The sequence below is a fragment of the Leucoraja erinacea genome, chromosome 20, assembly GCF_028641065.1.
Source record: "Leucoraja erinacea ecotype New England chromosome 20, Leri_hhj_1, whole genome shotgun sequence".
In the NCBI taxonomy this organism is placed as follows: domain Eukaryota; kingdom Metazoa; phylum Chordata; class Chondrichthyes; order Rajiformes; family Rajidae; genus Leucoraja; species Leucoraja erinaceus.
Genome location: NC_073396.1, coordinates 9,025,943 through 9,170,121, shown reverse-complemented (window position 1 = coordinate 9,170,121; position 144,179 = coordinate 9,025,943). Strand labels below are relative to the sequence as shown.

Here is a 144,179-nt window from a genome sequence, read left to right as displayed (position 1 = left end):
CCAAATTCATCTTCCCGAATACATAGCAGCTCGTTGCAAAAGTCACAGGATGGGAACCCTCCATTACTTCATTGCTAAGGCAGCAGGTCCAACACAATGAGGAACGGAGTTCTGCATAGAATCATGATGAATTGATTGCGTGTTTTATTTAATATATATATATATATTTATATATATATAATCCAGCTCAAGATGCTTGCTTCACTTTAGCAAGTGACATTTGCCCTTTTTAGTGTCAATCAGTTCCACCTCAAGTTTGTCATGATTTAGGGCAGTTCCAAATATAGTTGCGTCCAATGTTACCCATGTCCTCTCTCCGCTTGAGAATTTCCACTCAGGTTAGTCACCAAATCAATTCCACAGAACTACATTTATAACACTAGTACATCGGAGTAAAATAACTTCTGTATGGAAAAATATATGGTCGGACCTATGCCTTGCATCCTACAAGTTTCTGTGTCCATTCAGCGAAGTCATTGAACCAAAATCTAACATTCATTCAGTAGTCAAGTCAAGGAAAAGTAAAAAATAAAATAACTTGAAATGACCTCAAGTTAAGCCCTGTATTTCTAATTCAAGTCCATATGGCATAAAAAACTGCACCAGCAAGCTTCTAAAAAAATGAAAATCAGTTGAAATGCAGTACCATTGAGATCATCTTTTTGAGGAGTAAGGTTTTTTTTTTTTTTATAAGTGCAATATTGGTCGTTGTGGAATTATTGGATCAAGTAGCAAGAATAGTGGTGAAACGCTCAAAGAAACCATTTGGGAAAACGATTAGCTTCCTCCGAATTGACTGTGTGTGTGTGTAGTATTATCACAGTTCCGTTTACTGCAAGCTTGCTTGACTTGACTATTGGCTCCATCTGTTCAGTTCAGCAACATGGCCTTCCAAAGTGTCAAGTGCGATTCAGCAATTTTCGGTTTTGCAAAACAAAAAAGGTAAAGAATCTGAAATGACAAATAGCTTTGACAACACATCCTTTCAAAACGTCGCAGCACTGTGCACCTGTTAGTAGTACAATCTGGTTTGTGATCAGAGGGTACGATCTTAAAACTATTAAGAATTTCAGACTGTTTTCTCTCAACCATGACAGGAATCTCTATTAAATGGTATTCCAGTGTAAAAATTATGAACAATAAAAAATAACAAACAGGTAATTTTTTTCAACAGTATAAAGGAACTTCATATAAGCTGTACAAATCCAATCATCAAGGCATTAATGCTAATGTAGCAAATGGTTCAAGATTGATCAATATTAGTCTGGTCACAGAAAGGTATCTCCTCTTTCCCATTGATGTATCTCATTGAAGAATCCTTCATAGAAGTTGAAGCCTTGATCTACGTTCAAAGGGGTCACTTGGAACTCCTCTTTCATCTCCTCCCACGGATGTCTTTGAGGGTCAGAGAAAAAAGTAAAATCTTCAAACTGCGAAGTTTGGCTGGTGGTTTCCGCGAGAACTTGGTCCATGCCCATGGAGCACCATTTGGACTGTGGGCTAATGTGCCTTCCTTGGACAGTAAGGTCCAGCTCTGTCCCCAGAGAGTTCAACGCAGCGTTGATGTCTAGGTCCTCAAAGTTACTCCCGTTCACGTTAAACACGTCGTCAAAGACTGACGCCCAGTCAAAGTCTCCCTTGAGGGACTCCGATTCTCTTTCATCGTGAGCTAGCAGAGGGGACTTAGAAGTTCTGCCCATCTTCATGGTCCGCTTTGGCAAGGCTTGTTTGCGTTTGCTTGCAGTTCGCTGGCTGTCAAGGGAGTTGAAAATCGGGTTGCCGTGAGTATTTTCCAGGTACCGTGTGGATGGGTGTTCGGGCCCAGAATAAGACAGAAAGGTCTGAGTCGCTGGGTTCAGCGAGGCTTCACTTGCCGATACAGGGGGCAGCTTGGTCGGCTTCAGGGTGCTGAAGTGAGTGGCGGGCATCCGTCTCCTTTTAAACACGCCGTTGACAAACATGTCCGCGTATTGCGGGTCGATCTGCCAGAACCCTCCTTTCCCAGGCTCATCTTTCTGCCTTGGCACTTTCATGAAACATTTATTCAAGGAAAGATTGTGACGAATGGAGTTCTGCAAATACCAAAGAGATGGAGAAAAGAGAAGACATTAATGCCACAAAACTTGCAAAACGTAGAAGTATGAAAGAAACGACAGCAATTTCAAAATGGGTTTAAAAAAGCAATGCCCAATGTGCATTAATAAAGGTACATTAGTCATGCTTAAGTCATACAGCTTGGAAACAGGCCCTTCAGCCCTACATGCCCATACCAACCAACTGCACTAGTCCCCACCTGCCTGCATTTAGTCCCTATCCCTCCAAACCCATCTTATCCATGGACCTGTCTAATTATTTCTTAAATGGTGCAATAGTCCCAGCCTCACCTACCTCCTCTGGCAGCTTGTTCCGTTCACCCAGCACCCTTTGTATGAAAAAGTTGCCCCTCAGATTCCTATTAAATTTTTCCCCTTCACCTTGAACCTATGTCCTCTGGTTCGTGATTCCCCAACTCGGGGCAAGAGACTGTGCAACTGACTACCCGATCTATTCCTCTCATGATTTTATACACACTTTTTTAATTTTTTTATTTTCAGTATTTTGTTTCATACCTTTGCAGGAATCATCTGATCTTAAATATTCTGTTAAATCCAAGCTAACGTTAGACATTTAAAGCACTCATGAGGTCAACTGGATCAGTATCTTTTAGCAACAGCAATCCTACCTAGTATATCCTTGCACCTTTCTATGCTTCAATATTTTTTCATTAATAAATGCTTCGACAACTCCAAACTGAAAAAGCATTCCATGTTCCAATCGGTGTGAACAAATTCCTCCTTGCCTTGTAGTGCCATTTTCTGGGAATAATTTGTAAGTTGCACCTCCTTGCCCCAGATTCCCAGAACAGTGAACATAATACTCCACTATTAATAGTAGCCCCCTTCCTTGGCTTTAACCTTTATAGATACAATCTTCCTTTCAGAATGAGATTCAGTAGGGGACAGTTTTCTAACAGTGTCCATGGTTTGTATCACTTAATCGTTGTGTTTTATGTCCCTGTTTAACACAATCCCAAATGCAGAAGGTGGTTCTAATCTGTTATCTACACGCCAGCCCGATATTCCAATCCCCGTATATTCATCGCTTCGGTTTTCCGTTAAGTAAACACTTCTATTCTGATGTGTTTATTTAACCTGCTGAGTTACAATAGACAATAGGTGCAGGAGTAGGCCATTCGGCCCTTCGAGCCAACACCGCCATTTACTGTGATCATGGCTGATCATCCACAATCAGTACCCCGTTCCTGCCTTCTCCCCATATCCCCTGACTCCACTATCTTTAAGAGCTCTATCTAAATCTCTCTTGAAAGCATCAAGAGAATTGGCTTCCACTGCCTTCTGAGACAGAGTATTCCACAGATTCACAACTCTGGGTGAAAACCTTTTTCCTCATCTGCGTTCTACATGGCCTACCACTTATTCTTAAACTGTGGCCCCTGGTTCTGGACTCCCCCAACATCGGGAACATGTTGTCCTGTATCTAGCATGTCCAATCCCTTAAAAATCTTATGTTTCAATAAGATGCCCTCTCATCCTTCTAAATTCCAGAGTGTACAACCCCAATCGCTCCATTCTTTCAATATATGACAGTCCCGCCATCCCGGGAAATAACCTTGTGGACCTATGCTGCAGTCCCTCAATAGCAAGAATGTCCTTCCTCAAATTTGGAGAACAAAACTGCACACAATACTCCAGGTGTGGTCTCACTAGAGCCCACTTACTCTAGCACGTTGTGTCTATCTTCAGTATAAACCAGAATCTACTGTTCCTTTCTACACACTTCTTTTCCTTGGTTTCTTAATGAAGTAAACTAAACCATTGCACAAATTTTCGTCAACATCTTGTTTTATATTCTGGAAAGATACAGCACGGAAACAGGCCGTTTGGTCCACCGAGTCCGCGCCAACCAGCGATCCCCATACACGAGCACTAACCTACACACAAGGGACGATTATACCAAAGTCAATTAACCTGCAAATGTGTACGTCTTTAGAATGTGGGAGGTAACCGGAGCACCCGGAGAAAACCCACACTGTCACAGGGAGAACACCAATTGTCACGTTCAAACCCTGTTCTCTGGCGCTGTAAGACAGCAACTCTAACACTGCACCACTCTGGCGTAGACGAAAGTGCTGGAGAAACTCAGAGGGTACAGCAGCATCTAAGGAAATAGGCAACGTTTCGGGTTGAAACCCTTCCTCAGACTTCCTTCGCTCCATGGATGCTGCTGCACCCGCTGAGTTTCTCCAGCACTTTTGTCTACCTTCGATTTTCCAGCATCTGCAGTTCCTTCTTAAGCACCAGTCTGGCTTCTCTTTGCAGTTAACTTCCCTAACTGTGCATTGTTAACTTTTTTCTCAACATAAGACTGTGTGAACCAAAGATAGACACAAAATGCTGGAGTAACTCAGCGGGACAGGCAGCATCTCTGGAGCGAGGGAATGGGTGACATTTCAGGTCGAGGCCCTTCTTCAGAAAGACCCTCCATACACCACCCATTCCTTCTCTCCAGAGATGCTGCCTGTCCCACTGAGTTACTCCAGCATTTTGTGTCTATCATCAGTATAAACCAGCATCCGCAGTTCCTCCCCAAACAAAAGAATGTGTGATCTCCGTAAGATCTCCACACTCCAATCACGCTAACCACAATAGGCGCAGAAATCCTCCATACAATACGATACAAGTTTATCTATCCCAGAGGGAAGTTGGTCTGCCACCAGTCAAAAGATGCAGTTGCAAGACATGGAGAGTGTCACATGCCAATATTATAATAATGACATTTAAATGACCAGGCATTACACCGCACATTATGTCATATTGCACAAATTGGAAATTAAATTATTGAGTGCCTAAAGGGGCTGTCCCACTTGGTCGACCTAATTGGTGAGTTTAGAAGAGTTTGAAAAAATGACATGTTGAAGACCTCCTTCGACTGTGTTGAAGACCAGCTTCGACTAGCTATGGGCATCTTAAAGGAGCAGAGAAAAGCAAAGGATCTCAGGCTGACCTTGCGAAACCAGAGGAAGGGAATCAAAGTTAATGTTCTGATGTTGTTTATATAAGAGAAGAATAAATCATAGGTGTTTGATACTTTTACATTGTGCTTTGTTTTAAATTAATGTTAGCCCTCTGCTACGTTACTTAGAGGCGGCACGGTGGCGCAGCAGTAGAGTTGCTGCCATACAGCGCCAGAGACCCGGGTTCGATCCTGACTACGGGGGCTGCCTGTGTGGAGTTTCCATGTTCTCCCCGTGAAAGCGTGGGTTTTCTCCGGGTGCTCTGGTTTCCTGCCACATTCCAAAGCCATGAAGGTTTGTAAAATAATTGGCTTGCCGTAAATTGTCCCTAGTGTGTTGGATAGAACTAGTGTACGGGGGGCATCGCTGGTCGGCGCGGACTTGTACAACGGAAGTAATCCACACTGTATCTCTAAACTAAACTAAACTTCACCTGTTCATTTTTCCGGAGATGCTGCCTGACCCACTGATTTACTCCAGCACTTTGTGTCTGTCTTCAGAACATGAACTCTGGTTAACGTTTGTGGGGAGAACACTGAACAGAATGTTTATGACAGAGAATGTTACATTTGTGGATATTAAGGGAATGAACTCACATGGGCTGGTGCTGGAGCCTGGGGCGAGAGGTGTTTTGTTTGGGCCCTTCTCTGGTTTAAAGACTTGAAAACTGAATCGAGTGACTATGATGCACCGAGGCGATGTTGTACTCATTAGCTCCGTGCATGTTTATCTTGCTAATTAACGCCAACTTGCTGGTGGAAACATTGAGAGTCATAAAAGGTAACAGATATTAACATGTAGGGACTTTTGATAAGCGGTTACAGCTAGCAGATCCGAGATGAAGAGAGACACACTGAAGATAATCTCAAAATTCTGGAGTAACTCAGCGGGTCAAGCAGCATCTCTGGAGGAAATGGATAGGAGCGGGACCCTCCTTCAGACTGATTGCAGGGGGGAGCAGGGACTAAAGAATGGGAGTTAACAGGATGGCAGACAAAGCACAGCCTGCAACAGATGACCTGTAGCCAGGGGGTTCCCTGGTGGGCAGATTATTGGATAGAAACAGGATCCCTGAGATGTGTAGGAAGGAACTGCAGATGCTGGTTTAAACCGATGATGGACACAAACTGCTGAAGTAACTCAGTGGTCAGGCAACATCTCTGGAGAAAAGCTATTGTTTTGGGTCGAGATCCTTCTGCAGACTGTATGGTCGTCTGCCCTACACTTAAATGACATGATTACCGGCAGCTATCCTTAAGAAGAAGGAGCCTGGAGCCTGGTATATTCTCCCGTTGGAGATCAGTCAATGTGGCTGAGAAATGGACAGCGTGCTCTGAATAAAGTCTGAGAAGCAAGGGTGGGAGTCGGCCATTTGGATGGGAGTCGGCCATTAACCCCATTTGGCCCCTCATGTCTCCGTAAACCTACAAATCTTTACACAACCTCCAGGAAACTGACAAAATTTTAAGGGGTTGGACTAATTTGTTCCTGCGTTAAAGTCCCATTGGGTCACAGCTTAAGGATAAGGGGGAAATCCTTTAAAACATAAAAAACTTTTTTTCATAGAGTGGTGAATCCGTAAGCCACAGAGGGTCCACAAATGCTTACTGTGGCCCTAACTTAACGGGATACTCAGCCATGATCATATTGAATGGCGGTGCCTCGAAGGGCCGAATGGCCTCTCCTGCAACTAATTTTCTTTCCCCTCCTGAGACTCAACTCTCTCTGGAGAAAGAACTTTTTCTTACCTGTGCTGAATGCTCGACCCCTTATTATAACCCTGTGACCCTTTAGAGATACTGCATGGACCTAGGTCCTTTGGCCCATTGAGCCCACGCCAACCAGCGATCACCCCGTGCATGTATCCTACACACTAGGGACAATTTACAATGTTACCAAGGCCAATTTAACCAACTCATCAACATGTCTGGGTGAACGTACAAACTCCGTACAGACAACACCCGTAGTCAGGATCGGATCTGCATCTCTGGCTCGGTAAGGCAGCAACTCTACTGCTGTGCCGCCCCCTTTGTATATAAACATTTGGACACTTTAGACCCCTGGTTCTGGAAACCCCGGGTGAGTTAAACATCAAGCCTTATCTACCCGGTCACAACCTGTAAGGATTTTGAACGCTTCAGTGAGATCACCAAGGATCATCAAATCTGGTGGATACCCGGGTCATTCCCAAGGGAATTATTCCCAGGGAAATCTGATGAAGTGTACCAATGGCCGGCAAAGTGGCTGCTTCTGGTCACGATGATTCTCAACATACAACACTACCACAGTAGCCGAGCTTCAGTGTAAGGACTTAAAACCTTCCCAGTTAATCAGCCGCTGTGTTGGACATAACCAGGCCAGTGAGTTGTGCAGCTGGTGATCATCACTGCTTCATCAACTCAATCATAAAGTGTGTAGAAAGGAAAAACAGACACTGGTTTATACCAAAGATAGACACAAAGTGCTGGAGTCACTCAGCAGGTCAGGCAACATCTCAGGAGATCGTTGGGTGACGTTTCTGCACAAGCCTTTGGGCTGGGTTTTGAGTCTGAAGAAGGGTCCCGACCCGAAACGTCACCCATCCTTTATCTCCAGAGATGCAGCCCGACCCCCTGAGTTACTCCAGCACTTTGTGTCCATCTTCAATACATTCATGAAGTTTGGATCATTCTCGTTTTTTTTCTCCTGTCAACTTTCTAAAATGGTTTCCTTTTTCTCATTAAAATGAAAAGTAGTATAGATGTCAAAGTCAAGCACGATTTCTTCTTTAAACGCATATCGATTCCCTTTAATGGATTCCTTTAGCACCTTTTACTGAGGCATTCTTCAACACGGAGAAATATATTGATGCTAAAACTATGAGAGAGTACCTCAGAAACACATGCTCTCCCCATATGAGATCTACTCATATCAACAGGCTTGATGTGACATTCTTGAGAGTAAGGAAATATGTAGGACATAATAACAGATATACCAATATTTTGGAGAAGGTAGAATCCACAGGCTATCCAGTCTATCCCTTAAAAAAAAAGTCTTCCTACAATTCTGAAATCTTGTACACACTTTGATAATCGGAACAAATTCAGCGCATTGATGCAAACATGAAGCAAGCCCAACCATGCCTTTACTTTCTTAGACGTTTTAGGAGAACCAGGACAAACAGTTAGGTTGATGAATATTCTCATGGGCTTGTGCAGAGAGCACACTGACTGCCCGCATCATGGCAACTGTCCGGCAACTCGAATGCCTAGGAATGACGGAGATTACAAAGAGGGGTAGACACTGCCCGGTCCATCACACGTCCTGACTTCCCCACCATCGAAGGGATCGACAGGAGGAGCTGCCTCAAAGAGGGAGTCGGCTTCATCGATGGCCCGCACCAACCTATCTATGCTTTTATTTCACAGGAAGGAGGTCTGAAAACAATTAGCACCAGGTTCAAGAATAGCTTCTTCCCAACAACCATCAGGCTCTTGGACGCTACACAACACTAACCTGCAAACTGTGGACTGTTTTTGGTCGAACTAAGGACATGGGGTATTGTTTTGCACTAGATTTAAATGAATTGAATTGAGTATTGAGGTTATTAGTTTATTGAATCTTGTTTATTGTATATTGCATATGTGTTTTGTGTTACCGACCTGTTGTGTAAATATGAATTTCATTGTTCCATTGTTGATATCTATGGCAATTAAACATTCTTGACTCTTGAAAAGACACAAAGTGCTGAAGTAACTCAGTGGTTCAAGCAACATGATCTGTCTGCTCTCAGAGACGCTGCCCGACTGCTGAGTTACTCCAGCACTTTGTGTCTTTTTTGGTAACCCAGCATCTGCAGTTCCTTGAGTCTACATTCTGGACGCCTGAGTAGTTTATAAAATCCGCCATTATTTTCTCTTCTACCACCTCCTCTAGTGTAATGCTCCAGATTTTTTACCATCACTGGTCTTTAGGTATAGTGTGGAAGCAGGTCCTTCAGCCCACTGAGTCTGCGTCAAGCAGTGATCAGCCAGCACTATCCTACAAAACTATGGACAACTTACAATTCATACTGAAGCCAAATAACCTACAAACCTGTGCGCGTTGGGGTGTGGGAGGAAACCGGAGTACCCAGAGAAAACCCACACGGTCACAGGTACAAACTCTGTACAGACAGTACCTGTGGTCAGGTTTGAACCCGGGTCTCTGGAGCTGTGAGGCAGCAACTCTACTGCTGCACCACTGTTCCACCCCATCTATTAATTTCAAAAAATGTTTTGCAAAATTAATTTTTATTTTAACATACTTATGTTTAAACTGTATTCCTTATTGAATAAATGTTACATTGGTTGTAGAAGGACCGGGTGGTATACTGTGGAAAAAAGAATGAGGGAAATTGGACTGCAAAAGACTCCTTTCCGAAATAATTCCCAAGTTTCTTCACAATGATCTACGAATTAGCAACAGCAAACAGAAAAAAGATGTTTCTATTTGGGAGAACCAATCGAAGAGAGATATAAAGTGGGTTCACTTTCCCCCTGTAATTCCCCACAAAATCAAAACCATCCCATCCCCAACTGACCTGCCATCGACCTCATTGGAGATTCTCGGACTGTTCTTTAATCTGAGTTTTTTAGACTATTGTCTATTGTCTATTTAGAGATCTTAGGGATAGTGGAATTCAGGGATATGGAGAGAAGGCAGGAACGGGGTACTGATTGTGGATGATCAGCCATGATCACATTGAATGGCGGTGCTGGCTCGAAGGGCCGAATGGCCTACTCCTGCACCTGTTGTCTATTGATTTTACCTTGCACCAAGCGTTATTCCCTTTATCCTGTATCTGTACACTGTGGTCAACTTGATTGTAATCATGTATAGTCTTCCCACTGACTGGATAGCAATCAACAAAAAAGCTCTTTGATGTAACCTCGATGCATGTGACACCAAACTAAACTAAACTATAATAAAAAATAAATAAAAGACCCTGTCCTGGGTCTCCTCCATTGCCAGAGTGAGCAACACCGTAAATTGGAGGAACAGTACCTCATATTCCGCCTGGGCAGCTTGCATCCTGATGGCATGAATGTTGAATTCTCCCAATTTTGCTAGCCCTTGCTGTCTCCTCCCCTTCCTTAACCCTCGAGCTGTCTCCTCCCATCCCCCCGCCCTCGGGCTCCTCCTCATCCTCTTTTTCCTTCCTTCTCCCCCCCCACCCCCCATCAGTCTGAAGAAGGGTTTTGGCCCGAAACGTTGCCTATTTTCTTCGCTCCATAGATGCTGCTGCTCCCGCTGAGTTTCTCCAGCAATTTTGTGTATAATAAAATAAATGCAGTTGGGGATGCATGTTTCCAGATAGTGAGATTGTGCAATCAGTTACCAGAAAGAGAAGTTAAGATGAGTAGGCAAAGTATATCTAAAAGGAAGATAAATATATCAATGAAAAAGGAATGGAAGAATAGATAAATGGAGTTAGATAATAAAGGAAGAATAACTTCATGGCAGCAAGGCCAAAGAGCAGTACAATTTTTTTGTAAGTGAATAAATTTCTTGCATAGAACTTTAAATGAGTAAAATAGGACAGTAGACAGTTTCCTTTGATTTGGCAATCTTTTCATATTTCTATGTAAAATATATATCTCTATCACACACACGTGTATATATATATTATAAATATATATATATGACGTTCTAATACATTGAGCAGGCCAATAAAATTGTCGTTAAAGTCAAATAAACACCACAATTATGGGAAAATTAGGGAATAAGCTTTGAACGAAACCTTTAAGTTGTAATTCAGACATATTAATCATCTAATACACACACACACAAATATAAATATACGTATGTGTATATATATATATATATATAATTCAGATCATCCTGATAGATCGTGTGTAATTTTACAAATGTTAAGGAATGAATTTCAAAATCGTTTATCTTAAATATAGATTAATTTGCAAAAGAACAATAGTAATTTAATCCTAATATTATTCATGCAAATTAGATGATTAATATGTCTGAAGTACATGTTTTGTTCAAAGTTTATTCCCTAATTTTCCCATGATTGGTGTGTTTGTCCGACTATAATGACAATTTTATTGGTCTGCTCAATGTATTCGATCACCATCTTCCGAACATTATTGACACATCACCGTTCACTCACTGCAAGTAATGGGTCATCTGTTAATGGGCGGCACGGTGGCGCAGCGGTAGGGTTGCTGCCTTACATCGCCGGAGACCCGGGTTCGATCCCGACCATGGGTGTACGGAGTTTGTACGTTCTCCCCTTGACCTGCGTGGGTTTTCTCCGAGATCTTTGTTCGGTTTCCTCCCACACTCCAAAGAAGTGCAGGTATGTAGGTAAATTGGCTTTGTCAATGTAAAAATGGTCCCGAGTGTGTGTGGGGGACAATGTAACTGTGCGGGGGTCGCTGATTGGCGCGGACCCGGTGGGCCGAAGGGCCTGTTTCTGCGCTGTATCTTATAAACTAAACAAAAATAAATCTCCCAAGGAATCTGGAGGGGGAATGACATTGTGAAGAGCAGGGCAGTGTCAGCTACGATGGCTCTTTCTCAGTTCTGATGAAGGCTCCATGGCCTGAAATGTTAGTTGTGCATCTACCCACAGATGCTGCCCGACGTGCTGAGTGTTTGCAGTATTTTCCGTTTTTCTTGTTGTTGCAGTGGGTAATTTTATGGCATTTAGACAGTGTGAAGGTTATTCGCCCTATGCTTGAAAGTCGCCCAGTTGCGTCATTTCCTGATGTTAGACACACAATGCTGGAGCAACTCACCGGGCCAGGCGGCATCTCTGGAGAGAAGGAATGGGTGACGTATTGGGTCAAGACCCTTCCTCAGACTAGAGTCAGGGCAAAGGGAAATGAGAGATTATAGATGGTGATGTAGAGGGATAGAGAACAAATCAATGAAAGAAATGCAAATAAGCAACCATGGTAAAGGAAACAGGCCATTGTTAGCTGTTTGCTAGGTGAGAACGAGAAGCTGGTGCGACTTGTGTGGGGGAGGGATGGTCCGAGAGGGAATACAGGGGTTCATTACCTGTTGCCTGGGAAGGAACTGCAGATGCTGGTTTAAATCGAAGAAAGACACAAAATGCTGGAGTAACTCAGTGGGACAGGCAGCATCTCTGGAGAGAAGGGACGGGTGAAGTTTCAGGTCAAGACCCGACTTCAGACTGATCTGATGTGTTGTGAATAGAATGTAATATTGTGCATTCATCAGCCCATACCCCCACCTTCTCTTGATTGAAGGGAGGTCATTGAAGAAGTTAGTTAGGCCAAGGACGTGGCTCTGAGGAGTTCCTGGAACTGAGATACTTAATCTCCAATAACCGCGATAACTTCCCTTCAGAAGATGTATAAATCCGGTCTAGTTTTGTTTTTTTAGTTTACAGATACAGCGTGAAAACAGGCCCTTCGGCCCACTGTGTCCCCGCCTACCAGCGATTCCTGCACACCAGCACTATCCTACACACTAGGGACAATTCACAATGATACCAAGCCGATTAACCTACAAACCAGTGCGTCTTCCGAGTGTGGGAGGTAATCCGAGAACCCGGAGAAAACCCACGCAGGTCATGGGGAGAAGGTACATACTCTGTACAGACAGCTCCCGTAGACAGGATCGAACCCGGGTCCCTAGCGCTGTCAGGCAGCAACACTCCGGCTGCGCTACTGTGCATGACTTGTTTCCCTTGACTTCCATTACATTTTAGTATTACCAGGATTGCTTGATGTCACACTCAGGCAAATGCTGGCTTGATATCCAAGACATGCATTCCCTTCTCCCCTCCTTGAATTCAGCTCTTTGTCGCATGTTTGGACCAAGGCAGCGATGAGGTCTGAGCCAAGTGTTTCTGCACAAAACCAAACTGGGCATCAGTTAGGGTTGTGGACTCCACCCTTCCTGAGGTCATCTGTTGCCTGTCCTGCTTTGTTCTGGCCTTCTCTGTCTTTCAGCCCGAAGAAGGGTTCAGACACAAAAACATCACCTATTCCTTTCCTCCAGAGATGCTGCCTGACCCGCTGAGTTACTCCAGCTTTTTGTCGATAGATCTAGCCATCAGTCAGCAGGTGAGCAGTGCTACTGAAATCAGAAATTTAAAAAATTGTTGAATCCTACTGGCATTTTCAGTCTTTTTTTCCCATTTCATAGAAGCCAGCCCTTGGTTAAAGAAATAGGGCCTCGCAATTAAGAATCAGCGTAAAATATTACATAAATCATTAAAAAATATTTGAATAAAATTATTACATAAATCAATATAAGAAATTTGGACATGTACATGGGTATGAAAGGTTTAGAGGGATCTGGGCCAAATGTGGGCAGGTAGGACTAGTGTAGATATGGGGCATCTTGGTTGGTGTGGGCAAGTTGGGCCGAAGGGCCTGTTTCCATGCTGTACGACTCTACTCACTGTGTCAAATTCAAACTGCTACATTTAGTAACAAAAAACTCTTGAGTCCAAACATTATGAAGTGATAGAGTTAAGATTTAAGATTAACATCTTTAGGTTGAAGCTTATTTAAGCCTTGTTTTTTTCTGCTTGTAATTGTATCTAAAGATGGCGGAATTCTCCTGGCTGGAAGTTCCTTCCTAATTTGGATTATCAGAAGCTGGGAAGCATTCTTTGTTCATCAGTTCATGTGCACATAGGATAGGAGCAGAATTAGGCCATTCAGCCCATCAAGTCTATTCCGTCATTCAATCATGGCTGATTGATCTTTCCCTCTTAACCCCATTCTCCTGCCTTCTCCCCATAACCCGACACCCGTACTAATCAATAATTTGGAAAAGTTTTTTTTTAAATGGCCAGCTAAAGGGTTAAGCCCCTGTCCCACTTAGGAAACCTGAACGGAAACCTCTGGAGACTTTGCGCCCCACCCAAGGTTTCCGTGCGGTTCCCGGAGGTTTTTGTCAGTCTCCCTACCTGCTTCCACTACCTGCAACCTCTGGCAACCACCTGCAACCTCCGGGAACCGCACGGAAACCTTGGGTGGGGCGCAAAGTCTCCAGAGGTTTCCGTTCAGGTTTCCAAAGTGGGAAAGGGGCATTATGCTGGAGAATGGCCCTTTAGTTGCAAGAGTCCTAAGTGCCATGAGAAGATCCGATCAGAATTAAAAGAGACATGTTATATTCTGGAGGGGAAAGAAAGAAATTAATAATTTGAAGCGTTAATCGTTTTGTTTATCCTTCACCTCAAACGACCATCAACTGCAAGTTCGTTCTAAGAGTGAGCAGCCTTCCACAGTGTATAAGAAGCATCCTCTTCCATATTATGTTACATACCATGGTCTCAGTTACCATTGTGTGACTGGAGAGTGTTAGAAAATATAATTAAGTATGGCAGGACGGAATCATGAAAAGTTAATACCCACGTGTTAGAATAGCGTGATTAGCTTACAGTTTTCATCACTATTTACATCTGTTGTTAACTCCTAGATACTGTGCTAATTGAGATGGTCATGTGATTTTCATTCCACGCAAACACCATTACAGCTCATGCCAGTAGATACTGATCTGCCGACACACTTGAACTATGATATTTATCTGATGTTTGTCCAGTCATTATTAGATATTTGACAACTCAGAAACAACATGACCAACTCAACAAGTTTGGAGAGGGGGGGAGCCGTGGGGGGGGGGGGGGGGGGGGGGGGGGGGGGGGGGGGGGATTAATCTGAACTATCTAAAGATATGTAAAATGTATTTGTAAATGGAATATACAGCAAGATTACAACTGGTTGCAGGAGCAAAGACCGAATTTGACCAAAGGCAGTTTTAGCATGAAAAGTCACGAGTATTATCTAGAATATACAAGACAAACTATAACAACTCAGGTCAACTTTTCAATGCTGATGATAGAGTCAGAGTGGTGAAGCAACTCAGTGGGACAGGCAGCAACTCTGGAGAGAAGGAATGGGTGACGTTTCGGGTCAAGACCCTTCTTCAGTATTTATGCTCCACACAAACCTCTTACCGCCTCTATTCACCTCAACCCCATCACCATATCCTTTTTGGTTTTAGTTTTAGAGATATGACAGTAAACAGCCCCCCCACCCCCTCCCCCCCCGAGACCACGCTGACCATGGATCACCCATACACTAGTTCTATGTTAGCATCCTACACACCAAGGGCAATTTGCAGTAGCTTTGTGGTATGTAGGAGGAAACAGAGCATGCGGTCACAGGGAGTCACTGCACATCTCGTATGTGTATGTGACAAATAAACTTGACTTGACTTGACATACAAACTCCGTAGAGACAGCACACGTAGTCAGGATCAAACCCGGGTCTCTGGCGCTGTGAGGCAGCAACTCTACCACTGCACAACTGCGTTTTCATTCCCAGTTTTGACAATACTTTGACTAAATAAGCCAAAGATGATAATGATGTGGTTGACACAGTATGCGTCAACATTCCAAAAACATTGGATAAAGTCCATAAGATCCCCCAAGGGATAAACCCGCAGAGATATTATTAAAACAAAGTTAGTTAAGGGACGGATGAAAGGAGAATGTCTACAGTTAGTTCTCAGGCAGAAGAGAATTGTGCAGTGGAGTCATGTTGGGATCATGCTCATAGTCTTTGTGATGTAGTTACATTTATTGTCATGTGTACCAAGGTACAGTGAAAAGCTTCTGTTTCTTCTATCCAGTCAAATAATAGATTATACACAATTTCAATCAAGCCGTTCACAACGTACAGAAAGATAAAGGGTACAAGATTTAGTGCAAGATAAAGGCCGATCGGCAGATTAAAGATAGTTCAAAGGTCCCCAATGAGATAGATGGGAGGTCAGGACCGCACTCTTGCTGGTGAGAGGACGGTTCAGTTGCCTGATAACAGCAGGGGAGAAACTGACCCTAAATCTGGCCAGTTTCCTAAATGTATCGCTAAATGTCCACATTGATGACTTGGACCTGGTACACACACCATAAATTCAATGCAGGCGAGATGGGGTAAAGCAGTACAGAATTGTTAAAACCTACACCCATGGGATATGAAATGTGATAGATAAGTATAAAGTGATTCATGTTAGGTGGAAATTAGGCAATGCAAACTAAAGGGCACACTTTTAAGAGGGGGTTGCATGGGAAAGGTGTTCCAGGGTGTGTACTGTATGTTCAAATAACTGAAAGCAGCAAGTCAGGGTAAGAAGATTATTTGGAAAGGTAGCCAGAATCTTTTGCCTGCCAAACAGGAGTGCAAGTTACAACAGCGAGTACAGATACATGTTTGGCCCCGGTTGGAATGTCATGGCCAATTGTGGATCGTGATCCACAGATGGCAAAATCTTGGAGAAGGTGCAGTTGAGAATAATTAATGCAAGACCAGGGATGAAGGGCCTTGAATGGGGGTTCTCCTACCTATGGGTAGAAAAGGTGAAGGGTGGAGCTAATACCTCCATTCAAAATCATCCGTTCTCATCATTTACTAACAGAGTAAATAATGTGAGTTTTACTTGGTAGCAAAGTTGACAACCAGAGTGCACAGTCTGGCAGATAAACATGTGACATTAGGGAAACAAAAAGCAATCAATTGTGATTTGGAATATACCACCAAAAAGGACATTGAGAGCAGATTACAAGTTCACAGACATAGGAGTAGAATTTGGCCATTTGGCCTTACGAGAATGTTCTGCCATTCAATCATGGCCGATCTATTTTTCCCTCTCAACCCCATTCTCCTGCCTTTTACCCGTAACCTTTGAATGGGGAGAAGACAGGAGAATGGGGACGAGAAGGAAATATAGATCAGCCATAATTTGAATGCCAGATTAGACTTGATGGGCCGAACGGCCTAATTCTGCACCTATAACATGTTTATGAATTTATGAGCTTATAAAGCCCTTGCTAAACAAGAACCTACTAATCTCTGCTTTATAACATATTCGATGACTTGGCCCCCACCGTCTTCTATGGCAATGAATTCCACAAATTCACCTCTGGCTTAAGATTCAAAGAAGTTTTTGTTTTTTTAAATTTGAAGAGAAATAGAATTGTAAGGGGAAGAAGGCTGGAATAAGAAGAAATTCCGTGGAATGGTTCTCCTGAAGGACATTGAGGCTGGGAGGCTTCCTCCTGAGTAATGTCATCCCTTGCCTACTCCTTTGTCCATCACGCTTGGTTACTTCAGTTAGTGCTCTTCATCCACTCTCCTCCTTGCTGTAGTAGCAAGTTCTACATCCTAACCAATCTTGGATGAAGGAAACTCATCTAAATTCTGAAACCGTTTTATCATTGAATGCTAAAAAACAAAGAACTGCAGATGCTGTAGATAGAACGGGTTTAGAGGGATATGGGCCAAACGCAGGCAGGTGGGACTAGTGTAGATGGGACATGTTGGTCGGTGTGTGCAAGTTGGGCCAATGGGCCTGTTTCCACCCTATATGACACTTTTACCAAAGACAGAGACACAACATGCTGGAGTAAGTCAGTGCGACAGGCAGCATCTCTGGAGAAAAAGGATGGGTGACGTTTCGGGCCAGGACCTTTCTTCAGACCCGAAACCTCATCCATCCTTTTTCTCCAGAGATGCTACCTGACCCGCTGAGTTACTCCAGCACTTTGTGTGTGTCTATCACTGAATGCTTCCTACTGATGGCGTCATCGATGATTTTTCTAGTAGAGATAAAATTCTGTTGCCAAATATTGTTCTCATCAAACTAATTAGTAACCATCTAATTGCTGGTCATTAACCATAGAAACATAGAAACATAGAAATTAGGTGCAGGAGTAGGCCATTCGGCCCTTCGAGCCTGCACCGCCATACAATATGATCATGGCTGATCATCCAACTCAGTATCCCGTACCTGCCTTCTCTCCATACCCTCTGATCCCCTTAGCCACAAGGGCCACATCTAATTCCCTCTTAAATATAGCCAATGAACTGGCCTCGACTACCCTCTGTGGCAGAGAGTTCCAGAGATTCACCACTCTCTGTGTGAAAAAAGTTCTTCTCATCTCAGTTTTAAAGGATTTCCCCCTTATCCTTAAGCTGTGACCCCTTGTCCTGGACTTCCCCAACATCGGGAGCAATCTTCCTGCATCTAGCCTGTCCAACCCCTTAAGAATTTTGTAAGTTTCTATAAGATCCCCTCTCAGTCTCCTAAATTCTAGAGAGTATAAACTAAGTCTATCCAGTCTGGTCTTAGTTTGCAGAGATGTGTCAGTCTCCTGATGACCAAAGGAATGAAGCTTCTCTTACATTTTGTAATCAGTGGGATATTATATTCAAAACATAAGAAAACCTGCCGATGCTGGTTGATAGACAGAAGGACACAAAGTGCTGGAGTAACTCAGCGGGTCAGGCAGCGTGTCTGATGAACATGGACAGGCGATGTTTCAGTCGAGATGTCCTCCAGAGATGCAACACGACCTGCTGAGTTACTCCAGCACTTTGTGTCCTTTTGGATATAGTGCAGGATATTCCAAACTGTGAGGTCGGAGTCAGGCTATGATCGGGTCGAGGTGGGGGGAGGACGGACAAGGCGTGGGGGGGAGGGGGGAGGGGGGGGGGGTTGCCAAGAACTAAGGGGGGGAGGGGGGGGGGGGGGGGGGGGGGGGGGGGGGGGGGGTTGCCAAGAACTAAGGGGGGGGGGAGGGGGAAGCTAAGAAAGGATGAGAACTTTTTGTAACTTTGCCAACGCCATCACTGGACCCCTAGGTACAAATTGTGAGCAATTTTGGGCACCATATCGGAGGAAAGATGTGCTGGCTCTGGAGAGGGTCCAGAGGAGGTTTACTAGAATGATCCCAGGAGTGAGTAGGTTAACCTATGATGAGCGTTTGTCGGCACTGGGCCTGCACTCGCTGGAGTTTAGAAGATTGAGGGGGGACCCTGATTGAAACGTACAGAATAGTGAAAGGCTTGGATAGGGTGGATGTGGAGAGGAAGTTTCCACTAGTGGGAGAGTCTAGGACTAGAGGTCATACCCTCAGAATTAAGGGACGTTCCTTGAGGAAGGAGATTGGGGGAAATTTCTTTAGTCAGAGGGTGGTGAATCTGTGGAATTCTTTGTCACAGAAAGCTGTGGAGGCCAAGTGACTGGATATTTTTAAGGCAGATATAGATAGATAGATTCTTGATTAATATGGGTGTCAGGGGTTATGGGGAGAAGGCAGGAGTCTACAGGAGGAGGGAAAGATAGATCAGCCATGATTGAATGGTGGAGTAGACTTGATGGGCCGAATGGCCTAATTCTCCTCCTATTCTTTATGACCTAAGTGACCTAAGTATCATCATCATCATTAGACCACCGGCTGTGGTGACGAGGTGTCAGTGTACACTACCGCCATGGTGTCTTGGCATTCATTGCACTCAGAGACTGTTCTTCTTCTGTCTTGCCTGAGAACTGGCCGCCAGGTTTTTGTGTGTGTGTGTGCGTTTAAAACGCGATTCCTTCCCATTCGCCGCCAGTCAAAATAAGCAGCGCGAAAACTGTCCAACAAAGCGCTAACAGTAAATCACGACACACGTCGCCGCGTTAAAAGCTAGGCTCACGTTTGTGTTTAAAGCAGTCTGTTTGTTTTCGAGCCTTAACAATTGATGCAGCTATAAATGAAACAATAATGTTTTGTAAAGGGTGCAGGAAGGAACTGCAGATGCCGGTTTATGCCGAGGATAGACACAAAGTGTTGGAGCAACTCAGCGGGACAGGCAGCATCCTTGGAGAAGAAGGGTCTCGCCGAGTTACTCCAGCATTTGGTGTCAATGTTAGTAAAGGGTGTCTGGGAGGGTTATGGGGAGATGGGGTTGAGAGGGAGAGACAGATAGACCAGCCACGACTGATTGGCGGAGTAGACTTGACGGGCCGAATTCTGCCCCTGGGACTTATGTAAGAATGCAGAGTAGAAACGAAGAACTGCAGGTGCTGGTTTGCACCAAAGAGAGACACACACAAAGTGCTGGAGTAACTCGCCGACTGGTTTACCCTGAAGGGCACAGACTGCTGGAGTAACTCAGCGGGTCAGGCAGCATCTCTGAGTGATGTGGCATGGGTGTGTGATGTTTCGGGTCGGGACCCTTCAGCAGACTCAGTGATAATGCAGCTGGGAACTGTTCTAGTACTGGGCTAATCCATGCATCGGCTCCTACGATGCGATACGATAGAACTCTCTGGAGGGAAATGCTACTGCAACCCGTGTATATTGTATGACCGCGCCGATCTTCACAATTTCGAAAACGAAAGTACTGTTTTATTGATATTTTAAACAATTACAACATCTCGTCTATAGGAAGGGGCTGGAGACTTCTGGTTTACACCGAAGATGTTGGATAGGAAAATGCTGGAGTAACTAACTCAGCGGGTCAGTCAGGCAGCATCCCCGAGGAGAAGGAATGGGCGACGTTTCTGCTCGAGTCTTTGGGTCGGGGGTTTTGAGTCTGGAGAAGGGTCCCGACCCGAAACATCACCCATTCCTTTTCTCCAGAGATGCTGCCCGACCCAGCAATGTTGTGTCCCAGAGCCCAGAGCCCAGAGCCCGGTCTACAATATCTGCAAATGCTGGAAAATCGAAGGTACACAAAAATTGCTGGAGAAACTGAGCGGGTGCAGCAGCATCTATGGAGCGAAGGAAATAGGCAACGTTTCGGTATGAAGGGTCTGAGGAAGGGTTTCCGCCCGAAACGTTGCCTATCTCCTTCGCTCCATAGATACTGCTGCACCCGCTGAGTTTCTCCAGCAATTTTTGTGTAGCCTGGATCTAGTCGCGTCTGAATCTGCTCAGGTGGATTGAAAGGGGGGGGGGGGGGGGGGGGGGGGGGGGGGGTTGGCGAGGTCTTAATCAGCTTCTGGGGCTGTCCACAGACCCATGTTTATAAAAGCACTTGTTGCAGCGGCGGCGAACGAAATGGCTTTTTTTAAACGCTAGAATCCATGCAGGAGCCAAAGGGAACTGCAGGCGCTGGAAATTCGAGTCAGAAACAAAGTGCTGGAGGAACTCAGCGGGTCAGACAGCATCTCTGGAGAACCCTTCTTCTGAAGACGATCTCTGGAGAACGTGGATGGGTGAAGTCTCAGACTGAGTCCCTCCTTCAGAAGAAGGGTCTCGACCCGAAACATAGAGACATAGAAAATAGGTGCAGGAGTAGGCCATTCGGCCCTGCACCGCCATTCGATACGATCATGGCTGGTCATCCAACTCAGTATCCTGTACCTGCCTTCTCTCCATACCCCCTGATCCCCTTTAGCCACAAGGGCCACATCTAACTCACTCTTAAATATAACCAATAAACTGGCCTCAACTACCTTCTGTAGCAGAGAATTCCAGAGATTCGCCACTCTCTGTGTGAAAAATGTTTTTCTCATCTCGGTCCTAAAAGATTTCCCCTTTATCCTTAAACTGTGACCCCTTGTCCTGGACTTCCCCAACATCGGGAACAATCTAGTCTGTCCAACCCCTTAAGAATTTTGTAAGTTTCTATTAGATCCCCCCTCAATTTTCTAAATTCTAGCGAGTACAAGCCGAGTCTATCCAGTCTTTCTTGATATGAAAGTCCTGACATCCCAGGAATCAGTCTGGCGAACCTTCTCTGTACCCCCTCTATGGCAAGAATGACTTTCCTCAGATTTGGAGACCAAAACTGTGCGTTTTGGAGACCGAAACGTCGCCTATCCAGGCTCTCCAGAGATGCTGCCTGCCCCGGTGAGTTACTCCAGCACTCTGTGTCCTCCAGCGCTTTGTTTTTTTCCCCCAACTGGAATCTATGCACCGAGATCTTATCAAAAGGTACGAGTTGTTCTGCACGGGTATTAATCTAGACGTGTGATCTTTATGTCGAGCGGTACCTATTATCGAAGGTTGATGTGGATGGATTGGGACCGATGGAGGTCTCGCTTACCTGCCAGCTAGGGTCTGCGTGGCGGTAGTAGCAGAAATTGTCGGTGATCCAGTTGTAAATGGCTGACAAAGTGATCTTACTCTTCTTGCTGGCCTGCATGGCCATACAGATGAGGGTGGCGTAGGAGTAAGGCGGTTTCACATGCGGGTTGCTCTTGTAATCCACGTCCTCCACCGGGCTCTGGGAAGGAGCGTGGGTCTGGATGAAAGTCTTGGCTCCGGTGGCCGCGGAGATGGGGTTGCCCAGGGTGAAGGGCATGCCGGTGGCTGCCGTGTCCCCGGCCGGTGGCGAAGCGGGGCCATCCGAGCCGGGGAACTGCTGCTTGAGGAGGTGGTGGTGGTGCTGTAGGAGGTGGTGGTGGTGGTGGAGGTGGGCGGCGGCGGCGGGGGGCTTCTCCAGGTTCGCGTTGAGGATGGAGAAGTCCTGGAGCCACTGCAGGCTGGTCAGGCTGTCGTCCAAGTTGACGGCGCCGTTCACGTTCTCCTGATCCTCTGGGTGCAGCATCATCCAATTCTCCTTGAACTTGGTGGCGATTTCTGGCGTGGTCAGTACAGGCATCGTCTGGGGTGGGCGAGGGGGGGAGGAGGGGGTCGTCGGGCTCGGCGCTGGCGAGAGTCAAAGCACTCGCTCTCCCTCTCTGCAACTGAAAAACGAAAGGACGGACAAGGGTCAGTAAACCAGACGAGGCAGCAAAGAAAAAACAAACAGTAACATAAGGAACCGCTGGTACTAGTTTACACCGAAGTGTTGGAGTAACTCAGCGGGGGACAGGCAGCATCTCTGGAGAGAAGGAACGGGCTGATTTTTCAGGGTCTCGGCCCAAAACGTCGCCCATTCCTTCTTCCCTCCAGAGATGCTGCCTTGCCCCGCTGAGTTACACCAGCATCTTTTTGTTGCGTCTATCTTCAAGGAAGAAAATAATCTCGGATTGTAAAGGGGGGAAAAAATCCAAAGGAAAAACGATGAGAATTGTGTGTCTGAAGCTCAGAGCGAATTCACGTTAAGATTGGCACGGCGGTGAATAGCAGTGGGAACAGCAACCAAACTCTCATGCGCCCACAAACAACAGCGAGGAAGAAAATAACCAGGTTTATATCAAATATAATTAGCATTTCATGGCCTGCCTTCGAACACGATCCGGTATTAAGACCTTTCTTTTAACGTTTGCTCGAAAAAAGTCGGAGTGTGTTAAAAGGCAAAGACACACACACACACACACACTCACAAAGCATGAAGTTTGGGTCTCGGAATGAGTTCTTATTAAAGTTCTTCTAAATTTTCTAAATTATAAACGCTTCTAAAATTTCCGAGAACCTGTTGCGTTTTTAAGAACAAAAGCACCGCTCTCACCTGTTAGCGATGTGTCTCAAATACTGCCCCAGCTGGCGAGGTGCGAGTTTAAATACTCTTCAGTGCTATCTGTGCCTGGCGCGCTGTTGGCTCAAGTCGCTTGTTGCAGAGAGAGAGACACAGCTGCCTCCTGGAGCCCCTAAAGGTTGAATCCAACGGGCTTTGACATTTGCGCCGCTTGCGCGTTATAAAAGGCAGGATGGGGTGGAGTGTCACCTCTGTTTCCACACGGCAGGCAGGCAGCCCGGGCACTTTAATCCGCCTTTAAACACATCGTGGCCAGCCCATTGGTCGCCCGTCTCCAGGTTTCACCTTTCATAACTCCTGCTGACGCCTGGTGGAGCAGCAGGGCAGGGACTGTCTCCAAATGACCCAGCCCCCCACCACCCCCCCCCCCCCCCCCCCCCCCCCACCCTCCCCCCCCATCCCCAACCTGCCCCCCTCGCCCCCGTTCACCCGCATAGCTTCCCCCTAACCAAACCAAACTTCTCCAATCGTATAACGTGTAGGAAGGAACTGCAGGTGCTGGTTTAGACCGAAGATAGGCACAACATGCTGGAGTATTGTTTGGCCGAAGATTAGACACGCAAAGGCTGGAGTAACTCAGCGGGACAGGCAGCATCTCTGGAGAGAAGAAGGAATGAGTGACGTTTCTTCAGACTGAAACATCACCCATTCCTTTCCCTCCAGAGATGCTGCCTGTCCCGCTGAGTTACTCCAGCATGTTGTGATTATCTTCGGCGTAAACCAGCACCTGCAGTTCCTTCGCACACATTCCCCAATTGTTTCTCGTTTTCACCGAGATCACAGCTAACAGCGGACTGCTTCCTTCACCATCGTTACTTTTTTTGCATATCTTTCCTTGTCTTTGTTCTTTATCTCCCCGCATTATCGTCTATATCTCTCATTTCCCTTGTCCCTGACCAGTCTGAAGAGTCTCGACACAAAATGCCACCCATTCCTTCTCCCCAGAGATGCTGCCTGTCCCGCGGAGTTACTCCAGCATTTTAGGTGCGAACACGACTGAGTGTGGCAGAACTGGATGTATATACACCTACAGTGCATCGGAAGTTTTTGTTTAGTATTTATTTTTTAATCCTGAATACAACGTGCTTTAGGGTGAGATTGCACGTATGTGGCAAGGCTGCTTTGTGTAAAAATATGCGCGAACGGTTCTTATTGCAATTAAAGATAATGGGAATGCATGGAGAGTTTTGCACAGTTTAGTTTAGCTTGGAGATACAGCGTGAAAACAGACCCTTCGGCCCACCGAGTCTGCTCTGACCCGCACACAGCACTGTCCTACACACATTAGGAACAATTTACAATGACAATTAACCTATAAACCTGAAGGTACACAAAAATGCTGGAGAAACTCAGCGGGTGCAGCAACATTGCTCTCCAGAGGTGTCTGCCTTCGATGTCCCAGCATCTGCAGTCCCTTCTTAAACGACCTATAAACCTGCGCGTCTTTTGGAGTGTGGTAGGAAACCGGAGCACCTGGAGAAAAACCATATGGTCACACAGGGAGACTGTACAAACTCCGTACAGACACATCCGTAGTCAGGATCGAACTCGGGTCTCTGGCGCTGGGAGGCAGCAATTTTACCGCTGCGCCACGGTGTTGTTTTTTTATTCTGAATAATGCCTATGTTAGGGGGGAAAGATTAGCATACGAGAGGTAAGAGTGTTTCGGTTAGTGATGGATACGAACACTGCTGAGTATGGAACCGATCAGAAGTGTTACCCATCTATGTTCTCCAGAGATGCTGCCTGACCTACTGAGTTCCTCCAGCAATCTGTATCTCTTTTAGAGTGAGGCACTATTCAATACATAGAAACTGAACACGTGTGAATTGTTTTTGCAGTTTTCACTTTGTATCTTTTTATTCTGAAGAAAGTTTTTCTTAGGAAGAAAGTTGCACGCTAGCAGAAGGCTACAGTATTTTTGGCATCAACTATGACCTATGTATACCAGCCAAAATCATTCAAAAACTCTCTAAAGGAATGAACTGCAGATGCTGGTTTACACCGAAGATAGACACAAAGTGATGGAGTCTCTCAGCGGGTCAGGCAGCATCTCTGGAGAAAAGGAATGGGTGACGTTTCGGGTCGAGCCCCTTCTTCAGACAGAAACTACACATCCCAAATCTGCACCTTCCCACTCACTAACTACACCTGAAATCAAATTACAAACACAAAATTAAATAACCAGCAATATTAGCAAGTGGGCTTACCTGATGTAAACTAATTCACACTCTTCCATCAAATTCAGACTCCATGGTGATGTATTATTCATTTATTACAATTATTAATTTACCCCGCATAGCATTTGTCAATTGTAAGTTTCCAACTTGCAAAATGTTCTGAAAACTGAAGTAAGCCATTACGATCGGCCCACATTCATGAATATACTGAAGACAGACACAAAATGCTGGAGTAACTCAGCGGGACAGGTAGCATCACTGGAGAGAAGGAATGGGTGACTTTTCGGGTCGAAACCCTTCTTCAGACCAAGAGTCAGGGGAGAGGGAGTCTAGAGATATGGAAAGGTCAAAAGGTGTGAAAACGACAGATCAAAGCAGACGATGATAAGGAAATGTAGAACGGGGTTGATTGTCGGCTGAGGGGAAGGTGACAAGGAGGCATAGAATCAGTGAAACTAGTCAGACCATCCAACAGTGTTAGAGTTGCATTGGGGATCGCTCACCATTTGTTAATGGTAAACATTGTTTAATAGTGTGTGTACCTATTTCACCAATAGAAGAAAGGGGGGACCCGGTTGTGGGGGGGGGGGGGCAGAGAACTAAGGGGGGGGGTGGCGTGTGTGTGGGGGACTATTGGGGCAAAAAAAGGGTGCGTTGTAGTCTCCCTTTACGTTATCATCATCATCATCATCATCGTTGAAAACATTAGCGACGCAGCGGTGCTGGTTTCCAACGGGAACGGTGATGGACGCACCACACATCTCTGTCCTCCAGTTCCTGCGGACTTCCACCGCTGGAGCTGTAGGATTTTGGTGTGTGTGGTTTATCATCATTCCTTACAATGCTATGTACGACAGTGATCGCAACTTCTACTGAAGTGTGGATGGCCATTGGCTCGTTAGGAGCTCATCCACCCATTGACAGGTCTTGCTTTTGGTCCTGCTGGGGGTCCACAGCCCCCTTCTCACTCGGCAAACCCTCTCAAATTTTCAGAGGGATGTAATGTAATAATGGCAACTCTTCCATGTCCGAGGATATGGTCCATTTACCTATATCTCCATCCTTCCATTATGTGGCAATGTCAAAATGCAATAAATGGCAAATGTTCACATTAATAATAAACTACATATCCTTCTGTGCTTTTACAATTTCCAGCAACCCTGTCACAAGCTGGAGCATTGATACAATACAACAGCACAAAAGTTTTACCTTTGAGCTGGGTAGGTGATTCCAAAATTCCATAAAGAGGTCCCTAATTTTAAAATTGGCCAAATGTCAGGTCCAATGGGCAGATTCCGCATGCAAATAGATTTTGCAAACGGTTTCTTCCTTTCGAAGGGAAAGCAGAAAATGCCATTTATATCACTGTTGTCACAAGCAACTAAATGCATGTGCTTGCAAGAAGCCATTTCATGTCTGCAGTGGTTTATCAAAACAGGAAAATAAAAGGCTATTATTATTAATCTTGCATCTTTTCCTTATTTAGACATCCACTCCAAAGACGTGCAGGTTTGTAGGTTAATTGGCTTTGTGCAAATGTAAAAATTGTCCCTAATGTGTGTAGGGTAGTGTTAACGTGAGGGGGTCGCTGGTCGGTGCGAACTCGGTGGGCCGAAGGGTATGTTTCCACACTGTATCTCTAAACTAAATTAAAGAAAACATTAAAAATGTCAAATTAAACTGCATGTCACTCTTCAAAGAGTTTATCAAATTATTCATTGCTAGAATAGCACATGAAATGCTTGTCATAGGCAAGGGATTTTACGGAATGTTTTCAATAGAAACGGTATCAAAGTCCTCTCCTGTTTTTCATTGTTGCCAGTGCTTTGGGGAAGGTGGTGCGGACTGAATCATTCATCGCTGTCTAGGCTGCCACCCTCTGAAAGCCAGCTGAACTGTTTGGCACCACAAGCATGTTGCGGACATGCAGGTTGACTTGGTGGATTTCAGGTATGTGGCCAATGAAAGTAATTCAAGTTATTATCATTCCTCAAGACGTGTGGATCCTGATGAGCACTTGCCCAAAGCTAACTGAAGCATGCTGAACAGTCTGCAGTGGGGAAGTCTTTGTGGCTTATTCAGTAGTTAGGCAAAGGAGCAGAGTGTGAAGCCAGGAACACAGGTTCATTTTTCCCTTCCCCTTTTCCAACGTGGGGTTTGGACGAGTTATTAATCTGCAAGAAAATATTAGGAATCCACTTTCTCAGACTGGATAGCCAGTGACTAGCCCATAGCTTCCAGATTTCCCCATAGCTGGCATCCCACTACTTTATTCTGCAATGCCCATCACTAAACACGTTATAGTTGGTTGAAATCACCACCGTCTAAGTTTGAAGCAGACAGGTAGAAGATTAAGATGTAAATATGCCAGGAACGTGGCATATTTATTGCCATAGAGGGAGTGCAGAGAAGGTTCACCAGACTGATTCCTGGGATGTCAGGACTGTCTTATGAAGAAAGACTGGATAGACTTGGTTTATACTCTCTAGAATTTAGAAGATTGAGAGGGGATCTTATAGAAACTTACAAAATTCTTAAGGGGTTGGACAGGCTAGATGCAGGAAGATTGTTCCCGATGTTAGGGAAGTCCAGGACAAGGGGTCACAGCTCACCGAGATGAGATGAGAAGAACTTTTTTCACGCAGAGAGTGGTGAATCTCTGGAACTCTCTGCCACAGATGGTAGTTGAGGCCAGTTCATTGGCTATATTTAAGAGGGAGTTAGATGTGGCCCTTGTGGCTAGGGGATCAGGGGGTATGGAGAGAAGGCAGGTACGGGATACTGAGTTGGATGATCAGCCATGATCATATTGAATGGCGGTGCAGGCTCGAAGGGCCGAATGGCCTACTCCTGCACCTAATTTCTATGTTTCTATGTTAACTCATTGTAGATTTACGATTCAGTTTCAACAAGAGGTTTTTGGCAAAACCTCACTGAAGACATTTTAGAAATGAAACAAAATAAAAAGCTAGATGCTGTAAGGACTCAACAGGTCAAGTAGCATCGAAGGAAAGGGGAGCGGCGAAGAAGCAGGATCGATGATGTACGTCAAGAAATCCTTATCAGAACTGGAGAAGTGCGCACAGTTGAAGGTTGCTGAAAGGAGGATGATTGAGAAGAACAGCTCCATCTGTAACAGGACAGAGAACAAAGTTGGCAACTTTCCAGAAGATAGACACAAAACGCTGGAGTAACTCAGCGGGACTCTGGAGGTAGCATTTCTGGAGAGAAGGAAGGGGTGACATTTCAGGTCGAGACTCTCCTTCAGACTAGAGTCAGTGGAAAGGGAAACGAGAGAGGTATTGACGGGCGGGCGATGTAGTGAGATATACTGTAGAACAAATGAATGAGAGATATGCAAAAAAGTATCGCTGATAGAGGAAACAGGCCATTGTCAGCTGTTTGCTAGGTGAGATCGAGAAGATGGTGTGACTTGGGTGGGGGAGGGATGGAGCGAGGGAATGCATGGCTTTCTAGCATAGTTTGGGATAATGAACATTTCATCAGCTTTCTCTGCCATTTTGCTGAAAACAAATTTTAAAATGTAATATTTTGAACATTAGACCAAAATCCAAAACTCCACCGTGCTTTAACAGGCATAGAGTACTCAATTTATTTGATTAAAATGTTGATTATTTTGAAGTTTTTTTAAACTTTTGATTAATTTGTATGTAATTTTATTTAAAATATTTTAAATTACTATTTTAACGCTTCAATATTATTTCTGTTGTATTATTGCTTTATTTGGTTAGCACAGACTAAAAGAAACAACAATTACAGACAATATTACTGAAAACAGGAGAAAAAAAAACCCAGAATGTTTAAGCAGCATTATGTAGATCCGAATGATCTTGAAGGTAATTATAGATAGATTTCATAGACTATATACACACAAGCTGAATCCCAGCCAAAATTTTCCACAACTAATGTGATTGACTCAAGATCTCCACGTAACTTACATATTCTTTGGATTTATATGGTCAACAAAATAGAGAGAGTACAGAGGAGATTTACTAGAATGTTGCCTGGGTTTCAACAACTAAGTTACAGAGATAGGTTGAATAAGCTAGGTCTTTATTCTCTGGAGCGCAGAAGGTTAAGGGGGGGATTTGATAGAGGTCTTTAAAATGATGAGAGGGATAGACAGAGTTGATGTGGACAAGCTTTCCCCTTTGAGAATAGGGAAGATTCAAACAAGAGGACATGACTTCAGAATTAAGGGACAGAAGTTTAGGGGTAATATGAGGAAGAACTTCTTTACTCAGAGAGTGGTAGCGGTGTGGAATGAGCTTCCAGTGGAAGTGGTGGAGGCAGGTTCATTGGTATCATTTAAAAATAAATTGGATAGGCATATGGATGAGAAGGGAATGGAGGGTTATGGTATGAGTGCAGGCAGATGGGACTAAGGGAAAAAAAGTTGTTCGGCACGGACTTGTAGGGCCGAGATGGCCTGTTTCCGTGCTGTAATTGTTATATGGTTATATATAAAGAGATACAATAATTTCTGCCTCAGCTGCTGTCAAGGTCATAAGGTTATTAGTCATAGGAGCAGAATTAGGCCATTCGGCCAATCAAGTCTACTCCGCCATTCATTCATGGCTGATCTACCTCTCCCTCCAAACCCCCATTCTCCTGCCTTCTCCCCATAACCCTTGCCACCCATACTAATCAAGAATCTATCTACCGGAAATTGCACCTCATATTTCACTTGGGGAGCCTGCATCCTGGTGGCATGAACATTGAATTCTCCCAATTTTGTTAGCCCTTGCTGTCTCCCCCCCTTCCTATCTCTTAAATATATCCACTGACGGCATCCACAGCCTTCTGTGGCAAAGAATTCCACAGATTCACCCCCCTCTGACGAAAGAAATTCCTCCTCATCGCCTTCTTAATGGAAAGGTCCTTTAATTCAGAGGCTGTAACCTCTGGTCCCACTTGTGGAAACATCCTCTCCACATCCACAGGCCTTTCACAACACGAACCATTGTTGGAGAGGCTAACTTTCCAAAGTACTATTAAACTGAGGTTCCGGGTAGAAAATAATCTTATCTCCATTTCAAAGAAAAGCAGCAACGTAATCCTGGATAATGCTTATTTCTTTTTAAAAATTCTCACAAAAACAGGTGACTGTTATCAGATTGTGTAGGCAACATTGCAACTGTTTTTCTCAGGAGTACATTTTTGACCATAAAGCTCTTTGAGCTTCCTAATGTTGTGAAAGATGGTTTAGAAACATCTCTCCTTCTTTTCACAACCACTATCTCCTCCCCCATCCTTCAACCCCTTCTTTCTTTTCAATGACTGTAATATCCCTTTTCTACTAAATTCAAAATCTACACAAAGTGCTGTTATTAGCCCAGACAACATTTGTACAAATTTGCCTCAGGAACTCAATTTCTCCCATTTGAATATTGGTCATCTTGTAGCAAACAAAGACAAAAAAAACTGTGAAAATAACTTTGGCTCAATGTCTCCAGTACGAAATTTGCACTTTTTCTATATTGCACCTTTCATTGTTGCACCCTTTTTAAAATACCTCAAAGTTTTTGCTACATTTTGGCACACTGTGAATATTTTAATATTTTAAATAATGTAATGTCTATTGTCTATTTTTATTGGTATGTTGTCTGTCTGTGTTTTTAATATTACTTGCACATTTGGAGTATGGGGAAACGTAATTTCAATCCTCTGTGTAACTACTGTTGCATAATTGAATTGACAATAAAGTTTACTTTGAACTTATGTCATTGCTTATGGGCCTGTCCCACTTACGCGACTTTTTCGGCGACTGCCGGCACCCGTCATAGATCGTTGCAGGTTGGCGACTGAGGAGACGACTCACGACCATACAGGCAACACCCTGGCGACATGTCGCGGGGTGAAGGCTGTACGGTCGTGAGTAGTCACCCAAAGAGTCGTACCTTGTTCTGGTCACCGCTGGATTTTCAACATGTTGAAAAATTTCGGCGACCTGTAAAGAATTATGACGGGTGCCAGCAGTCGCCGAAAAAGTTGTGTAAGTGGGACAGGCCCTTTAGATTAATCTTGCATTTCCATTTATTATTCTGCATATAAAACAGCCTTGCACATAAAATTTCAATATATCATTTAAAACAGTTTCATTCATTACAATGATGAACAAAGTAGGTTTCAAGAACATTTAGTAAGGAATCAGAATTTTATAGAAATTACTCCTGAATAAAATCACGGTTCGCCGTAAAATGATCAATTTAACTGTTAAATTATTATATTTATGATTGCATGAGAAATTTGAGAGATGAAAATCTTATATACCACAAGCAAGAGATGCATAAATGTTTTAAAAATATTATTGAAATCAATTCAGTACTAAAGCTATAGCATTTGGATGGTATTACTTAAAAATTTAATGTAGTTAAGTTTCTTGAATTGAGTTCAATTCTCTGCAAAGATCTTCATGAGTGATAGGAGCAGAATTAGGCCATTCAGCCCATCAAGTCTACTCCGCCATTCAATCAAGGTTGATCTATCTTTCCTTCTCAAACCCATTCTCCAGCCTTCTCCCCATAACCCCTGACACCGATAATTATCAAGAATCTATCTATCTCTGCGTTAAAAATATCCATTGACTTGGTCTCCCACAGCCTTCTGCAGCACTGAATTCCACAGATTCACCATCCTCTGACTAAAGAAATTCCTCCTCATCTCCATCCTAAAGGGACGTCCTTTTATTCTGAGGCTATGACCTCTGGTCCTAGACTCTCCCACTAGTGGAAACATCCTCTCCACATCCACTCTTATCCAGGCCTGGATGTTAACTAACCAGAGAGCAACAAAACAGCCACTGCCAAGGGAACTTAAATTTATCATGTCATTTGACATGATCTAGCAAAGTATCAGTTGTCACAGGCAGGTAACTGTACAGAAATAGGTATCAGGTTACTTTACCGAAGGTAGCCCGAGAATATGGGAAGTATTACAGCAACATGAGGTCTGTCACAACTACAGCATTAGACGGGAATAAGTGTCAGTATATTTGGACTGGTGAGATTTATCACTTAGCTCCTGGGGACACTTGAATCCAGTATACCACCTACAGGAGCTTAAGTTTAAATGAGAAATAATTTAAAAAAGCTGGGACGTCAAGGTTTAGGTCAAAAAGACACTGTTTTTCACTCCCTCATAATGAGATAGGTTACCATGACCTCAAAAACAACGCACGTCAAGTTTAACAAAAGAACTGATAAATATAACTGCCCATCCACAATCTGTCTTTCATTTAAAAAATTGTCAGAAATATGCATGTGCTTTCAGTTAGTAGCGTATTCTTAAATGGATAGAGGCATTGTGTGGGTGTGCAAAGAAGCACAAAGAGTTTGAGTAGTAAGCTATTACCCGGTGAACTATGTAATGGTTCATAAGTGATAGGAGAAGAATTAGGCCATTTGGCCCATCAAGGATACTCCACCATTCAATCATAGCTGATCATTAAAAATAATAGGTGCAGGAGAAGGCCATTCAGCCCTTCGAGCCAGCAACTGCCATTCAATGTGATCATGGCTGATTATTCACAATCAGTACCCCGTTACTGCCTTCTCCCCTATATCCCTTGATTACGCATTTAAGAAGGAACTGCAGATGCTGGAAAATTGAAGGTAGACAAAAGTGCTGGAGAAACTCAGTGGGTGAGGCAGCATATATGGAGCAAAGGGAATAGGCAACGTTTCGGGCCGAAACATTGCTGATTTCCTTTGCTCAATAGATGCTGCCTCACCCGCTGAGTTTCTCCAGCACTTTTGTCTGCCTTCCCTTGATTCCGCTAGCCCCAAGAGCTCTATTTAACTCTTTTGAATGCATCCAATGAATCGGCCTCCATTGCCTACTGAGGAAGAGAATTCCACAAATTCACAACTCTCTGGGTGAAAAAGTTTTTCCTCATCTCAGTTCTAAATAGCCTACCCCTTATTTTTAAACTGTGGCCCCTGGTTCTGGACCCCCCCCCAACATCGGGAACATGTTTCTTGCATCAAGCTTGTCCAAACCCTTAATACTATCGCAGCATTCTAAATTCCAATTAATACAAGACCAGTTGTTCCATTCTTTCATCATATTGTAATCCCGCCATCCCGGGAATTAACCTCGTGAACCTACGCTGCACTCCCTCGACAGCAAGAATGTCCTTCCTCAAATTAGGAAACCAAAACTGCACCAGGCATACTCCAGGCGTGTTCTCACCAGGTCCCTATACAACTGCAGAAGGACCTCTTTGCTCCTATACTCAAATCCTCACGTTATGAAGGCCAACGCCTTTAGCTTTCTTCATCTATCTCTCCCTCCTACCCATTCTCCAGCATTCTCCCCATAACCCGACACTCGTACTAATAAAGAATCTAACCATATCTGCCTTAAAATTATCCATTGACTTGGCCTCCACAGCCTTCTGTTAGCCGGCTACAGTGCAGAGTTATAAAAAGTATATGGCCATCATTCTTGAGTGTCATCCAGACTGCTGGAGGTTTCACAAGACCAGCAACATCCTTATTGCGAGCAGTAACCTGATCTAAAGTAAATTATCTCCAAAGCCTGCACTAAACACCTCATAAAGACCCGCAGCAGATGTGGACTGAACAAGGATACAACAGTCAGAAATAAAAACATTGGAGTAACTCGGCGACACAGGCAACATCTCCGGAGAGAAGGAACGGGTGACATTTCGGGTCGAGACCAGACTGAGAATCAGGGGAGGAGACATAGAGATAAGGAAGGGTAAGGCGTGAAAACACCAAAGGGGATGCTGATCAAGGGAAATGTTGAATGATTCATTGTTAGCTGAGGGAAAGACGACAACAGGGCACACAATCAGTCAAATTTAATAAGGAGCACAGTGATACTAGACAGAGAACTAGGATGGGAGGGACAGAGAGAGAGAGAGAGGAATACAAGATGTGGTACAGTGACTGTATGCCCTAAGCGTCCTATGACAATGTTACAGACCTTTATTAGATTTTAAACAGGACACAAGGAGGTGGGAATAAAAGAGTTTTGTACTTAACCATATAACAATTACAGCACAGAAACAGGCCATCTCGGCCCTACTAGTCCCTGCCGAACTCTTATTCTCCCCTAGTCCCATCTACCTGCATTCAGACCATAACCCTCCATTCCTTTCCCGTCCATATACCTATCCAATTTATTTTTAAATGATAAAATCGAACCTGCCTCCACCACTTCCACTGGAAGCTCATTCCACACTGCTACCACTCTCTGAGTAAAGAAGTTCCCCCTCATGTTACCCCTAAACTTCTGTCCCTTAATTCTCAAATCATGTCCTCTTGTTTGAATCTTCCCTACTCTCAATAGAAAAAGCTTATCCACGTCAACTCTGTCTATCCCTCTCATCATTTTAAAGATATCTATCGTCCCCCCTTAGCCTTCTGCGCTCCAAAGAATAAAGACCTAACTTGTTCAACCTTTCTCTGTAATTTAGTTGCTGAAACCCAGGCAACATTCTAGTAAATCTCCTCTGTACTCTCTCTATTTTGTTGACATCTTTCCTACAATTAGGCGACCAAAATTGTACACCATACTCCAGAATTGGCCTCACCAATGCCTTGTACAATTTTAACATTACATCCCAACTTCTATACTCAATGCTCTGATTTATAAAGGCTTAAGATTTCATACCACCACCCCCCTTAATGGTTGTTATTGAATGAACTTTAGTCACTTCAGTCAACCACACAGCCCTGGGAACTCAATCTGTTGACGATATAGTATGTGGAGTATGATTAAATGTAATCTGACATTTCATAAAAAATCACATTGTTTCAGAATTTATCATACTTTTCTCAACTAGTGTTTTTTTAAGTAGCCCTTGTTGGGGATAAAGTGTATTTATCATACCATTTATGGTTATTTATCAGTTGTTGGACGATCTAGGATCACTGTTTATGGTCCCATCTACACGTTTGGCCCATATCCCTCAAAACCTTTCCTACCCATGTACCTGTCTGAATATATTTTTTATGTTGTTTTAGTCCCTGCCTCAACCACCTCCTCTGGCAGCTCGTTCCGTACACCCACCACCCCTTGTGTGAAACACATTTCTTAATGACATAGAGGTTTAAAGCTCTCACTTTTTCTTAATAAAACTTTTTTTTTTGCTATCTTTCACATTTGCTGTTTGTTTTTTACCTCACTTGTCATATACATTATATTTTAGGAGTAATGCACAAGATGCAATCAATCTTGCATCTTTGAGCCTGAAGAAGGGTCTCGACCCGAAACGTCACCCATTCCTTCTCTCCAGAGGTGCTGCCTGTCCCGCTGAGTTACTCCAGCATTTTGTATCTATCTTCTTGCATCTTTGAGTGGGGCGGTTTCAAACTGCATTAATACAGCTTGGCTCTCATTACCTGGATAAAGAGCTCCACCTTGTGGCAGGGTGGAGGAGAAAACAAAAAATGCAAGATGCTGAGCCTGTTTAAGACCAGTATTTTTTTAAACTTGGGAACATTAATTACTGAGCCCACAGAGCATTATTCCAGTCACTAACATCTTGAGCTGGTCAAACTTTTAGATGGAAATTATCTAAATTGTGCAGAAGAATCTCAAAGGAATAATTAGATTTGTGCACAATATTTTACCCACCAAATTCAAGTGTAAAATTTAAATCGACTTTTAAGAATGAACTGAAGAAATTAAAATGATATTATCAAAATGAAGGATTGCATAGAAATAATTCGAGAGGATTCACAAAAACATAAATGCCATTATGAATGGAGGAATTTGATCTTTTCATTAGTAATAACGACTTTGTTTAGTTTAATTCAGAGATTCAGCGCAGAAACAGGCCCATTGGCCCACCGAGTCCACACCGACAAGCGATCCTCACACACAGACACTGGCGACAATTTACATTTATATCTAACCAATTAACCTACAAACCTGTACGTCTTTGGAGTGTGGGAGGAAACGGAAGATCTCGGGGGAAACCTACGCAGGTCTCACGGGGAGAATGTACAAACTGCATGCAGACAGCACATGCAGTCAGGATCGAACCCGGGTCTCTGACGCTGTAAGGCAGTAGCTCTACCGTTATGCCACCGTGCCAACTTGATGGCACTGGAAATATGGTGACTCTTGTGTATTGCGTATATGATGAACAATCAATCCTCAGGAGATGGTGCTTTTGAATTACTGCAGACCTACTGGTCAAGATATTCACACAAAGCATTTGCAATGTTGAACATTTTCACTCAACGAAAAAGAATAACTGATGAGATAATTCGAAGTCTGCAACTTGGAGGGGAACCTGCAGATGGCAGTGCGCCTGAGTCTGCCCTTGTCCTTTTTTTTAGGGGATGCCAATACAGCCTTGGAAAGTAAAGGGCCTGTCCCACTTTCACAACCTAATTCACGATCTCTGCCAAATTTGCCCTTGACTCATACTCGCAGCATGGTCGTCACGAGGTCGTAGGAGGTCGTGATGCTAGTCGTAGGTACTCGTGGCATCAAGTAGGTCGGGGCGTTTTTCTAGCATGATGAAAAATGTCCACGAGCAAAAAAGGTCGTGAATTAGATCATAAAAGTGGGACGGGCCCTTTACTGCAGTGGAGAGCTGGAGTAACTCAGCGGGACAGGCAGCATCTCTGGAGAGAAGGAATGGGTGGCATTTTGGGTCGAGACCCTTCAGACTGGTTAGGGATAAGGGAAATCAGAGATATAGACGATAATGTGGAAAGATAAAGAACAATGACTAAAAGATATGCAAAAAAGTAGCGATGATAAAGGAAACAGGGCATTGTTAGCTGTTTGTAGGGTGAAAATGAGAAGCCAATGCAACTTGGGTAGGGGAGGGATAGAGAGAATGCCAGGGCTAACTGAAGTGAGAGAAATCAATATTCATACCACTGCGAGCTGCCCAAGTGAAATACAAGATGCTGTTCCTCCAATTTGTGTTTAGCCTCACTCTGACAATGGAGGAGACCCAGGACAGAAACGTCTGTGTAGGAATGGGAAGAAGAATTAAAGTGTCGGGCAACCGGGAGATCAGGCAGGTTCAAGTGGGTCGAGTGAAGGTGTTCTGTGAAACTGCAGTGGAGGTCAGCTAAGGCATAACATTCAAACCTGACCAAGCCCAGACATCCCGTGCCCTACCTTATCCAATCGGGTACAGTGAGGATAAAAACTGACACATATAATAAAATTGCACAAATCTTGATGACCTGGATAAACAAACATTTGTGTTGAGGCCCTTCTTCAGACAATAACAGGATATCTTGTAGGTGTTACACACTGCTGCCATTGGGTACCAGTGATGCAAGTGGTAAATGGGGCACCAAGATAGATATATATATATATATATATAGATATGCCATTTATTGTCACTATACATGTACAATGAAATTGAAAGCTGCTCGTACTCAATGCATACATATAATTTAGTACAAAAAACAAGAAACAGAAAAACAAAAAAACAGAAGGGAGAAGGGGGGGGGGGGAATAGGTGCACAAATTTTGCGGCGCTGTATACATATATACAGATGGAAGTCCGGGTGTTGGGCTGTGAAGTCAGTGCATGTGTGAATTTGAATTAAGAGTAGTTATAATTTTCGGAAAGCAACTATTTCTGAGTCTATTTGTCCTGGATTTGATGCACCTATAGCGCCTTCCAGCAGCAGGTCGAACAGTCCAAACGCAGGATGGGAGCTGTCTTTGATGATCTTCTTTGCCCTGCTAAGGCAGCGGGAGGTGTAGATATCCATCAGGGAGGGGAGAGGGCAACCAATGATCTTCTGCGCTGTCCTAGTTACCCCCTGAAGCCTCTCCCTGTCATGCCATACCAGTCCAACTAGCTCTTTTTTTTTGTGCAAGGAGGAACTGCAGATGCTGGTTTACACCAAAGATAGACACACAAGGCTAGAGTAACTCAGCGGATCAGGCAGTATTTCTGGAGAAAAGGAATAGGTGACGTTTCGGGTCGAGACCTTTCTTCAGACAACAGCTCTTTTTTTTTTTGTCCTAAAAGGCAACAAGCTCAAGTGCCACTGGTGTTCATCAGGGCAAGTGGAGAACATAGATCTCCAGACCTGTGCGTTGGAGATGGAAACACGCGTCCCCATCACACGCGTGACGTTGGTCGCCCACCACCAGCTGCTCTTGCCCTCGTCATTTGGATGACTGATATCCATGTCATCTTTCTTTGTGTTCCGTATTCCCATTTGTAGATTTCCATTGACCCGAGTTTTAAAAGCATACTTATTCAAATGTAACCATGATATTAAACAAGCCAGTCTCACTTTGTGTCTGCAATTTATCTCTTCTATGTTCGAACCAAAATGATAAGATTTGGCAGTCACCCAATTGAGCATTTCATTCCTATGCACTTATTCACCTTCTGTTATGTTGCTGATCACAACAAGTAGACAACCCAAAGGTTTATAATTGGATTTGAGCATCTTCTGGACAGCGTATACCTGGACCATTTATGATTGTGGTTGCAGGTTCATTGAAACATCTTTACTGGGGGTACAGTCAGCTCTGGAGTGTAAATGGCTACAGATGGATTAAATAAAACTCAATGTGATTCAGAAAAGATTACGCAAGAAAGTTAATTGATGGTTTTGTGAATGACTTGTTAAAATTCTAACCTAGGTTGTGAATGTTACAGCGCAGAAATAAACTTTGTGAAACTCTGTAAAAACCTTACAGCACAGAAACTTTATGTTGATTTTTTAATGTGCAAGTAATGTTTTTAAAATATGATTATAAATGGAATTCAAACAGAAACCCTGTTTCCCAGCACAGACATCCAAATTTTGTTTCACACAGTATTCAACATTATTTTGAGATGCGAATAAAGAAGTTAATTCTGGGTCATTCTAACCAATTTATTTTTCTTCATTCCCAGGACACTTAGAATAGCAGTTTGAGCCCAAAGATAGACATAAAATGCTTGCGTAACTCAGCAGGAGAAAAGGAATAGGTGACGTTTCGGGTGGAGACACTTCTTCAGATCAAAATAATAGTTCAGAATACTGGTTTAGACAATAGACAAGTGACAAAAGGTGCAGGAGTAGGCCATTCGGCCCTTCCAGCCAGCACAGCCATTCAATGTGATCATGGCTGATCATGCCCAATCAGTACCCCGTTCCTGCCTTCTCCCCATATCCCCTGACTTTGCTATTTTTAAGAGCCCTATCTAGCTCTCTCTTGAAAGCATCCAGAGAACCGGCCTCCACTGCCCTCTGAGGCAGAGAATTCCCCAGACTCACCCCTCTCTGTGAGAACTTATTGGGGGGAAATTAAGTACAAGTGTTCAAGGAACACTTGCATTATTAGACTTCCACAATTTTTAAATTATAAACTAATATTTTCATTGCATAATGTTCTTGCAACAAACAGCTTCCTCCAACTTTCAATTCAAGCACTGACATGCATTTATAACTCATGGTTTTAATTAATTCACTCGCTATTCAATAATCAACCATTATGAGGTCACCGTAACACTGCTGTAAAAAGTTAGAAAAGGAACAACCCTATAACAAATGTTTTAAAAATACAATCTGTAGGAAAGTGAATTCTGCAACATAATGGGTCAGATATATAAACATCCTTTAAAGACTTATTCTCCGCAAAACAGTTTTTATTGGAAATCTATTTTAATTTCATTGCACTGTTGAGGCCAGAACCAAAGTAATTGTTCCACTCAAATCTCCAATAAGTTCACCTTGTGCCATCCTGCAAGTCATAGGTTTCAATTAGGAGCAGACGAGGGCATTCGATCCAATTTGTGATCCCAGCTACAAAGACAGATGTATACAGCAATTCGTTCTTCCCCCGCACAATTAAAGCATGGAATAATCTCCACCAAACTATAGTTACCCAACCAGATGCAACTAAATTTAAAGTAGCTCTTTCTTCCCAATAACCCTTTCTGGCTTAATCCCTCCCTTCACCACCTCCAGTTTAAATTCCAGTTGGAATATTTTCGAGGACCAAGTAACCAAGAACCAAGAACCTTGATGAAACTCATTGACTAACTGCGACAATCAACCCATGTCTATTAGTTGACAACAGATTCAGACAAGAGGTAAGAAACTCCCAAGGGTGGAAGTTTTTGGAAACATAGGTCGGAAATCACCATTTGCATCAAGTGGAATTTAATTCAAACACATGGAAACTTATGAATCACCCGATGCAAAGTATTCTGCTGCAAAGTTTTATTTTTCCACACACTGTCTTCTCTTTAACACTGTAGACTTTCTAAATAGTGGAGATACAGTGAACTCACTTAAAATATAGTACAGATATAGCAATGATAAAATCAGACACCAGCATTATTGAAATTTAATTTTACCGCTTTAAATTGGAATCATTATTTAAAGTTTCCTTTTCTAGGACAAGGACAATAAAACCATCACTAAACTGTACTGAAGGAATCGGCCAATCCAGCGATTACAGCTATAAAATATACCTGCAGCGAAAAGTTTGTCCAGATCCCACTCAGTTGGCTTAGATCACCACAGAAAATGTTGCACCTGCACTGGGAAACTCCATTTTTTCTTTAAATGAGCGCTAGTCAAAGTGCTAACGTGAGCTTGATTCTGCATTATTCCTGACGTACGCCGAGAAATGAAAGGCAAACTACCAAAGCTTACAAAGTAATAAAACACAAGCTCACCTTTAGAGTTTACCTTTTCTTGTTCATTTGGGAGTAGATCGGCAGCAGAATGGCACGAGGGACAATATCAGATGCTTGGACAATGCTTAATTATAGACCTTGTGCTTAGATGAAAAATGCGTTCGGGATCTAATTTGAAAATTGATTCGGGGAAAATGTTAGCTTCCGTGTATAATAAATGTAGGGGTTAATATTTGGCATCCCACATTCTATTGTGAAGATGTCACTGAGTATGTCAGAATAAGTGTATCGATGTCACAGCAACTTCCTGTGACATCATAAAGCAGTTCAACTATCTTTAGTGTTGCCTATTTAATTATGCTTAAAACTTGTTAAAATTAAAACATTGGATTATGTGACAACTTTTAATTAAACAACTTCAGTGTCACAAATGTACTGAACCTCCTACATTAAAAACCTTAGGTGGATATAAAATTAGACTTATCGTAGTGAATTAGAATAGGTTAGACATTTAATTAGTAAGATAATTCTGCCACAATTGTTTAATTTCTCTGTAAAAATTATTTGATACACCATCCTTGCAATTATCTGATCATAGTGCGTACTGCCTTCATACAATGAGCAAGAAAATCACAAATGATAGAAGCACTCCATGTACAAGGGTGTTCATGTATTCGATTTGAAGGATAACATTTAAGAAACGTTTAGACAAATACATGGATAAGACAAGCTTAGAGGGATATGGGCTAAATGCAGGCAGGTGGGACTAGTGCAGATGGGAAATGTTGGCCGGTGTAGGCAAGTAGGGCCAAAGGGCCTGTTTCCTCGCTAAGACTATGATAACCCAATTTATATTCCTTGATGTGTCGCAAAAAGACAAAATCTTTAGTGTTGCAACATTTTATTACAATACAATATCCTACAAATAAATGTAAAATCACATCCATATGAAATTACAGAGTATTTCTTCAATCTTTTAAAATGATGCACTCAATACATTCGGAATTAAATGCAGCGATGAAGCTCTATGGAAATAAGTGACTACGTATTAAAAATCTACGTTGGACAAAAGTACTTCAACATGATTCTGCAAGATAACCCATTCTTTGCTGTTCATGTATTCTTTCCGTCACTTCACAATACATTCAACTAAGCATTTATTTATACTACAGTAAATAGAAAATTAGTATTTTCTTCCAAAACAGTTTGAAATTCGAGATTTTGCTCAATCACAATCACCGGATCAAATGACAAGATTTTTATGACATTTACTTTCATCATAAGATCAGGTACAAGGCACAGAATAAGGATACAATGTCAGCAGATGGAGCTGAATGAATATGCTGTATTAATCTCAACTGAATAGTCTTAACTCGCCTCGTCTTAATCATACCAAAAATCAAATATTCAAGAATAACATGAATACAGCAAAAGGTTACATACACGAGTAGCATGATGTACATAAACCTAACACATATTCTGATCATTAACCTTTTTTTTTTGTTTTTTTAAACAGCTGAATGGATTTGAGCATAGTCAGAAACAGCGTCTTTAATCTGAAGTGCAGACTGGCAAAGAACTATATTAAAACATTATTAAGTATTTATCTGTGCTCAAATTTACCTGCATATTTTAATCATTTGCTTTTGCGCAAGTATCATCTATCAAAATCTGATGAAAATCTGAGTAAATGGCGACTGAAATGGAACAGCGAGAGTCTCTGTTGCAGAGAGTAAATTAAAACAATTAAGAGTTAACAATTAAAAGACCCAAGTTCAATGCTTGTCTGTATGGAATTTGTACGTTCTTCTCCCCATGACCTGCGTGGGTTTTCTCAAGAGCTTCGGTTTCCACCGACACTCCAGACACACAGGTTTATAGGATAATTAGCATGGTATATATGTAAAAATTGTCCCTAGAGTAGGATAGTGTTAATGTGTGGGGATTGCCAGTGCAGACACGATGGGCCGAAAGGCCTGTTTCCACGCTGTATCTCTCAACTAAACTAAACTAAAATTGGTGTGATGGTATTTTAGGAAGGAATCCAATGTTCAGTTATACAGCAGTACCAGCATGGAACATCAGCAACTTCTCTGCAGATGTAGCGAAGAGCTTAAGCAGATTGCTCAAATGGAGTCTGATGTAAATACACAATTTAAAATATTTATTTTGAGGAGGGGGTGTGGGGGGGGAGAAGAGGATAAAATCAAATCTCAAACAAATAGATTGATTCAGGAATAATGGAAAATCCTGGCATTGGCGCACTGCAGTTTTGCTGGTTTAACTTACTTCATGTTCTTCCACCTATCTGATTTACGCAGCTTTGTGAATTTCCAATTGAACCCTGATGGTGCAGCATTCCTGGTTGGCTGCAATGAAACTATAGCAAGACAGATAAACAAGTGGGAGCAGCATCTAACCAACAATATACAACATCTACCATAGTCGTCTTCCTTATTTCTCATGTGGTTAAGAGGGGCTAATCAGGCATGCTTTGTGCCCTTAGAGCCGAGCTGCATGGTACACCATTTTTTCTGGGAATTACACACTCTAATACCCGCTCCTTATACACTAGAATTGTCACTGATTACAATGATCATCATTTATACGTCTTTCACAGGCAAAAGGAATCTCTAATACTGCCGGCATCACATTTATGCCAGGATAACATTTCGAATTGGAACTTTAAAAATATTATCAATGGGACTGTTTAAGGTGATAAAAGTGTTAAACCACTCTCCTTGGAGGATCAGATGAGGGTGTGTTTATGCTTTGGTGGAACAAGTGTGCCGCCTTTAACTTTTCAACACTGTTCAAAGTATGTTTTTTCATTGCACTCACTGGATCGTTTTTGCGTTAGAGGCCTTGCTGTTGAGAATCCCTGCCCTGCTCTTACCCTTTCCAGTTAGAATCAAAATTGTAACAAGCCATCTCGATATCTACAGCGCAAATGTGCCGTTGCTCTGATTTACAAAGGGCTACCAACTTTGCTGTGCAATACAATAGTTTACGAGATTCGCAACCATTTTTAGTTTGGTTCAGTTTAGAGATACAGCACGGAAACAGGCCCTTCGGCCCACGGAGTTGGCGATGACCAGCAATTCTCGCACACTCACACTAACCCCACACACACGAGGGACAATTTTCAATTTTTACCAAGCAAGTTAGCCTACAAACCTGTAATGTCTTTGGAGAGTGGGAGGAAACCGGAGATCCCGGAGAAAACCCATGCAGGTCATGGGGAGCACGCACAAATTCCATACAGTCAGGATCAAACCCGGGTCTATGGCGCTGTAAGGCTGCAAAGGTTACCTTTGCGCCACCATGCCAGAACCTATCATCTGCAAAAGTTAAGATTTAACTACACTGAAACATATGTGGGTCATATTTGCTTCAAGCTAATCTTCCATACCCTACTGCCATATTAAAACATGAGTTAATGAGGTAGACACCACAAAGATGAACAGATTACAAGATATCACAGACTATGCATTAATGTGCAGATTATATTCAACAATTTCAAAGATTAAGGTGGTCAGAAGAAATTATATACTTTGAGAGTAAGTGATTTTTTTTTTTTTAAAGACTATATTGGAAAATAAAGTCTTCTAATGGTTTTCTAATACAGAGCATTCGAAAACATGGTTTAGTGTCCAGAGTCAATCACACCAAGACAGACGGGAAGAGTAAAGTCAGATGTTTCAGTATCTGGGAAGATAGTTTTAAAAAGCGACGTGCAGGGGGGGGGGGAAATTATGTATAGATGATATAATAATTGTCCAAAGTACAAACTTCAGGACATATAGGGCTGTTCTTTTAAAAGAGTGATGCAACTTTTTAAATCATGCATTATCAATGGTTATTTACATAACATAATTGGAAAATCCAAAACAGCTTCAATCTATATTAAATGGAGCACTAAATAAATGCCTTGCATTTTCACATGTTCTTCAGCACCGCACTTTAACTCAGAGATATAACTGCAAAATGCTTTAATTGTACTTTTTAAACATGAAAAACCTGATCAAGGCCGGTGAACTGCCTTGGTTTCCCGTGTCATTAGTATGGGTGGGGAGGGGAAATAAGATTAATAAGCCGAATCAGTATTTGTGTTCTATGTTAGTGCATAATGTATTTTTGAAATGTATTACAGAGCATGAAACATTATAAGTTATAAACACTTTGACCTCTGCAGGGAATGGATCAGTCAAAACTGCCAGTAACAGATTAAAGAGGAATGCAAGTTTGGGTCATGAGGGTGTTAAATGTACATGGTGCAAATGATAATTCAGGACACCATGGAGCATGGCGAACTATTTTTTAAAAAAAAACAAAAAAAAAAAACAGTTAAGTGTGTCATGAAGACAAAACTGATACAGGGACAGTAGATCTTACATGGCACATGCAATTGGTCATTCTGCTGCTAATTCGTACATTCTCAAGGAACCTGGCTCTCATCCTCTATGAGGACAGCATTTGAGGCAGCAAGGAGAGGTTGAGATGAGCTGTTGGTGCTCTGGCTTTTCAGGCTCTCGGTAGAGTCCGAAGTTCCTGCAGAAAAATACACAACAGTGAAATATCAAAAATGTCAATCGCTATATTTCAGCAAATGGCTACCGCCATTTAACTAACATTTGATGACAAAATGGAGTGGGGGGGGGGGGGGGGGGGGGGGGGGGGGGGGAGGGGAGGGCTAACACCGTTCTTGTTGTGTTTAATAAACGTCTTCACTTGTTGGGAAAAGAAAGAGCTATTCGCTATCTGTGGCATGATAAGGTCATTTATGTTGGTGTTGCGTTCTAAGTTTTGCCCTTAGTGGTACTCTTGAATTAATGTCTTGCATCTCTACATGAAAAACAACTATTGCTGCTATCATTTAATTCACAAAAGGAAAATAATTGAAAAAGCCTCAAGGAAAATGATCTGACCAAATAATTCTAAGACAATCCCGAAGGTGTTAAGTTATACTGACTGAAGGCAAAATTATGGTTTGCCCTGCAGTTATTGCCACAACTCCGATGCACCCTCATCTTTACTTAATGTGCTTTCAGCCAGATTTAATGCAAACTGTAGCTAAACAATCCATGAATGAGAAACGTCAAATAATTTTACAAACCAATCTTCAACATGTTTTAAATTGAGTTTATTGTGGAGTTATCAGTAAATATGCATGCAAAAACATGCTCGATTAACAATGTTAAATTATTGCCTGAAGCACATTCCCTCCAACCCACAGGTCTCTTCAGCCTCCCTCTACACCTATCAGTCCCCAACTGCAGACCAGGAGGGGGGGGGTAGAAGGAGAGGACAGGTGCGTGGAGAGAAAACAGAAACAGAAAAGGGATGGAAGCCAGAGGGAAGGAAGAAAAGATGAGAAGACTGGGAGAGGAGAGAAGCAGTGGGAAAGATAGAATCACGTGCTGAGGTTAGGTAATATGAAGTGACGTTCAGAAGCCTGGATTAGAATGCAAGAATTGAAAGCCGGGCTTAATTTGATCCACATGCCATTTGGCAGCCCCTGGCTCATTGTAGCACCATTTCTTTTTTTGGGTGATTGAGTCGGCATAACAACTGTTGGAAACAGGGTTTAGTCCAAGTCTACATCTCTGCCTGGATTCTGATCTGGTGTTGGAGAAGAAAATCAGGACCTGGACGTGGCTAGAAAGAAAGGCAGGCAAGGAGCTGAGGTTGAAAAAGGTCACGATACGATACGATATAACTTTATTCATCCCAGGAGGAAAATTGGTCTGCCAGCAGCCATAAAATACAAGATATATGAAATTAAGGTGATGAGTGGAAGTCAAGGATTGGGGATGTGCAAAGACTGGGAAGGGGGGGGGGGGTATGGAGTCGGTCTACCCCATGACAGAAGGGGGAGGTGTCGTACAGTTTCATAGCTACGGGGAAAAGGGATCTCCTGTGACGTTCTTTGCTGCATCTTGGTGGAACCAGTCTGTTGCTGAAGGTGAAGGTTGCAGAGGTAGAGAAGACCAGAGGGCTTCAAACTAGTTAAGAGTATTACATTATGCCAGAGTACTTTTTCTGGATCATTCAGAAACACTGATATATAACCGTGCAATTTAAAAATGTCAATTAATCACAATTCATTAATTTCCGACCTCAATTCTTTTAACGATTTGATCGACAGCCCTAGTTTCTTGAGTGGGGGTGGAGGTGGGGATGAGATGAAGTTGCTCTGTTATGAGCAATAACTAAAATTTACCATGCAATTTACTCAATGCAATTCCAATGGTACATAATATCTTGAACATATACATTTGAAGGCAAAGATAGGCACAGGGAAATTAAACAAGCATATGCAGTTCCTTCCTATAGATTTGAAGGCAGCCATTAACTAGTCTCTATTAAATCCAACAGTAAATTGGGCAGAACTGTGAAGCCCCACAGCATTGGTGTCGTCTTCTGTAAAGTGAGGGCACAAAGGAAAACTGAGGATGCCTCAAAGTTCTTCAAATTATGTAAACAGAAGACAAAGCAGCAGAAAAAAATATTACTTATAAAGGCAGCAGCAAAGTTTTCAAAGATCGGCCACTGTTGGGTATGAATGATGCACATTTTGAATATAAGCACAACCAAGGTGGCAATTGAGTGATCAGACTGCATCTGAACACTGCAATGTTGTTGTAAATCATACTCAGTCATAAAAAGATTTGCACATTTTGGAGAGAATAAAGGTACAAACAACTGCAGCTTGACGCTGGCACAAAAGGGGTCAAAATCAAATATGAGAAAGTTTTTTAATTTAAAAGCAAAATATCACGACATTTGGACTGAATTAACTGCAGCAACTGCTTCAGCCAATCCTCAAAAATTGCCTGGTCGGAAATTACCACGGCGACCAATATGCAAGATGAGTCTTTCCACAAAAATCAAACTTGAAAATCATTTTCCAATTAATAATCTCAATTTACAAACCATAAAAATTAATAGAAATCTCAGTTATCAAACATAATTTCCATTATTTGCAGAATTGTTTATTCATGAATTTGAACTGTAAGTACAACAGCAGTCACAGCTAACTCGGTATATCACTGATTACAGGTAATATTTGAACAATGTAAAAACGATGACATTTTTCACAAATACAATTTCATGTTTCAAAATAATAGAATACATAAGCAATTCTTGATCATGTGCTATGTTATGGATTTAATGCAATTCCAAGTATTTACTACTACTGATAGTACTCTATTCAGATTTTGTCAAAGGCTCAAATGGACATCCCAGGAGCACCAATCCTGCTATCTGCCCCACTCCCTCGTTCACTGAATCAGTATCTCAAATGCAGGTTTCGCAGATCACGGGTTCCTTTTTACAAATTGAATTTGGCAAATTAACCGTATTTTATTCATTTTCTGCACTTATCGCAGAATCCCAAGAAAATCTTGAGTAATCTCGAGGGAAGTTAGATAATGATTATTCACAATTCCTTCAACCACAGAGGGAACAATGTACATTCATCTCGTCTCTCTCGGACATCTACACGGAGATTACAAATTGAAACAAACATAATCCGATAAGGAATCTCACTTTGCAATGTGAAGCAATCTCAAAATAAATTGTAAAATTCAGGACACAAAACTGTTCTTGATAATATGTTCTTGAACATCAGAACCCAACAATAACAAGTGTAAAATTACAAAAATTACAGTGAACTTGTCACAAGGACCATACATTAGTTGAAAATGAGTAAATATACAGAATGGCATATCAAATACCCAAAATTCAAAAACTCTTTTTTATATTGTTAATTTTCCCCATTCTTGGCAGATCACTGTAGCTAGTGACCACCAAGGCAATTTTCAAAAGCACTTTAATCCCTCTGCACTGCAGTGTTTCACAGGCAATAGTGACCCAAACATCTTGTGGTGCAATTAAATGGGCAAAAGCTCTCAAGATTAGTTAGTTGTATAAAAGTACCGTTGTAGTATTTGACCAGTGTACAGATAGCTTCCAATGGATCACTTATGCTGGGATATGATTATATTGGCAGTGGCTACACTCTTCCATTTTGAAGAACCCTGACAAGTTTCAAACATACAATGCCCTCCATAATGTTTGGGACAAAGACCTAGCATCTATTTATTTGCCTTTGTACTCCACAATTTGAGATTTGTAATAGAAAAAAAAAAACACATGTGGTTGAAGTGCACATTGTCACATTTTATTAAAGGGTATTTTTATACATTTTGGTGCATCTACATTTTCAACCAAATATCGATCTCTGCAGTACACCACTTGCTACAGACTTCGAGTCAGAAAAGTACCTATCTGTCAGTACCCCCTGCCTCCTATCACCAAGCCAATTTTGGATCCAACTTGCCAACATGCCTCTTTATTTCTGCAGAGAAACCAGTAGATATCCCATGCAGCGCACACTTATATAGTAACAAGCACAGATTCATGTATTGGGCAGTTACACAAACATCAACAATCCTCTCTGCATGGGCGCAGTTAAACAGATTTGGCAGAATTACACTGGCACCCATAATGGGCAGTTACACTGTAAACACCAATCATTCCATAATGGGCACAATTACACAATCTATTATAGACACAAAGAGCTGGGGTAACTCAGTGGGTCAAACAGCATCACTGGTGAAAAGCAATAGATGACGTTTCGGGTCGAGACAGTTCTTCAGACATTAGATTTTCTTCTCCTACATATTTTTGCAAGCTATTCCTTCTCTCCAGAGATGCTGCCTGACACGCTGAGTTACTCCTGCTTTTTGTGTTTATCTACGAGTTAAACCAGCATCTGCAGTTCCTTCCTATACACAATCGATTAACATAGAAACATAGAAAATAGGTGCAGGAGTAGGCCATTCGGCCCTTCGAGCCTGCAATATTTAATATGATCATGGCTGATCATCCAACTCAGTATCCTGTACCTGCCTTCTCTCCATACCCTCTGATCCCTTTAGCCACAAGGGCCACATAACTCCCTCTTAAATATAGCCAATGAACTGGCCTCAACTACCTTCTGTGGCAGAGAGTTCCAGAGATTCACCACTCTGTGTGTGAAAAATGTTTTTCTCATCTCGGTCCTAAAAGATTTCCCCCTTATCCTTAAACTGTGACCCCTTGTTCTGGACTTCCCCAACATCGGGAACAATCTTCCTGCATCTAGCCTGTCCAACACCTTAAGAATTTTGTAAGTTTCTATAAGATACCCCGTCAATCTTCTAAATTCTAGCGAGTACAAGCCGAGTCTATCCAGTCTTTCTTCATATGAAAGTCCTGACATCCCAGGAGTCAGTCATTCCTGTCAGTCCAGTCAGTCTAATAAGTCATTATCGGTCTCAGAGGAGCTACAGTTTTAATAGTAGTCGCTGACTCTCTGGCACCGAGTTATAATGACAAAAGAACTGATGCACCTTGCATGGAGGACAGTCACATGGCACTCATTGTCCAGCTAAATGGTCTTTGTTCAATGTGTCATCACAGCTCGGGAGGCAAAGTAGCCTTTAATAATCTGCGTTTCAAAAAACATCTGCATTTAATATTGTTGGGTTTTATACAAATGTCATAATAATTGTGGTTGGACTTTAGTTTTAACTCTTATCAGATTTCTTCCAGCTATTGCTCACATGATCACGAGATGTTAGGAAAAAGAAACTGCAGAAGATGGAAATCTAAACTAAAAAATAAAATGCTTGAAATATCAGCAGGTCGGGACATATATTTTTCTTTCCCCAAAGATGCAAACTGAGCTGCTGAAAATATCCCGCATCTTCAGAATTTTTAAATTTTATTAGGAATTAACCTCAGATTTATCTGCATCTTGGACATTCATCACCTGTAATAATTTTCAATTGCAAATATTTATTCCAAAGACAGACCATGAGTGACAGGAATGGGTGACGTTTCGGACAAAGACCCTTCTTGTGTGGTCTGAAGAAGGGTCTCGACCCGTTACGTCACCCATTCCTTCTCTCCAGAGGTGCTGCCAGTTCTTTCCTACATAATAAAGGAGCATTTTATGATATTTCTCCAAAGTGCAACAGCGGAGCAGATCGCAAAACAAAACGGTAGAGTTGCTGCCTTACAGCGCCATAGACACGGGTATGATCCTGACTATGGGTGTTGCCTGTACGGAGTTTGTACATTTTCCCCGTGACCTGTATGTGTTTTTCTACGAGATCTTCAGTTTCTCCCACACTCCAAAGACGTACAGGTTTGTAGGTTAATTGGCTTGGTTAAAGTGTAAATTCTCCCTAGTGTCTGTAGGGTTGTGTTGATGTGCGTGGATCACTGGTTGGCGCGGACTCGATGGGCCGAAGGGCCTGTTTCCGCTCTGAATCTCTAAAAAACTAAACGCTTTTCACTGTATCTCGGTGCACATGACAATAAACTAAATTATAACTAATCTCTAACTGTAACTGACTCACCAACAACCTCAATCTTGCAGCCTACGTCCTTACAGGGTCGGCCTTAGGAGGTGCGGGGCCCAATTGGGAACAATTTTGGTGAGCCCCAGGTTCACAGCCAAGGTCTGTAGAATCATAGAAATACAAATAAAGTCTATTATAGACTTTATATCTCTATGGTAGAATGGAAAGTAATCAAAATGTGCGCTTAAAAAGGGCCTGCGAGTTAATGGACCAAATAGATCTAAGCTACATTTTAATATAAAATTACATACATGTAAGCCTACAAGTAACAAACAAAATGTGTAGATCACCTCTGAAAAATACAAAACCACTTGATTTAGTGACCAAAATGAAAAACAAAATTTTGAATTTGGAAAAACAATAATTATTAGCGAAAAACCAGTCCAGGCATTAAATTTTGGGCTTCAGCCCCATCCTACCCTTTAGGCTTCTACCCCATCCTAACTTAGGGGGAGGGGGGGGTGGGGGGAGTGTGTGTGTGTGTGTGTGTGTGTGTGTGTGTGTGTGTGTGTGTGTGTGTGTGTGTGTGTGTGTGTGTGTGTGTGTGTGTGTGTGTGTGTGTGTGTGTGTGTGTGTGTGTGTGTGTGGAAAAGTGTGTGTAAGGAAAGGAGGAGAGGGAGGGAGGGAAGAAGGGAAGGGAGGGATAGAAGGGGAGGAGAGAAGGGAGGGAGAGGGCCGGCAGCAGGGGACGAGTGTGAGCTAGGGCCGAGGTTTGTAAACGTTGCTCCAATCCTCGGCCCGGCCCTCCCTGTAGTGTTCACCGCGTCTTCCTGGGGAGAGAAAGGGGTGGAGCTGGGGCTGTGTGCGTGAAGCACGGCGACTGGAGGGGCGGGAGCGCTGCCATCTCCCCCTTCTCCATTCCCCCTCAGACTCCATCCCCGTCTATCCCTTTCTTCTTCTCCACCCCTCTACTCTCTCTCCCCCCTCCACCCGGGGTAGATCTACCCGAGCCGAGAGTAGATTACTCTGGTGCGGGGCCCCCCCTTAGGCGCGGGGCCCAATTGGGAGCAATAGGTCCAATCGGCTTAAGGCCGGCCCTGCATCCTTATCACCAACTTCTTCTCATAGTAGCACCAATCCTACTGTATGCCCCATTCCCTCATTTACCAAACCATTATCTCACTCAAGTGCAGTTTTTCAGATTACTGGTTCCCCTTTACAGACCACATTTTGTAAATTCCCACATTTACAGCAGAATCCTAAGAAAATCTTAAGTAATCTCCAGCTGTGAACAATTATTCTCAATTCTTTCAACCATTGAGTGAATAACTTGTTAATTTTGTCTGTCTGACATCTACACAACGAGCTACCAGCAGGAGTTTTCTATAACAATTAACAATCCTATTTCTAATCTTGGCATTTCTTAATTGACGGGCATCAAAAACCACATGAAGCGTTCTTTATTACTCCATGGTTTTGAATATCTTGATCAATGCAGAACTGACATCAAAATTATTGCTGTTCCTAAATGTATGTTAATCACTGAATGAAGCTCAGTACTATTTTCGAGAGGGAACCTAATAAGCTTAGTGTGCATTTTTAAAATGAGGTTAATATCCGATAGCCTTTTTAAGTGAAACTTATTGATCCTCCCATATGATTTGGAAGCATTTGCAGATTAAATAATAATTCACCAAAACTATTTTTCAAACTTCTAAACTCCGCTTTGCCCATGTTCTTTAAAATTCTGTTTCAATGGAAACACAATTTGGAATAGCAGAATAATTAATAATCTTTCCACTACTGTGGCAAACTGAGTTTTTAAATGGCACTTAAGTTCAAAATGTGCATCATTTACGAAATGCTTTTAGGATATCCTACGAACTTTAAACAAAAAGTAACAGCTGAAAATTAAAATAGCAGCAAGTATTTAAATTGTGCAATAGTGCTAAAGATAGAGATATATTTAACGTGAATGCGTCTTTAACATGGATTGTGTTACAGGGAGCTTTAAGGAGGTGTGGGGCTGGTTTGTGTAGGGGGGGGGGGAAGAGGGGAGGACAGGAGGAGGAGCAAGTTAAGCTAGTGGTGGGGTCTGCAAGAAACAAATAGTTACACCAAGCCACAGATGCAAAATGTGACCTTTTAAGATGGACTTTAAATATTGGAAAGACGATTAGAGTTAGAGGTTAAAGGTGTCATGAAAACACAGAGTTCAAGTGCCAGAGTATTACAGCACAGAAACTGGCCCTCTGGCCCGACTCACACAATGTGTTTGCAGTGACAGTGGGAGGAGGGGAATTTGATGTAGTGTTGTAGGGGTGGCTGTAAATGATCTTGCCAGGATGTAGAACTGAAATTATACATTTAAAAGATTCAATTACTATAGAAAAAATGATAAGTACAGGTGCACAACCTTTTATCCGAAAGCCTTGGGACCAGACACTTGTCGGATTTCAGACATTTTCGGATTTCCGAATGGAAGATTTTTAGCGTAGATTAGCGTAGGTAGCGCGGGCGGCTTGAAAAGTCTGGAGCGACTGCCTCCTCCCCAGAGAATCATTGTAAATCATTGCATAAATGTTAGTCAGTTAGTTTGGAGGGATTTTATGTGGTGGTGGTGGTGGTGGGGGGGTGTGGGTGAAGGGGTAAACTTTAATTCTTAGTCCCCTACCTGGTCGGCGACTCCCAACATCGCGGAGCTGGGGGCTCCGTCCGGCCGCGGGCGGCGCCGGTTGTAGCTCCGACCCCGGCAACTCGACCCCTGGCTGCGAGGCGCTCCAAATCCAGCGCTGCCCACAGCCCCAGCTCCGCGAACGTTGGGAGAAGGCGGCCTCAGCGCCCTGGAGCTTACCGCACAGCGACCCGGTAAGGCATTGCCCGCTTCCCGCTGGTATCCCAGCGCTGTGACGCCGCCGACTCCCAACATTGGCGGAGCTGGGGGCGTCCGGTCGCGGGCGGCGCTGGATTTGGAGCGCCTCGCAGCCAGGGGTAGAGTTGCCGGGATCGGAGCTACAACCGGCGCCGCCCGCAGCCCCAGCTGGGAGTTGGCGGCCACAGCGCTGCGGAGCTTACTGCACGGCGACCCGGTAAGAACATTGACCGCTCCCCGCCTCTCCGACCAGGTAGGGGACTAAGAATTAAAGTTTACCCCTTCAACCCCCCCCCCTTCACATAAAAGCCCTCCAAACTAACTGACTAACATTTAAGCAATGATTTACGGATGTTTAAGTGTCTCCCGGGGAGGAGGCAGCCGCGACAGTAGTACAGACCTGGGTTGACCGTGGGTCGTTTCGGGTCAAGTTTGGCGCCAAACGCGAGCTTTGGTGTGCAGACGACATCCTGGAAAAATGGCCAGTTTTCGGAGTTTTTCGGTTTCCGGAACACCGGATAAAAGGTTGTGCACCTGTAGTAGTAAATAACTGAAGCAACTCAGCGGGTCAGGCAGCATCTCTGGAGAAAAGGTGAGGTTTCTCGCTGAGACCCTTCTTCAGACCGAAGAAGAGTTTCGACCCGGAAAGTCACCTATTCCTTTTCTCCAGAGATGCTGCCTGACCCGCTGAGTTGATCCAGCATTTTGTGCCCATCTTTGGTGCAAGTCAGCATCTGCAGTTCGTTCCTACAAAGTAGTAAAGAACTGTTGAGGAGATACGGAAACCTTGAAACATATTTAAAAGAAAATGAACAAACAGTAGCTGATCATAAGGTTGGATACCTGGTTTCCATTTCAAAGGTGTATAACCCAGCCCAACAGCTGCAGTGGAAAGTGGACAAATGAAGTAAAGGGGTGATGAGAAACTAGTAAAGGAGTGGGGCCGAAGCAATTGACAATTTCTTTTCAGCCAAGAGTGCAATGAAAGGAAAGGAGATGCATGCAGACAAAAGGGAACACAGCAAAGCCATGAAGCAAATAGGAACAGGATTTTACATTGCATCGCAGGTGATGGGGGAGGCTGCATATACCAACGATGGTGTGACGGAACGGAACAGATGAGGAAAGCTGCATTTTGGAAGAGTTTGCATTTATAACATGAGCAGCGAAAAGACTATTTTCAACAGCATGGCAGCAGCGAGGATATCAGTGTGAACAGGAGTGAAGATGAAAAGGGAGCCAAAAGACGAGGTGGGCTTATCTAAGAGTTGTGCTTGAAAGGTACAGAAGAGATGCGGAGAAGTAAAAAAAAAAAATTTTTTTTTTAAATTGCCGACAGTTGTTGGATCACTTAGTGCTGCAGGGGGAGGAGGAGGAAGAGAAAAAGATTTCACATCCTGTACTTCTTATTTATAATTTTCATGCACACAGAGAAAACACAACAGTTAACATAGTCAAAATCATAATAAAGATTAAACAGCAAAGAGGGTTAACATACCAGAATTAATCTTCTATGCCAATTGAGCAGGAATCAGGACCAAGGGCTGCCCAAATCAGCAAAATTATAGATAGAAAAAGGTAAGGATATATTAGAGAGGTAATGAAGTAAGTCAATAAAGAACACACAAAAATGGAACACAAAAAGAATTATGTTATAAATGAGGATATAAAATTAACATTCATTAATAACTTGTTAGAATGAATTCTCTTTCAGCCTTTGAATATTTGTAGCTAACAAATGGGGAATAGAAGACCAGGTATCAATAGTTCCACTGTCTAAGATTAATGTTATCAGCAGAAACAGATACCTGTCTATAACAAGTCCTGTTTCAGGAAATCTGAATTAAGTCTTTTACTGGTAATGTTTAGAGGCAACACTTGAACATCTAAAAGATTGTCGTATTTGCTATGCTTTATGCTGTAATTCAGAATTTATAATACACATTAATAATAAAATTCCTGCTTAATAAGGAGAAATTGTGCTTAAAATATTCTCCTTATTTTTTTCAAATGAAAGATTCACTTTGCTAGACTTGGTGTTTTCTGAGAAACAGAACCATTCTAATTAGTACAGGAAAAGTACTTCACTAAGAATGGAGTCTCAATTCTTTCAGTGTGCATAGTTCTCACCTTTAATATTTCCTTAAATGGTGGTTACTTATTTTACTACTTTGCCTACAGATGTAAGCCTTACATTCTTCGCATGTGGTAAGCTAAACAACCAACGTGGAAGAATTGAAAACAAAAAGACCAGTGAAGCAAAAGAGACAATTAATTCAAACTTCCAAACATCCTTTAATAAAATGCCATGTTACAGACAGAAGAATGCGCTCACTGCAAATGGAGTCAGGGGGACAAGTAGGAAAAATGGTTTCAAGAGAAGGAGCAGAGAGTAGGGTTAAAAGTATTTATTCGTATTTTCAGACATTGGTAGGTGAATAGAGAGCAGAGGTTCTTGTAAATGAGAAATTATATTCCCATTGAATTTCAACACAGGTATACATGAGATTCACAGCAAATTTGCACTCTGACAAATGGGGCACCAGAGTGAACAGCTTCAATAAGCCAGCAAGTTTGGGGTTCACATATTTGTTCATGCATGTACGCAGATCACAAATTTGCCGGCACTTAACGAAACGGCAACAGCTCTTCCTGGAACTGTTGGCATTTCCATGCTCATTAACTGCCACGAAGGTCATTCGGTAGAACTGAAGAATGGATAAAGATGGGAGTACAAGAATGATACCACAAATGCAAGGCTATGTCTTTCATGAAAAGTTGTGTTGTGTTTCTCCCCCCTTGAAAAGAGGAATGAGGAGGGAAAAGTGACTTAAAATTATGATCCTGTGTTTCAATAGAGCAGGCAAAAAAGTATGTTTCCATTTGTGGCGAACAGCAAAACCAGAGGTCCCCATTAGATGAAAGTGTCAAGAGTTCCAACTGGAAATTCAGATTTCTTGACCCGGAAAATGGTGAGATTTCATAAGGTCAAAAGGAATAGAAGCCAGATAGATACAGCATGTTTTTGCTAAAAGTAGCCATCTTTTTCATGTGACTTTCTCTTATGTTTGGCAATCCAGTTATATGCAATATAATAATCAGCAAGGCTCTAAATATCTAATATGTAGCTAGAACTTGTGAAAATGGTAATAATTGGAAGCTAATTAATCAAAAATCATGAGGAGTACTTTAGCTAAGCTAAATAACATAGAGGCTACAAGGCCTCATGGTGACGCAGCGGTAGAGGTGTTGCCTCACAGCGCCAGACTCAGGTTCTATCCTGACAACGGGTGCTGTCTATGCAGAGTTTGTACATTCTCCCTGTGACTGCCTGAGTTTTCTGTGGGTGTAGGTCAATAAGGTTACATTTTCATGCATGCAGGAACGTAGAAATGACTAACTTGATAACAACAGATGACAATACTGGATTCAGATCGCAGTCCCCATATAGCGCCAGCACTTTCACTGGAGAATCTTCTTTTATTTCAGGCAAGGATAATGACCATAGGCGATTTTTGTAAGCTTTTAAATTTTAATCCTTCTACATTGTAAAAACTGTTTTGGAATATTTTAGGTATCTAAAACATCTAACCTTAAGTAACTACACTAGTGGCATTGTTTAAAGACAGCTGTCAATTCTTTTTAGCATTTTTTTCTGGTCAGGTCATGCTCATTCTCCCACCTATCCCCCGTGTAATTAGATTTAATGGAACAAAGTCCTGGATGGGAGATGACAATTTTTCCTTACAATTTCCTAACAATGTAAGTGTCCTCAAACGTACTGAATATTTCCAGGCGTACTGGATCAAAGAGATCTGTTAACTGATCCACAACTTGTCCAAGTGTTAATGTGGTATTGAAACACATAATAAAGTACTGCAGGGCTGAATGCGATAAGACTAGTCTTTCCCTTTACGCAGGTACTGATTGTAACTGCAGTGGCATCATTGTGCACTAGGAATCAATGCACAAACCTCTCAATTCTAAGGCACAATGCATTTGTCATTGGCACCAAAACAAAATAGAGGAAAAAACAGACAATAATGAGACGCACCTTTTATACATACTTGTTACATCTCATGAACATCTTAAAGCAAATATAATGAAGTGTTATTATTTCAACTGTGATATAACTTAAAACAAACCATATATTGTTACTTCCTGTGTAAAAGGCCAAGATTTCACTTACTGAAGATGAATTTAGCACCTTATTTTCCATAAGCGTACACAATTGCAAAAAAACCCATTATCCCCATCATATAATTAAATAATCCAACAACCCAATCCCAAGTACATACAAAATTAAATATAGTTATGATAAAAAAAAAAGTTTATATATAACTACCAGGTAGGGAAATTGCAAGAGGAGTGTCCCCATCTTCTTTAGCATGGCTACCGTATTCATTGGTGCTATCTTGTACAATTTCCTCAGAGCGAGGTCTGTCAACTGCAAGAAAATAGATAGGAACTACACTGAAACCACCCAGATCTCGACAGTTACATTGAAAACCAATTTGAAATATTCTGGAACTCATGTTTTGATTCTGGGTCTGACACTTATAATGCCTCTTGCATTTTCATCTTTTAAGTTCCGTTGTTCTGTTCTTAAGCATAGATTATTTTTATTTAACAATTGTAACATTTAAATCAGATTTACATGATCGTTCTTATTACAAATAAAATCTCTTCTGAAAATCTAAATACATTTCATATATTGTTCACTAGCCAGAAGTATGGACCATAAGGAGGAAACAGAGATGCTATGCAGAATATGGGCAGGTTAAGTGAACAGGTGACAATATGGTAGATGGAAAAAAATTTGGAGAAATATTTTACTGTCCAATGTAGCAAAAAAAAATGATTTTAATGTGGCTGTAAATAGATTGAAACGTGTTGCAATTTAGAGTGACCTGGATATCCTTATACATAAATTGTTAGATGGTAAAGTACAGGTACTCCAAGCAATTAGGAAAGTAAACTGTATACTAAACTCTATTGTAAGAAGATATCAGTGCAATACTAAAACCCTCTTACTGCAATTATACTGAGCCCTCGTGAGACCTTTACCTGCAATTCAGTTTACAGGTGTGGTCCCCTACTGAAGTGATGATATATTTAAGACAGAGGATGCACAAACAAGATTCATTGGGAAACGTAATCAAGTTTAGAAGAATGAGAGATTATATAATTGAAATATTTAAAAATTGTCAGTGGTAGATGCAGCGAAGATGTTTCCCCTGCATGTGGTGTCTAGACTCAGGGTCACAGTCTCAAAATAAGGTGTTGACTAATCATGGTAGAGATAAGAATTTGTTTTCGCTGAAAGGGCAGCAAATCTTTCAAGTTCTTTACCCAAGAAGGATGGGAAGGTTCGGTCGCTGAATGTATTAATCAAAGACAAATGGATTTTTAAGGAAATAGAGGGTCTTATGCACTGAAAAGAAACTGAGGAAAAGATTGCCACGATCGTATGGAATGACATAGCAGACAAGAGGTCAACCAACCTGTTTTCCTATCAATGATGGTCCTAGGCATGCATTTTTGTTATTAACACATGAGAAAACCTAGCTATCTAAACATTAAAAATTAAAATAACAATAACACAACATAATTAATGCAAAGTTTTATCTGGGCAGATATTATACTGTGAGATACAATCATTTTATGTGAATAATACGGTGGAAAGATCGCGGGATGTATGCATTAAAATATTTTAAAAGGTGGCATGGCACAATGTGGTGTGAAGAAAATAGATCTTTGGCTTTACATATCAGGGCACATGATATATAAAACATGAAATGGGCTAAATCTTTATTGTGCCCCATTCAGGATACCAGTTCACAAACTACATGCGAGTTTTAGAAGAAATTTAAAGGAATGGTATTGAGGATAAAAAAAACATTAGTTATGGGTTTTATCTACAGAAGCTTTTCTTATTCCTCTCAAAGCAAAGGTTTGATAAAGATGCTCAAAATGAGGAAAGGATTCCAATTGTCAAAAGGCTGAATATTGGGGCAGACAAATTTAAGGTAAAAGATTTGGCAATAATATAGTGAAATAAACTGAAATGAGTTCTTGTTATAGACGTGTTTTAGAAATGTTATAGACATAGTTATGGAAACAGACTAATTTTCCATCTGCTTCATAGTGATACTGAATTGACTTGCCCCCTCCTGTACTGCACCAACATGCCATTCTAAGATCTCACCTGGACTGTGCGTATGTTTTTCCGGGGAATCTTCCGTTTTCTCAACCTGTGGAGCAAAAGGCCAAGTTGGTTGTCATAAATTTAACCAAAGCATAAACGTAATTCTGCACATCCGCACTCACCTTGGGTAAATGGGCATGTCACAGAGAACTAGTAGCTTCTTTGGGAAACAGACTCTGATTTTAAAAAGGGAACTGTGACAGTCTTTTCACAGAGAAGAGACTCCAAAACTAGAGGGCACAAATTTAAGATGAGAGGAGAAATACTTAAACGTGACTTGAGTGGCAAATGCGTAGTGAAGTGGTAGAGGCGGGTGACCATTATGACATCTAAAAGACACTTGAACAGGTATATGGATAGGAAAGGTTTGACGGGATAAAGAGATCAGAACAAGTGTCTTCCCTAAATTTCATGTTCGCTGTCTTCTCAGAAAAAAATCTTTTACCAATTCAATTCATTTCACAAACGGTCAGAATTATGGCCATGGCATTAAATGGAGACAAGACCACAGATGCTGGAATCTGGAGCAAAACACAAAGTGCTGGAGGACCTCAGCAGAACCTGGGGAGGGTATGAGCAGGTGACGTTTCAGGACAGAAGTTTTAGTTTTAGAAGTTTTAGGTTCAGAATCCCTTCTTCAGACCAAAGAAGGCTCCAGACCTGAAACATCACCTGTCTCTTCCCTCTTTAATGCTGCCTGACCTGCTGAGTTCTTCCAGCACTTCCTATATGCAATTAACTATTTCAATGGTGTAGTGCTGAAGACTGATTCCAGAATTAGCTTTATATCAAACCATTCTATTCCATTCCAACAGCATCTACTGGAAAAAAATAGTAAATTTTCCAAATATCTCCTGTCCATATAAATGATACATTCAGTTTCATCAACTAATGCTAATCAGTCTACTCTGAAGCTCTACCTTGCTCACTCAGGTTCAAGGTGCAAGTTCTCCAGTGGTAACTTGGCTCCAGACCTCCTGACATTTTGGGTTAAGTATGGACAAAATAATTGAAATCCAGTAGAGAAACAAGAATAATTTCCCTTGATATCAATACAAAGTTGCACCAAAAGCAGTACATTTATGACAGTGGAAATCGCAAGAAAAGTCTCCTCATTATAACGGAGTTAAGTTATTGTGGAGGGAGTGGCCCCACAGTAATCAGACACCATTGCCTCTTTAAGAACACAGGCTGCTGGTTACACTGCGATGGGCCATAGAAATTGACGATTGCTTCAATCGGCACTTTGCAATGATATTTCATTGAACAATGTAATAAACAGCCTTTAGTATAGCTTGCAGTAACAAAAAATCATTTTTAGCTGTTAAGAAGAATTTTGTATTTGAAGTAAACTCGGCGTTTCACAGATTGACCGCTGGGTAGTTGGAGCGAATCCCTTACTCGGTTATAGCAGACAATCGGTAATAACGGACACCATCAAAGACCATCTCCCTCCCACCCCCAAGGTCTGTTATAATCTTTAGATTACATTTTAGCATAAATTTCTGGTTGAAATCTGCAAGGAGTGTTAAAATATATAATTTAATCAATTAACTATAAAGTGATCACAAAATTGTATTTCTTTTCTTAATTGCATTGTAATTATAAATCAAATTTCATTCTGAAACATTGCTTTCCTTTCAGAGAAAACAAAAGTCAATCCCAACAGGCTACTTCATACTTACTTCTTGGGAGCTTGTTCCACTTTGGAGCTGCGGCCCATTCTTTTGTAACAGATCAGAATCTTCAGAGAGTTTCTCTTCGTCTTCTTCTTGTATGGGGGAAGATGGAGATCGCAGGCTGCTAAAATGATGGTACATATTTTAAATTAGACTTCATTTGCTTTCAAATGTACAATGTAGACATAGAAAATGTCAACTGATTTGCACAGCGCTATATGCACAAACCTCCATAGTGTGCCAGAGTCCCGCAGCAAAGACACAAAGTGCTGGAGTAATTCAGCAAGTCAGGCAACATCCGTGGAGAACATGGATGGATGATGTTTTGGGTCAGAACCTTCACAACCTTAATCGGGTTCCCTTTCAATTTCCATAATCACAAAACGATGGTTTTGAGTGCACTCGTCAAAATTTAAGCACCGACAATCCTCTAGAGGACATAATTCCAATGATTCAGTCTTCAATCTAATCAGCTTGCCCGTCTCGGATATGGACTCTCTCCTCACAATAATCTCTCCTTTCAATGATTTTAAATTCCCCTTTTCATGCTTCATTTCCTTCTCTTCATTCTACTCTTTTAAATGGCGTTGGCCTGCTACTTCGCAGATCCAGCAACCCAGGTTTAACCATAATCACTGGTATTATCTGGGTAGAGTTTGGAGATTTTGCACCTTCTTCTTACAATGTGTTTCCTTTGGCTGACTCAATTTCCTGCTGTCTCCCAAAGGCCTGAAAGTTAATTGACCACTGTTAGGTGCCTCAGGTGGTAGAATCGGAGAGGAGAATTGATGTGAACGAGGTGAGAATATAAATAAGATCTACTGTATGTAGGATTATGTGAACGGGTGGTTGAAGGTTGGCACAGACCTGGTGAGCTGAGGGGACCCTACCCATGGTGAATGACTTATTACACTGTATTGTGTAGGGGACACTGTTTAGCGACCGAATCATGAAACATTTAATCAGTGCAAGACAAATGAAATTAACCATTGCGGGAGGTTAAGATGTACTAGTAAATCCATTTAAACTGTAACTTCAGGTATTGGGAATTGTGGCATAACAAACAAAATGCAAGTTGATCAGGAATGTTGGACACTTACCTTTCGGAGGATTTGCTCAGTTTGGGCTTTTGGGGACAGTTATCCACCATCCTATCTATTGCTGATAGCTGTCTGCTGGATGGAGACAAACCATCTCCAATTCCCGAATAGTTTATTTCTTCATATAATGGAGCCGGGGGGATAGACGGAGAAACTGATCGTAATCCATTTAAAGCCTCCAAAAGGGAAACTGGCTCAAATCCAGGAGGAACATGGTCAGATGCCTAGAAATAGAAACATAGAGACATAGAAAATAGGTGCAGGAGTGGGCCATTTTGCCCTTCGAGCCTGCACCGCCATTCAATATGATCATGGTTGATCATCCAACTCAGTATCCCATCCCTGCCTACTCTCCATGCCCACTGATCCCTTTAGCCACAAGGGCCACATCTAACTCCCTATAGTAAATATAGCCAATGAACTGGCCTCAGCTATCTTCTGTGGCAGAGAATTCCACAGATTCACCACTCTCTGTGTAAAAAATGATTTTCTCATCTCGGTCCTAAAAGACTTCCCTCTTATCCTTAAACTGTGACCCCCTAGTTCTGGACCAAAATAGAATAATCAAGTTAGCAATTAATTTGACAATAGACAATAGGTGCAGGAGTAGGCCATTCGGCCCTTCGAGCCAGCATTGCCATTCAATGTGATCATGGCTGATCATCCCCAATCATTACCCCGTTCCTGCCTTCTCCCCATATCCCCTGACTCCGTAATCGTTAAGAGCCCTATCTAGTTCTCTCTTGAAAGTATCTAGAGAACCGCCCTCCATCGCCCTCTGAGGCGGAGAATTCCACAGACTCACAACTCTCCATGAGAAAAAGTGTTTCTTCGTCTCCGTTCTAAATGGCTTACCCGTTATTCTTAAACCGTGGCCCCTGGTTCTGGACTTCCCCCAACATCGGGAACATGTTTCCTGCCTCTAGCGTGTCCAAACCCTTAACAATCTTATATGTTTCAATAAGATTCCCTCTCATCCTTCTAAACTCTAAGCCCAGCCGCTTCATTCTCTCAGCACGAATTACTCTCAATAACCTATTAAAATATAGGGAATAAAACAAACTAAAGCAAAGTGCTACATTTTTAAATGTCTAACTGTAACAGATCTTAACGTTTTACCTCAAGCAATATGTTAAATGTTAAATTTAATCCAAATTTGCTTCTTTTTTTTTTGCCATTTACCACCGATGGAAAATGTCAGAAAAGTAAATTTACTCAGAAAAGTGAGGCTGCATCCAATCCATAGATTAAACAAATGATTCACAGCTGAGCTTTATTTATGAACTGCAAGTCAATTCAATTGACATTAACCCGAGGCCTTTAAGGCATGCAAGACCCATTTATGTTAAAAGGTGCAAAATGGTACAATTTGAAACATGTATTCAATTTTAGGTAAAATGAAAGTATGAAGGTGGAGAGGTTTAAGAAGGAGGTTTGAGTGATGGAAGGTTCTTCCACCAGTGTGACAAATCAAGTCAATGCAAAAAATAGAGTGATAATGGAGTCAAGGTTCATGAGCATTTGAAAATTAGGAACTAATTTTGAAATGAAGATCTGCTGTAATCAAGATTTATTTATTGAGAGAAAAGCACAAATTGTTAACTGAACTGATGAACACAATTAAGTCAACACACTCTCAGATTACCAAATGGTCTTCGGAAATTCTTCTTTCTACAGATTGATTTTATTTGTTTTTAGCTTGTACACAATGGCACTAAAATAAATATTGGTCACTGTACTTTATAGATCTTCAATGTACACAGACAGAGTTTATTTCACAGCTTCTGTACATATGTTGTGTTTTTATTTAGTTAAAAGCATCCAAATTTGATCAATATAATTTTACTTCCCTAAAATGTAATTCTAACCCCCATGACTATACTTTATTTTTCCTTCATACATGGGGTGTGCACATTCTTGGCATTATTGCCCATCCCAAATTGCTCTTTCAAGTTGATGGCGAGAACTTCAAGGCAAGGTGCCTTATTGAAAATTCCTGCTCTTATGATGAATAATTAATCAATGTTGGACACAAAAAGCTGGAGTAACCATGCGGGCCAGAGAGCATCTCTGGAGAAAATGAATAGATGACGTTTCGGGTCAAAACTTTTCTTCAGACTCGTCTGTACTCATCTGAAGAAGGGTCCCGACCAGAAACGTCACCTATTTCTTTTCTCCAGAGATGCTGCCTGACCCACTGAGTTACTCCAACCTTTTGCGTTTATCTTCGGTTTAAAGCAGCATCTGCACTTCCGTGCTACGCAATTATTCAATGTTGACAGCCAGGAGATTCCAGGATTTTAACACACTGATGATGGTGATATGAACAGGAATTCCCAAAGATCATTTCAATTATGCTACCCACGCTCTTGGTCTATGTAGGAGATGGAGGTCTTTCCACCCAAATCCTGGAACTCCACCGAACAATACCATGGGAGTACCTTCATCATAAGTATTGCAGATGTTCAAGGCAACAGCTCACTGCTACCTCCCCAAGGTTATTAGGAATGATGTGATAAATGCTGATCTAGCCACATCCCGAAAAAATGAATAGAAAGGGAAGGATGTGGTCACAGGAAAAGTTAACAAAAAACATTTTGTACAAGTTATTGCAATGCAGTTTGTCGTTGGCACACAATGCAACGACAATCCTAGTGTTGGAGAAAGGATCGAATATTTAATTTGGTGGAAAGCTTGTCAGTCAACAAGCTGCTTTGATGTGGATGTTGTTGTGTTAAATGTCATTGTTCTGTTTAGCAATCAAGTACAGAATATTCCCTTCCGGTAACTTTTTTTAGAAGCTGAAAAGACTTTAATTCAGACCATGGAGAATGCCTAATCTTGTAATTGCCCTTTAAGTCACAATGTAAAAGGCATGATGAGAACAGGTCCAACCGGCAAGTGGATCAGAACCAATATAAGGGGTGGTGATGGAAATCCAGGACATTGCTTGAAATCTTTGAATCTGGGCATGTAAATCAGCCAAATCAGGCTGCAGCTTGAATAATCCATTGGATAACTCCCCTAACTTGGCAGTAATCACTTAATATTATGTGCATGCAACCTCTCCCGTGAGATGGAATGCTTGGAAACAAATGAATTTCATTCCATTACAAAAGGCCCAAGTTGGAGTGCATTAGGACCACGGCATTTTGATTAGCAACAACCAAGGGCGTAACAAAAATGACATATTCATGCAGAAAGCTTTTGTAATAATAATTAATGCCAGACATTGAGTCTTCAAAATGAGTGTCAATTAAAAATGCATTTGGGTTTTACATTTTTATCGTATTCTTAAAGGAAAATATAAAATATTAAGTCAACGGCGTAACTGGCTTACCGAATGATCGTCGTGATCCATAGTCTGTGCCAAGACAGGACTGAACGACACGGGTGACAAAGCCCCAGCCCTTTTTCTCACAGCTCGGATTTGCAACAATGCACGAAATGCTGTGGATAGAAGATCTTTTCATTATCTACTGCACATGAATGCCAATTTTATGAATAATTTTATTAGGCATATTTAACATACACAACTTCTGTATCATTTCATGTGGGTGTAATGTAGAGACATCAGAGCTGAAATAATGAAATGTTTACCCATAATAGTTGTGTCAAATACAGTGTCCAATACTAAAGTCCTAAATCACCTCTAATATAAAGAATGCACGTTCATACTAATGTTTTAACCAGATAGCAATCTCTGCTAGGCAAAATAATACATGCAATACTTTGCTTCTGTGTCTACTTATAAACGAGGTCAAAAAGCTGATGAAGCTTCATCCTCGCAGCACCAGTGACTTGGTTCAGCGCTGTCCTCTGGTGTTTTTGTGTGGAGCTTGCAGGTTCTCTCCGTGACTGTATGGCAGGCGCTTGGTTTTCCTCCCATTTCCTAAACACACGCTGGTTGGCGAGTTGATTGGCCATTATAAATTGCCACTGATAGGTGGATGAATGGCCGAATCTGGCGGAAGTTGATGGGACCATGTGGAAAATAAAATGGGATTAGTGCAAGACGAGCATAAGTGGCCGCTTGGTGCACTCAGGGGGGGGGGGGGGGGGAAGGGCACATTTCCGTGCTGTATGAACCTGAGAGGCGAGATTCCTCCAAGGATTAGGTCATTTAAGGTGAAAATGAGGGGACATTTCATCAGTCGAATTGACATTGACCAATCTTTGCAAATCTCTTTCCTGGAGGTCTGTGGGGCCTCAAATATTAATTGCCTTCAATACAGAGATTGGTTGATTTGTGGATATTAAAGGGATTGAGGATTATAAAGATAGCGCAGGAAACATGGCGCGGAAACAAACAGGATCTCGTTAATTGGTGGTGAAGCCCACAGATCATAGGGCCTATTCCTACGTTCTTAAGCGATGATGATCTCAGAATATGGGATGTCAGATACAATTTCACAGTTGTTTTCTAGCCAAATATCCTTGAAATGCTCGCTATCTAAACTCATTCATAAAATGTCAATTAGGCTAGGAAATGGAGTTATCTATAGGCCGTTTCATTCACTCCAGTTAGTAAAATATATAGTATACATTTTCCTGCATCGTCTATAAAGGATTTTTAATTAGTTTCATAAAGATCGATTTTTGAAGAGAAAGAAGAGTAAGTGGGGTGGCAGCATGCCACAGCTGGTAGAGATGTTGCCTCATAGCCCCAGAGACCAGTGTTCGATCCTGACCTAGGGTGCTCTCGCGGTGAATTTGTATATTCTCCTTGTGTGGGTTTCCTCTGGGTGCTCCGGTTTCCTTCCTCATCCCAAAGTCGTGCGGGTTTGCATTACATATTCTGTTTACATGTTCTATTGTGCTGCTGCAAGTAAGAATTTCATTGTGCTATCTGGGACATATGGCAATAAAACTCTTGGCTTTTTTTTTGTAAGTTAACGTCTCTGTAAATTGACTGTAATATGTGTAGGGAGTGGATGATAAAGTGGGATAACATAGAATTGGTGTGAATGGATTATCGATGGTCAGCATAGGCTCAGTGGGCCGAAGGGTCTGTTTCAATGCTATATCTGTAAAAACATTCTGATTATTTTAAAATGTTGCACACCAACCTTCATCAATTCTCTTGCTTTATCTTAAAATCAATCGTGTGATAAATTATTGCAATACTTACGTAGCCTGCAGATAGGACAGTTATTCGCCTGGTAACGTAGTGTATCTGCACAGGTGCTGCACAAGCACAGATGTCTGCAAGGTAGGATTAAAGTATCTCGCAGATCAGACAAGCATACAACACATTCATTGCTGTTGTCACTGTTCTCATCATCTGAAGGCTGCAAAGGAAGACATTTTATAAATTAATAACGATTCACAGCTAAATCTTGTGTCATGTATCCAAACATTTTCAGGTGCATAAAGTTATTCTCTGAATTCTTCCCGACTGTGTATATCAGTAGGAATCACAGTTATGTTTTAAAATGAATGTTTTGCCAGATAAATCTATGAGATTAATACTTAAAAGTAATTTTTTGTTCATTCATAATACAGGTCCACCGCCGATTCTCATGAATTCCGTGCCTACTCATAACTGAAAATGTCTAGATTTTTCAATAAAAGGGTATTATGTCTAGGAAGCAATTTACATATTTTATGACAAAAAATAAAACCAATATTAAATGAAAATAAAGCATAATTATTAAATCCAAAGCAAGGTAATTGAGCGTGGACACTGGAAAATGGTACCTTTGTTTCTTGGTTATTTTTGTTTTCAATACCATATATTTCTTGTAATAAATAACTGACTCGGTCAACCTGCAAAAGAGACAAACAGAAATGCATTTGGGATAAAATCAGAAACGTGACTGATGTACACCTAGACTAAAACAATCCATGTATCGTTGATGGAATTCCAACTCAGTCATTTGAATTCTAATTCTTCCAAGATTATTTAGAAGGTTTAAAACCTTAACATTGTCTTTAATAGGCAGGTTTAACTTCAGCTATTTCTAAGCTTTGCCTCCATTCATTCACGCACTTTCACTTCTTATCAACACGAGAAACAGGAAAATAATAGTTTGCTTATCATTCGATAAGATCGTGCCCTTTCTTCAACTTTAACGACTATTAATTACTCCTTTGGTAAAGGGAAATGAGCATGTAAGAGAGATTAAGTTACAAACCTGCAAGGAAATAAGATTAGGAGAATCATGGAGCCAATGTGACTGTGTAGGGAGGAACTACAGATGCTGGTTTAAACCAAAGATAGACACAAGAAGCTGGAGTAACTCAGTGGGACAGGCAGCATCTCTGGAGAGAAGGAATGGGTGACATTTCGAGTCGAGATCTTTCATCAGACAAAAGTCTGGTCTCGAACCAAAAAGTCATCCATTCCTTCTCTCCAGATTTTTTTAGTAAAGAGGATGCTGGCCAGCCTACGGAGCATATTGAAAATGTTGTTTCCGAACATTTCGACAGAATAAAAACATTAATTGCAACAACTAGTACTGATACGCATTTCCCTCGAGATACAAAATTAGATTTTGTTGTTTGGCATTGCTAATAGCTGTTCAAGCCCTCCAGCGTAGTTTGGAAAAATCTGCATGATTAGGCATAATTTGTACTAGGCTTTCATCTGCTTTTTTTCAAATGTGAAGCAATTACAAGTATTCACAGCAGGGGGCAGAAACACACCATGCTTCTGCTCTTATGGAACAAGATGTAAGATAATCAACATGCACTGTGTGCTCAGTATCCTGCTGAGAGATTTGCTGAAGTTCCCGTTATTAGGCCTGCACAATTTTTTTGTGCGTTTGCTTGCATTATCAGAATAAGGGCCGTTTTACATTTTGACACTTAATTGACGGAAGAACTAATTTTATGAATTTTAGATTACTTTGAGGTATTTATATACTCCAGTGACATGTCCCTCAAAATATTATCATAAGACTTTGGTGAACGGTTGTACTGGCATTGAGCATTTTAACCGGTACAGGGAATGATACAATAATGAACCAAATGCAATCGAAACAAGTTACTCATTTCTGGAATTGTAAAAGAACGAACAACAACTCATTGTGAACTTGTCCACTCATCTGCTCAGTTATTGTCATCCCTAGTAATAATTTACATTGAAAATAGATTAATAAAGTAAGGACCTCTACAATATCACAGCACAATTTGTATCCCATCAACTTTGCACCATTTACTTTGGAAACCACCCAGTTAGTCCTAATCCCTGGCTGCTTATCACATCCTAGCAACTGTAAAAATCACAGTTAAAGTCAGTGCTTTTCACCTTTCCTTTCATTAATTGTTCAATGTGCTGTCTACATCTCTTGTTTTCCCTTCCCAGACTCTCAGTCTGAAGAAGGGTCTCGACCCAAAACGGCAATCATTTCGTTTTCTCCAATGATGATGCTTGACCCGCTGAGTTACTCCAGCTTTTTGTGTCAACCTGCAGTGACCACATCCCCGCCCCTCCCCTCACCACAGTGCAAGCTTTAGTTTAGTCTATTTAAATGTATGGAACACAGGTACAAGTAGGTCTCTCGGAGAAGACAGACTGCTGGTTTCGTCCGCAGAACTCAAAATAAGAAAGGTGCAATCACTCCCAATAGCTAGAGGAAGATAGAGGAATAGATATGTAGAGGAGTTATGAAAAGATTTAAAAGCAACAGGGTTGTCATAGTGGATGGCTTTGACTTCCCATCATTAACTGGGATTTCTTTAGTGCAAGAGACTTAGTCAGGGCAAAATCTGTTGCAAGCAGGTTTATTGAAAGAGTGTTATGAGCACAGCCAGACAACTGGCGTTTCAATGGGAGATGTGTTTTAGTAACCATGATCACAACTCCATAGGTTTTTAGACAATTACGAACATGGATAGGTCTGGTCTTTCCAGGTAAGGCACTAATTTGGGAACGGGCAAATTACAATGTTATTAGACAGGAGCCTGGGCGAGTAAATTGGGAACAGCTGCTATTGGATAAGTCCACATCTGACATGTTGGAGTCTTTTAAAGACTAACTGATTAGAGTTCAAGACTGGTATGGTCTTCTAAGGAGGAGGGAAAAGGAAATCAAGGTAAAGGAATTTTGAAGAACGAGTGGAGTTCAAAACAAAGCATGTGTAAGATTCATAAAGATGGAATCAGACTGGGCCTTTGAGGAATATAAAGAAAGCAGGAAAGAACACACACACACACACACACACACAAAGAATTAAGAGGACCAGAAGCAGCCCTGAAATGACACTGGCAGGTGGGATTAAATAGAATTTCAAAGCATTATATTCATATGTTAATAACAAGAGAGTAATTGGAGAGAGGGTGGATTACTCAAGGTCAAAAAGGGAATTTATACTTGGAGTCAGAGGATGTAGGTAAGGTACTAAATGAGTACTTTACATTGATATAAACCAAGGAGAAGGACATGGAGGATATGCATAGCGTTCAACATAGGGTATACTAATGTAGTTTAGAAACACACAGAATTTAACACACAATTGCGTCAGAGGAGACTACATAGCAAGATAGAAGCTAGCAAAAATAGACGGAACTGAGCCCTTCGAAATTAACACATCCAACAACATAAAATGTATTCAGATTCTCAACATAAAAAAGTAAAATTGAAATTATAATTTCAACTGACTTTTTTTTTGCACCCCACTAGTCTTCGACAGCTGCCACCCATCAATATAAAGGGAAGGCAATAGTGACAGTATTTCTCAACTAGCACTTGCACTAGAAATAAAAACTCCCAGCTGTGGCAAGTTTTCAGTCATCACCTCCACAGGCAAGTCACATAATATATATTATAACTGTTGGCCCAGCATTTTAATTTTTCTTTTTAATTGAAATCACTGATTAAGCAGCTTAATCCCAATATCTTTTTACTCTGTATTATACAAAAAGGCAGAGCCATCTGGATAATGTCCCACCGCACAGCTTCTTTTACATATTTCATATTACTGGGATCAATCCTTTCAAAATGTGCCTCGAATTTTAATTTAGTTTGTCTCTGAAAATAGCAAAATTGCAATTAGAAACAGGAATTCAAAATTATTTATTTTAAAAGGACAAAAAAAATCTACATGGAGCGCAAGTGCAAGAAAATTTACTTGAAATTGTTTGGGAACAATTAATGTGCTTATAAGGCAAGTTTTAAATGTGTTGGCAACATTTTCTTATTCAAAGAGATTGGAAAAGATAAATCATACATTGGCTCTTCAATTACATTTGAAATATTCTAATTTAAAATATTTCTCAATGCCAAATTCCCAAATATATTTATTGCATTTTTTTCCACAGAGGAATTAAGTCACCAACTTCAACAAAAATTGTTGTTTTTATAACTACACTTAGATTCCCCAAAGGAAAATTAGGTCAGTTAGAGATTGTTCGATTAGAAGACAGTAAAGAAGAAAATCCTCCAAATTATCACCAACTTGTTTTGTTATTCTGGCTAAGTACGTCCCATATGCTGATCTCAACTGTAATATGTAGGTGCCAATATTGTTTGAAATAGTAACCTTGTTTCGCATAAGTTCAGACTAAATTATAGACACTTTATTTTCTTGCCTAATTCTGATGAAATTTACCTTAAAGAAATGAGTGCCATTTTATGAATTAACTTTGTTTTGCCCTTCATGGATATGTGTTTATTAATTTTTAAAACAATGCTTCATACCATGTGGTAAAATGCCTGGGTTGAACAAAAGAATGATGGTAGGGGAATTCATTTTGGCCTTCTGCAGCCAAGTCGAAAATTAGGCTGTGGATCCCATCGGCACACAGCAGATAGCTGAGCATCAAGATGTTAGCATGAGATTAACTTTCATTACATTTCCTTTTGGGAACAGCTTTCAGGTGGTTATTAAGAGGGGCATGGAGTGAATAAGCAGGACCACTGCAGACTTGGATCAAACACTCCTGAACAGGTTAATACATTTGCTCACCACCATCATGATGCACATACGCTTACAATACTTACAATCTGCTTTTGCTTTAAGGGCTTCACAGAAAAGCTTCCATCGACATGCTGCAAGACAAATGAATGAGGTCAAGAATAAGCTCAAAGAAATCCCCAGCGAGTACAAATGTAAAATTCTAGGCACAAAGAACAAAGATTTTTAAAAAATGTAAAGCTACTCTAACTGGATGACGAAATACCACTGATGTAAACTATTCTCTCAATCAAATCTACAAATATACAGAGGATTAGTATGGTGATATCACTAAGAGCTAGAATATTTACATTAACGAGTAGGAACAGCATAAGCAGATGAACTCCCTGGTGGTACTTGGTTTTTACTAATCATCTTGGGTATTGGTTTCTGTAGTATAATACACTTACTTTAAAAACAAAAGCTCAGTTAAACAGACATTCATCAAATCAGACAAGTTTTGAAAATAGCCTTTCCTAATATTTCTGGCTGAGGATGAAAGATACTTCAATTCTATGGGGAAAGAGATCTTTGGGTTACTGAGAGTTTATGACAGACGATGTATCACCATTCAAATAAAGTAGATGTCACAAATCCTTGACAAACACTGAGGTGTTTACTGTTGTAACATTGTTTAATATGGCACTGTGACCACAAACAGCATATTGCATAGATGGCCAATTTATCTACTTCGCCGATTTTGCCAAAATACCAAGGTCCTTATCTTTTTTAAACAGTGCCACGGAATCTGTTGCACCCACCTTAACAGAGATGGACTCAATCCACATTAAAACAATGGCACAAGCAACAGCATCATGTATTCGGCGCTCATTTCCGAAATGCAGCTTGGATTTTTTTCCCCCCCACTTATTGACAAATAACTAAAATTAATTTCTGAAGAACGTTGTGTTACCAATCAATGAGAAACTCGAGGGTGGTACAGGGGCGCATCTGGTAGAGCTGCCGCCTTATAGCGCCAGAGACACAGGTTTGATGCTGAGCTCAGGTGCTGTCTGTGTGGAGTTTGCACATTCTCCCTGTATGTGTGGGATTCCTCTAGGTGCTCAGGTTTTCTCTCTCACATCGTGCAGATTTATTGGTTAATTTCCCTCGGTAAATTGCCCCTTGTGAGTTGGGTGGGAGAGTGGGACAACGTTGAACTAGTGTGAATGGGCAATCGATAGTTGGCATGGACACAGTGGACCGAAGGGCCCATTTCCATGCTGGATCTCTAAAACTAAAACCTTTTTTGACTAAAATATGTTTCAATACCATTATAAAAAAAAGCTCATAAGCAATAGTTTCTAAAATTAGTCCATCTTTCTCTACCCATTTTTTAGGAGGGAAAAAATGATCAATGTCATGCACCCAACCAGCAGGCCAAGAGTATTCGGCCCTTTAGCAGGTATTGCTCGTTAATTTATTGCAAGTACTCAGCAAATCATACGAGTCCAAAGAAGGGTCTCGACCAGAAACGTGTCTGAAGAAAGGTCTCAACCCGAAACGTCACCTATTCATTTTCTCCAGAGATGTTGTCTGACCCGATTTTTTTGTGTCTATCTTAGGTTTAAACTAGCATCTGCAGTTCTTTCCTACACGTATCATATGGAGTGACCATTTTCATATCCACCAGCTCATGCCAAAATGAACAGCCATTGCTTAGCTAAAAATTGCAAGCCCATAACAAATAGTAGCCATGAATTTGTATTATTTATTCATTCAAGACCCAGGGATGTCACTTGCATGAATACCTCACAATGCCCAGCCTGTAATTGCCCTTGACACAGTGGAGCGAGTCACCTTCTTGAATCAATGCTATCCTTGCAGTGATGTTGGGGATGTATTCTTCAATTATTTATTACAAATGTTAAAAGGAAGATAATTAAACGCTCTTGTTAGAGCAAGTCTTTCCAAGCCGTCTGTGTGACACAAATGTTACTTGACATTTATCAATCCTGCCTGAATGTTATCAAGGTCTTGCAGAACGCCGGCTCAGACTGTTTTGTTATCCAAGGAATGCAAAAGGAATTCAATGCTGTACCATCAACAAACATCTCCATTTCTGACATTGTGAAGGAAAAGTATTTATCAGACTACACGAATCACCGAGGCAGAGTGACAATGGCAGAACCCATGCTAAGAATTGGTGAAGCTATTGCTGAGCAAGTGAGTGACTGGCAGAGTCATCAAATCAGAACAGTACAGTGGTGCAGCTGCCAGAGCTTCTGCCTCACCATGCCGGAGATCCGGGATCCATCCTGACCTTGGGGCCGTTTGCATGGAGTTTGGATGTACTCCCCATGAACGCATGGGTTTCTTCCCGATTTCTCCCACATCCCAACGACATGTGGGTTTGTAGGTTAATTAGCCTCTGTAAATTGCCCCAAATTTGGAGGGCATGGATGAAAAAGTGGGATAACAGTACCAGTGTGAACAGGTGATGGATGGCCGGCATGGATTTTGTGGGCTGAAGAGCCCGTTTCCATGCTGTATCTCTAAAACTTTCCATCACTTTGATGGGAGTAGGTGGTTTGGTTCACTCTTTGTAATGGATGAAGAAGATCCCATTCTGTTCCCTTGATACTTCATCTAAATGTTGGATGTTAGCTGAAGGGAGGGTGGTAAGTGGTAGATAAGAGATTTATTTGCAGCTGTTTGTTTTTTTTAACCTAATGCCTTGAAACTGCAGGGTGTCCAGTCAATATGAGCAACTTCCAAGGCAACATTGCCACAATATGTTTCTGTACTGTTGCCAAGGAAGAATATGTTCTACCACGGCCATGATCGCGATGAAGAATCTTCAATTAAAAATAATACATCACGCTGCTTTTTAAAAAAAATGTTTATAGAGTTTGAGGAACAATTCTGCCAATCGAGACTCAGGTCATCAGATATTCACAGGAACGGTTTTACATCGTGGACTGGGCTGGGGTTGTGCTGTCAGTTCCCAACCAATGCTGAGATAGTCTTCATATTTGCTTGGTCATTTATGAAAATAGTTAAGAGTTAATGATATTGCTTTTCATTTAGAATCAGATATCTAACAGACCAAATATAGAAACAAGGAACTGCAGATGCCGATCTGTCCACAAGATCACGTTCCAGAACTGTGGTTGCTGTTTTAAGTACTTCTTGGCAAACTGTAACCTGCCCATCCTATTTTTGCAGCTAACCAGTAGTTTGCATCTTGCTGTGTACCCTCTGTATTTCTGTTCATGAAGTCTTTTGCGGACAGTGGTCATTGACAAATCCAAACCCGACTCCTGAAGAGTGCTTCTGATCTGTCTGACAGGTGTTTGGGGATTATTTATAATAGAGAGAATTCTTCTGTCATCAGCTGTGGAGGTCTTCCTTGGCTTGCCAGCCCCTTTGCGATTATAAGCTCACCAGTGCTCCCTTTCTTCTTACTGATGTTTCAAACGGTTGATTTTGGTAAGCCTAAGATGTCACTAACAGTTTTATTCCTGTTTCTCAGTCTCATAATAGCTTCTTTGACTTTCATTGGTCCTCATGTTGATAAGCAGCAATAAAAGTTTTGAAAGGTGATGGAAATACTGGAGAAAAGACTAGCTGCTGAGAGCTCTCTTATACCTGCATTAAGGAGACAATTAAACACACCTGAGCAATTACAAACACCCATGAAGCCACGTGTCCCAAACATTAAATGGCTCCTGAAATGGAGGGGGGAGGGGAGAACTATGTATAAACACAGCTGTAATTTTTACATGGTGAAACCAAAATGTATAAAAATGTCCTTTATTAAATCTGACAACGTGCACTTTAACCACATATGATTTTTTCTATTACAAATTTCAAATTGTGGAGTACAGAGGCAAATAAATAAATGATGGGTCTTTGTCCCAAACATCATGGAGGGCACTGTACCTGTCTAACTGTTTCTTAAATGTTGGGATAGTCCCTGCCTCAACTACCTCCTCTAGGGCGGTCACGGTGGAGTAACGGTAGAGTTGCTGCCTTGCAAAATGCAGCGCCGGAGACCCGGGTCCAATCCCGACTACGGGCGCATTCTGTACGGAGTTTGTGCGTTCGCCCCGTGACCCACGTGGATTTACTCCGAGATCTTCGGTTTCCTCCCACATTCCAAAGACGTACAGGTTTGTAGGTTAATTGGCTTGATAAATGTAAACATTGTCCAACTTCCAGTATAGTCCCTGGTACCTTCCGAAGAGTCTACAAGGTTCCATCCATCCATTTGTGTGAAAAATCTACCCCTCGGAGTCCTATTAAATCTTTTCCTCTTCACTTAATCCTATGTCCTCTGGTCCTCGATTCACCTAATCTGGGCAAGAGTGTGAGTCTGCCCGATCTATTCCTCTCATGATTTTATACACTTGCCCTGCAATGTAATGACTATACTCCTATTCTTAATAATCATGTACTCTCCCATAACCATTTTTTAAAGGAGAGAACTATTGAAGGTTTTTAATGACTGTTAATCTTTACACCACGTGACATTTCAATGCAGCTCTTGTTGATTGAGTGGATGAGTCACGGGGAGTCACGGTATTTTATACAAGTTCTCATTCTGCTTTCGGGGTTTATTGTATCCAGTATTGTGTGAGTGAAACCTTTCCTTATTCAGTACCTGCACACATCCTGCACTGAGTAAGCATTAAGCAGCCTGGAGGTTATTAAAACAGAATAAAAATCACCACCACCTCTGACACCATGTTTCCAGAGTTAGTCTATTTAAAGAAATGGCCCAAGATAACATTTTTTTTAAATCAGAATGGTGTCATATAGTGCGTAACACAGCTCACAAATCAATCACTACCAGTAACAAAGAACAATTCATAGTCTTTTTTTTTTTTTTTTTAAATTGGCTAGTGTTTATGGAGAAATCTCAGAGGATTAATGTAAGAGGCTAAAGTTTCAAGTATTGCAATTTTGTAAACCAGATGTTTCATGGAATTTTTGAAGAAAAAATATTTACATTTTACATGTCCTCAGTTTTTTTTTTTTTTTTTTTTTTTTTTTTTTTTTTTTAATAGCCAAATAATCACAATTTTTTTTTTTTTTTTTTTTTTAAATGCAGTGGTTTGGGGGAAAAGAGAAAATGGTAGGTCAAACATCCAAGTGGAAAAACAATTACTTTAGATGTAAGAAGGCAAAATTTTTTTTTTTTAAATGCAGATAATGGAAATCGAAGGGAAAAATATTACACTGGTGAGGCCGCCTTTTGGAGGGAAACAGAGTTAAATGTTTCAGGTTGACGATATTCTTTAAAAGCATATTTTTTGTTCCAGTGAAGTGGAGAGAGCAAAGGAGGTGCTTGTGACATGGTGGAAACCATAAGAGTGCGAATGCCACAGATGGTGTTGGTGCTGGCTGACAGACGCTTGATGAAGGTTTGTTATTTGCAGCTGATGTGTTTGGAGATGGTGTAAAGGAAGAGAGGGAGCGAGAATTGAGAGAGAGAACAATGTGGGATTTGTGAGATGCAGAACAAGAGTTGGTAGACACCCTAAATAAAATAAATTGCAGAAAATATTAATCAAATCAGGCAGCATCTACGGAGAGAGAAAAACTGTGTTAATAACAGTGAGCAGACCAATTCTGACAAATTGAAAAGGTTGGAAATCTGTGGGACTGTTATATGCTTAGGCAGAAGAGATGCATTCTTCGTGTTTACATCAGGCTTCCCTGGAATAGGGCAAGAGGCCAAAACCAGACAGGAATAAGAATTAATTGACAAGGCAACTGGTGACCCTGAACTTCCAGTTAACGGCCTCTTGAATTCTCTGTCTTACTCTGATTCTGTCCTCCCTCTCTTTGGCCTCTTACACTATTCCAGCAAAGTTCAACACATGGTTGTGTGGACTTGGGAAGTGAAATGTTTTTATCCATGCTTTGAATATAATTGATTTGCAAATTCTCACAACTTGGATAAGTGACCTTTAATTCTAAATGAAAGAAAATACATTAGACCCTCTGGAGGCACAGATTTAGAAGAGTTTAATCCCCCCCCCCCCCCCCCAAGGAAATTTATTAAATAGATCAGAATTAAAAATATGTTTAGTATGGATGGAAGGGAAAAAATACATACTTAAGGTCTTTCTACATCGTCAAATTTATTATATGGCACAGGCCGTTTCAAAATTCATACAATAACATTATTCTAAAAAGGAATTTCATGATTTTTGAAACAAAGTTCAGCTTGCGCAAGTACTTGTTCCATTAAGTTTTCTGAAACACCTTCATATTTGATACAGACAAGATAAACTAAAGGGAAAAAAATGCAAGGGAAATAGGATTCTTAATTTAGCAAACCCCCTGCTACACAAAGAGAAGCCTGTTAGCTCTGAACTAAGATTTTGACACCTTTACAGCTAAAGCATGCATAGTAATTCGATTTGATGAGTGAAAGCATCCTACGTAGGGCTGGAAATAAATCTACTCGCAACAGGTGAAAATTATTTCAAATTCGTCTTTAATTAGTTCAAGATTACGCGCACCATTTTGCTAACGAGTTTGAAACCTTCACTATATGGGAAAACATTTATGAAATGACAGTGTATGCTTTTAAATGAATATATAAGAGCAATATTAGGATATCGAAGCTGAATATTTAATACTAATTCTTACATGTACAACCACTCAGGATGTGCGAATAGCCAGCATAACATAAATTCATAACCATCACAAGTTCGGACTTGCTCATTGTGTTTGTGATACGTGCAACAGAGTGCATTATTAAACTTTTATGGGGCCCATTAAACTAATCGAGAGCCTGTCTGCAACGATTCTCTGTTCAACATTACAGATGCATTTATCTGCAAATTCTTCAAAATTGCCCATTACCGTGCAGAAGGGGAAAAAAAAAATTTACATTCATTCTACATCTCCCCACATTCTTAGAAACTTAGCAACTTTAAAGCTTCTTAATGTACGACATTTTCAAAATCATTCTGATGTAATTTTATTTGAAAATGCTGATTTTATCAAAAGCAGCTGGTTTGATGCAGTTGTAATTCTGTTCCGTAAAACACCTTACGAAATGGAATTGTGCAGCTTCATGTAGGAAACTAATGTGATCCCCACTCATAGAATGTGCTATGTTAATGTATCAGTGATAATTTAGCTCTTCACGGTGGCGCAGCAGTAGAGTTGCTGCCATACTGCGCCAGAGACCCACGTTCAATCCTGACTACTGGTGCTTGTCTGTACGGAGTTTGTACGTTCTCCCCGTGACCTGTGTGGGTTTCCTCCAGGATCTCCTGTTTCCTCCCACACTCAAAAGATGCACAGGTCTGTAAGTTAATTGGCTTGGTATAATTGTAAATTGTCACTAGTGCGTGTAGGATTGTGTAAATGTACGGGAATGTGCAGACACGGTGGGTCAAAGGGCTGGTTTCCGCGCTGTATCGCTAAACTAAACTAAAGGACAAACTGTTCAAATGAAACAATCTAATTTTACTTCATGAATTTACTTTTCACAATTCCATTCCGTTCATTTTGTTCTGACGCCTATCGGCATGAAGCCACTGACATTGCTTTTTATCACAGTTACAAAATTCATTTACAAATTTCTGCATATATGAAATAAGCACTAGTTATAAATCTAATTAGTTGTAATTCAATTTATATATATATATATATATATATATATATTTAATACAAATTAATTTTCTTTCAATATTCTCATCATGTAGTAACAGTCATATTGAATGTCTCAATTTTAACATACAGTACTGCAACAAGTGTAAAAGGTAAATGTACATTCAGGACTAAGTAATAAATTATATTTGATAATTATGGGTGTCAGAAGTTATGGGGAGAAGGCAGGAGAATGGGGTTATGAGGGACCGATAGATCAGCCAAGTTTGAAATGCAGAGAAGCCGATGGGCCGAATGGCCTAATTCTACTCCTATCACTTATGATATTGAAAATTACTATGAATAATGGGAGATATAGCATGATGAAAACTTTTCGCCGACAGATAATATTTACACAAATACCTAAGCAATATCAGGAGTCCAAGTTCAATTTCACAGAATTACTATTCCTACCTGGAAAATCCAGCCATTGTGAGCTGAATTTAGGATAATAACAATAATTCCAGATGTGTACAGCATTGTTACTTACTTTTTCCATTGCAGCCAAAAGAATATGGGCATGACCAGAGTATTCTGAAATTAAAAAAACAAATTAGGTTTATTAACTTTAGTATGTATCACAACATGAAAGTTCCAACAAGATATTTCATTTCCAAGAAATGTAAATCAACATTTCAGAAATAATTAAATTTGAATTTGTGACAATCTAATCACAATTGTCAAACCAAAACAAAAATCATCCAACTTGTGAAATGTCTGCAGCACAGAAAATATCTGAATCTGTTAATACAAGCTGCAGTTTAATTGACAATGCATGGATTCATTCATCAAACATAAGCCTCCCACGACTGTTATTGCATTCAAAATCTTTTGTTTGCTGCCAACTTCCTTTCTTGCCTTATTTCTAGAAGGCACCAACTGCTTGGTGTTATTTTTTGATACAATAAAGACTTGGACATGGTTTAGACAATAGGTGCAGCAGTAGGCCATTTGGCCCTTCGAGCCAGCACCGCCATTCAATGTGATCATGGTTGACCATCCCCAATCAGTACCCCATTCCTGCCTTCTCCCCATATCCCGACTCTGCTATTTTTAAGAGCCTATCTAGCTCTCTCTTGAAAGCATCCAGAGAACCTGCCTCCACCGCCCTCTGAGGTGGAGAATTCCATGCTTACAACTCTCTGTGAGAAAAAGTGTTTCCTCGTCGCCGTTATGAATGGCTTACTCCTTATTCTTAAACTGTGGCCCGTGGTTCTGGATTCCCCCAACATCGGGAACATGTTTCCTGCCTCTAGTGTGTCCAAGCCCTTAACAATCTTATATGTTTCAACAATCTTATATGTTTGCAGTTTAAATTTTCAAATCTGTAGCTTACAGAAAACTTGGGAGATGTGGACGAAAGCGAGCTGGATAGTAGCAGACTGCAAGGGAGTATAGGTAAGATGGCAGACTTGGCCTACAAATGACCGCCAAAATGTATACAAAAGCATGCTAAATTATACAATTTCACAGAAACAAAATCAGAACTAAAATACAGTGTCCTAAAACAAGTGCAGGAACAGAGGGACCTTGGTATATGTGCATAAATCTTTGAAGATGATGGCACACATTGAGAGTACAAGTGTAAATCAGACGAGAATACGAGCTTCATCGAGCGTAATGGAATCAAGCTAGAATGCAGTGTACTGAACCTTAATAAAACATTGATTAGGCCTCGAAGATAGACACAAAATGCTGGAACAACTCAGCAGGTCAGGCAGCATCTCTGGGGAAAAGGAATAGCACATCCTTTTCTCCAGTGATGCTGCTTGACCCGCTGAGTTACTCCAGCATTTTGTGTCTATCTTCAGTGAAAACCAGCATCTGCAGTTCCTTCGTACACATTGATTAGGCATCAACTGGAGTAGTACATCCAATTATGGTTACCTAATTTTAATAAGGATGAATATCCCAGGGAGACGAAAGGAAGATCAACCAGAATAGTTCTGGGAATGAGAGATTTAAGTTGAAAGGTTAGATTTAGATGTTGAAGAAGGAAAAAAAATTGGCGATTCGATAGAAGTGCACAATATCAGAGATAATCCATTCCCACCAGCAGAGGGTTCAAAGACCAGAAGACATAGATTAAACATTAGGCAATGAATAGACATAGTGCACTTGATGAATCCGATGGGCTTCTTGTGCCAACAGAAATCCATGACCCATATCCTTCAGCTACTAACAAATGATCATCCCTCAGTCACAAAGACAACACAAGGTTGTTTGTTGAAAGGTTGCAAGATCTTCAGTTGCATTCGTTGGAGTCCGCACAATTAGTCAGGCCTGGGCCTACGTTGGTTGGCCCAGGCCCAAACAGCATTTAGACTTGCGATGATAAGGGGCAAGTATTATTTGTGCCTAACCAACAGCATACAATGACTACCCCACAGCATGAGAGACCCAAACTTCTGTATCCTTATATATACACACAAGCATGAGAATCAACTTTGGTCAAACATTTAACCCTGACGAGTCACATAAATGAAAAGACTACACAAGAATAGATACAAAATGCTGGAGTAACTCAGCGGGACAGGCAGCATCTCTGGAGAGAAGGATTGGTTGACATTTCGGGTCGAGACCCTTCTTCAGACTTCGTCACCCATTTATTCTCTCCAGAGATGCTGTCTGTCCCGCTGAGTTAATCCAGCATTTTGTCTTTATCTTCGATTTAAACTAGCATCCGCAGTTCTTTCCTACACACAGCTACACAAGAAGTTTGGTTTGGTTTGCAGCACACCTTGCACCCTTATCCCTCTCTCTGAAGCCATTGGGGAAGTGCGATGAAATAACTCCCTTGACAGTCCCTCTAGGTCATCTCTCTGCTGCCAAGCCATTGCCTCTCATATTCTAACTTAGAAATTAGGGCAGGAGTAGGCCATTCAGCGAGCCTGAATTCAATAATCTCCCCAACTATATCCCGCTGCATGAGTATCCCTCCACAAGGACACATGTAACTTTTAAATACAAGAATCTAGGTCAAAGCGGCCCAGCTCTGAATGGCACTTCTTCTCATGCTTTAAAGCCCCCCTTAGGCAAGCTTCCCCTTGCCTGGACTTCCCTAACAAATTAACCTGCATCTAGCTGTCCAGCCCCTTAAGTTTTGTAAGTCCATAAGATCCCCTCTCAATCTCCTAAATTCTAGAGTCATTCAAGTCTTTTTTTCTTCATAATGTGCCGATGAAACAGTCTGTAACCTTCTCTGCATCTGTCGCAATAAAAAGGGTAAAACTGTACGCAATACGTGAACACAAACCCTCACAATCAGAAATTTCACTATACTCAAATCCTTTTGCAATGAAATGGAACGATATCACCCATCTTTTTTTTTGTGCTGATGAAACAAAATCTGTCGCCAAAAAGGGAACCTGGAGATATTACCCATCTTTCATTTTCGCTGTGACAAAATTCAGGGAACCATTTTTATGTAGCAGGACCATGACAGTATCTTTACCATATAGCTTTCAGCAATTAAATCAGCATCTCACGATCATGACAAATTAGCATCTCACAATAACCATCTCAAGGATGTCCATGCCCCATGAACCAAAATGGGAAGTAGTAGCATCACGTTCAAATATTTTAAAACTGCATTTATTGTTTGGTCACTTTGAATTTTTTTACAATTCCAGCAAAAGAATAGGCATTAAAATAATTTGCTATATTACCACAAACAAAAGCTAAGTATTCAACTGGAAATATTTGGGAGGCTTGAATATTATACCAGAACCTTAGCTTCGGCGGCGGCACAGCGCTGGAGCATCATCACGGAGCGGGCGATGCCTTGCCCGGTTTGCTGTGCTGGAGCTCCAGAATGCTGGGTCCGCCGATGAAACACCGCGGAGCTGCGGGTGTATGGAGCATCCAGCGGGGGCGGCGCTGACTTTAACACCGCGGAGCCTGGGATCTCTCGCCGAGATCGCCAGTGTTGGAGCTCCAACCAGTGGGGCCTGTTGACTTCAGGAGCCGCGGTCTCCGATAAGGAAGCGGCCGTTCCAGACACTCCAGGCCGCTGAGAGTGTTCTTCCGACAGCGGAGCACCATCACCCGGCCAGAAGGGCCTGAAACATCCGGCTGCCGTATCGGCGACTGCGGAGGCCTCAATAGGCCCGACTATGGGTCAGCAAGAGAGTAAGGACTGGACTTTGTGCCTTCCCCCACAGTGGGAACCATTGTGGGGGGATGTGTTTATGTTTAATGTTAAATTCTTCTTTAATGTTGTGTTGTGTTCTTATTAGTGTGCTGCAATGGCAACTCGAATTTCACTACACCAATTGGTGTATGTGACAATAAATGAACCTTTGAACCTTTAAGTCTACAGGTTTAAACTATACAGAATGTGTTAAATTCCCAGCATGGCCTGATATATTTCCTCTGCTCGGTGACTGGATTAAAATAATGAATGGGCTTTGCATTGATCACAGAGGATTCAAGTTAAACTGATCTCCCTTGCAGTTGCCAGCATTCCTCTACTTCACCTCTCCCGTTCACCTCAAGGTCGCCCACATGATAAAAAAAATAAATTGGTTGATACTGGAGTTTGTACTGAAATGGAAATGAATGATTCATGACCATTAAGAGGAGGAATTAACATGATTTAAATGCATAGATAGTTTTACGGTTCCCTAGCATCTCAAACGCTGCAGATAGCCGAGCCCCAGAGACAAGCAGGATGCTAACATTTCTAGTTTGTGTTGTAATGGCTGAGGACTATAAGACTGTATCATCATACCAAAATTGTATTTAGTGACCTGAATTAGTGTGGTGAGCATGGGAAAGCAGCTTCCAAAGCCTGGTCTCTATGCAGGTATTTCTGCTGGAAAAAACATGTTCATTGTTGTCAGATGAAGGAAGACACAAAGTGCTGGAGTAACTCAGCTGGTCCGGAGGGTGTGTAGAAGGGTCCCGACCAAAAATAGACACAAAATGCTGGAGTAACTCAACGGGACAGGCAGCATCACTGGGGAGAAGGAATGGGTGACGTTCTGAAGAAGGGTCTCGACCAAAACATCACCCATTCCTTCTCACCAATTACTCCAGAATGTTGCGTCTACCTTCAATTTAAACCAGCATCTGCAGTTCTTTCTTACACATCCCGACCTAAAATGTTGCCTATCTACAGTGCACTCCATAATTTCTGGGACAAAGACCCATCATTTATTTATTTGCCTCTGTACTCCACAATTTGAGAGTTAATTAAAAAAAAAAAAAATCACATGTGGTTAAAATGCGTAAGAACCCAATTGAGCATGCCTTTCATACGCTGAAGAGAAAACTGAAGGGGGCTAGCCCCCAAAACAAGCATAAGCTAAAGATGGCTGCAATGGCCTGGCAGTGCAACACCAGAAAAGACACCCAGCAACTGGTGATGTCCATGAATCGCAGATTTTAAGCAGTCATTGCATGCATAGGATGTGCAACAAAATACTAAGCACGACTACTTTCATTTACATGACATTACTGTGTCCCAAACATGATGGTGCCCTGAAATGGTGGGACTATGTACAAATACTGCTGTAATTTCTATATGGTGAAACCAAAATGTATAAAAACACATTTTTAATAAAATCTGACAATGTGCACTTTAACCACATATGATTTTTTCCAATTACAAATCTCAAATTGTGGAATAAATAAATGATGGAGGGCACCGTATGTTCCCCCGAGTTGCCCCCTAATCCGCTGAGCTACTCCATCACACTTCTGTCATCTACTGTTCCTCCATGGCACTGGATCTCCCCTACACATCTCCAGTATTACCCAAAGATTATAGAGGAGCTCCTCTATAATCTTTGGTATTACCTACTTTCTTTTCAAGCAACCACAGGCAACACAACACTTGTGTTAAAACATGAGGGGAATAGATAGGGTAAATGCAGTGTCTTTTTATCTAGGGAAGGGGAATTAAAAATAAGATTTTTTAAAAATAAGATTTTTTAATAAAATTAAAAATAAGATTTTTTAATAAAATTAAAAATAAGATTTTTAATAAAATTAAAAATAAGATTTTTTAATAAAATTAAAAATAAGTTTAAGGTGCGAGGGTCAAGATTTAATACAAACCTGAGGGGCAACCTTTTCACTCAGAGGTTGGTGGGTATACGGAACGAGCTGCCAGAGGAGGCAGTTGAGGCAGATGCCATAAGTGCATTTAAGAGATACTTGAATATGGGCCAAACACAGGGAAATGGGGCTGGCTTGGATGGGGCATCTTGGTCAGCATGCACGAGTTGAGCCGAAGGTCTGGTTTCCGTGCTGTACCACTCTATGACGCGCCATGCTAGATCTGGGCGGAAAACAGAGCACCCAGAGAAAACCCACACGGCCACAGGGAGAATGTACAAACTCCGCATAGACTGCGCCTTTAGTCCGGATCGAATCCGGTCTCTGGCACCATGAGGGGATATATGTGGTCTGATAAGCTGAGCATTTACACTATTGTCTTTTTTTTGGCATCTATGGATTATGTTTACATCAGGGATTGGAGGAGGGAAGAGCAGATTACAAAAAAAAAATCAGTGGAAAAAAATCCTGCTACTGTTCTTACATTAATAAACACTCGCACAGAAAAAAAAAACAGCTGCACTCAATCTTAGCACACGTGTTCAGCACTCCATTTCACTATAGTATTCTATATTTGGCAGGATTTACTTAGGAAAGCTTATATTCAATCGTCCACTCATAATGCGTCACCCACCAACACATAAATATGTCTCAAACAATCTACTCTGCTGTCTCACAGATATAATGATTTCATTCTCAAAGGGTGGTCTCGCAATGGAAGTTTCCACTTCAACAACCACTTCTATCAGTGTAAAATTCGAAAAGAAATATGACTTCTGTTATTTGCAGCAGGATAAAACTTCACAGAGAAACTCAAAGCCATTGTGTGAAATACAAGGAATATTAATTTTGCCAAATTTTAATTCACTATAAATTCTAATAAGAGTTGTAAATACAGCATGGAAGCAGGCCAACTTGTACATGCATCCAAATCAGCACTCTGGGCGGGTCTTATTTGATTGTATTTGGTATATAGCCCTCTAAATCATTCCTGTCCGTAATGTATTTTTAAAGCCGTAGTTATATCTGCTTCCAGTTTCCTCTGGCAACTCATACCTGATATAGACTGTTCTCTGAAGACCGTCTTAAATCTCTCTCCTCTCACAAGTCTGTGTCCTCTCGTTTTAGAATTTTCTACTCTGGGAAAAAAGACTATGAGTATTTACTTTATCCATGTCCCTCATAGTGTAAGGCTCTAAAGAAAAACAATGCCAGCCTTTCCAGCCTCTCCCTATAACTCAAGCCTGCAGTCCCGATAACATCCTGGTGAATCATCTTTTCACCCAATCCAATTTAATAACATAACTCCCAAAGCAGGGCACGCAGAATTACACACAGTATTCCATGTGTGGTCTCACCTGCGACTTGTACAACTACATCGTAATGTCCCAAGTGCTGTACTCAAACCCCTTCCCAATGAAGGCATACATGTTACAACTGTGAAGCTGATGTTTAGGTTAAAAAAAACACTTAATGCACGATACATCCCAAAATTGCATTATTATTGTTGGATCTTAAAAAATGCATATGCTCAAACAATAAGATTTGTTTTGATATCATGCCTTACAACACACATTCATAATAGCATTAATTAAAGTAATTGCATAAATCTGATAAAATAATCTAATTATTTCCCACTTCCACTGCAGTTATTAATAAAATTGTTAGCTGGAATATATTATGTACATCTACTCTTTTGGGTAATTCAAATAAGGAAAATAACAGACTAGCATGTATATAATTCCTTTCACAACTTCAGACCATAATGGAATTTGGAATTGTAGTCACTGACATGATGTACAAAACACAGTCGTCAATTTATGTATAAAAAAAACCTCCAGAAACACCAATACAATAATGACCAGCCCCTCTGTTTTCTTTCAAGAAGTTGATCACGGGATAAATGCTGGCCAAAATAGCAATGATAGCCTGGTGAGACACAAAATACTGGAGTAACTTAGCAGGTCAGGCAGCATCTCTGGAAAAAGGATAGGTAACTTTTATTTTTGTGACCTTTCTTCGAATGAAAGAAATACAGTTCCTTCTTATTACATTTTTAAAAATCATTAATAGCCTACTGCTTTTCTGCGAAAAATACTGAGATTTATCTGTGCATCAACAAGTGCAGAAAGGCCTTTGTGTAACATCTCATAAAAAGCAAGCACCTCTGTTAATGAAGTACTTAGAAATACTCACATATTTGCCTAGACTTTGTAATCGAGAGTCCAAGGTGGGACCTGAACCCATAAACATTTGACTCGGGTGTGTGTTCTGCCACCCCTCTCCCTACCTTCACTCCATGAAGGAAAGCTTTTGCAACCTAGCCACAACATTTGTACATTAATTACTTCATGGGTCTATTTTCTAATAGAATCATAGAGTGATACAATGTAGAAACAGGCCCTTCGTCCCAACATGTCCACACCGGCCAACATGCCCCAGCTACACTAGTCCTAACTACCCGTGTTTGGTCCATATCCCTCCAAACCCGTCCTATCCATGGATACATGTTGGGATAGTCCCTGCCTCAACTACCCCCTCTGGCAGCTTGGTCCATACACCCACTACCCTGTACTGTACTGGGTCTTTCCCGTGCCTCAGCAGAATTTCTCAAGTTTAATTTGGCTATAACAAGGATAAAGAATTCATTTAAATATACCAGTGTCCTTTTTCGTGATGTTCGAAATGATAAATTCCAGAGGAACGTTGTCAAACTCTGGGCTGTACATTCTTGATTTACAAAAGATCTCATCCATGGTGATTTATTGTGATTTATGTTCCCTTTATTGGGGAATTGTGGAAGCGGATTTAAACATGGTGGCACGGCGTCTGGTTGTAAGAGTGAGTGGGCATGTGTCAAATCGTTGTCATATGTTTGTGAGGGTGATCTTACTCCAAATAATGACCTTATTAACAAGCAACATGCCACAGATAACAAGCAACATTGGCAATGAAAGTCAATGTTAACCCAGACCTGACATTTCTTAATGCCTACCCTTCCAATGTGTTTTAAGAATTATGCATAGTTTAGTAGCGAATAGGCTAACTGCACAACCACTAGTTAAAAACTTTAATAAAAGGTCTTTCAAACACAAACCATCAGGATGGCAGAAGGAATTCGCCATGAGATTTGGGATTTGAGTATTATCATGTCATACAACTTACCATCCACTTCATCTACCACGGCCCGAATGACTAAAGGAAAAACTCCTTTCTCGAGATCAAAGTTCAACTAAAGGGAAAAAAAGAAAAGAACGATTAACAAAGAAAATAAGTCACTTTTAAATTTAAAATAATATTCAATATTATTTTTACAAAACTTGGAGAATTCAAAGATACTGCAGTTTATATATTTTCTACATTTCTCAGGAAAACACCATCGGTATTCAGGGAATGAAAAGTATTAATCTCCAATTAAAATGTTTCTTTTTAAAGTTTGTCTGATTTATTACAATACATTGAAATGAATGGTTATATTGTAGCATCCGCTAGCAACTGAGATCACAGTATCAGTTAACACTTGCTCTGGAGATGGTGGGTAGCTGAAATTTCCCAATAAGAAACTTGCTCGGAATTGGGGAATCTTTAGCTTTTCTTTAATTTTTGCAAAAGTTAAAATCTAATTAAAGTCCAGAAGTGTCAGCTATTAAATTTGCACTTGGGTAGAAACACAGAACAACTGAAAGCGTTGCGATAAGTGTGGAAAATGTGCTGCACATTGGTTAGGTTATGGTGAGGAAGAAATAAATGAACATGCAGGAGCATAGAGCTAAAATAAAATGGGTTTTTTAAAGGATATATTACAAATGTAATGGATCTTCTATAAAAGAAACAAGTACTTCAGAACCCGTTGACACTAAATTAAAAGCCAATTAAAAATTGATTATTCATGAATGCATATTCCAAACTCTAACAAATTTGCCAATTAGTGGCAATTAGTTCTTAGAAAACTGTATTGTAGAGCTGAATCCAAGCTCAAGAAGTGCAACAATGTTTTATTCACGAAGGATGTTTTTAGACAATTTCTGAAAACTAAAAATGAGTACAAAGCACCTTTGTTCAATTTGGCAATTGAAAAAGGAAGACAGAAGAGATTTTGGCAACCAAGAGAAAATAGAATATGCAGCCCCTATTTGACAGATGAGGTTGAAAGAGAGGTGCACTTCCTCCTAAAATGCAAAAAAAATTGACAAAACAAGGAAAACATACTTTGACAAACTCAGTCTGGCAACCCCAGATTTGAAAGAACTAGATGATATATCAAAACTAAGAATAATCCTTGGTGAAGGAAATACGGCACATCTTGGTGCACAATACGTAACAGCATGCCATAACCTGAGAGACAGTGAATGACCAACATGCACACATGCACACACACACACACACACACACACACTAATTAACATTAACGGAAAGGGGGAGGGGGAGGGAGAGAGGAAATGAGCAAGGCAAGTTTTAAACAGTGGTGGGTGCCGAGAACGCACTACAACTGGTGGAAGCAGATTCAATACTGGGATTTATGAGTCTTTAAGATAGGCCCTTGAATATGCAGGGAATCCAGGGATATGAATCAGAAGCCGACAGAGGAGACTAGTTGTATTTGTCATCATGTTCGGCACAGACATCCTGGGCCAAAGGACCTGTACCTGTGCTGTACTGTTCACTGTCCTAAAGAGTAATGTAGGTAAAGCAATCACACAGAAAGCAATCAACAGCAAGATAATAATGACCACATTTTTATTTTTCATTTCATGCCATTGATTAACGATATTGGCCAGGGAACTGAGGATAATCAATACATTTTGCTTTAAAGCAGTACAACAGGACATTTTCCACCCCTTCAGTCAACAAATGGAGCCTCAGTTTAAGATTTCATCGAAAGGTTTTTAGCTCCAATGATCAGCACTTCCTTCATAGTCCAACCTTGACACCCGTGACAAGCTTCTGAGTCAGACATAAAGAATATTCACAACAGATATGAAGTAATTATGGCGAGTATGAGCTTCAGGAAAATTTTCAACAAGGTATGAATGGAAGGTCATCAAAGAATAAGTCACAATAAGAATTCAGAAAAAAGAAGAAATTGAAGTACAAATTGAGGGTTAAAGAAGAGGGCGAAAACAAAAGGCTTTGGTGAAGTATTTTTAGCTGGGAGTAGCTAACAACATGCTGATGGGTTTAGTTCCTTAGCCAGTCCAGTACAGAATGAGAACAACAAAATCGCGGGCACTCTCAATGGAATTTATTACTCTTCCCATTTCCATACTAACCCTTCTGTCCTGGGTCTCCATTGCCAGAGTGAGGCCAGATGCAAACTGGAGGAACAGCACTTTATATTCCATTTGGGTAGCTTTCAACCTAACAGTATGAATGTTGAATTCTCTACTTTTTAGGTAAATAGCATATGTGCAAGAATAGGTGGCCTAGAAATGTTATGTGAAGAAAAGGTTTTAAACGCCGAAGAAAGGTGGTGCTTATTTTGGCATAAAGAAATGAAGTAAATCATGTTAACATTCAAGAATAGATTGATTAGATAGATAAAGAATAAGTGTTGACAAGAGATTGTAACGTAATATTCAACCCAATTAGTATGATTGTCTCCAAAGAAGATGGAGTAAACTGAACCCATTCCCCATTGTAACATAATCTATTTCAGTGCAGACAAGACCTGGGTATGTACTGTATTGTACAGTTAAATTGGTACTGAAGCTGCAGATGATGTTATAAGAATAAAAATATTGGTAAGGGAAAGGAGAGAGGTGCTCTCCAACCAACTTTCAGTCACAATTTCTGATAAAGCAAATACAGATTTAACACTTACTAGTATGTGGTCAAATGCCAGATGGTACAGAATGAATGTAGCTAAGTACAATAAATAACATTGGCTGTGTAGAATAATTATCATGCCATAGAAATAATCTTGGTATGATTATTGCACTGAAAGAGTGTGGGGGAATCGTAGGCCCCAGTGTGTTTAAGGGAATAGAGAAACTCCTGGCCTCGTGTGCGGAGGGAAGTGCAAAGATCAGAATCTGGAAAGCTAGATACCAAACCATCAGATTCATAAACAATTGGACAGTAGATTATTGATGTTTTATTGTACCTACTGAATCGTTGGTTTGGTACTGATATTACCCCAACGGCCAATTGAAAGTTATTTTCTAAATGCTCTTTGCCACACTCCATTATTAATCTCAACCTTGATGCAATGATACCTGTTCCTCAATTGTTTTCGCACAACGCCAACCTCATTCCCCATAATCAAAGCAACAATGTCTCCCATCTCTCTTCACAATTTAAACAAATCCTTCCTTTGACTTTTACTGTAATATTGCTTCATCCAATTGACATCCTCCAATATCACAATTTAACAGCTCGTGCACATATCTAATTTCCCTGCAGATTTTCTCTTCTCCGTCTCCTCATTAGCATGATAACTCTCTTCTTGTTTCTTAACTCCAAACCATAGACTCTTCACCTCACCTCTCAAGGGCATCCTCTGGCTCCAACACTAAATCTTCTTTAATTAGCACTGCGATCCACTTCCATTTTTCCCTTCCCTATCTTTTATTAAACACCTTGTATCCTAAACTGTTAAGCACCATGTTTCAGTTCTTACAACTGTCTCACAACCTTTCATTATTTTGCGGCTCACCAACTTTAATCATGCTGAAATAATGTTTCTATTTCTCATGTTCTCTCTTGATTTACTTACCTACTTAGCCCACTTCCATTCAAATTTAACATCTGAATTCTTTGTGCACTTGATTCTTCATTTCTAGTATCATATACAGGTTCCTATCCTCCTACTATTGAAGTTTAAAACCCTCCTCAGTCACACCACTGAACCTCCTCTCATGGGCATTATCCTGCAACAGATCTGGGTCAAGCCATTTTGAACAGGTTCCAAAGCCCAAGCATCTGATCCATGTTTTCAGCCATGCATTAAATCTGCAGAATGGTCCTAACCCAAAACGTCACTTGTCCATTCCCTCCTCAGATGCTACCCGACATGTTGATGTCGTTCAGAACTTTGCAGATGCTGGAATCTTGAACAAAGCAATTTCTTGTGCCTCCATTAAATCTGCCTCATCTTCCCATATCTATTCTCGTTAGCATGTGGGGGTGAGAATAATCGGGAGATTATTATCTGCTTTCTAATTTATTTCCCAACTACTTTAAATTTGTTTATAAACGTTTGACTTGCTCATCGGTGCCAATATGCATCACTATTTCCTTTCTGCATCCTCCCCCCACCAAACAGAATAACCCATAGATTTAGTAAATCAATAGTGAAGTCCAGGAGAGCTAAAGAAAAATCAGTAAAATGTGATGATTGATGGCTTAGCCATAGTTAAGTGCTCAAAGACTGAGAAAATTACAGGGATGAAGAAAGGAAGGCTTAGCTTTAACATGGGCTTCAAAGACAGAGGTGATGGAATGAGTCAGCAAAGTTATTGTGGCAAAAGAGGAGGCAAACGACAAGGTGTTTGATAGCGTTGCTGTAAGTAACCTACAGAAGCTTATTTTTGCAATCGACATAAAGCTTAAAATAGAAAAATGTGCGTGGAAAAGTTTGCAAGACATGATGGAATCGTGCAGCACAGGTACAGGCCCTTTGGCCTACTTTATTCTCCCTACATTTGTAAGAACGCTCCCCAAATTCTACTACTCATTTACTCTGTAGGGTTAATTTATAGTGCCCAATTATCTTACCAATCCATATCTCTGGCCGCAGGAAGAGTATGCAAACCTCATAAAAACAGCAGTGAAGGTCAAGACTGAACCCAGGTCACTGAAGAGGCAAGGCAGCAAGTCTACGCTACACTCTGCGGTGTCACCCCAGATGTGGTCGTCATGGGGTACAATGATTGATATGTAAATGGAAAAACAGGCCAGGAATATAAGTTGGAGTATTTCTATGATGCAAAGCAGAGGCTGTGAAAAAATGGAAGGAGATTATTTTGATCAGCAATCAAGGAAACGCCAATAATTCAATAATTGATTATGAAGGGGGAATTTAATTTATGCAGATGGTGGGTTAAAAATGTTGCCGTTGATTGAAAGTTTACTTAAATGAAATCATTCATTTCAATTTGATAGCTAAACTCAACTGGCTATATAAAATCCAAGGTACACACAAAGTGCTGGAGTAACTCAGCGAGACAGCCAGCATCCCTGGGGAGAAGGAATGGGTGACGTTTCGGGTCGGGACCCTTCTTCAGATACCTCCAGAAATGTACTACAAAGTTTGAATTTTGTAGCCAAGCAATTAGAAATGTTCCAAGTCATGAAACCAGAGAGTCTGTTTTGCTTATCTAAAACTTGACAGAACCACAATTATTAACAGTCTTTTTATCAAATGCTTGAATTTTGTACGAAATCCAATGGGAACAGACAGTGCATCATCATACTTATTCAGGAAACGTACTTCACAGCCACTTCACACATTTGGGAAACCGTGCATGAAATTAAACATTACAATTCACAGAAAAGAATCCCATTTGTTATCTACAGTATCGGTACATATTGTACGTTTGGTTTAAAGAGAAACACAACATAATTTTCCATTAACACTGTACAGGGTTTTCTCCACTCTTAAAATTGTCTCCATAAGACTAAACACTTGCAGTTTGCTCCATGACTTACAAACCTTTGCCACCCACATTTTCCTATTTTAAGCAATAATTTTCTCAATGTTTGAGCACTTGTGGCTCAGCAATCAATCATCACATGTTATGTAATTGTCTTTAACTTGCATGGTACCGCAAATTCATTTTATGATGTCGTTTTAAGATGGTTGAGACAATGTATAAATGAATTACCACATAATATAACAAAAGAATGAAATCATCAATTAGTACAAGCAGCTAGCACATGTACAATCTAAGTATTGATAATAGAGATTTTTTTTTTTTTCTTTAAAAAGAATATACTATTGGAAATTAGTCCAGCTATGGTTGGAATGTATCATGCAACACACAATTCATTCAGCTGGTACAGAAACATGGCATCCTAATTGTCCAAATAAAATAAAATAGCAACAATTAATGTTTAAATTAATAACTCAAGAGAATGCACAATGAAACATTTCAAAGAAATTCCACACCAAATAGGAGAAAATATTTAAAATCTGGAAATTGCAAAACTACTGTAAATTGTTATTAACAAAAAAAATCGTCTCTGCTACTAATTTAAGAAATATAAATGTTGATCGTATCAACTAGCCAAGGCAAATATAACCAAATTTACTATTGGTAGTCTTAGTTCCGTTATTCCCACCCATTTTAAATAATGTGATCTGTATATAGCTTTGAATGGTATCAACACCCTCGGAGTCTGGGAGAAGTCACCACCAAAGATAATGATGATGCAAGCAAATTTAAATCTAGTGCTTCAGCTCTGCAATAATTAGCAAGCTTAGAGCTCAGATAAAAGGTTGGCATGGCAGCCGCAATTAATTCTGGACCTCAATTTAGTATCAGTTAAAAAAAAAACAAGTGCGGACACAATGTATCTTTAAAATTTTGCTTCTATTGATCTGTCTAGTTTACAGCAAAATAAATATCAAGGCAATTAAAAAGGTGTTTTACAGGAGACTGCAAATGCTTTAAAACTCAGTGAGAAATGTAATTGCAAGTTCAGCTAAATTCTAGTGAGGCTTTTAAAGCTACAAAGACTACAAAATTGCAATCTGTAATTCATATGTCTCCGTGGATTGTCACCTTGTCGTGGTGGAGAATCTTGTGTGATCTGGAGATCCTGAGAGCGATGCCGTCTGGAGCCATGCTCCTGGTAGGACCACCCATGGCAGAAAGTAGAGGGGGAGGACTTTGACAAAGAGCAATCCAACCAAGACCTCAACGGTGGAACAGGCGGAGGATAATGGTTGACCTTAGTGGAACATCACAACGGCTGGGAAGGCAGATGAAGGCAGCAGCAGAAAAGGGTCTCCGGTCGTCTTGGATTCCATGCCACAGGATCCTGACCCAGATCTGTGAAGGATTGTGTGGTGGCTGTCTGTGCACCAGTCTCCCCACGTTAAACAAAGTCACGCACTGGCGTCCTCCAACCTTGGAGACACCCATGGTCAGTCATGACAAAGGGGGCCTAAGAAGAACAGGTTACACAGAAAAGCTGGAGAAACTCAGCGGGTGCAGCAGCATCTATGGAGCGAAGGAAATAGGCAACGTTTCGGGCCGAAACCCTTCTTCAGACGAACATCTCTTAGATTCAGACCACGTAACATCCAAGCCTTTGGCAGGAATTTTGTTCTACCTTCTAAATGTGTTTATATCTACTGTTTTCTCTGCCTTGCAACCTATCTTCAAAACAGTGTTCTGAAATACCTTGTGAACAGATTTGGCCAACATCATTTGCTAATGTCTAGACCATTTAAAGGACTTGTGTTACAAACATTCAAAATCTCTGCAATCTTCAATTGTTTTGAATCTAACATTCAAAAAGGTACATTTAACATTAAAATGTTGTCCCTTCACACCTTGGTCCATTGTTTTTTGTTGAATGAGAATTTTGACATATATAAAAGTTCCAACATGAATGAGGCTACGTATAAGATTGACAAAACTATATTCCTTCCCAGGATTAGACCCATGAAACTTAATGTATTCATCAGGCAAAGATAAAAGCTGAAAAAACTACAAATAGTGAATGCTGAACCAACGTAGAATTAATTAGTGTGTTATCCTCTTCTGTTACACCCCAGTGCAATTAATTAAAAAAAAGATTTTGCATAATCCTACACAGGCTGAAATAATTCATTTTTCAGTAAGTATTGAATGAATTTGCTGCTCAATTTAGAATTAATGTAATAATGTGAAGACAGATGCTCTCTTAGAATTCTCTCCAAATATTAGCAAGAAAATCATAAACACAAAATACTTGCGTAATCAGCTCCATGAGGAATTTTTTTTTTCATTTTTTTTTTTTTTTTTTTTTTTTTAATACTATTTTCTTCACACCAATAATAATGTAAAATCTCAAACAGCCAAATACCAATGAATGACACACAAAAACAAATTAGATCAGTAGATTGAGTACCCAGTATCCAGTCCATAGACACAAAATGCTGGAGTAACTCAGCATGATAGGCAGCATTCCTGGATACAAGGAATGGGTGACGTTTCGGGTTGAGATCCTTCTTCAGATTGAGAGTCAGGGGAGAGGGTGGCACAGAGATATGGAAGGTTAAGGGGTGAAAACAAGACATCCCCTGACTCTCAGTCTGAAGAAGTGTTTCGACCCGAAACATCACCTATTCTTTCTATCCAGAGATGCTGCCCGTCTCACTGAGTTACTCCAGCATTTTGTGTCTATCTGCAGTTCCTTCCTACCCAGTATCCAGTCCATCAGTAAGGTTTTGGATATTCTGACTCCACTCTCACACCTGATCACGAAATTCTTCGATAAAGCAAAAAGACCAAAATTATCTCAAATTTGAATGTTGAGAATAACTTAATATATTCATGTCTCTTGAAGAAATTCATCTTCAGCCTTTAAAAGGACAATCCCTCACTCTGATATGATGTTGTGTAACTCTGCACTTTCCCATGGCACAGTCCTGATCTGTCAGGTCTCCTTAGAATCTTCTGTTTCAATGAGATCAGCTCTTGTCCTTCTAAATTTGAGATTAGGAGGGATTGGCCGAAAAGCAAACACTGGACAAAATGAACCAAAATACTCACCCGCACCCATTGGCATGCAGGCTCACAAAAGAATGCTAGCATAAGTAAGGCTATGAAGGATTAATACAAGTTACGGAATCATATTCCAGAATGGGTTTCTGTCTTTAGAAGGAGAAAAAGTAAAAAATTAATGATGGGGAAAAAAAATGAGTATATACCTCATCTTCCTTCCAGTCGGAGAAGTCAATCTTAAAAGAAGGAAGAGAGAAATGCTGGCTCACTCCTCTCTTGCAATGGACAGTCTCAGAGTGCATGGATGGGTGCTTTGATGTATATCTGAAACAAAAGGAAATAACATGTAAAAATGCATTCTCCTATCCATTAAACAGGCTCAAGTATCCAATGTTATCAGTGGTTAACTTTATCCACACCAACACATTACCAGTACAGGAAATACTAACATTTGCAACGTTTCAGAGTTCAGTACAAACACATTTTAAAAAGGTAGCAAATCAACTCAACAAGGGTTCCTTCCGGTGTTTCCCCCCCCCCCCCCCCCCCCCGTTCTGAACAAAAAATAGAAATGTCACGTTGGTGGTTACGGAACCCTTAAAATCTAGACATTGTAAAATTTTGAAATTAATAGATGGGCAGTGTAGGAAGGAACTGTATATGATGGTTTAAAACGAAGATAGACACAAACAGCTGGAGTAATTCAGCGGATCAGGCAGCATCTCTGGAGAAAAGGAATAAATAACTTTTTGGGTCAAGACCCTTCTTCAGACTTCTTCTTGATCGGCAAAGACACTGAAGGGCTAGATTCCATGATTTATGACTATAACTATGTAAATTGCTGCTTTTGGGCAAGACACTGTAACTGAACAGAGAGGGAGGAGTCTGAAGAAAGGTCCCAACCCAAAACATCTCCTATCCATGTTTGTTAGAGAAGCTGCCTGGCGCTCTAGGTTACCCTGCTGATTGGAGCTGTAGGTGTATGGAGACTGGATGTCCATGGGAAACATGAGACAGTTGAAGTCAGGGAATTGGAAGTTATTGAAATGGCGGAAGGCATTACTGACGTGCCGCATGCAAGTGGGAAGGGACTGAACAAGGGCAGATATGGTGGTGTTGGGTATAAAGAAATGTGTTGAGAGTTTCGAGCAGATGGAAATGATATAGATACCAGGGTGGAACAGTGTAGATGTGGTCAGAGTGAAGTTGAAAGCGCTGGAGGTCCAGAGGATGGTATGAGGTGATGTCTGAATGCTGATATTTGCAAGTTAATGTGGTAGTCAGAGTGCCGGACTACAACAGCATCAACCTTGTCTACAGGTTCAAGGTGTAGGTTGGGATTGATCTGAAGTGAATGGAGTTTTACACATTTAGATGGGTGAGTTTGGAGCGGCTGATGGGAGTTTATTTCTTAATCGGTTCCTTTTGTTCCTGTGCTCATGGCAACATAATAACCAACACCCACTCACTCACCCCACTGCCCTTTAACACAATGCAGCCTCGGAAATGAATGTTGACTCAGTTGACAAAAGTGCAAAAAGAGATGAAAGGTAGGTTAAATCAAGGAAATCCTACATTAAAATATGAACAATGTTTCCTAATGAGATATGCTTCAAAGCTTTTGCAGTAAACAATAGCATATTCTGCACTGCTTACTTTCTATTATCATAACTAGAATGCATTTCTAATCTTGTTTCATGTAGTTTCAAGAATTATAATTGTTTATTGAAATCAGCATTACAACTTGCACTCGGCAGTTTTTTTTTCATAATGCTAAATTATAGGCAAACTACAGTGATTTTTAATTTAAATTCTTATTGATTTGTCTCAAAATCCACTTCATCTAGTGCCGGTAAAGTAATTGTCTGTCAAATCATATTTGAACAAGAGCAAAGACATGTCTATTTTATCCTGCAAGGAGCATGAGGGCAGGTCTCCCTCTGCCCTGAGATCATTGATGCCTAAGGCATGGATCACACTATATTCCCAACGAGGTCCACAGTGCAACCTTTGGCTAGAAAGCAGACCCCCAGCTCATTAGACGACGTCTCCTAGCACAACCAACTGGCTGGGCAGACAAAATGGCTTTGGTGGTCCAGACTCACTGGCTCGCAAAGTCAGCACATCTTCTGCAAATGCCTTTGGTGTTCATAACCCGAGCCCATTGACATTAAATTAAAAACATTTTAATTTTATTGCTGAGTGCTGACAACAGTTTCTGCTTTTGTTTTATGCTGCCAGCATCTGCATGTTTGCTTCATAATCATGAAGCTTTTCAGACGATGCTGAGAGAACGGGGTCCATGATAAAGGAATTCAGAATTAGAGAGTGCAAACCATCACAATAATGATTTGGACACAAAAAGCTGGAGTAACTCAGCAGGACAGGCAGGGAGACTGCAGTCTGAAGAAAGGTCTCGACACGTCACCCATTCCTTATCTGCAGAGATGTTGCCTGCCTCGCTGAGTTACTCCAGCTTTTTGTGTCTATCTTCGGTTTAAACCAGCATCTGTAGTTCCTTCCTACACATTAATGGGTTGTCCATTTCAGGAGGACCTGAGGAAGTATTTCTTCTGTGGGAATCTTTGGAATTCTATTCAAAGCTGAGATTCAGATTTCTGGACTGTGGAGGAGTTGAGTATTTTTGGGGACAAGCAGGAAAGGAATGGATGCCAAGATCAGGTCAGACTTGTGAAATGATAGAGGAGGTTTCAGGGGTTTCAGGGTATTAAAAAAAGATTCTTTAAGTGGCAAATTCTGCATTGTGGATATGTGCACATTTTCAAGCATGTGCAGAATATTTCAAGATTTGAGGAGATTTAGTAGCAGAACATATTCATGGAAAGTAATGGTCATCTAAAGCAGGGGCTCCCGACCTTTATCGTCCCGTTTACCCCACTGGCAACTTTTCAAAAGTAAATTTATGTCCACCCTGTCTTGTTCAGTTATTTGAGTTTACACTTCGACCATAATAACCGACTAAAGGGAAATTTTAAAATGCATTTTTTTAACAAATCCAGAATCAACAAATTTACCCCCTGGGGAAGCGAAATTTATTCTCTGGGGGTAATTTACCCCAGGTTGGGAACCCTTGATCTAAAGGCAGTAGGGCTATCAAATGCAAGAAGAGATTCAACTCTTCCAGCCTTTAAAGCTAATTAATGATCAATCAATGGTCTCAGGAATTACATATCGATGTTGAAATAATAAAATAATCATTATATTTTGCTCTACAGATGTATCTGGTTGTTCTTGGATTCCCTCACCACCTTGCTGAATATTACATCGCCAGACAATCCATTCCCTTCTTGCATAGAATCTTTTGAAACAAACCTACAGCCTTAAGCTCTGGAATATTCTAATGTCTCTCGCTCTCTAAATTTCTCCTCCTCAACAAGGTGTCTTGATATTACCTCTTTATCCACATTTTTGGTATTATCGCCCATGGATACTTCAATTACATCGTATCCTTTACAGTGTACAGTTTACATATTCTGTTGTGCTGCAGCAAGTAAGAATTTCATTGTTCTATCTGGGATTTATGACAATAAAACACTCTTGACTCAGGTCAATTTATTTTGGATGGGGGGGGGGGGGGGGGGGGGGGCATTTCATCATTTAAAAAGCTGCAAGATAGTTACACATTAGCTTGTGGTCAATTTATGAGTTTAGACCACAGTCATTTAACAACTCCAGCCCTGTCAGACAGCCACTCCCAAATCCTCAGTTTTTTTCTGCACTGATTTAACAGCCACACGTTTCGTGGATGATAGCATTTTAGTTTTATAGCTATAAATTTACAATTATCACCTTGAACCCCGCCTCCTCCCCAACTCCCTCTTAGAAACCACGTTCAGTTGCCACTTGTCTAATTCTAAACAACAACAATTACAACTCTGAAGAAGCTTGGGTCACATTCTAGGTATGGTGTAACCCTGTGTTGCATGAGTTGGGGCACGGGAAATTCATCGTTACGGACGTCACAAATAACTAGTCAAAAATTGAGATTTTAGAGTAAAAATTGGCTCCTGTGGATTTCGTGAAATAAATAAACAATTGCAAAACGTATCTGATCTAATTTACCATGGACAACAATTATAGGTTGCAGCTTCACAGTAGTGGGCTATTTAAGGGATTTTCTTTAGAAACTGAAAAGGCAACTTCTTCTATTGACACATATACAATGACATTTTATCAACAACATAACATCTATTTCTAGTTATTAAAACAATAACACTTTCTCTTCTGCCAACAATGCAATCAGAATCCCCTTGACAGCACAGCCACAGGGACATTATTGTTGAGGGAAAAGAACTTCCTATAAAAATGCTTATTACATGGGACATGGGTTTCAAAAAATAATAAAATCCATCTAGACTGGTTTCTGGGAACACAACCTGCCTGCATCGTGGGGTTACAATATATATCTGTTCAAGATTCCGTTTGCTTGATTTAATGCAAGGTACTGAATATGAAATATCAATGTTATATCCCGCATACTTTGAACTTTCTAAAAATAGTAATATAGTAAGGTTAACTGTTTGATTGATAATCAAAATTCAGAGCTAGTTATTAACTTACACTGCCATGCCACTCTGGAACTCCTCTGTTGCCTGGCAGTAGATCGTTATGGCAACACGTGCATCGGCATCGAAGGTGAATTCCACACTGTAAAGCACTTTCGGCTTCGAATTCTCATCAGGAGAATCGTCAGCTTCATCCTTGTATCTATGAGTAAAATAAATGTATACTTTTATTCATACACAGGATCTGGACATTTCTGGCATAATACATAGTTTAGTTTAGAGATTCAGCTTGGAAACAGTCCTTTGGCCCACCGAGTCTGCGGTGCCGAACTGCCACTCTTACACTAGTTCTACCCTACACATTAGGGACAATTTACAGATGCCAATTAACCTACAAACCAGCACGTATTTGGAGTGCGTGAGAAGACCGGAGCACCCGAAGAAAACCCACGTCACCACAGGGAGAAAGTACAAGCTCCGTGCAGACAGCAGCCGAAATCAAGATCAAATTTGGGTATTTCCCCCTCCCCAAAAGTTGGAACGGTCCACTGCTAGGAGGGAAACATAACCACACACTTATTACCCTGTAGAAAACACAAGTTGGAAAGGTGCCAAATTTGAAAATACATTCTGTACACTCACGTCCAAGACATTGATATTTACAAAGAAGTTAGTGATGCTGTCAAAGGGTAATGGAACACACGCAAAACAATAGATGACTTAGATTCTCAACCATTCAGTGAGATTAAAGCTGATCAGTGATCTAATTGTACATTTCCACCTTTACCCTTCATCTTTAGATCTTTACATGCACATTACCATGGAAGATCAAGACACAAGAGACAACAGATGCTGTATTCTGGAGCAAAAGAAACACTGTTGGGTGAACTCAGCTGGTGGAAGGTAAAGAATTGTGATGTTTTAGATCAAGGTCCTGCATCAGGACTTACTGAGGAAGATATTAACAAGGAGGTCAATGCTGCTGGAGCCTCAAAGGAAGATGCAGATAAAATACAGGACGGATAAACATGAAAAATTGAAAACTTTCTATAAATGTGGATAAATCTTAAGCTGCCGAGGGAAGAAAGAATGAAAAATGTATAGTATTTTCCAGTACTACAAATGCTACACAATTGTTTAAATATTGAACAAGAATAAATGCAGTAGTTTTACACAGCAAGTTTAATCAGATTGGTGGGGAGGTTGAGAAAGAATAATCAGAGGCAGACTAACTAATTACTTGAACATGGATTAATTAGGGAAGGCCTGCATGAATTCAATAAAGGGCAAAACATATTTAATTAACTTGATTCTGTTTTAATGAGTTAAAAGTGAGGTCAATGCAGTTGATATGTACTTTCAAAAGACCTTTGGCAAGGTGTCCCTTAATAGTGTTGTAATCAAGACAGATATCCACAGAGGGTAGTTGAGGCCAGTTCATTGGCTATATTTAACAGGGAGTTAGATGTGGCCCTTGTGGCTAAGGGGATATGGAGAAAAGGCAGGTACGGGATACTGAGTTTGTTGATCAGCCATGATCATATTGAATGGCGGTGCAGGCTCGAAGGGCCGAATGGCCTACTCCTGCACCTAATTTCTATGTTTCTATGTTTGATACAAGCTAGTGTGGCAGCATATGTAGAAAAATGGATCAGAGTCAAGGAGACGGGTCGTGGCAAATGATTGTTTATCAAACGATGTTCCCCAGCAATTGGTACTAGAACATAGAATGGTATAGCACAGGAATAGGCTCTTCAGTCCACGCCGAACATGATGTCAAGTTACCCTAATCCCCTCTGCCTGTACGTAATCCACTTCCTTCAATTTCCTGCATGTCTAAAAGCTTCTTAAATGCCATTGTCATATTTGCCTCCACCACCAACCCTTGCAGCATGTTCCAAACGCCCACCGCTCTGTGTAAATTGTTTTTTTTTGTTTTTTTTTAAACTGCTCCGCATATCTATTTTAAACTTTGCCCCTCTCACCTTATAGTTGTGTCCTCTTGTCTTTGACAATTCCACTCTGGGAATATTGTTCTGATTGTCCACCCTATCTATGCCTCTCAATTGTATATACTTCCCTCAGCCTGCAATTCTCTAGAGAAAACAATCTAAGTTTTCAACCTCCCCTTATAACTAGTCAAGAGTCAAGTCAAGAGTGTTTTATTGTCATATGCCCCACAGAACAATGACATTCTTACTTGCTGCAGCACAACAGAATATATAATCACAATAAATAATATAACAAAAAAACTCCAAAAAATTCCCAAACAATAACAATGCAATAATAATAAATAATAGTCTATTGTAGTTCATAGCTTATGAGGTTGTAGTGTTTAAAAGCCTGATGGCTGTAGGGAAGAAGCTGTTCCTGAACTTGGACGTTACAGTTCTCAGGCTCCTGTACCTTCTTCCCGATGGCAGTGGTGAGATGAGTGTGTGGCCAGGGTGATGTTGGCTGCCTTTTTGCGGCAGTGACTCCGATAAATCCCTTCCATGGTGGGGTGGTCAGAGCCGGTGATGGACTGGACAGTGTTCACAACTTTTTGTAGTTTTTTCCGCTCCTGGACGTTTAAGTTGCTGAACCAGGCCACGATGCAACCAGTCAGTATGCTCTCTACTGTGCACCTGTAGAAGTTCAAGAGAATCCTCTTTGACATACCGATTCTCTGTAATCTTCTCAGGAAGTATAGAGGCACTGATGTGCTTTCTTTATGATTGCATCAGTGTGCTGGGTCCAGGAAAGATCGTAGGAAATATGCACACCCAGGAATTTGAAGTTTTTGACTCTCTCCACCATCGTCCCATTGATTGTAAACAGGACTGTGGGTTCTCAACCTTCCTCTTCCAACTAATACCTTTTATTCCAGACAGCATTCTGGTAAACCTCTTCTGCGTCCTCTCCAAGCCTCCACTTCCTATCTGTAATGGGGCATTCAGAAATCCACACAATGCTCCAAATGTGACCTAGCCAAAGTAATATAAAGCTGCAACATGACCGACTCTTATACTCAATGCCCCGACATATGAAGACGGCATACCATGCACCATCTATACCACTCTATGCATTGAGTTGCCAATTTCAGGGAGCTATGAAAGGCTCGATGAAATTGAGGGAGCTAACTTTCAAGGAAGATGGACACAAAATGCTGGTGTAACTCAATGAGACAGGCAGCATCACTGGAGAGAAGGAATGGGTGACGTTTCAGGTTGAGACCCTTCAGCAGACCTTCAGTCTCAGGGGAGAGGGAGACGAGAGATATGTATGGGTAAGGTGTGAAAACGACAGATCAAAGCAGACGATGATCAAGGAAATGTAGAATGGTACAATGTTAGCCGAGGGGAAGATTTCAGGGAAATCCCACTTTCAGGGTGCTGCTTAAAGCTCAGAGTTGCAACGTTTCCAAGTTAAATAAGGCAAAGTCCCTGAAGCAAACTAAGTTGTGGTGTCAATTAAAAAAACACAAACATTAGCAGTACAAAATGTTCAAGAAGTTATCTGTAGAACACAAAACCTAAACAACAGACTCCACTTCAGCAACAAACAACCAGTCGATAAATAAGGTAAGACACAATATTAAATTAAAAAGGCTTATACAAGGACAAAACAAAAACCCGCAGGAGTAGAAAGCAAATTGTAAAGAAAAACAAAGAGATACAAAATAGTGCTCCAAATGGAAAGGGAAGAACTGTGCAAGGATTTCAAAGCTATTAAATATTTTTACAGATATAATCGAAAAAACAACGCCCAAGGTGGAGCACAAAAGGAAAGAGCACATTTTAATCCTGATATAAGTTTTGATATTTCTTCCCCCACAGATTAGATTAATTAGATTCCTTTATTGTCATTCAGAGCTTTCAGTCTGAATGAAATTTTGTTGCCTGCAGTCATACATATAATAATAAATAACAAAACATACAATACACACAAATTAACATCCACCACAGTGAGTTTACCTCCTCACTGTGATGGAGGCAAAAGTCTTCAAGTCTCTGTCTCTTCCCTCCTTGTTCTCCCTCTGCGCTGAGGCGATCCGAGCTTCCGTTGTTGTGACCCCGCCGGATGATGGTGAGTAAGTCCTAGCTCCGCGAACGGGCCCGTTTGAGCTCCGTGGCCCGGGGTGGTAGAAGTTGCCAAAGATGCCGCCCTCCAGTCCAGTGGACGCAGCTGTAGTTGCGGGAGCTCCGGAGAACAGGTCACCAACCTGTGACCTGCGAGCTCCCGACGATGTAGTCCACTTGGCCCGCAGCCGAGCCCCGAATTCAGGTCGCCGCCGCCGGAACGCCGCCTCAGCCCCGAAGCCAGGCATTGTCACCGGAACGACGCCACAGCTCCGAGTTCGGCCAGCCTCGCGTTGGTAAGTCCTGGCTGGCTCTGCCTCTGGAGCCTCGAGGTCGGTCGCAGTTGGAGGACGCCAGCTCCGCCATTAGGCCTCAGCGCAGACGGAGGCAGAGAAGGGGATACGACAAGAATAGTCGTATTCCCCCAAAGGAAGAGACAAAAAAAACATGTTTCACCCCCCCCCCCACACCACACACATACACAACCTATTAAACTAAAATTTAACTAAAACAAGACAAAAGAAAACAACAAAAAAAGTAAAAACAGACGGACTGCAGGCGAGCCGCAGCTGTCAACAGCGCCACCACTTCCGGAAATGCTGCTCGACCAACCGAGATGCTAAGATCATAAGGCATAGGAGCAGAATGACATCATTCGGCCCATCAAGTCCTCTCCTCTATTCGATCATGGCTGATCTACTTTTCCTTCTCGACACCAGTCTCCCCGTAATTACTTGCATTACCCATTGTCCAATCGTGCCCAGCCCATGCAAAGTTGAATACTTTCACACAAGCAGTTTGCTTGTACGTTTGCAAACTCGTTCAAAAATTGCTGTCAGCTACAGACGACATGACCATTTATTTATATAACGCCATTTTGACAATGTTTAGAGTTTTCCATGGCATCCATACTGCAGCTAATTAAACCTATTCCCAATTTCCCCATTTCATTTTCCACAAGGGTGGGGGAATCTCTCTGGTTCAGAAGGAAGTCAGCCCATCTGTACAGAAAGTTTTCTTAATAAACATTTTTTGTTTTACAATGCAGAATAATCAAAATATGTGTGACCAAACTGCAAAACGGAAACTTTAGCAAATGTATGATGTCGGTGGGGCCACACAGTGGCGTAGCAGTAGAGCTACTGCCTTACAGTGCCAGAGACCCGGATTCAATCCCGACTACGGGTGCTTGTCCGTACAGAGTTTGTACTTTCTCCCCGTGATCTGCGTGGGTTTTCCCCGAGATCTTCGATTTCCTCCCACACTCCAAAGCCATAAATGTTTGTAGGGTAATTAGCTTGATATAAATGTAAAACAATCGTCCCTAGTGTAGGATAGTGTTAGCGTGCGGAGATCGCAGTTCGGGGCGGGCTCAGTGGGCCGAAGGGCCTGTTTCCAAGCTGTATTTGTGAACTAATGTATTTTCTCCAAATCATTTGCACGGGTACCTACCTGACCAAACGAAGAGAGTCTTTTCGAATATTAACCAAACTGCGCAAGGTCTTCACCGGCTCGTGGGCAGCTGGTGTCACATATGGAAACTAAAATTGGAAAATAAAAGTTATTTCAAAGCACAAATGCAGCACGTCCACAAACAATATATCTTGCCGTCTTCAATTTTAATTCATTGACATGAAAAAAAAAAACAATTAAAAGGATACCTGCTATTGCTTTGTGGAACAGTTAGCAAGTACAAAACAAAAGCAGCATTTAACATACATAATGTGTAACAAAGAGGCTGTTGCCATGGTGTGGCTGATGTTCAATTGCAATTGTTAAAGGTTATTTATCACACAGGAGAGCAGTTTCTCCCCTCTCCCCACCCCGTCTCTCTCTACCCCCCTCTCACCCCCCATCTGAGTGGGGAGTGTCTTGTGTGCGTGTGTATCTTCGATTTAAACCAGCATCTGCAGTTCCTTGTTTGACCTTTCTGTCCTGGGCCTCCTCCATTGCCAGAGTCACGCCACATGCAATCTGGAGGAATAACACCTCATACTCCGCTTTGGTAGCTTACAACCCAATGGTATGAGCATTGAATTCTCCTACTTTAGTTGACGACAACCCACCATCCCCCTCCCCTCAATTTGCAACTCTCGATCCTTTTGGCCCACACCCATCTTTTCATCTCTGGCCTTTGTCCGACCCCTGCCTATCAAAAACCGTCTTCACCTCTTTTCACCATTACTTACCAGACTTTGTCCTGCCCCTCCTCTCTTCGTGCTTTCTTCCCCTCCATCCCCTCGCCCCACCAAAATCAATCTGAATGAGGCACCAACCAAAAAACGCACAGATCCACCATGTTCCCCAAAGACCTGCTGAGTTACTCCAGCACTGTTCATTTTCTAGAAATCTAAAATTCTTGCGTGCAATTTTCGTTCAAGGGTGTGCTCTGCATTATTTTTCTAAAAGGAATCTTTCCATAGCCCCAAGTGAACCTCTTTAAAATTGCTGAGATTTTGGTTGAAACCTTTTTGAGGAATGTTTTAATTTAAAAAACTTGACAATTTAACAATTTAATAAATTTCAGAAAAATTTGTTACATTGCTTTATAATCTGATACAAGCTGTTCGCCCAAATTTCACTCAACATTATTATGAACATAGACACAAGATATGAATTACGAAGAAAGACACAAAAAGCCTAGTGGGACAGGCAGCACCTCTGGAGAGAAGAAAGGGTTACAAATGATTGCCTAAAAGAGCAACGCTCACACCAAAAATTAACGCAGTGCAAGCTTTGAATGAAGAATTACATTTGGACAACATGTACAGTATACATCTATTGACAGCATGACAGACATGGATGTCGCTGGGAGCACTGCAAGTCGACTTTTTCCATGTCGCCTCCCTCGCGGCCTAACAGCACGGATTGGAGCGGCCTTTCCCGGAGTCGGGCCCAGGGCTTCAGCAGCGGGCGCAACGTGGAATTTTCCATTGCGGAGTGGATAAACTCTTGCCGGGGGTCGACAGAGAGGAGTGCACCGATTGCTGGCCTGGTGACTTTGGCATGATGGGGCTGTGGTCTGCGGAGCTTCTAGCCGTGGGCATGGCGAGCTTGGACCGCCGGCCTATAACATCCTGAAGCTGCGGTCTCTGGTAGGAAAGTGCCGATTCGGGCACTCCAAGCACAGAGTGTGTTTGACGGCCCCAACGTCAGAGGTTTGATCATCCCGACGAGATGGCCTGTACATCGGGCCGTCTGTAGCGGTGACCACGGAGAGTTTATAGCCCCGACCATGGATGAACAGAGGAGGGGGACTGACTGAATTTTGTTGCCTTCCACCACAGTGAAGAATGCTGTGGTGGGTGTTTGTGTTAAAAAGAACACACAATATTGTGTGTTCTTTTTAAGTGTATCGCTGCTGGCAAATTCATTTCACTGCACCTTCAGGTGCATGTGACGAATAAAATTGATTTTGACGAGGCGGTACATTTACCTGTTGAATTTTTACACTCTTTATCAACACCTGGCGGGATATCAGCATTTAACGGCTTTGGGCCAGTGCTCGCTGGGGTTTAGACGGATGAGGAGGATCTCATTGAAAGTTATCGAATATTGAAAGCCCTGGATAGACTAAATGTGGAGAAGATGTTTCCATTAGTGGGAGTATCGAGGACCAGATGGTACAGCCTCAAAATAAAAGGACGTACCTTTAGAAACGAGACGAGCAAGACTTTCTTTAGCTGGAGGGTGGTGAATCTGTGGAATTAATTGCCACAGATGGCTGTGGTGGCCAAGTCTTTGGGTATTTTTAAATTGGAGATTGATAGGTCCTTGATTAGTAAGGGTGTCAAAGGTTACGGGAAGAAGGAAGAAGAATGGGGTTAAGAGGAAAAGACAGATCAGCCGCGATGGAATGGTGAAGTAGACACTATTCACCAAATGACCTAATTCTGCTGCTATGTCTTATGAACCACATTACTCTGAACAAAAAGGAGCTCTCAGCATGTTACTCAAAAATTTGGATTCATCCATTCTATGCAATGACACAAGATTATCAGTTCTAAAATTATTACCACATGTAGATAAGGCTGCAGTAATGGCAGGTACTGCTGCTGGGGGGAAAATAATTGCAGGAATTAATTGCAGCTTTCAAAACAGGAATGGACAAATATTTGAAAAGGGAAAAATCTGATTCATTATGTTGAAAGGCAAGGGAGTGGGACTAATTGGATTATTTAAGAACCAGCACAGACATGATTGAATTAATACATTATTGTCACATGTACTGAGGAACAGTGAAATTCTTTTTTGCAAACAGTTCAGTACAAGTACTATTCCTTCCTTACAGTATAAACCTGCAAAATCTCTAAAAATCATAACTTTGCATAAGAAGTCACTCAAAAAGATGAACACATTTTACACAGTTAAGAATTTGTTCAAAATCTAAAGCCGTAAACAACTATCCCACCACTCAACCAAGATACTCTGCCAAATATTGTGTATACATACATGACTTAACTCAAAGCAAGGCGTAAATTTCCAGGCAGTGCAAATAACTAGAATTGGTGTTCAAGTCTTTACTGGGTGAGGCCGAATTGGGTAAACACAGAGTACAGCAGAGTTATTCATATTCAGTTTTTAGATCGATTCAGCAGCCTTTCCATTGTGGTTGAGGCAAAGCAAAATTCAGACTTATTGTAAATGGTGCCAAAATATGGCAACTCGTGTATGTGTGATCAATGCAAAAATAATTTCACTGTACAATGCACACATGGCCATAAAGCACCATTGAGTTTGAGCATTAGCATGTAAAGCGTTTGTTACCATTTCTGATGTAATATGTAACACTGTCTTTGTCCCAAATATAAACAGCTTCAGAGCTTGATGTGTTTAATATTACTGTTTCACTGCATCTAATGGAACTGAGATATTACAATACTTTTGTAAAGTCACACTGCATAAATTCTGCAAATAACGTTGCTCTGCTATTTTGTGGAATGAAAGTTAAACACGCATTTCTAGAATATTCGATGAGCCTCAAAATACTTGAAATAAAAGACATACGTGTATAAAGACACAGCACCCAATCTACACAGAGAACTATATCACAATCTTGTAAATTACCAAATTATTGGTCATAATATAATTTAAGGGTACATTTAAGGGTTTAGCAAACCTGATCCACACACTAGAAGGTCAGATGAGACATTCTGCTCAAATGTCGGAGATGGAAAATGTACTTGGAACTGAGCCAGGGTTGGCAAAGTGGTGTAGCTGCTGAAGCCGCTGCCTTACGGCACCAGAGACCCAGATTCAATCCAGACATGTTCGCATGGAGTTTGCTCATTCTCCTTGGGACTGCATGGGTTTCCACTGGATGCTCTAGTTCCCACCCATATCCCAAAGTCGTGAGGGTTTGTAAGTTAATTGGCCTCTATAAATTGCCCCCAGTGTATAGAGAGTGGGTGATCGATGGTTGGCATAGACTTGATGGTCTAAAAGACCCTTTCCATGCACTATAAAATAAATATGTGGTCATGTTCTCCCTCTTGCTAAAAACAATGTCCAACGTGGTTTGAGTCCCCAGTGCTAAACATGAATTCACTATCAATTTTATTTTTATTTTTATCAATAAATAGTCATAATATTTCCAACTATTATGAGGAAAGGACAACTGGCTGAATGGGGTCCATCTGCAGTCTACAAACCTAAAGGGGCTGTAACAGCATAACACAAATTTGGAAGCTATAAGTACACATCCTGGTCAGTGTAGGAAGCAACTGCAGGCGTTGGTTTACACCAAAGATGGATACAAAATGCTGGAGTAACTCAGAGGGACAGGCAGCATCTCTGGATAGAAGATATGGGTGATGTTTCATGTCAGCTGAAGAGGGGACTCGACCCTAAACGTCACCCATTCCTTCTATCCAGTGATGCTGCCTGTCCCGCTGAGTTACTCCAGCATTTTGTGTCTATCTGAAGAGGGGACTCGACCAGAGACGTCACCCATTCGTTCTATCCAGAGATGCTGCCTGTCCCGCTGAGTTACTCCAGCATTTTGTGTCTATCCTGGTCAGTGTGATGTTAATTAGGTCAGTTGTCAAATAATTGGCCACAACATTCTAGGCCGAGTGGTCTAACTGTTAAATCTAACTCCCAACTGCTGGTCAATGACTTATGTGAAAGGTGCCTGTATATGGATCTCATGTAAAAATCTGCAACCGCTCAACAGCTACCAAAACCCGTCACCCAAAGTTAATTAATTAATTAATTTGTCCATTGATAAGTTTATGAATGAATAAATTTATCGGCCATGTTCACATACAAGGAATTTGCCGGTGCTCCGCTTGCAAGTGACAACATGACATAGTGACAATTAAGAATGACACATAAAACATTCGTGGAAAAATCAAATTTAAACAAAAACCATTGGAATAATGTATGATTGGATATACCAAAATTTTTACTTGGGAAATTAACAGTAACGTACAAGGGAAGATTCATCTCTTTAGAACAAATCTTTACAATATCTTACAGAATATCATCAATTTATGTCAATTCCACTGAAAGTTAACAATGATGACGACTGCTTGTCTAATAATCTGAACTTTATTAATTGTTCTCAACACAAAGTTCACATTTCAGGTTGAAGATCCTTCAGACTTGTTGAGAACATCTCTGTATTTTTTTAAATGAGTTACAGCATTTAGTTTTCTGATAAATTTTAGAGGCCAACCGCCTTTGATCAGTTTTTATTTTATTCTACAAATCTCTAATTTGTTCCAAATGATTCAGATTATATATTGCATAAGACAAATCACAGATGGAAAAGTATCTGAAGTATCCGAATCAAACTGGATTCGTGATACTGCTTTTTTTTTGTTATCTGAAAATACACATAGAAGCCACATTCTTCACCGAGTTACACTGTGAGTTTGCCAACATTGCTCCATGGCAATTGATTGCAAACATGTGGCATGTGACCAAAGCTACAAATAGGCTGCTAAAAGTATCTGCAATGCAATGCACACAGACACCAAGAATGAAGGAAGTGGACAAATACGACAATTGTACACTGAAAAACTGAGGTGCCTCAGCCATCTGTACAGAAAGCAAGTCAAATTTCAGACCAGAAAACGAACATATTTAATGGTAAATATCTCACGGAACCATTTTGAAAACGATATTGCGCAGACTGAATACGTGTGTGTGTGTGTGTGTGTGTGTGTGTGTGTGTGTGTGTGTGTGTGTGAGATGGCAAATACATATGTCATTATCAATTACAATAGTTGAATGGTTATTATCAATTATACAATTACTACAGTAATCAGATAAATACAAAGACCATTGTGTGACACTGGTTATCTTTCAGATACTGCACATTTGTATCCACAACACAAGGATTCACATGACAATCCTTCCACTCTGAATTCCTGTTTATACGTCATCAGAGCAGAATTAGGCCATTAGGCCCGCCGAGTCAACTCAGCCTTCAAAGCCATTCTCCTGTTTTCTCCCCATAACCTTTGACACCCTTGTAAAATTAAGAACCTTTAAAAATACCCAATGAAATGGCTTCCACAAATTCACCACCCTCCAACTAAAGAAATTCCTCCTCATCTCCGTTCTAAAAGTATGTCCTTTAATTCTTACCCTGTGCCCTCTAGGCTGAGACACTCCCATTTGCGGAAGAATCCTCTCCCCACCCACTCTATCCAAGCCTTTCATTATTTAGTAAGTTTCAATGAGGGTGCCCGTCATCCTTCTAAACTCCAATGAGTACAGGCCCACTTAGCCCTGGGACAATTTTCGTAAACCTCCTCTGGAACCTCTCCAACTTCAGCATACCCCTCCTCAACGATGGGGCGCAAAACTGTTCACAATACTCCAAATATCGTCTGATCAACACCTTAAAGCCACAGCATTACGTCTATTGTTCTTTTTCAGGAAGCCAAATTATCAATTATAAAAGCCACTCATGATAAACCAGATTATTGTGCAAACAAAAGCTTATTTGTCAACCATATCAATTCTCACACACAAAATCTTTTCTCAACTGGTTCTTACTGCCTGACAGGTGGTCTGACCAAGCAATGTACCACCTCACAAAAAGTTTTGGCATCGTGAAGACATTATGCAACCTCAGCTCGATGGTTGGTTATACCTGTGTCCACTTGTGTTCTTTGTGGAATTAGAACTGTGTTAACCTGTGTGAAGAAAGACACAAAGTGCTGGAGTAGCTCAGCGGGACAGGCAGCATCTCTGGATAGAAGGAATGGGTGATGTTTCAGGTCGAGACGCTTCCTCAAACCTAGAGAAGGGTCTCAACCCAAAACGTCATTGATTCCCATCCAGCTATGCTGCCTGTCCCGCTGAGTTACTCCAGCATTTTGTGTCTATCTTCGGTGTAAACCAGCATCCGCAGTTCCTTCCTACACATTAAATTTCATGGTGGTTGGTCGGTCAATCTACAACATATTTTCTTGCAAAGGCAGTGAATTATTGATTCAGTACAATGCAAGCTTATTTTACAATAGTTGAACGGTTATTATTGATTGTATGATACCTGCACAGGACGATTTCCCAGGAAATTCAAGTCCATGTTCTCACCAAAAAGGTAACCCTCGGGGTGTGGCGTATCAAACTTCTCACCACCCATGAAGAAATGGCTTGCAAAATAATTCCCTGGAAGGTCAAACAACAATTGAGTTATTAACAGCAGTTTTTAAACTGCTAAATATCAAAATCACAGTGGTAACCATTGTGGGGGGGATGATTTTTGTGTGTGTGATTATTTTAGTTTGTGTCCAAGATGGCTGTCGGAAGGGAGAGTGTACGCTGGCACGGTTTAGCTGCCGCTGCTCTCTCTTCACATTGTGTTTTTGATTTTTTTTGTCTTTGGATCGAATTCTGTCTTTAATTTGTGTATTGGTGATGTCTTTATTATTTATTTTACTCCGATTATATGTTTTTTACTCTTGTTAAATTCTGTAAGGTGTCCTTGAGACTTTTGAAAGGCGCCCACAAATAAAATTTATTATTATTATTATTAAAATTGTCAACATACTTTATTTAAAATAATTTAAAATAACATTAAACATAAAGTATCTACAAACTGAACTAATTAAATTTTAATTTTAATCCAGAAATGTGTCGACTAAGTGCAGAAAATTAATCAGGAAGCTTTAAAAATATTGTGTTAAAAATATTTTTATTAAATTGCTCAGGGCTTCAACGAAACCACATTCGGAGTAATGAGTGCAGTTTTACTTTTTCTGTATCCAAAGAAAACCCAGAGTCAGTGCAACAGTTGACCCCTGGGGTGAGTGGATTTTTCTATTTTTATTTTTAACCTTTCGGGTAAACAGAACAAAAAATTCAATTTCTCACGAGTGACAAGCTATTACAAAGTTGATTCACATTTCAAAGTTTCCCCATATCAGCCAAACAGTTTGAACAGGAGGAATCTCCTAATTGATACCTTTGGTTGAGTGCTGTGGACACTCATCCAACTTTGCTTCCATTTTAATTTTAATATTGGTTGTCACATGTAAAAGATACAATGAAAAATTCAAGGCAAATCATACCTCACACGAGTACAATCATACCATACACAAGTACCACAGGTAGGGTAAAGAGAAAATTTAAACAGAGTGCAGTTACAAAGAAAGTGCAGATTTTTATTTTTTTTAAGTGCAAAGGCTGCAACGATGTAGATTGGAGGAACATCCTTAAGGTCCGTTCAATTGTCTGATTATAGAGGGGAAGGAGTTGTTCCTGTGAATTTTCAGTCTATAGGTGATCTCCAACCTGCTTCACTCGGGACACTACTTCAGAAAATCCAGTCCGTCTTAAAAGCACTGAACATTTTATTTATGTTTGCACCACAAATAAAAAATTTTCAGCACACACCTTTTATTAAACCCAGCAAGTAGTGACATTTCAGAACAGCCTTTTCTTCAACTCATGCCATTATATAAAATAGGCATTAAGATTGCCTCAATGACCAGGGATTATAATTTATACTAGCTATCTGCAAATATAACGTACAAAAGGAGCTGATTAATTTCAGAAATAGTACTGAAGGTTAGAACGAACATTTTAATCAAATAGGCTATAGGATACTTCTGTATTGTTGAGCTCTGAGATGAGAAAAGAGTAATTGAAGGGATGAAATACATGTAAAAGCAGATCAGGAACGAATAATAAATGCTATCCACGGGAAGTTTTGATTATTTTGTTCACCAATACTGTTATGAATTTCAACAGTTGCCTATACATGATATACAGAAATTAGATATTTAATAAAAACCTGCCTGTAAAATCAACTTGTATCAATAACTGAATTAAAGTACAATGACTAGAGATTAAAAAAAAATAATGTACATGGTATTTGTTTCAGTTCAGTCCCAAACTGCACTTGAATGAGCGATGAGGAGTGAACTACCCCAAAATAAAATAATTATTCATTTGTTATTTAAATCGCAAATTTAATGTTCTTGAAAAAACATTGTTTAGGATTGTTTCCATGAATCTGGGCCTGTGAATCCGAGTATCCAGGAATTTGTAAGATTGTGACCATCTTACACATTCCTGTAGAGATCCGAAAACATCTGCCAACAGAAAACAACAGCTGTCAGGTGGTGCTAAAATCCTTCACCTAAAACGACAGCAACTAATATTTTCCATTCATTGCGGTAATGAGAAATGCTGGCTCTCATGAATATCCATGACATACTGACAGTTTACATACATTGTCCACTGGCAGTGCAATGCAAATCTGATAAGCGTTCTCAATAGCGCCATTAGCCATGATAGGGATCAGTGATTCCTAAATGATTCCTACCTGCATGCAGAGATGGGAGATTGGGTAAAGCGTGCAATAGGTTGAAAAAAAAAAATCATCACATTTTAATCATGAAGGAAATATAGCTAGAAAATTACAAGAAATTTATAACTAAAAGAAAAGATAGTCAGGCCACCAGCTCTGTCTATCGTAGGCTGCAGCAAACCCCTGAATTACTAAAACACCCCAAATTCATTACAAATCCGAAATAGATTGGGAAAGAAGCATACAGTGCCCTCCATAATGTTTGGGACAAAGACCTGTCATTTATTTATTTATTTGCCTCCGTACTCCACAATTTGAGATTTGTAATAGAAAAAAATCACATGTTGTTAAAGTGCACATTGTCAGATTTTATTAAAGGGTATTTTTATACATATTGGTTTAACGATGTAGAAATTACAGCTGTGTTTATACATAGTCCCCTCATTTGTGGGCACCATAATGTTTGGGCCACATGGCTTCACTAATTGGTCAGGTGTGTTTAAATGCCTCCTTAATGCAGGTATAAGAGAGCTCTCAGCACCTAGCCTTTCCCCCAGTCTTTCCATCACATTTGGAAACTTTTATTGCTGTATATCAACACGAGGACCAAACGTTGTGCCAATGAAAGTCCAAGAAGCCATTATGAGACTGAGAAACAAGAATAAAACTGTTAAGAGACATCAGCCAAAACCTAGGCTTACCAAAATCAACTGTTTGGAACATCATTAAGAACAATTGAGAGCACTGGTGGGCTTACTAATTGTAAAGAGACTAGCAGGCCAAGGAAGACCTCCACAGCTGATGACAGAAGAATTCTCTCTATAACAAAGAAAAATCCCCAAACACCTGTCCGACAGATCAGAAACACTCTTCAGGAGTCGGGTGTGGATTTGTCAATGACCACTGTCCGCAGAAGACTTCATGAACAGAAATACAGAGGCTACACTGCAAAATGCAAACCACTGGTTAGCCGCAAAAATAGGATGGCCAGGTTACATTGCCAAGAAGTACTTAAAAGAGCAACCACAGTTCTGAAAAATTAAGAGCATGGTTGTTTGGTAAGAAATGATGGGGGGGGGGGGGGGGGGGGGGGGGGGTGGGGCAAGAAAGAATGAGCACACCAGGTTAGTGTTAATAATCCTTAGGCAATAATAGTGGATATGATGCCGCAGACATTCCTTAGTCAGTTCACCCCTGCAGTGGGAGAAGATTTCAGACTGGTTGAACCCGACTCTAGGACTAAAATAAGCCAAATATCTTCAGCCTAAGTGTGAATGAAAATGAAGCAAACTCCCACATTGTCAAATCCCTGCTTGTCGAAACCAGCCGTGATAAGTGTGCTCCACTCAAATCCTGATTCTCACTGAAAAATGTATGATTGATGATTGAGGCAACAGCTGGTGATCAAAATTTACAACATCACTGTTAACAGCGATAAAGTGTTTCAAAAGAGTATAAAAAGCTGTTAGAAGAGTATAAAAAGAATATGAAAAATTAAGCTGTCTTTTAGTTTAGAGATACAGCACGGAATTAGGCCCATGGGCCCACCGAGTCCGCACTGACCAGCGATCCCCGCACATTATCACGATCACAATAGGGACTATTTTACACATACCAATCTAATTAACCTGCAAGCCTGTACGTTTTTTGGATTATGGGAGGAAACTGAAGATCTCGGAGAAAACCCACGAGGACACGGGGAAAATGTACAAACTCCGTACAGACAGCACCCATAGTCGGGATCCAACCTGGGTCACCAGCGCTGCAAGCGCTGTAAGGCAGCAACTCTACCTCTGCGCCACCGTGCTGCCTCAACTATATGTAGCAACAAGAAACTGCAGAAGCTGGTTTATTCCAGATAAGACACAGTGCTGGAGTGACTCAGCAGGTCAGGCTGCATCTTTGGTGAAAAAGGATGGGTGATGTTTCAGGTCAGGACCCTCGCAACACGAGGGGTCCTCGAGAAGGGTTCAGACTCTATGCTGAAGAAGGGACCTGACCCGAAACATCACCCCTCCTTTATCTCCAGATATGCTGCCTGACCTGCATAGTTACTCCAGCACTTTGTGTCCATCTTCCTCAACGATATGCCTACTGACTTTTACATATACCATGATGAATAAAAAGCCAATTTTACTGATCTATAATTTTATCTGCCTTGAATCACAGCACAACCATCATTTTTGAAGCAAGTTGGGCAGGGTCTTAATTATTATTCTACAGCACTGATATCGTGCACTATTCTTAAACAAATCTTCAGCATTTAAATAGTTTAAAGAACCTATCTGACTGTTTATAATGTTTCATGCTGACTACAAATGTTTTTTAATGGTCCCTCATTGATTTTGCATGAAGCTCTGCCAAATGGTATTTTGGTAGTCCAATTCTATGAACAAGCTACTGCAAGTTTTTTTTAAATTGCCAAGAAATAATAATCTCTTTAATAAATGTCATCAGAATTTCATGGTACACAAAAATGCTTGAGAAACTCAGTGGGTGCAGCAGCATCTATGGAGCGAAGGAAATATGCAACGTTTCGGCCCGAAACGTTGCCTATTTCCTTCGCTCCATAGATGCTGCTGCACCCGCTGAGTTCCTCCAGCATTTTTGTGTACCTTCGATTTTCCAGCATCAGCAGTTCCTTCTTAAAAACTCATCAGAGTTTCATATTCACTTCCCTGTTGTGTGACTCTTTAAGCAAAGTCCTGTTGGAAGTTGCAATATTCAGCTAAACTCTACTCAAGAATAGATACCACCATTGAAAGAAAGCATGTTCATCCCATCTCAATTACTTGAAAACATTTTGTGAATTATAAGAATTTTTCATGTGGCATACCATATTAAACAAGATCCCAAATACTTTGATATGCAGCAACATGCTTTCTATCCAGAAATGCTGCCTGTCCAGCTGAGTTACTCCAGCATTTTGTGTCTAACATGTTTAAGACTACGTGATGTAATAAACAGAATGGTGTAAATGTACTTGATGTTCATTTGATAGGATTCAAAGACCAGCATGCATTGATAGACAACTTTATTCACATTCACTGATCTATAAAATGCTACTTCAATCAGTCATCATCACAAATTCACTGATGTGTGTAGAGCCCAATGAATGGTGCAGGTATTGAGCTGCCTTCCAGAGTGGAACTCCAGCTGATTTATTCAGCAGATCGTTCAGACGAGACGGTACCAGACATTAGAGTTTAAGTTAAAGAAGATTACTTTACAAGCGTGTGTGTGCGCATTAGAGGGAGTTGGTGGATAAACTACAATCCCCCAACAGGAAGGTCTCAAGGCCCTCCAGTTCTTCCTTGAACAGAGACCAAATCAGTTTCCCTCTACTAATCAGTCTGAAGAAGGTCCCGACCCGAAACGTCACTCATTCTTTCTCTTCAGAGATGCTGCCTGTCTCACTCCAGCATTTTGTGTTTCCCCTCTACTAACATTCTCCTCTGCCTGGCAGAACTTATCCTTAACCTCAACATCTTCTCTTTGGACACCTCTCACTTTCTGCAAGTTAAAGGTGTAGCCATGGGGACTCGCATGGGCCACAGCAATCCCTGTCCTTCCACTCTGGAAGACAGCTCAATACCCGCACCATTCATTGGTCTTACACACATTGCATTCATGCAGAACTCATTGATTTCATTAATTCCACCACAAAGTTCCACCCTGCCCTCAAATTCATTTGGGCCATCTTTGACATCTCTCTCACCTTGATCTTTCTATCTCCATCAGAGGACAGACCATCAACTGATGTCTACTAACAAATCCACCGACTTCCATTGTTATGTGAACTATACCTTCTCCCACCCTGCCTTTTGCAAAGACTCTAACCCTTACTCTCAAATTCTCCGTCTCTGCCACATATGATCCCAAGATGAGGCTTTCCATTCTAGGACATCTGATACATCCTCTTTTAGTAAAAGTGGTTTCCCCCTGCTTTCATGTAAACATGCCTCACCCCTATGTGTCCCACAGTATTACTCTCACCACCCCCCCCCCTCCCTCCTCCTGATGGAACAAAGATGGAGTTGCCTTCTTTGTCTTTATCTTTGACCCCACCCGCCACTGCATCTTAGACATCATTCTCCAACATTTCCACCACCTTCAACGTGATCCAACCACCAGTTACATTTTTGTATGCCCATGCTTTTCCCACCTTCCAGAGACTCTCTCCACAAATCGTTGGTTCACTCATCCCAATCCAAACCACCCCCTCCTCGGGTATTTCCCCTGCAAGCGCAAGAGATGAAGAGGGTCCGTACCCCCTTCACATCCATCCAGGGAACCCAGCAGTCTTTCCAGGTGAGACAGATTCACATGCACCTCCTTTAACCCCATCTACTGCATTCGTTATTCCCAATGTGTGGTGTGTGGTGGGAGAAGAATGAGGAGAAAAAGAGAATTAGAAAACAAATATGAGAATTTTAAAACAGAGGTCCATGTCGGTAACTGAGCAGTGAACAAGACTTGTGTCAGGTTAGGATGTAGACCGCGGGGTTTTGGATATGTTCACACTTTTCAAGAGGTTTTGCTTACAGTAACTACCAAGACATTAAACTATTCATATCTACCATTTTGTTATCCAACTGTCAATTGTTTTACGATTTTCCAAATTATTCTTCCCACTACCCCTTCAACTGAAGACAAATCATGTTATAAACAATTGGCCAGCAGATTAACATCAATAGACATTATGCATTATGATAAATTTCCTGACTGACCGCCACCACCTCCACCACAGTAGAAGACGAACACTGGATCTTGTTTATGCTCCTCATGGTTATACAAGATGGTGACTAATAATTCACAGTGAAACTTAGTTTATAATATGCACGTTACTAAATCAAAATTTATTTCCACATTAAAAAAGTCATCTAATGTAACCCAAGTTTCTCTTAATGCTCACAAAGGCTTAACAGAATAAATATCTAAGTTTTAAAAAGTCAGATGTAAATATCACTAAACTGAAAAATACACTTGCATCAGGAAGATAGAGGGAGAAATTTTAAAAAATCCAAACTACGAGTGAAGCTACAAAAGGAAAACCCCCAGCGGAAACCGGGCTGACAAACCATCTTAAGTCTCTGAAGTACTATACAAGCTAACTCTGGCAAGAAAGACATATTTTACCTCCAGCATGTTTCTCCATTCAATTTCCTCACCCGATTTGGTTCAAGTTTACATCAACGTAGACCCAGTGAATGTTAAGAAATTTGTTTTCGAAAAATAGTACAAACCACAAGGTATGGTTCACAAATATAACCATCACCTCCCCTTTTTCTCTACACTAGTTAACACCAGAGGATACCAGTTTGGCATCCTTCAATAATTCTTTTTTTTCCACATGCTAATGAAAAATTCCAAGGTAATAATTAAACTTTGTCCTCTATTAATTCCCAATTTGTCATTGGAAAGATTTCAACCACTCATTATACCTTACGTCCTTCTGTTTATTAACATTTAAAAGCAGCTGGAAAGAAAAATGTGTCAATAGCACTCCAAAATGACAATGAGCTTATTCCAAAAGTAGCTCAATTTAAACCAAGAAGTCAGTTTTTAAAAATTGCATAAATACCACCAATGCAGTCCATATTAAGGGATAAAAATGAGGGCTTGTTCCTGAAGTGTGAATTCAGGAACAAGTTATCATAAACTCAGCTGAAAGCCCAATGATTACATACTCAACATACTGGACCAAGTATTTTGTGACTGATGATAGGGTTGCCAGTGTCCGCCCATCTGCAAGCCTTCCTTTGCTCCAGTCTAGGTCATCAACTGCTAAATCACTATTATTACCAGATAAACTATTTGAGGAATAAATACATTTATATTTGATTTTCAAAGTGTGACAAACACATACAACAGAAGCAAAGCACGGAATAACCTCGAGGAACCTGCTGTAAGAATTTCTTGCCACGTGGATTAATATCTGAGTGACAGCACTATTATTTATAACAGATGTAATTTTATTCTGATGTATCTTTCCTATCCGCTACACATAGAAACATAGAAAAAAGGTGCAGGAGGCCATTCGGCCCTTCAAGCCAGCACCGCCGTGTGTGGGGAGGGTGTGTGTGTGTGTGTGTGGGCAGGGAGGATGTGGGAGGGGGTGGTTTGGGGGGACGGGTTGTGTGGGGGGAGGGGTATGTGTGGGCAGAGGAGGGTTGTGGAGGGGGTTGTGTGCAGGGAGGTTGTGGGGCTGAGGAGATGGATGTGGGGGATTGTGGTATGTGGGAGGGTGTGTGGGGAGTGTTGTGTGGGCGAGGGAGAGGGGTGTGGGGGCAGGGAGGAAAGAGAGCGGAGAAAAGATAGGGGCAGAGCCATGGGGGAGAGTGCGGTATCACGTGGCGGGGGGGCAGGAGCCAGCGATGGGGACCAGAGGGGAAGGGGTTGGCGGTGCGATGGGGACTCACAGCGGGCGCTGGTCACTAGCCGCTACGCTGGTCGTTCTCCTCCGCCGGGATCAGAGATTCTGCTTTCTGATTGGCAACATCGGCGCCATCTCCGACTCCGCACCGGGCTGGGTCGGGTAGTGTCGGGTCGTGCCGTTTCCGGTCCCTCCCTCCGAAAATTGTGTCAGGTTGGAGACCGCCACCGGCCATCCAAAGCTTCCCACAGCTGCAGTAAAGACGTGATGGCGCAGGAAGAGGCGGGCTGTCCCATGGAGTGACAGTAGAAATGACCAATCCGCGCGGCGCTGAATGGCAAGAGAGGCAATCGTTCTGTGCACGGGCGGTTTTTAAGATTTTTAAACCTCCATAACTCTTACCAGCTTCCACCGATCGGAACGAAACTTGGTGCAATTGCAGCACAGGAGAACATTGAGTAAGCCGGTGAAAAATTGCGTGCCGTTTTTGCACAAATAGAACGAACGCTAAACCAGAAGATAACAAATTCAGAGGTTTAGTTATATATAGATATGCCCACAATTATTTTGCGGCTATTTACAATTATGGATCACCCTTGCATACCCTCTTTATCCGCCCCTCCCCCACACTAGTTGTCGTTCAAGTTTCACCGTTATGGTGGGTTTTTTTCTTTAGTTTAGGGGGCGTTTTGGCCTTTTTATCTTTGTGTTTTTTTTACATTTATAAGTTTCCTTTTAAGGATTTAACTATATTTACATAGAGACCGGGAGGTCTATATTCATTGTGTAGTTTGACACTGGTCTCATATTAGGTTATACCTGTTATTAATGTAATCCTGATCCCTATGTATCAATACCATTGTTGTGTTTATCATTATTCTTTTTGCTCTGTTTATTTTTTATTTTTGCTTTTTTGGGGAAAAATAACAATAAAAAGATTTTAAAAGAAAAGAAAGTTTCATCGTCATTCTACTTAGCTTCGCTGTTGATATTACTCATTATCATCTGCTCCACAACCAACAATGAACTTTTCCTTGATCATTGTTGCAGGCTTTAATTATTTCTTTGCATACCTTTCATTCATTTGTTTCTTTGTACGTTTTCATATCTCTCGTTTCCCTCTCCTCTGACTCAGTCTTGACCTGAAATGTCACCCATTCCTTTTCTCCAGATATGCTGCCTGACCCACTGAGTTACTCCAGCTTTTTGTTTCTACTTTAGACTAAAACTGCTGGTTTTAAGCAAGGATTGTTTGGAGATGCAATGATTGTCCTCAGCATACTTCAACGGAGAAATGCATTAAAGTTCTGTGGCACTAGCAAGAAAGCACACTTAAGGAAAACAACGATAGAATCAAGCCACATTCAACACACCCTTGATAGGTTAACATAGTAAAGTCGCAACGCACTAAATATTACAAGGCCTTTATTGAATGGCGATAGAGTACAGAAATAGTAAGTATTCTGAACTTCAGCAGCAGAGGCAAATGTCAAGTAATTATACATAAATATTTAGTAGGCAATACAGATATTATTTATTTTCTGCAATCTGTTTGTCCAGTACCTCATCCATTATCTAAACCTTCATTCCCTGTGCTACAGGCACGCATCAGTGGTTACCTGTGTACCATCCAAAAATACACTACTGCAACTCAACTAGGCGACTCCAATGTCACTTCTCAGACACTTATCCCTTCCACCAAAAAAAATATGGTCAGTAAGTGCTTGGGGAACACCGTACCAACATGTCCTTTCTGAGGTCAGAAATATGTCACCGATCCTTCATTATTGCTGTGCCAAAATCATGGAAAATTCATTGTGTAAGTACTTTCACTAGAAGCACTGCAGCAGTTCAAAGCAGTGGTGCACCATTATCTGCGAGGAAATTAAGACCAGGTAATCAATCTTGCCTTTCCATCCATTATTAGCACCCATAAGGGAAATTAAAAGAAAGCAACTGGACAAGATTTGAATTACAGGTGCACAACCTTTTATCCGAAAGCCTTGGGACCAGACACTTGTCGGATTTCAGACATTTTCGGATTTCCGAATGGAAGATTTTTAGCGTAGATTAGGTAGGTAGCGCGGGCGGCTTGGAAAGTCTGGAGCAGCTGCCTCCTCCCCGGAGACCGGGAGAATCATTGTAAATCATTGCATAAATGTTAGTCAGTTAGTTTGGAGGGATTTTATGTGGTGGTGGTGGGGTTGGTAGGTGAAGGGAGAAACTTTAATTCTTAGTCCCCTACCTGGTCGGCGACTCCCAACATCGCGGAGCTGGGGGCTCCGTCCGGCCGCGGGCGGCGCCGGTTGTAGCTCCGACCCCGGCAACTCTTCACCTGGCTGCGAGGCGCTCCAAATCCAGCGCCGCCCACGGTCGGACGCCTGCCGTCCCAGCTCCGCGAATGTTGGGAGAAGGCGGGCTCAGCGCCCTGGAGCTTACCACACAGCGCCCCGGTAAGGCATTGCCCGCTCCCCGCTGGTATCCCAGCGCTGCGACGCCGCCGACTCCCAACATTTGCGGAGCTGGGACTGCACGCGGCGCTGGATTTGGAGCGCCTCGCAGCCAGGGGTAGAGTTGCCGGGGTCGGAGCTACAACCGGCGCAGCCCGCAGCCCCTGCTGGGAGTTGGCGGCCACAGAGCTGCGGAGTTTACTGCACGGCGACCCGGTAAGGCATTGACCGCTCCCCGCCTCTCCGACCAGGTAGGGGGACTAAGAATTAAAGTTTACCCCTTCAACCCCCCCTTCACATAAAAGCCCTCCAAACTAACTGACTAACATTTAAGCAATGATTTACAGATATTTAAGTGTCTCCCCGGTCTCCGGGGAGGAGGCAGCCGTTACAGTAGTACAGACCTGGGTTGACCGTGGGTTGTTTCGGGTGAAGTTTTGCGCCAAACGCGAGCTTTGGTGTGCAGACGACATCCTGGGGGAAAATGGCCGGTTTTCGGAGTTTTTCGGTTTCCGGAACACCGGATAAAAGGTTGTGCACCTGTACTTCAAAATATAGGATTTTATACTCAACAACTTTCACTTGCAAACTGACTGACATTAAATAGGACCATTATCAAAGAAAATTTGATATAGTTAATGGAGATTCAAGTACAGGTGATCAAACACTTAGTCAAAGCTAGGGTTTAACAAACATGTTAAAAGAAATTAAAATAAAGTGCCCTCCATAATGTTTGGGACAAAGACCCATCATGTATAAATACAGCTGTAATTTCTACATGGTGTAACCAAAATGTATAAAAATGGCCCTTAATAAAATCTGACAATGTGCACTTTAACCACATGTGATTTTTTTTCTATTACAAATCTCAAATTGTGGAATACAGAGGTAAATAAATAAATGACGGGGTCTTTGTCCCAAACATTCTGGAGGGAACTGCAGGTTAGTTCCTGTACTTACTCTGGATTACATCTGGCATTTCACTACTACCACAATAAACTGGATTTAGATGGCACTTTTAAGGTAATAAAATTCACCAAAGGCATTTCACGGGAAGATTATTAAACAAGTTTTGGCATCGAGCCACACAAAGACGTGCAAAAATGTGCTAGAGCTTCAGAAATGGTACAGTCCAGATCAAGGCAATTTAGTCCATCATATCACTTAGTTCAATTTTCATTTATATCAAACTTGGACTGTTTTCTCTGCACTGTCAGAAGCTGAGAAATGACCTGATAAATTACCTTATATATGAAATTAGTGAATGGCATAGATTGGGTAGGCAGCTCAGAACTTGTTTCCCAGTGTAGAAATGTTAAAGACTACAAGGAGTAGTTTTAAGGTGGTGGGGCAAAGTTTATTGTAAATGTGCCGGGCAAGTTTTTTTTTTTTTTAATGGAGTGGTGAGCGCATCCACAGCCAGGGGGTGGTGGTGGAAGTAGCTATGTTAGTGGAATTTATGAAACTTTTAGGGATAGATACATGAATATGCAGGGAATGGAGGGATATGGATCACATGCAGGCAGAGGAGATTAGATCCAACTTGGCATCATGTTCGGCATGGCAGTTGTGTGCTGAGAGGCCTGGTCCTGTGCTTTACTGTTCTATGTTCTATTCTACCATTCTTCACTGTAAACGCCAATAAGATATTTTCCCTCAAGTCACTTTGAAAGACCCAACTGATTCTCTTCCCACTCACCTAACACACCAATGTTTTAATCAAATATTCTCATAACATTCTTTGTTCCAACTATAACGTCATTGCCAAAGCTTTCATCTGAGGAATCATGGAAGCAAATGAAAGCTGGGAGAGCTGCTGCCTCACAGCACCAGAGATCCAGGTTCTCTTCTGACCTCAGGTACTATCTGTGCAGAATTGCACGATCTCCCTGTGACCACGTGGGCTTCCTCCAGCAGCACCGGGTTCCTCCCACATCCCAAAGACGTGCGGGTTTGTAGGTTAATCGGCCTCTGTAAATTGCCCCTAATGTGGAGGGCATGGATGAGAAAGTGGGAGAACGTAGAACCAGTGTCAATGGGTGATTGATGGTCAGCATGGACTCGGTGAGCTGAAGGACCTGTTTCCCTGCTGTATTTCTGAACTAAACTGAACTGAATTTAAATTCTATCCAGGTCCCAATTGGTCAGGAGACGCAATTGCACATGCACAGACTGTAGGATTGAAGTCAGTGCCTTTCCATTAAGATAGTATTTAAAATATTTTAATAAAAAGTCACAAAAAATGAAAATAATAGAGAAAATTACTTGTCCACTGTGGTATAGAATCGTGATGTAACAGAAACAAAGTTAGATAGATTTTAAACAAAAATCTCATTTTGGGGGTACATCCTCAAGTTAGGATCAAATGAAATGGCAGCTTCACTGGTTCCTTTCCAAATCACTTGTTCTGCACATAGCTGCTGACTGACTGCTGCTACTTGGTAGTTGTTTTCTGTACGTAGTTTGTCTGCTCTCCCCGTGACCTGCGTGGATTTTCTCTGGGATTTCTAATTTCCTCCCACATTCCAAAGGCATACAGGTTTGCAAGTTAATTGGCTTGGTATAACTGTAAATTGTCCAAACTGTGTAGAATAGTGTTCATGTACAGGGGTCACTGGTCTGCGCAGACTCGGTGGGCCGAAGGGCTTGTTTCTGCTCCGGATCTTGAAACTAAACTACTTAAGTGCAACTCGTTCAGCAATAAACCCTTACTTACATTATACTTAGTTATTTTCTTTACAAATTGTAGTCAAGCAAATCAGATTGAAGAGCACTATATATTGAAACTTTCAAGTGTGACACTTAGAACGGTTTACAAATCCCACAGCCAAATCATTCAATTAACGATATGAAATCTCCCGAATTTCATTAGCATCAATTTTTCTATAGAGTGCCCAACTTTCCTTGCAAAATTGATTCTTCTATTCATTTGCTCACAGAGATACCCTTCCACTTATTTGTCCCCATTCAGATCAGGTTGCCCCAACCAAAGCACTTTGAATATATTGAAGTAGTTCTTCAGTGTGGATGCTGTTTCTGGAGCCAATACAATTTGCATGCTGCAAGAGCCATCAAATTAGATAACTTCTGGACATTGTTCGAAAAATGTCATGGAGTATTTTACTTTCCTTTGAAATGACACTCCAGACCTCTGTTTACACATTTTCCAAATTACTATTATGTCATTGTATTCAGTATTTTTGATTTGGTTTTCTCTACATCGACGAGCCAATTTAATTCCCCTTCCCATCCCTAAACCTGTTTGTGCAATGTTCAGCCCAACAGCGTAAACATTGAATTCTCCATTTCCTGGTAGCCTACTCCCCTCTTTCTACTCTGTTTCCCTCACTCTTCTTCCCAGTGCACTCTCCATCCCCTTATCGGGCTTTATTCCCCCTCCCTCTCCTGTTCCATCTTCCCATTACCCACACTCTACTCCCACTGAATTTACTTCCCCCACTCAGAGCTCATCCCTCCGAGTTCCCCATCTCTCCGCCTCCACTCCTAATTCAGTCTCTTTTTTCACCCTCCTTTCCTATCTGGTTCCAGCCTTTCGTTCTCCGCTGATCACCTCGCAGCCTCTGTCACTTTCTCCTCCTCTCCTGACAATTATTTGCCATTCGATCCCTCCTTACCTCTTTTCATCTATCACTTACTTGCTTTGTTTCCACCCTCCCCCCTCTTTATACTAGCAAGTTCCCCTCCAATCTTTCAATCCAGAAACAACTTCCATCCACAGATGCTGTTTGACCCGTTGAGTTCCTCCAACAGATCTTGTTTTTTTTTGCTACACATTCCAGCATCTGTAGTGTCTTATGCCTCAAGGATTCTTTATGGGGCTTACTTACACATTAAGCAACCCATCTCTTATTATTATATAAAATAACCTTTTTATTGAATCATCAAATGCAAAATGTTCTGCAAACTTTTTACACCATTGTGTTGATCCCGAAATTTTGCACCTTTCCCTTGCCACCCCACTTCCTCAAATCACAATTTTAATTAAAAATTCACTTGGATTCAAGCAGATGATAGTGCAGCTGCTAACAAAGAAACCAAAAAACGCACAACACATTAGAGTCTGGGTTTTTGGGAGGCAGAGGAGAGGATAAAATCATGGTACCCACGATTACAGGGATGGACAAGGTTAGCAGACAAGCAAGGAAAGGAGGTTACACAAAAAAGCTGGAGAAACTCAGCGGGTGCAGCAGCATCTATGGAGCGAAGGAAATAGGCAACGTTTCGGGCCGAAACGTTGCCTATTTCCTTCGCTCCATAGATGCTGCTGCACCCGCTGAGTTTCTCCAGCTTTTTTGTGTAACCTTCGATTCTCCAGCATCTGCAGTTCCCTCTTAAAAACAGCAAGGAAAGGAGCCTTGGTGCGAGATAGGCACAAATATTTTGCTTAAACTTTATTTGTTGCAGCAGGGTAATATCATACTTTGTTCTAAAAGACATGCAAGATGTGACAAAGGTGAAGCTGTCACAGCTTTTCAGGATCTGCAACGTATTAAAGGATCATTGAATAATTAAATCTGCGCGCGTCAGATGCTTGAATGGTTGATGCGCCAAGAGGCTGAAGTAGATAATATTTCAAAAATTGGAGAGCGGCAATTGTTGTGATAGAGAGCATAGGAAAATAAATTTCCAGGGCATAGGCAAGCGTAGAAGGATGGGTCTCGACTGGATTGCCCGAGACACCTGACTGCGATGATTTTTAAAGAGCAGAATCAAATGCCCAGAAATTCAGTTACTTTGCTGAAATATTGTTGTACTTAATCAAAATAGCACCATCTCTTGCAGCAACATCAATATACTTATCAATGTCGGGATACACGAAGGGTGAATATATTTTCCCAATATATTACGACAGCGATTTACACAAACGATACGAAATGTATGAGCTTTCAATTTAATTAAACATAGTTTCTGTTTAGAAACTCTAATAAAAAAGGCCTATTTAACATCTGTTTAATCACAAGGTACCGGAAATTAGTCGCACAAAGGAAATAATTTCTGACCTCCAGCAGTCTTTAGATTTCCATGTCAAAATTGAATATCTGAGCAATGGTCCTCTCGACAGGATTGTTACTTACAGTGTCAATAAATTCACTTATCATTCAAAGAGTAATTTGCTTTATACCCCGAACCTTTCAATAATTCCACAGAATATTGTTCTGCTTGAAAAACTGATAAACATTCAGCTCGAAATGCAGGTTACAGAATCATTGTTTTGAACGGATCGATGTAAACATATTGCAAAAGTAACCAAAATAAAAATCACATAACATTATCTTGTGCCAGTTGCACAGGTTGGGAACGATTCAAGAACACTTTGGTGATGGAATTCCCCCAGAAACCCAATTTCGGGTTGGATGCCAACAACACAACAAACAGTACTCTATGTGTAGATTGGTGAATGTATAACATGTAATCGTTATGTAAACCAGGTTATGTTGGGGGGGGGGGGGGGGGGGGGGGGGACATGCATACGGGAGTTGATACACAGATAGAATCGTGCACATCTTGTGACTGGTTAGCTTTAACTAAGTGCAGGGAGAGGGATTGTCACTGAGCATGGACACAAAATGCTGGAGTAACTCAGCGGGACAGGCAGCATCTGTGGACAGAAGGAATGGGCCACTTTCGGGTCGAGGCCCTTCCTCTGCTGCCTGTCCCGCTGAGTTACTCCAGCAATGTTGTGTTCATCCTGGGTGTAAACCAGCATCTGCAGTCCCTTCCTACACAGCCTGTCACCGAGGGCCCGGCCCGGCCCGCACACACACTCCTCCTTACCAGACTTGGGCGGGTATCTGTAGGCCGAGTTGGCCTGGATGTCGATATCCTCGACCCCAGCGATCCTCCTGCTCAATACCGAGCCCATGTTGCCGCGGGGGCGGGGGGGTGTCACCAGCGGGGCGGCTGCGATGGGACTGGAGGCCGAGGCCGCGGCCGACCGACCGACCACCGCTAGCGAGAGAAGTTGCCGTCCGCCCTCCTCCTCACACAGAGACGTCCCTCACAGGGTGGGGTGTGTGGGGGGGACGAGGACGAGCCTCAGCCGGTAAAGCGCTCAAATCCCACGGTTAGTCCCTTCAGCGGAGAGGGGGAAACACACCAACAATAGACCATCTTCTTGTTTGGTCGTGTGTAACTGTCGCCAACTTCTCCTCCCGTAAGTCGAGGCGGCGGCCGCGCTGTGCATCGTGGGAGATGGTGTTCCCAGCCGCCGTTTGTCGCCTGCTTTTGTGTGAACTGGACTACAGTTCCCAGCGTGCGTTGCACCACACACCCCTCCCCCCCCCCCCCAACCTCCAGCTGTTCTGGGGAACAGCTGAGCTGATGCACTGTCTGTGCAGAGAGGAATTCAACATTCAAGAGAGTTTATTGTCATGTGTCCCAGATAGGACAATGAAATCAATAAAGCAATCAGTAATAAAAGGCCTGGTGGAGAAACACAGCGGGTGCAGCAGCATCTATGGAGCGAAGGAAATAGGCAACGTTTCGGGCCGAAACCCTTTACTGATTGCTTTATTGATTTCATTGTCCTATCTGGGACACATGACAATAAACTCTCTTGAATGTTGAATTCCTCTCTGCACAGACAGTCTTTAGATTTCCACGTCAAAATTGAATATCTGAGCAATGGTCCTCTCGACAGGATTGTTACTTACAGTGTCAATAAATTCACTTATCATTCAAAGAGTAATTTGCTTTATACCGTCTGAAGAAGGGTTTCGGCCCGAAACGTTGCCTATTTCCTTCGCTCCATAGATGCTGCTGCACCCGCTGAGTTTCTCCAGCTTTTTTGTGTAACCTTCGATTCTCCAGCATCTGCAGTTCCCTCTTAAACAAGAGTTGAAGGCCTATTGTATGTACAGGAACATATCTATCCATGCACTGTATACTTTTATTTATACATGCATCTTAAATATGTATGTCATGTTTTATACTTTGGAAATATAACAATGTATTTTTTATCATGCCAATAAAGTTTTTAAATTGAAAAAAAAATTGAATTGAAATTCTTGCTTTGCTTCAGCACAACGGAATATTGAAGGCATGAATACAGAACAGATCAGTGTGTCCACATACCATTATATAAATATATACACACATGAATAAATAAACAGATAAAGTGCAAATAGACAGATAATGGGCTATTAATGTTCAGAGTTTTGGTTGAGTTGAGTTCAATAGCCTGATGGCTGTGGGGAAGAAGCTGTTTCTGAATCTGGACGTTGCAGTCTTCAGGCTCCTGTACCTTCTACCTGAAGGTAGCGGGGAGTTGAGTGTGTGGCCAGGATGGTGTGGGTCCTTGATGATGCTGCCAGCCTTTTTGAGGCAGTGACAGCGATAGATCCCCTCGATGGTAGGGAGGTCAGAGCCGATGATGGACTGGGCAGTGTTTACTACTTTTTGTAGTCTATTCCGCTCCTGGGCGCTCAAGTTGCCGAACCAAGCCTCGATGTAACCAGTCAGCATGGTTTCTGCTGTGTACCTGTAGAAGTTAGAGAAAGTTCTCCTAGGTGCAATATTAGGTGCATTGAAGACAGATACAAAATGCTGGAGACCCTTCTTCAGACTTAATCACCTCTGGCTGTCTGCCCTCTACAGCCTCCAACCTTATCGTTCCCCAGCCCCGCACGGCCCGGTGTAACCTTCTCCCCAAAATCCATACACAGAACTGCTCTGGCAAACCCATTGTTTCTGCCTGCTCCTGTCCCACTGAATTCATTTCCACATACCTTGACTCCATCCTACCCCCTCTGGTCCAATCCCTCCAACCTATATTGAAGACACCTCACACACCCTTTGTCTTTTCAATGACTTCTGTTTTCCAGGCCCCCACTCCCTCATCTTAAAGGACTTTGAAAGGTCTCGATCCAAAACGTCACCCATTACTTCCATCCAGAGATTCTGCCTGTCCTGCTGAGTTACTCTAACATTTTTTGTCTACCTTCGGTGTAAACTAGCATCTGTAGTTCCTTCCTATATTTTAAGTGCATTGTACTTTGCAAAGCTTTTGTCAGCGGTGGATATATTTTTAATTGCAGTTGGTTTTGTTTCCGAATACAGCGTCTCTATCAAAACCATTCCTTTCCAACCCACAGTAACAAAACCTTTTCACTTTTGTTTAGCACAAAAAAGCTTTTCATTGTACCTCGGTACCCGTGACAATAAACTAAACGCAAACTCACAGGGTATCACTTATCAATTATCACAAGCCAAAATCAATCAGCAGAACCATGCGAAGATCTCCTGACCCACGCCACTGCTCAATGCAAGAATCTTCACCCCAGATCCCTGTATTGAGATAGCAAACAATTCTTGGATTTATTTTACTATTTATTGTTATTTATTAAATGTTGAATTGCATTCCCTATGGTTCAATGGTGCACTGGTGCTTTATTTGTCACTTGTTCAACTGCACAGTGAAATTTATTTTGCATATTTACGCATCCATGCTTTGGCACCATTTCCAAAGTCTGGTCCACTTGTGCGCTCGGTCTACAGGAGCAGCTCTCGAACCAGGTAAACCCTAGACTCTTGCAGGGCCTTCCTCCGTCGCCTTTGACCGATTCGGTCCGCAAACCGATGTCTCTCTCCTCGCCCGCCCATCTTTGTGTCCCGGAGGCACCTCCTGCAGCCGACCTGAAGGCACTGGAGGCATTACCTTCATACCGGCCCTTGGTCCTCGCGCCCGACATCTCCAGTGGCTCCCTCCTCATCTGTTCTCCGTTCTTCAGGAGGCGACCAGGGTCCAGGTCCAGCGGCTTCCCTCGACAGGCCACCGTCATTTGTCTTTGGGTCCATCAGACGAGTTCCCAGGTCTGCGATCGTGCCGATTTGTGAAGACTTCTCGGGAAGTCTTGTGAAGCCACACCTCAGGAAGGCTTCTACGCACTGTGGGTTTGAAAAAAGGCCTCATATATGATTATTTTCCTCCATAAGTACCAGATAATAGATCGTGCTGAAAAAAATATTTGCGGCATCATCTATATAATTAAAAGTCCCATCTTGACCACTTCCTGTCTGCGCTGTATATTGATTTTAGAAAAAAAACGCTACCATATATTGCTATGATTTTTGGCCATCTTACTCACAGTCCTCCTCTGCTGAGCAGGCCCCGAGGATTTTTACCATCGATGAAAAATAAAAAAGTTATGAGTTTTAAAAAAGCTTGAGATCCTTTCGCTTGTCAATCACCGCGATTAAGGTAACGGCCCTTCCGGGGTGGGGAGGGGAGGGGGGTGGGAGCAGGACTATAAAACCCTGCAAGATTGCGAGGGAGAGGCCACGACTCTCATTCTAAGCTGTGAATCAACTGAACTGTGAGTCTGCAATGTACTTGCAATAAATGATTTGTTAGCCTTTAATGACAATGCCATGAGTTGTTTGGCCAGCTGCCCTGCCTGTGCTTGAAACTGCAATGCTGACTGCGGAAGCCACAAAGTGGAGAAGCCGCACTCAGCCATGTGAGTAGTCAAGAAAGTTTACTGCCATAAATTGTGTGTGTGTGTGTGTGTGTGTGTGTGATCTCAGTGACTGAGCTGCCAGCCAAGAATCCATTCGGCCCAAAATGCCCATACTAGCCGTCTGGAAACCAGTCCCTTTGGCCCACAACACCATGCTAGCACTCCAGAAAGCCCCCCTCACACTGGCTAGCCATATTGGAATTTGTGGAGAGGTGGAATATTGCGTTGGGGGACCAGCCCTCCCGTGTGAAACTGGGACCCAACGGGTCCCATTTTGTCTAGTATTTATTAAAAAATAAGGCAAATAATAAAATTAAGTTTTTAAATTAACTTTAGTCCCCTAAATATGTTAAATCGATAAATGCAGATTTTTAGATTAAATATCAGCACCTGATGCCCTCACATTTTATTAGGTTCAATTCAAAAAAGGTAAAGTGCCAATTGCATTTGTGCTTCTTGTGATTCAAAACCAATCTCACTCCCATCTTTCAGCTGAGAGACAATAGATTCAGCTTCTCTAGGGCAATAAGAGATTACATGGAACTATTACATTGATGAGTAGGGTTGTTCGCCCTGCTTTCTTCTTCGATATCTATTTCTCAACCAACAATGTTATTATCGTATTATTGATGAAAAAAAGAACTGCAAATGCCGGAGATTCAAAACAATGACAAACTATTCTGGATGCACACAGCAGGTAAAATAAGAAAACTAGTGTATTAAGTTGCAGAAAGGAAGAGGGTTGGAGAGAACAGATGGAATAACTGTGATGGGATGTAGGCCAAAGTTGTTAAGGTAAAAATTCAAGGTTTCAAGGTCAGTTTATTGTCACGTGTCCCAATTAAGGTACAGTGAAATTCAAATTACCATACAGCCATACAAAAAAAAAAGTAACAAGACAATTACATAAAAATTAACATAAACATCCACCACAGCTGATCCCCCATGTTCCTCACTGTCATGGCAGGCAATAAAGTCCAATCTCCTTTCCAGTTGAGGCAGGAGAGAAAAAAAAGAAAGAGTAAAAACCTGTTGGTTAAATTAAGTATTAAATCCCAACCAAGGCTGGCAATGGACCTGGAAATAAGAAAAGGTGCTCTTCCTCTCGTTTATTTTGAACATCATTAAACATTTTACAGGGAGCCACTCTGTTCTACTCTCTCTCCACAAATGTAGCTTTATCATTCTGCTTCAATTAGTATGGAGTTTTTTCTGTTTCCAACAGCCAGTTTTCAGAGTTACTTCTACATTGACATCTCCCTGCTTTGCCTCAACACATTTTCTGCTGAAGCTTTCAATCTCCCTACTTGTTGGTTTCAATATCCACATTGCCAGGCGCTCTCAAACTGTTCTCCTAAATCTATAATCCAAATCTTTGTTGCATATATTCTAACTTTTGCCAACCGCTGTCCATTCATGAACAATGCGCTTGTTGACTTATAGGCAACCTGCTTTAACAATGTCTTGATTTTCAAATTCTCATGTTTGTTTTGAAATCTACTCATGCTGTCGTGATTCCCTCAAATCTTGCTATATTCTCAAACCATCTCCAAGGTATCCATGCTCCTCTAAATCGGATCTTTAAAATTTCCCTGGTTTTAATCTCTCTGCTACCACTGCCACACCCTCCATGATCAAGCAGCAGTCCTACGTGCATCGGTATCAATCTTAATTTGGCCGGCAATTCAGTTAAATAAACGTGCTATTGCAATTAAGGTGTACATTAATAAAGGTTTCATTTCAATGGGCATTATATTTTGTTGGAGATTTTAAAAGTGTCTATTTTTTAAAATATTTTATTTTATCTATCCACTTTTATTTGCTTTATCTTCATCAGAATTAGCTTTCCCAGAGCTAATTTATTCTTCATTACATGACTTGGCATCAAATTCAGCCCTAATTTACATCCATTGATGCACATGTGTTGTTATTTTCGTAAAGGACGATTGTAAAAACAAACGTGCACCCGATTAAAAATATTGTCAGAAATATGTAGACAAAGATATGGAAGTCCAGATTATTTATGTGGCCTGTAATTAATGAGACTGTTCTTTACAAACATGAGAACAGTAATTCTCTCTGCTTTGTATATTTCTGGCTCAGTCATTAATTTGGAATGCGAGTTGGAAACACTTCAACTGACAAGGGAGGGGAAGGAAAATCTGGGCACTTAGCTGTAGACCTCAATCACAACTTTTGGACAGATATTAGATTAGAAAAGCTTTGATTTGACTGATGTTTACAGCATATGAGAATGAAATCAGATATAGGATAAGGATCACAGAAAATCATTCTATCTAATAAACACAATATACTTACTTCCTTTGAAGACAAGGATAACATTTTGGCCAGTACAGATTAAATAGTAACTATGATTCTGGGAGGAGAAGGGGTGAATTGGGATAATGGGGAGGGGGGTTGCATTATTGTAATTGATTCGATAATTATGGAGATCTAATTTTTTTAATAATCTTGTGTTTAGCATCCTTTGTATTCCCTCATTCATGACCTACGTAATCCTCCAGTTGCTAAACACTTTAACTTCCCCTCCCATTTCAAATACTGACCTCGCCATCCTGGGCCTCCTCCACTGGCAGAGTAAGGTCCAACGCAACGTAAATCACTTCATATTTTGCTTGGGCAGCTTACAACACAGCGGTATGAATTATTTTGTAACCTTTGCTTTCCCCCTCTCTCTCTCCATCCCTCCCCCATCCTAGTTCTCCGACCAGTCTGACTATCCTCCTGGTCAAATTTTATCCTTGTATGCTTCATTGTCACCTTCCCCTAGCTAACAATGATCTATTCCATAATTTCATTGATCTGCATCTAATAATAATAATAATAATACATTTTATTTGTGGGCGCCTTTCAAAAGTCTCAAGGACACCTTACGGAATTTAACAAGAGTAAAAAACATATAATCGGAGTAAAATAAATAGTAAAGACATCACCAATACAAAAATTAAAGACAGAATTCGATCCAAAGACAAAAAAATCAAAAACACAATGTGAAGAGAGAGCAGCAGCAGCTAAACCGCGCCTGCGTACACTCTCCCTTCCGACAGCCATCTTGGATCTGCTTTGGTGTCTTGCTTTCACACCGTACCCTTCCATATCTCTGTTTCTCCCTGTCCCTGACTCAGTATGAAGAAGAGTCTTGACCCGAAACGTCACCCATTCCTTCGATCCAGAGTTGCTACTTGTCCCGATAAGTTACTGCAGAATGTTGTACCTATCTTCGGTGTAAACCAGCATCCGCTGTTCCTTTTTTTTTAAAGTGCTGTTTTTTTCCCTTTTTCCTTCCGCCCACCATATTTAATATGTAAAATAATATGTGATTCTGTTCCATTCTGTTTGTAGTTTGTTTGGTTGTTTGTTTGTTTGTCTTTTTGCACAAAGTCCGCGAGCATTGCCACTTTTCATTTCACTGCACATCTCGTATGTGTATGTGACGAATAAACTTGACTTAACTTCCTACACATCATGATTGCTGGTCGGTGCGGACTCGGTGTGCCAAAGGGCCTGTTTCCGCACTGTATGCCTAAACTAAACAATAATGGTAATTCATAAAGTAGGTGATGAGAAACTTATATTTTTGATTTAGACTGGACAACAAGGCCTAAAAATTATTTCAAGACTTTACAAAAAGGATGTTCAGAAGTTTAGAACTTTCTGCTACAAACTACAGTTGTTAATTGCGAATGATGAACCTTTGGATTAAAGGCACGTGGAGTTGGATCACAAGGAGGGACTCGAGGCATTCTTTCTTCCATGTTCCTAACCTTTAATCGGGCTGGTTAATGAGGTATCACGTTGTTTTGCCTGTTGCTCAGGTCCCAGAAGTTGTGACATTATTAGCTCGAATTGCAGCAACAGGCTACTGAATAAAAATCAAAAACAAGTATATATATATATACTCCAATGCACAGCCAATCAACATACCGCTACAGCAACATTCGGCTGAATCTATAATTTTACTTGCTTTTTATTCATTTTACACTGAAAATGCTGTTTAATTTCTAATTTAATAAAAAATAGCTGATGTGCAAAAATGCTGTTGAATTTCTAATTTAATGAAGCAAAAATACGTTTTTATATTTTTGTGTTCAATCAACAACATCCATGGTACTGGACTGCTTTGACTATATTGTAGTTAGTAGTTATAAAGCAACTCCCATATTAAAAACGAAGTATTAGGATTAATTTGATAGGAATGACCAAGAGATCTATGAATGAATTAGCTGCAAACTTTAGTGTTTTTTTTATTTAAATCTCCACCGTTCCTACAGGGAAAAGAAACAGCCCTTTAGGCACCTGAAGATTAAAGTCTTACGGAAAAGCCAGGACCAAAGGAACAAATGATGAATGGAACGAGTGCAAGAAATGCAGCAACTGCCAACACCATTCAAAGCCCGAGAATACACAGGACTATTCTGCTCAAAACTAAGAACAAAAGAGAATTTATCAAGAATAAAAAGATAATCAATGCCTGCTGGAATTAACACTTTTGAGTGTCCTTGACACCATTCAGCAACAAATTACTTGATCTAATCCCGCCACCAACACAAAACAAGTTGAAAAGGCCATGTATCAGCCGCAAGCAAGGTTGCAGAAGTAAAGTTCAAAAACTTGGAGAAAGGAACTTCTGATGCATTGACTCTTCTATGCACAGACTCTTCTCACACTTTCAGAAGAGAGGGGATCTCAGAGACAAAATGGTAACCATTTTCAAGAAGGAAGGAAAACAAATAATCGTGATAACCAGAGAGGGGTCTGTCTGATGTCTGCCGTCACAAGAATTTTTCCCAGTTATTGAGACAGAATGCTGCTTCAGCAGACCCAATTTTTTCTTTGCTATCTGCTCCTGCCAATTCAGAGCTGTGCTGAAACTTCTACTGCAAGTCTATCTATCTGTAATATTAACTCACGATTTCCCTCTCTGCAGATATTGTTTGAGATGTGGTGGGCATTTACAACATTGTGGTTTGCATTTAGGTTCTGCTACAATTCAAACCTGCATTTTATCATTTTAACATATCCCTTTGTTTGTGTTCTCCCTCTCTCCACCGACACATTAATCATTTAACCAATGGCTCCATTAACACTGAAATCTCATCTACCTTGTCCTGCATCAATTAGGGATATTCGCTTTGCTTGCACCATCATTCTCCCATACGTGGGACTAACTTATTTTCTCACTTTGTGAACAAGGGAGGAGGAGGAGGAGGGCTGTCTCAACTGTATTGCCTTCCACCACAGAAGAATGGTGTGGTGGCTGTCTGTGTTGAATTTTGTTGTGCATTGGGTCCTTTTATAATTGTAACGCTGGATGGTAAATTACGTTTCACTGCATCTTATGGTACATGTGACAAATACATTTGAACTTGAACTTGAACTATAATAGAAATTCAACCGGTCAGGCAGCAGTCGGGGAGGGACGATAAGACACAAAGGGTGGAATTAACTCAGCGGGTCAGGGAGCATCTCTGGAGAAAAAGGACAGGTGACGTTTTGGGTCAAAACCCTTCTTCAGCCAGAGGAAAGGGAATGTGATGGGAAATGGCCAGACAATATTTTGGGTCGGCACCCTTCTTTATACAGCAGTATTATACGATATATTTTCAAATTCTGAGATTTTGAGTTCTTCTGTGTCTTGTGGATGTACTTATGAAAACTATCAAATTGTATATGCATTACTGCGGTTTGCTTGGCTTTATCAGAGTTTGAATCAATCTGATTATGCACATTTCTGCTGACTGCAAGAAACCAAGGTAAAAATTTGATGTTGATTATTCAGATAAACGATTATGTGTGATTTTTCCATTTTATTGTTCACCAATTTACATAATGTACTGAAACATTGAAATGCATTTCTATTATTTACTTCCTTTTTGGCCTTTGTGCTACTTTTTAGCAACTGATATCTGTCCAAGAAACCCATATGCAGTAATCTTTGTTAATAGTTTTTTGGAATTTTTTTTGAAAATCTATTTATTTAATATCACAAAATTGTTTTCACAAATAACAAACATATTAAATATTTAAATGAAGTTTATTATTTATACAATGAACACTGCATTACAATCATTTATAATTAAAAACAAGTTTTTCTCATATTACTACCCTTATTCGTATGCTGGCAAAGGGGTTGGAGTTTAAGAATAGAGAGTCTTTGTTACAATTGTTGGTCAGGCCACATCTGGAATACTTTGCAGTGTTGGTCCCCTTACGCAAAAATAGTAGGATTGTAGGTAAATTAGAAATTCAGATGCTAGTTCCTGCAATGAGAGGGCTGACCTATCGAAATGAGTTAGACTATTAGTCTGTATTTCTTTAGTTACACAAGAATGAGGTCTGACCTAATTCAAACAAACAAGTTCTTAAGGGTGCCTGACAAATGTTGAAATGCTTTCACTTGTGGGAGAGTCATGAACAAAGGGGGCGTAGCTGGAAAAATAATGAATGATCGTTTAAAACTGTGGCGTGTGTAGACATTTCTTCTCGGACATTGGTGAGTCTCTGGAATTCTCTACCATAGAGGGCGGTAAAGGTCAGATCATTTAATATACTAAAGGCAGAAATAGAAAAATATTTGCAGAATCAAGAAACTAGGAAAGGAGTTGTGTTCAGCATAAATCAGCCATGGTCTATTGAATGGATGGATGTACGGGGTTCAGGAACCTGGTGGCCTGCACTGACTCCTTTCATGTGTTTCTGTACTTTCCCTTAATCCGATCAAAAGCTTGTTTGAAATGCAACTCCAAAGGAAAATACTATCACATTTTATGGAGGGACTTGTAAACAGGGATAAAGTATTAAACATTAAATGTGAAACATGGCAATTATTGTGTGCTGTCTCGGTATAATCAAATATTCTTGCACTATAGTAAAAAAGTATGAAGTATGATGGTGCCTAATTATAGTAAGATTTTTTACTGAACTATACACAAAAAAAATCAAAAAGAGGTTCACGTGACAACAATGTACCATTGAAACATAAATACATGCCTTATGCTAACATAGTAGAAAGCTTGCCATTGATTAGGCAGGAAGGTCAAAGGAATTGTATTCTGAGGAAGTCGGAAGCTAAGCTGATTCAGCCCCTGCGACGTGTTGCAAAACAAATGAGCTCATCGGAATGATGAAAAGCAGGAATTCCTGTTCCCAAGGTCGTAAAAATCACGCTTCTGTTGTGTGGAAAATGAATATAAAGGGGCTGTTTGACGGATGATTGTAAGGATATATTATAAGGAGTTCATGTATACTCGTAATTATGAGTTGACTCATGCACAACAGAGCCTCCTCCTGCGCCTATTTTCTATTGCAAGGCAGCGAATGTGGTTGGCGTACCACTCTCTCCCTGGACTGTCAACATCAATGCTCGCCAGAGGACAGGCATAAAATGCTGGAGTAATTGCTGCACAAAATGCTCGCCACACGGTCACCGCATGCACCGGGGTCATGTGGCAGCTGCTGCTGCTCCCTTTGATACACACCAAAGATCATAGAGCGAATCTTTGATACACACACGGACCGCCCCTCCCCCCCCACCCGCCCTGCGTCAGCCCCGCCCCTCCCCCTGCATCAGCCCCGACTCCCCGCCCCTCCCCCCCTCAGCCATTGGCGCAGCCGCAGTGTTTACCTCTGGCGGTCCCGCCCCCCTGGCCGAAGCTGTCCATATAAGGTCAGATACTGACGAAGCCCCGCCTCCGATCGGCGCTCGCTTTCTGCCAATCACATGCGTCATCCGATGGCGGGCTGCCGCGGGGGATGCCGGGATCTGTAGTCCGGCACTATATCCATCCTCAGCAAAGATCCTATAGCCGAGCTTTGATCCTCCCCTTCACGTCTGGTAGACACAACCAAACATCATTCTCCGCTCAGTCTATGGTCGTTGGACAGCCCCTTCTCCGCTCTATATGATCTTTGGACACAACAAACTGCAGTAACACAGCCCCTT

General features: G+C 41.3%; 2 protein-coding genes across 7 annotated transcripts; both read right to left on the bottom strand.

Annotated features, from left to right (window-relative positions):
- Positions 1-693: 693 nt before the first annotated feature.
- On the bottom strand, positions 694-23,499 carry foxj1b (forkhead box J1b). Of its 2 annotated transcripts, XM_055651190.1 has the most exons (3): positions 23,269-23,499; positions 21,919-22,561; positions 694-2,072 (listed from the first exon to the last, which is right to left on the bottom strand). In XM_055651190.1, the coding sequence occupies exons 2-3, from the start codon at positions 22,474-22,476 to the stop codon at positions 1,269-1,271; spliced, it is 1,362 nt and encodes a 453-aa protein (XP_055507165.1). In that variant the 5' UTR covers positions 22,477-22,561; positions 23,269-23,499; the 3' UTR covers positions 694-1,268. The 2 variants fall into 2 exon arrangements, with proteins under 2 accessions (XP_055507165.1, XP_055507166.1); XM_055651191.1 differs by lacking the exon at positions 23,269-23,499 and having other exon boundaries at positions 21,919-23,231.
- Positions 23,500-41,984: 18,485 nt separating this feature from the next.
- LOC129706743 (E3 ubiquitin-protein ligase MGRN1-like) lies at positions 41,985-132,915 on the bottom strand. 5 transcript variants are annotated; one of them, XM_055651188.1, is made up of 17 exons: positions 132,534-132,914; positions 115,647-115,765; positions 108,590-108,678; positions 103,132-103,278; positions 98,757-98,874; positions 90,059-90,125; positions 81,321-81,364; positions 73,261-73,308; positions 69,015-69,083; positions 68,446-68,605; positions 66,655-66,764; positions 63,315-63,538; positions 62,221-62,338; positions 60,536-60,581; positions 58,673-58,774; positions 55,826-55,871; positions 45,426-45,651 (listed from the first exon to the last, which is right to left on the bottom strand). In XM_055651188.1, exons 1-16 carry the CDS (start codon positions 132,619-132,621, stop codon positions 55,831-55,833), a joined length of 1,590 nt encoding a protein of 529 aa, XP_055507163.1. In that variant the 5' UTR covers positions 132,622-132,914; the 3' UTR covers positions 45,426-45,651; positions 55,826-55,830. The 5 variants fall into 5 exon arrangements, with proteins under 5 accessions (XP_055507161.1, XP_055507160.1, XP_055507164.1 ...); XM_055651187.1 differs by lacking the exon at positions 55,826-55,871 and adding an exon at positions 51,513-51,616; XM_055651186.1 differs by lacking the exon at positions 55,826-55,871 and having other exon boundaries at positions 41,985-45,651; positions 62,221-62,335; positions 132,534-132,915.
- Positions 132,916-144,179: the final 11,264 nt, after the last annotated feature.

Bases quoted from the DNA above. Each gene is read 5' to 3' on its own strand.
- foxj1b (XM_055651190.1), bottom strand. From the start codon at position 22,476: ATGCCTGTACTGACCACGCCAGAAATCGCCACCAAGTTCAAGGAGAAT. The intron at 2,073-21,918 runs GTAAGCGAGACC...TGGTATTTGCAG, and splicing joins ACGCAGACCCTAGCTGGCAG to AACTCCATTCGTCACAATCT.
- LOC129706743 (XM_055651185.1), bottom strand. From the start codon at position 132,621: ATGGGCTCGGTATTGAGCAGGAGGATCGCTGGGGTCGAGGATATCGAC. The intron at 115,766-132,533 runs GTAAGGAGGAGT...TTGACCTTCCAG, and splicing joins CAGATACCCGCCCAAGTCTG to GGAATTATTTTGCAAGCCAT. The intron at 108,679-115,646 runs GTATCATACAAT...TTCCAATTTTAG, and splicing joins TGGGAAATCGTCCTGTGCAG to TTTCCATATGTGACACCAGC.